Consider the following 140,543-nt stretch of genomic DNA (forward strand, 5'->3'; position numbering starts at 1 on the left):
ATCACCATTTATCCTGGCAAATATTTGAGTTTCTTTTGAAAATATGAATTTTCTTCACTAAAAATAGCATTTTCTAAACCTAATACCTGTTTTCATAACCAAAAGAAGATATTTTCTCTTGAAAATGATGCACTGTAGCATTATAGGATGCATTTCTACCAGAATACCCGTTTTCCTCTACAAATTATGGACATTTCCACCCAAAATGACAGTTTCTGTTAAAATTTTTACCATTTACACATGAATATCACCACTTCTTCCAGAAAGAAGAAGTTCTCTCTTAAGTATCACTCCGTATTCTGGCAAAAATACATTTTTCTTACCTAAGAAAATGCTTTTCATTCCTGAGTATAGTATGTTCTAAACAACATATGGTTTTTAATTCCCAAAAGAAGATATTCTCTCTACTAAATGATACTTAGGAGCATAATATGACACATTGTTTCCAGAACACCAGTTTTACTCTACAAAATAAGGTCAGTTCCACCCGAAATATCAATTTCTGTCAAAACATTAAAAATTTTCACACGAATATCACTACGCATACCAGAAATAAAAAGTTATCACTGAAGTATCACTAATTATCCTTGCAAAAATTTCATTTTCTTTCAAAAATAAAGCATTTCATTCCTAAAAATAGCATTTCTAAACAAAATACTGGTTTTCATACACAAAGAAAGACTTTATCCCTACAGAATGATGCTTTGGAGCCTAATAGAATACAGTGATTCAAGAATTCCAAAATTCCTCTACAAAATAAGGACATTCCCACCAGAAATAGCAAGTTGTGTCATAATGTAGAAAACTTTCACACTAATATCCTTGCTTATCTCAGAAATAAAAAGGAATCTCATAAGTATCACTAATTATCCTTTCAAATATTTCATTTTCTTACCAAACTAATGCTTTTCATTCCTAAAAATAGCATTTTCTAAACAAAATACTGGTTTTCATCCCCAAAGGTAGACATTATCTCTACAGAATGTTCCTTTGGAGCATAATAGAATACAGTGTTTCATGAATTCCTGTATTCCTCTGCAAAATAAGGACATTTCCACCCAAAATATCAATTTCTGTCAAGATTTAGAGAACTTTGACATTAATAGCAGTACTTATCCCAGAAAAAAAAAAAAAAAGGTACATTCTTGAGTATCACTTCTTATCCTTGCAAAAATACATTTTTCTTAACAAATACAATGCTTTTCAGCCCTAAAAATATCATTTTCTCCCCAAAATACTGGGTTTCATCCTCAAAAGAAGACAGTTCCTCTAAAAAATGAATATTTGCAGCATAATATGATACATTGTTTACAGAATACCGGAACTCCTCTTTCAAATAAGGACACTTTCCCCCTAAAGATCAATTTCTGTTCTAACTTTTGAAATTTACACACGACTTTCACTACATAGACCAGAAATAATAAGTTCTCTCTAAAGCATCACCATTTATCCTGGCAAAAATTTGAGTTTCTTTTGAAAATATGAATTTTCTTCACTAAAAATAGCATTTTCTAAACCTAATACCTGTTTTCATAACCAAAAGAAGATATTTTCTCTAGAAAATGATGCACTGTAGCATTATAGGATGCATTTCTACCAGAATACCCGTTTTCCTCTACAAATTTTGGACATTTCCACCCAAAATGACAGTTTCTGTTAAAATTTTTACCATTTACACATGAATATCACCACTTCTTCCAGAAAGAAGAAGTTCTCTCTTAAGTATCACTCCGTATTCTGGCAAAAATACATTTTTCTTACCTAAGAAAATGCTTTTCATTCCTGAGTATAGTATGTTCTAAACAACATACGGTTTTTAATTCCCAAAAGAAGATATTCTCTCTACTAAATGATACTTAGGAGCATAATATGACACATTGTTTCCAGAACACCAGTTTTACTCTACAAAATAAGGACAGTTCCACCCGAAATATCAATTTCTGTCAAAACATTAAAAATTTTCACACGAATATCACTACACATACCAGAAATAAAAAGTTATCACTGAAGTATCACTGATTATCCTTGCAAAAATTTCATTTTCTTTCAAAAATAAAGCATTTCATTCCTAAAAATAGCATTTCTAAACAAAATACTGGTTTTCATACACAAAGAAAGACTTTATCCCTACAGAATGATGCTTTGGAGCCTAATAGAATACAGTGATTCAAGAATTCCAAAATTCCTCTACAAAATAAGGACATTCCCACCAGAAATAGCAAGTTGTGTCATAATGTAGAAAACTTTCACACTAATATCCTTGCTTATCTCAGAAATAAAAAGGAATCTCATAAGTATCACTAATTATCCTTTCAAATATTTCATTTTCTTACCAAACTAATGCTTTTCATTCCTAAAAATAGCATTTTCTAAACAAAATACTGGTTTTCATCCCCAAAGGTAGACATTATCTCTACAGAATGTTCCTTTGGAGCATAATAGAATACAGTGTTTCATGAATTCCTGTATTCCTCTGCAAAATAAGGACATTTCCACCCAAAATATCAATTTCTGTCAAGATTTAGAGAACTTTGACATTAATAGCAGTACTTATCCCAGAAAAAAAAAAAAAAGGTACATTCTTGAGTATCACTTCTTATCCTTGCAAAAATACATTGTTCTTAACAAATACAATGCTTTTCAGCCCTAAAAATATCATTTTCTCCCCAAAATACTGGGTTTCATCCTCAAAAGAAGACAGTTCCTCTAAAAAATGAATATTTGCAGCATAATATGATACATTGTTTACAGAATACCGGAACTCCTCTTTCAAATAAGGACACTTTCCCCCTAAAGATCAATTTCTGTTCTAATTTTTGAAATTTACACACGACTTTCACTACATAGACCAGAAATAATAAGTTCTCTCTAAAGCATCACCATTTATCCTGGCAAATATTTGAGTTTCTTTTGAAAATATGAATTTTCTTCACTAAAAATAGCATTTTCTAAACCTAATACCTGTTTTCATAACCAAAAGAAGATATTTTCTCTAGAAAATGATGCACTGTAGCATTATAGGATGCATTTCTACCAGAATACCCGTTTTCCTCTACAAATTATGGACATTTCCACCCAAAATGACAGTTTCTGTTAAAATTTTTACCATTTACACATGAATATCACCACTTCTTCCAGAAAGAAGAAGTTCTCTCTTAAGTATCACTCCGTATTCTGGCAAAAATACATTTTTCTTACCTAAGAAAATGCTTTTCATTCCTGAGTATAGTATGTTCTAAACAACATATGGTTTTTAATTCCCAAAAGAAGATATTCTCTCTACTAAATGATACTTAGGAGCATAATATGACACATTGTTTCCAGAACACCAGTTTTACTCTACAAAATAAGGACAGTTCCACCCGAAATATCAATTTCTGTCAAAACATTAAAAATTTTCACACGAATATCACTACACATACCAGAAATAAAAAGTTATCACTGAAGTATCACTGATTATCCTTGCAAAAATTTCATTTTCTTTCAAAAATAAAGCATTTCATTCCTAAAAATAGCATTTCTAAACAAAATACTGGTTTTCATACACAAAGAAAGACTTTATCCCTACAGAATGATGCTTTGGAGCCTAATAGAATACAGTGATTCAAGAATTCCAAAATTCCTCTACAAAATAAGGACATTCCCACCAGAAATAGCAAGTTGTGTCATAATGTAGAAAACTTTCACACTAATATCCTTGCTTATCTCAGAAATAAAAAGGAATCTCATAAGTATCACTAATTATCCTTTCAAATATTTCATTTTCTTACCAAACTAATGCTTTTCATTCCTAAAAATAGCATTTTCTAAACAAAATACTGGTTTTCATCCCCAAAGGTAGACATTATCTCTACAGAATGTTCCTTTGGAGCATAATAGAATACAGTGTTTCATGAATTCCTGTATTCCTCTGCAAAATAAGGACATTTCCACCCAAAATATCAATTTCTGTCAAGATTTAGAGAACTTTGACATTAATAGCAGTACTTATCCCAGAAAAAAAAAAAAAAGGTACATTCTTGAGTATCACTTCTTATCCTTGCAAAAATACATTGTTCTTAACAAATACAATGCTTTTCAGCCCTAAAAATATCATTTTCTCCCCAAAATACTGGGTTTCATCCTCAAAAGAAGACAGTTCCTCTAAAAAATGAATATTTGCAGCATAATATGATACATTGTTTACAGAATACCGGAACTCCTCTTTCAAATAAGGACACTTTCCCCCTAAAGATCAATTTCTGTTCTAATTTTTGAAATTTACACACGACTTTCACTACATAGACCAGAAATAATAAGTTCTCTCTAAAGCATCACCATTTATCCTGGCAAATATTTGAGTTTCTTTTGAAAATATGAATTTTCTTCACTAAAAATAGCATTTTCTAAACCTAATACCTGTTTTCATAACCAAAAGAAGATATTTTCTCTAGAAAATGATGCACTGTAGCATTATAGGATGCATTTCTACCAGAATACCCGTTTTCCTCTACAAATTATGGACATTTCCACCCAAAATGACAGTTTCTGTTAAAATTTTTACCATTTACACATGAATATCACCACTTCTTCCAGAAAGAAGAAGTTCTCTCTTAAGTATCACTCCGTATTCTGGCAAAAATACATTTTTCTTACCTAAGAAAATGCTTTTCATTCCTGAGTATAGTATGTTCTAAACAACATATGGTTTTTAATTCCCAAAAGAAGATATTCTCTCTACTAAATGATACTTAGGAGCATAATATGACACATTGTTTCCAGAACACCAGTTTTACTCTACAAAATAAGGACAGTTCCACCCGAAATATCAATTTCTGTCAAAACATTAAAAATTTTCACACGAATATCACTACACATACCAGAAATAAAAAGTTATAGCTGAAGTATCACTGATTATCCTTGCAAAAATTTCATTTTCTTTCAAAAATAAAGCATTTCATTCCTAAAAATAGCATTTCTAAACAAAATACTGGTTTTCATACACAAAGAAAGACTTTATCCCTACAGAATGATGCTTTGGAGCCTAATAGAATACAGTGATTCAAGAATTCCCAAATTCCTCTACAAAATAAGGACATTCCCACCAGAAATAGCAAGTTGTGTCATAATGTAGAAAACTTTCACACTAATATCCTTGCTTATCTCAGAAATAAAAAGGAATCTCATAAGTATCACTAATTATCCTTTCAAATATTTCATTTTCTTACCAAACTAATGCTTTTCATTCCTAAAAATAGCATTTTCTAAACAAAATACTGGTTTTCATCCCCAAAGGTAGACATTATCTCTACAGAATGTTCCTTTGGAGCATAATAGAATACAGTGTTTCATGAATTCCTGTATTCCTCTGCAAAATAAGGACATTTCCACCCAAAATATCAATTTCTGTCAAGATTTAGAGAACTTTGACATTAATAGCAGTACTTATCCCAGAAAAAAAAAAAAAGGTACATTCTTGAGTATCACTTCTTATCCTTGCAAAAATACATTTTTCTTAACAAATACAATGCTTTTCAGCCCTAAAAATATCATTTTCTCCCCAAAATACTGGGTTTCATCCTCAAAAGAAGACAGTTCCTCTAAAAAATGAATATTTGCAGCATAATATGATACATTGTTTACAGAATACCGGAACTCCTCTTTCAAATAAGGACACTTTCCCCCTAAAGATCAATTTCTGTTCTAATTTTTGAAATTTACACACGACTTTCACTACATAGACCAGAAATAATAAGTTCTCTCTAAAGCATCACCATTTATCCTGGCAAATATTTGAGTTTCTTTTGAAAATATGAATTTTCTTCACTAAAAATAGCATTTTCTAAACCTAATACCTGTTTTCATAACCAAAAGAAGATATTTTCTCTAGAAAATGATGCACTGTAGCATTATAGGATGCATTTCTACCAGAATACCCGTTTTCCTCTACAAATTATGGACATTTCCACCCAAAATGACAGTTTCTGTTAAAATTTTTACCATTTACACATGAATATCACCACTTCTTCCAGAAAGAAGAAGTTCTCTCTTAAGTATCACTCCGTATTCTGGCAAAAATACATTTTTCTTACCTAAGAAAATGCTATTCATTCCTGAGTATAGTATGTTCTAAACAACATATGGTTTTTAATTCCCAAAAGAAGATATTCTCTCTACTAAATGATACTTAGGAGCATAATATGACACATTGTTTCCAGAACACCAGTTTTACTCTACAAAATAAGGACAGTTCCACCCGAAATATCAATTTCTGTCAAAACATTGAAAATTTTCACACGAATATCACTACGCATACCAGAAATAAAAAGTTATCACTGAAGTATCACTAATTATCCTTGCAAAAATTTCATTTTCTTTCAAAAATAAAGCATTTCATTCCTAAAAATAGCATTTCTAAACAAAATACTGGTTTTCATACACAAAGAAAGACTTTATCCCTACAGAATGATGCTTTGGAGCCTAATAGATTACAGTGATTCAAGAATTCCAAAATTCCTCTACAAAATAAGGACATTCCCACCAGAAATAGCAAGTTGTGTCATAATGTAGAAAACTTTCACACTAATATCCTTGCTTATCTCAGAAATAAAAAGGAATCTCATAAGTATCACTAATTATCCTTTCAAATATTTCATTTTCTTACCAAACTAATGCTTTTCATTCCTAAAAATAGCATTTTCTAAACAAAATACTGGTTTTCATCCCCAAAGGTAGACATTATCTCTACAGAATGTTCCTTTGGAGCATAATAGAATACAGTGTTTCATGAATTCCTGTATTCCTCTGCAAAATAAGGACATTTCCACCCAAAATATCAATTTCTGTCAAGATTTAGAGAACTTTGACATTAATAGCAGTACTTATCCCAGAAAAAAAAAAGGGGTACATTCTTGAGTATCACTTCTTATCCTTGCAAAAATACATTTTTCTTAACAAATACAATGCTTTTCAGCCCTAAAAATATCATTTTCTCCCCAAAATACTGGGTTTCATCCTCAAAAGAAGACAGTTCCTCTAAAAAATGAATATTTGCAGCATAATATGATACATTGTTTACAGAATACCAGAACTCCTCTTTCAAATAAGGACACTTTCCCCCTAAAGATCAATTTCTGTTCTAATTTTTGAAATTTACACACGACTTTCACTACATAGACCAGAAATAATAAGTTCTCTCTAAAGCATCACCGGTTTTCCTTGCAAATATTTGAGTTTCTTTTGAAAATATGAATTTTCTTCACTAAAAATAGCATTTTCTAAACCTAATACCTGTTTTCATAACCAAAAGAAGATATTTTCTCTAGAAAATGATGCACTGTAGCATTATAGGATGCATTTCTACCAGAATACCCGTTTTCCTCTACAAATTATGGACATTTCCACCCAAAATGACAGTTTCTGTTAAAATTTTTACCATTTACACATGAATATCACCACTTCTTCCAGAAAGAAGAAGTTCTCTCTTAAGTATCACTCCGTATTCTGGCAAAAATACATTTTTCTTACCTAAGAAAATGCTTTTCATTCCTGAGTATAGTATGTTCTAAACAACATATGGTTTTTAATTCCCAAAAGAAGATATTCTCTCTACTAAATGATACTTAGGAGCATAATATGACACATTGTTTCCAGAACACCAGTTTTACTCTACAAAATAAGGACAGTTCCACCCGAAATATCAATTTCTGTCAAAACATTAAAAATTTTCACACGAATATCACTACACATACCAGAAATAAAAAGTTATCACTGAAGTATCACTAATTATCCTTGCAAAAATTTCATTTTCTTTCAAAAATAAAGCATTTCATTCCTAAAAATAGCATTTCTAAACAAAATACTGGTTTTCATACACAAAGAAAGACTTTATCCCTACAGAATGATGCTTTGGAGCCTAATAGAATACAGTGATTCAAGAATTCCAAAATTCCTCTACAAAATAAGGACATTCCCACCAGAAATAGCAAGTTGTGTCATAATGTAGAAAACTTTCACACTAATATCCTTGCTTATCTCAGAAATAAAAACGAATCTCATAAGTATCACTAATTATCCTTTCAAATATTTCATTTTCTTACCAAACTAATGCTTTTCATTCCTAAAAATAGCATTTTCTAAACAAAATACTGGTTTTCATCCCCAAAGGTAGACATTATCTCTACAGAATGTTCCTTTGGAGCATAATAGAATACAGTGTTTCATGAATTCCTGTATTCCTCTGCAAAATAAGGACATTTCCACCCAAAATATCAATTTCTGTCAAGATTTAGAGAACTTTGACATTAATAGCAGTACTTATCCCAGAAAAAAAAAAAAAGGTACATTCTTGAGTATCACTTCTTATCCTTGCAAAAATACATTTTTCTTAACAAATACAATGCTTTTCAGCCCTAAAAATATCATTTTCTCCCCAAAATACTGGGTTTCATCCTCAAAAGAAGACAGTTCCTCTAAAAAATGAATATTTGCAGCATAATATGATACATTGTTTACAGAATACCGGAACTCCTCTTTCAAATAAGGACACTTTCCCCTTAAAGATCAATTTCTGTTCTAATTTTTGAAATTTACACACGACTTTCACTACATAGACCAGAAATAATAAGTTCTCTCTAAAGCATCACCATTTATCCTGGCAAATATTTGAGTTTCTTTTGAAAATATGAATTTTCTTCACTAAAAATAGCATTTTCTAAACCTAATACCTGTTTTCATAACCAAAAGAAGATATTTTCTCTAGAAAATGATGCACTGTAGCATTATAGGATGCATTTCTACCAGAATACCCGTTTTCCTCTACAAATTACGGACATTTCCACCCAAAATGACAGTTTCTGTTAAAATTTTTACCATTTACACATGAATATCACCACTTCTTCCAGAAAGAAGAAGTTCTCTCTTAAGTAACACTCCGTGTTCTGGCAAAAATACATTTTTCTTACCTAAGAAAATGCTTTTCATTCCTGAGTATAGTATGTTCTAAACAACATATGGTTTTTAATTCCCAAAAGAAGATATTCTCTCTACTAAATGATACTTAGGAGCATAATATGACACATTGTTTCCAGAACACCAGTTTTACTCTACAAAATAAGGACAGTTCCACCCGAAATATCAATTTCTGTCAAAACATTAAAAATTTTCACACGAATATCACTACACATACCAGAAATAAAAAGTTATCACTGAAGTATCACTAATTATCCTTGCAAAAATTTCATTTTCTTTCAAAAATAAAGCATTTCATTCCTAAAAATAGCATTTCTAAACAAAATACTGGTTTTCATACACAAAGAAAGACTTTATCCCTACAGAATGATGCTTTGGAGCCTAATAGAATACAGTGATTCAAGAATTCCAAAATTCCTCTACAAAATAAGGACATTCCCACCAGAAATAGCAAGTTGTGTCATAATGTAGAAAACTTTCACACTAATATCCTTGCTTATCTCAGAAATAAAAAGGAATCTCATAAGTATCACTAATTATCCTTTCAAATATTTCATTTTCTTACCAAACTAATGCTTTTCATTCCTAAAAATAGCATTTTCTAAACAAAATACTGGTTTTCATCCCCAAAGGTAGACATTATCTCTACAGAATGTTCCTTTGGAGCATAATAGAATACAGTGTTTCATGAATTCCTGTATTCCTCTACAAAATAAGGACATTTCCACCCAAAATATCAATTTCTGTCAAGATTTAGAGAACTTTGACATTAATAGCAGTACTTATCCCAGAAAAAAAAAAAGGGGTACATTCTTGAGTATCACTTCTTATCCTTGCAAAAATACATTTTTCTTAACAAATACAATGCTTTTCAGCCCTAAAAATATCATTTTCTCCCCAAAATACTGGGTTTCATCCTCAAAAGAAGGCAGTTCCTCTAAAAAATGAATATTTGCAGCATAATATGATACATTGTTCACAGAATACCGGAACTCCTCTTTCAAATAAGGACACTTTCCCCCTAAAGATCAATTTCTGTTCTAATTTTTGAAATTTACACACGACTTTCACTACATAGACCAGAAATAATAAGTTCTCTCTAAAGCATCACCATTTATCCTGGCGAATATTTGAGTTTCTTTTGAAAATATGAATTTTCTTCACTAAAAATAGCATTTTCTAAACCTAATACCTGTTTTCATAACCAAAAGAAGATATTTTCTCTAGAAAATGATGCACTGTAGCATTATAGGATGCATTTCTACCAGAATACCCGTTTTCCTCTACAAATTATGGACATTTCCACCCAAAATGACAGTTTCTGTTAAAATTTTTACCATTTACACATGAATATCACCACTTCTTCCAGAAAGAAGAAGTTCTCTCTTAAGTATCACTCCGTGTTCTGGCAAAAATACATTTTTCTTACCTAAGAAAATGCTTTTCATTCCTGAGTATAGTATGTTCTAAACAACATATGGTTTTTAATTCCCAAAAGAAGATATTCTCTCTACTAAATGATACTTAGGAGCATAATATGACACATTGTTTCCAGAACACCAGTTTTACTCTACAAAATAAGGACAGTTCCACCCGAAATATCAATTTCTGTCAAAACATTAAAAATTTTCACACGAATATCACTACACATACCAGAAATAAAAAGTTATCACTGAAGTATCACTAATTATCCTTGCAAAAATTTCATTTTCTTTCAAAAATAAAGCATTTCATTCCTAAAAATAGCATTTCTAAACAAAATACTGGTTTTCATACACAAAGAAAGACTTTATCCCTACAGAATGATGCTTTGGAGCCTAATAGAATACAGTGATTCAAGAATTCCAAAATTCCTCTACAAAATAAGGACATTCCCACCAGAAATAGCAAGTTGTGTCATAATGTAGAAAACTTTCACACTAATATCCTTGCTTATCTCAGAAATAAAAAGGAATCTCATAAGTATCACTAATTATCCTTTCAAATATTTCATTTTCTTACCAAACTAATGCTTTTCATTCCTAAAAATAGCATTTTCTAAACAAAATACTGGTTTTCATCCCCAAAGGTAGACATTATCTCTACAGAATGTTCCTTTGGAGCATAATAGAATACAGTGTTTCATGAATTCCTGTATTCCTCTGCAAAATAAGGACATTTCCACCCAAAATATCAATTTCTGTCAAGATTTAGAGAACTTTGACATTAATAGCAGTACTTATCCCAGAAAAAAAAAAAAGGTACATTCTTGAGTATCACTTCTTATCCTTGCAAAAATACATTTTTCTTAACAAATACAATGCTTTTCAGCCCTAAAAATATCATTTTCTCCCCAAAATACTGGGTTTCATCCTCAAAAGAAGACAGTTCCTCTAAAAAATGAATATTTGCAGCATAATATGATACATTGTTTACAGAATACCGGAACTCCTCTTTCAAATAAGGACACTTTCCCCCTAAAGATCAATTTCTGTTCTAATTTTTGAAATTTACACACGACTTTCACTACATAGACCAGAAATAATAAGTTCTCTCTAAAGCATCACCATTTATCCTGGCAAATATTTGAGTTTCTTTTGAAAATATGAATTTTCTTCACTAAAAATAGCATTTTCTAAACCTAATACCTGTTTTCATAACCAAAAGAAGATATTTTCTCTAGAAAATGATGCACTGTAGCATTATAGGATGCATTTCTACCAGAATACCCGTTTTCCTCTACAAATTATGGACATTTCCACCCAAAATGACAGTTTCTGTTAAAATTTTTACCATTTACACATGAATATCACCACTTCTTCCAGAAAGAAGAAGTTCTCTCTTAAGTATCACTCCGTATTCTGGCAAAAATACATTTTTCTTACCTAAGAAAATGCTTTTCATTCCTGAGTACAGTATGTTCTAAACAACATATGGTTTTTAATTCCCAAAAGAAGATATTCTCTCTACTAAATGATACTTAGGAGCATAATATGACACATTGTTTCCAGAACACCAGTTTTACTCTACAAAATAAGGACAGTTCCACCCGAAATATCAATTTCTGTCAAAACATTAAAAATTTTCACACGAATATCACTACACATACCAGAAATAAAAAGTTATCACTGAAGTATCACTAATTATCCTTGCAAAAATTTCATTTTCTTTCAAAAATAAAGCATTTCATTCCTAAAAATAGCATTTCTAAACAAAATACTGGTTTTCATACACAAAGAAAGACTTTATCCCTACAGAATGATGCTTTGGAGCCTAATAGAATACAGTGATTCAAGAATTCCCAAATTCCTCTACAAAATAAGGACATTCCCACCAGAAATAGCAAGTTGTGTCATAATGTAGAAAACTTTCACACTAATATCCTTGCTTATCTCAGAAATAAAAAGGAATCTCATAAGTATCACTAATTATCCTTTCAAATATTTCATTTTCTTACCAAACTAATGCTTTTCATTCCTAAAAATAGCATTTTCTAAACAAAATACTGGTTTTCATCCCCAAAGGTAGACATTATCTCTACAGAATGTTCCTTTGGAGCATAATAGAATACAGTGTTTCATGAATTCCTGTATTCCTCTACAAAATAAGGACATTTCCACCCAAAATATCAATTTCTGTCAAGATTTAGAGAACTTTGACATTAATAGCAGTACTTATCCCAGAAAAAAAAAAAAAAAAAGGTACATTCTTGAGTATCACTTCTTATCCTTGCAAAAATACATTTTTCTTAACAAATACAATGCTTTTCAGCCCTAAAAATATCATTTTCTCCCCAAAATACTGGGTTTCATCCTCAAAAGAAGACAGTTCCTCTAAAAAATGAATATTTGCAGCATAATATGATACATTGTTTACAGAATACCGGAGCTCCTCTTTCAAATAAGGACACTGTCCCCCTAAAGATCAATTTCTGTTCTAATTTTTGAAATTTACACACGACTTTCACTACAAAGACCAGAAATAATAAGTTCTCTCTAAAGCATCACCATTTATCCTGGCAAATATTTGAGTTTCTTTTGAAAATATGAATTTTCTTCACTAAAAATAGCATTTTCTAAACCTAATACCTGTTTTCATAACCAAAAGAAGATATTTTCTCTAGAAAATGATGCACTGTAGCATTATAGGATGCATTTCTACCAGAATACCCGTTTTCCTCTACAAATTATGGACATTTCCACCCAAAATGACAGTTTCTGTTAAAATTTTTACCATTTACACATGAATATCACCACTTCTTCCAGAAAGAAGAAGTTCTCTCTTAAGTATCACTCCGTATTCTGGCAAAAATACATTTTTCTTACCTAAGAAAATGCTATTCATTCCTGAGTATAGTATGTTCTAAACAACATATGGTTTTTAATTCCCAAAAGAAGATATTCTCTCTACTAAATGATACTTAGGAGCATAATATGACACATTGTTTCCAGAACACCAGTTTTACTCTACAAAATAAGGACAGTTCCACCCGAAATATCAATTTCTGTCAAAACTTTAAAAATTTTCACACGAATATCACTACACATACCAGAAATAAAAAGTTATCACTGAAGTATCACTAATTATCCTTGCAAAAATTTCATTTTCTTTCAAAAATAAAGCATTTCATTCCTAAAAATAGCATTTCTAAACAAAATACTGGTTTTCATACACAAAGAAAGATTTTATCCCTACAGAATGATGCTTTGGAGCCTAATAGAATACAGTGATTCAAGAATTCCAAAATTCCTCTACAAAATAAGGACATTCCCACCAGAAGTAGCAAGTTGTGTCATAATGTAGAAAACTTTCACACTAATATCCTTGCTTATCTCAGAAATAAAAAGGAATCTCATAAGTATCACTAATTATCCTTTCAAATATTTCATTTTCTTACCAAACTAATGCTTTTCATTCCTAAAAATAGCATTTTCTAAACAAAATACTGGTTTTCATCCCCAAAGGTAGACATTACCTCTACAGAATGTTCCTTTGGAGCATAATAGAATACAGTGTTTCATGAATTCCTGTATTCCTCTACAAAATAAGGACATTTCCACCCAAAATATCAATTTCTGTCAAGATTTAGAGAACTTTGACATTAATAGCAGTACTTATCCCAGAAAAAAAAAAAAAAAAGTACATTCTTGAGTATCACTTCTTATCCTTACAAAAATACATTTTTCTTAACAAATACAATGCTTTTCAGCCCTAAAAATATCATTTTCTCCCCAAAATACTGGGTTTCATCCTCAAAAGAAGACAGTTCCTCTAAAAAATGAATATTTGCAGCATAATATGATACATTGTTTACAGAATACCGGAACTCCTCTTTCAAATAAGGACACTTTCCCCCTAAAGATCAATTTCTGTTCTAATTTTTGAAATTTACACACGACTTTCACTACATAGACCAGAAATAATAAGTTCTCTCTAAAGCATCACCATTTATCCTGGCAAATATTTGAGTTTCTTTTGAAAATATGAATTTTCTTCACTAAAAATAGCATTTTCTAAACCTAATACCTGTTTTCATAACCAAAAGAAGATATTTTCTCTAGAAAATGATGCACTCTAGCATTATAGGATGCATTTCTACCAGAATACCCGTTTTCCTCTACAAATTATGGACATTTCCACCCAAAATGACAGTTTCTGTTAAAATTTTTACCATTTACACATGAATATCACCACTTCTTCCAGAAAGAAGAAGTTCTCTCTTAGGTATCACTCCGTATTCTGGCAAAAATACATTTTTCTTACCTAAGAAAATGCTTTTCATTCCTGAGTATAGTATGTTCTAAACAACATATGGTTTTTAATTCCCAAAAGAAGATATTCTCTCTACTAAATGATACTTAGGAGCATAATATGACACATTGTTTCCAGAACACCAGTTTTACTCTACAAAATAAGGACAGTTCCACCCGAAATATCAATTTCTGTCAAAACATTAAAAATTTTCACACGAATATCACTACACATACCAGAAATAAAAAGTTATCACTGAAGTATCACTAATTATCCTTGCAAAAATTTCATTTTCTTTCAAAAATAAAGCATTTCATTCCTAAAAATAGCATTTCTAAACAAAATACTGGTTTTCATACACAAAGAAAGACTTTATCCCTACAGAATGATGCTTTGGAGCCTAATAGAATACAGTGATTCAAGAATTCCAAAATTCCTCTACAAAATAAGGACATTCCCACCAGAAATAGCAAGTTGTGTCATAATGTAGAAAACTTTCACACTAATATCCTTGCTTATCTCAGAAATAAAAAGGAATCTCATAAGTATCACTAATTATCCTTTCAAATATTTCATTTTCTTACCAAACTAATGCTTTTCATTCCTAAAAATAGCATTTTCTAAACAAAATACTGGTTTTCATCCCCAAAGGTAGACATTATCTCTACAGAATGTTCCTTTGGAGCATAATAGAATACAGTGTTTCATGAATTCCTGTATTCCTCTACAAAATAAGGACATTTCCACCCAAAATATCAATTTCTGTCAAGATTTAGAGAACTTTGACATTAATAGCAGTACTTATCCCAGAAAAAAAAAAAAAGGTACATTCTTGAGTATCACTTCTTATCCTTGCAAAAATACATTTTTCTTAACAAATACAATGCTTTTCAGCCCTAAAAATATCATTTTCTCCCCAAAATACTGGGTTTCATCCTCAAAAGAAGACAGTTCCTCTAAAAAATGAATATTTGCAGCATAATATGATACATTGTTTACAGATTACCGGAATTCCTCTTTCAAATAAGGACACTTTCCCCCTAAAGATCAATTTCTGTTCTAATTTTTGAAATTTACACACGACTTTCACTACATAGACCAGAAATAATAAGTTCTCTCTAAAGCATCACCATTTATCCTGGCAAATATTTGAGTTTCTTTTGAAAATATGAATTTTCTTCACTAAAAATAGCATTTTCTAAACCTAATACCTGTTTTCATAACCAAAAGAAGATATTTTCTCTAGAAAATGATGCACTGTAGCATTATAGGATGCATATCTACCAGAATACCTATTTTCCTCTACAAACTATGGACATTTCCACCCAAAATGACAATTTCTGTAAGAATTTTTAAAATTTACACATGAATATCGCCACTTCTTCCAGATATAAGGAGTCCTCTCTTAAGTATCACTTCGTATTCTGGCAAAAATATTTTTTTCTTACCTAAGAAAATGCTTTTCATTCCTAAGAATAGCATATTCTTAACCACATCTGCTTTTCATCACCAAAAGTAGAAATTTTCCCTACAGAATGATGCTTTGGAGCATAATATAATACAGTGTTTCTAGAATTCCCAAATTCCTCTTCCAAATAAGGACATTCCCACCAGAAATATCAATTTATGTCAAAATTTAGAAAACTTTCACATTAATATCCTTGCTTATCTCAGAAATAAAAAGGAATCTCCTAAGTATCACTAATTATCCTTGCAAAAATTTCATTTTCTTGCCAAAATAATTCTTTTCATTCCTAAAAATAGCATTTTCTAAACAAAATACTGGTTTTCATACACAAAGGTAGACATTATCTCTACAAAATTATGCTTTGGAGCATAACATGGTAGATTGTTTCCAGAATTCCTGTATTCCTTTACAAAATTAGGACATTTCCACCCGAAATATCGATTTCTGTCAAGATATAGAGAACTTTGACACCAATTGCTGTACTTATCTCTGAAAGAAATAAAAAGTTCATTCTTGATCATCACTCTTTATCCTTGCAAAAATACATTTTTCTTACCAAATAAAATGATTTTCATTCCTAAAAATTGCATTTTCTAAACCAAATAATGGTTTTCACCCCCAAAGAAGACATTTTCTTTACTGAATGTTGGTTTGTGGATAAGAGAATACATTGTTTCAGGAATTCTTGTTTTCCTCTGCAAAATAAAAGACATTTCTACCCCAGTTATCTGTCTCCAGATGCAGGTCAACCCAATGCTGTCATGACTTGAGCAGGTTGCCCTCCCTTTGCTGCTTAACCCAGTACTGCCATGCCATGTGCAGGGTGCCCTCCATCCAGCAGCAGCTCAACCCAATGCTGCCATGCTATGTGCAGGGTGCCATCCAGATGCAGCTCAACCCAGTGCTGCCATGCCATGTGCAGGTTGCCCTCCATCCAGCTGCAGCTCAACCCAATGCTGCTCGTCCATTCATTGCTCACCTGCTTCTGCTCCTGCAGCAGCTTCACACACTGCAGCGCTGTTAATATTCCGCTGGCAAATTGGGCCCGCATTGCTGCACCACTCACACAGCTCCTTGCAGGACCTGAACCAATTGCAGAATGGGGCCGGTGGGTTCCGTGCTGAGCCACTGCCCCTTCCCCACCCTGGGTGGCTTCTATGAGGTCAGAGTGTCATTGTGACACACCAGCACAGGAGGGTCCTTGAAGGTCACAGTGGGTTTGTGTCTATGTTGGGTTTGGGTTTGAGGATTGGATTTGGGGTAGGGTTGGTTTTAGCTTTGGAGTTTGGTTTTGTGTCTATGTTGGGTTTAGGTTTGGGGTTTGGGTTTGGGGTAGCTGTGGTTTTAGGTTTGGGGTTTGGGTTTGGGGCAGGGTTGGTTTTAGGTTTGGGGTTTGGGTTTGGGATAGGATTGGTTTTAGGTTTGGGGTTTGGGTTCAGGGTAGGGTTGGTTTTAGGTTTGGGGTTTGGGTTTGGGGTAGGGTTGGTTTTGGTTTGGGTTTGGAGTAGGGTTGGTTTTAGGTTTGGGGTTTGGGTTTGGGGTAGGGTTGGTTTTAGCTTTGGGGTTTGGTTTTGTGTCTATATTGGGTTTAGGTTTGGGGTTTGGGTTTGGGGCAGGGTTGGTTTTAGGTTTGGGGTTTGCGTTTGGGATAGGGTTGGTTTTAGGTTTGGGGTTTGGGTTCAGGGTAGGGTTGGTTTTAGGTTTGGGGTTTGGGTTTGGGGTAGGGTTGGTTTTGGGTTGGGTTTGGGGTAGGGTTGGTTTTAGGTTTGGGGTTTGGGTTTGTGTCTGTGTTCAGTTTGGGGTAGCTGTGGTTTTAGCTTTGGGGTTTGCATTTGGGGCAGGGTTGGTTTTAGGTTTGGGGTTTGGGTTTGGGGTAGGGTTGGTTTTGGGTTGGGTTTGGGGTAGGGTTGGTTTTAGGTTTGGGGTTTGGGTTTGGGGTAGGGTTGGTTTTAGATTTGGATTAGGGTTTGTGTCTATGTTCGGTTTGGGATAGGATTGGTTTTAGGTTTGGGGTTTGGGTTTGTGTCTGTGTTCAGTTTGGGGTAGGGCTGCTTTTAGCTTTGGGGTTTGGGTTTGTGTCTATGTTGGGTTTGGGGTAGGGTTGCTTTTAGGTTTGGGGTTTGGGCTTGGGGTAGGGTTGGTTTTAGATTTGGATTAGGGTTGAGGGTAGGGTTGGTTTTAGGTTTGGGGTTTGGGTTTGTGTCTATGTTGGGTTTGGGGTAGGGTTGGTTTTAGGTTTGGGGTTTGGGTTTGTGTCTGTGTTCAGTTTGGGGTAGCTGTGGTTTTAGCTTTGGGGTTTGCGTTTGGGGCAGGGTTGGTTTTAGGTCTGGGGTTTGGGTTTGGGATATGGTTGGTTTTACGTTTGGGGTTTGGGTTTGGGGTAGGGTTGGTTTTGGGTTTGGGTTTTTGGTTTGGGGTAGGGTTGGTTTTAGATTTGGATTTGGGTTTGGGGCAGGGTTGGTTTTAGATTTGGATTAGGGTTCAGGGTAGGGTTGGTTTTAGGTTTGGGATTTGGGTTTGTGTCTATGTTGGGTTTGGGGTAGGCTTGCTTTTAGGTTTTAGGTTTGGGGTTTGGGGTAGGGTTGGTTTTCGATTTGGATTTGGCTTCAGGGTAGGGTTGGTTTTAGATTTGGATTAGGGTTCAGGGTAGGGTTGGGTTTAGCTTTGGGGTTTGGGTTTGTGTCTATGTTGGTTTTGGGGTTTCAGTTTGGGGTAGGGTTTGTTTTAGATTTGTGGTTTGCGTTTGTATCTATGCTGGGTTTGGGTTAGGGGTACAGTTGGTTTTAGGTTTGGGGTTTGGGTTTGTGTCTATGTTGAGTTTGGGTTTGTGTCTGTGTTGGTTTATGGTTAGGCTTTGGCACTGGATTAGGGTAGGGTTGGGTTTGGGTTAGGCTTCGGCCTTGGATTAGGGTTCGGTTTTGGTTTAGGGTTTGGGATGGCATTTGGGTCAGAGTTAGGGTTGTGAATCATGCACAACTTAAGCAGATCCAACCTGAAGGACAAAGGCGCTGGAGTAAATGTCAGCTCAGGAACAGAACTGGGAGTGGGCCGCAGAGTTTGCTTTCAAGGGAAGATTGGACAGATGTGCTGCTGTTGAAAATAAGATTGCAGATGTGCTGGTGTTGAAGATAAGATGGCAGAACAGATGCCTCAGCTGGATGTAGCATCAACAGGAACCAGTTTGGGCACCCCCCCTTAGAGAGTTGGGCATTTATAGTGAGAATGGCTATTAGCCTTCATCCCACCACCACCAGAGATGTTCATTAATGCTTGGAATCTCTGCCCATGTCATTGGGATTAATGACCATGTATAGGCTATGCCTATCAATGGGTAGTCGCTGCAGTGATCCCCACGCACCCAGTGCTGCAATAAAGGGAACAGAACTCATTGGCGTGTCACATTCCTGTCTTGATTTCCTTGGCTTCACCATGGCCACAGCTTATAGGACTGGTCATAGATCAGCTTCCAAAGCCCCTTTTTTTAAAGGAGATGCCACAAAGCTGTACTGCCTGGTGGTGTTGTTGATCAGGTAGTAGAGAGCATTCAAAAGGCTCCAAATGATGCATTATAGAAAGCTGCAGCCACATCATGAATCCCTTCCCCTGCCCCCATCCCCAAATCCATCACCAATCAACCCCTCCATCCACGGCCCCAAATCCCCCCCTTCCATTTCTAGGAACCTATGAAGCTACATTGTGTGCCTCCGGTGGCACAGTGGTTAAGGACGCCACTTTGCAACACCAGAGGCCCGGGTTCAAATCTCCCCTGTGTCGCAAGTGGTAGAAGTGCCGCTCTGCTACACAGGAGGCTCAAATCCTGGGGGTTGGACTCGATGATCTCTAAGGTCCCTTCCAACCCGCATGAGACTGTGATACTCTGATACATCCATGGCCCCAGATCCATCTCCAATGAACCTTTATTCACAGCCCCAAATTCATCCCTCCATTTAGAGGAACCAATGAACCCCTTTATCCACAGCCCCAAATCCATCTCCAATGTACCTCCACCCATGACCCCAAACCCATCACCAATGAACCTTCATCCACCACCCCAAATCCATCCCTTCCATTTATAGGAACCAACGAACCCCTTCATTAATGGCCCCAAATCCTTCCCTTCCATTTATAGGAACCAATTAACCCCTCCATCCCATCCCCAACCCCCCACTTCCCCCTTCAGCCTCAACGCACAGAACTGACACATTGTGGGCCTAAAAATGAACCCAAAATCCAAACCCTAAATAAACAGGCCCAAAATGATGCAAAATGAACCCAAAACCAGACCCCAAATTAAGCCGTGGGGCTTCCAAACTCCACCTCAGCACCTTCCCACCTTTGGCTGCTTGATGCCCCCCATGGCAGCAGCTCTCCTGCCCTGCTGCAGCCTGTAGAGCATCTCCCCCCGGTTCCTCCTCATCTTTTCCTCATAGCTTCGGCCCTTTAAGGTCACGACGTCGCCATATTCCTCCTTCAGCTTCTTCATCACAGCCTTCAGTTCCCCTTCGTACCTCGTGAGCTCTGCATTCAGCTGTTGCCGTGTCTCACCAGGCCATGATGGGAGCCCATGTTGGCCTTGAAAGCCATTGGGGTTGGAGTCTGGGATCCCACGTTGACCTATAAAGAAGCCATTGGGGTTGGAGTCACGGCCACCCAGGAGGGGGGTTGAAGGCAGAGCACAGATGAGGGTCCTGCATCCTGAAGGAGCATCTGGTACAGAGCAGACACATCTGAAGGATGAGCTCCAGCATGGCTGGCACCAACAAGGAGCAACCCAGGATGAGCAAGAACGGCCCCAGGGTGGGAACTGCCTCTGGACAGACATGCAGTGACACTGAAGGTACACGTGCCCACAGCCACCAAGGGAGCGGTGCTGCAGCCAGTCTTGGGATGGAAATGGCACTTTCCATCTGCCACCTCCATCCTGCCCAGCAGTGGGAGGGGTGCCAGGAAGCAGCAGATGCAGAGTGTGACCTGCTTTTATTTTAATCTCCAGAGCGAGTTGCCGTCTGGGATGCCGTGGCAGCCTTTGTATGAGAGAATCATGGAACAATTGGAGCAGGAAGGAACCCCAAAAGGGCACCCGGTCCCACCGCCCTGCGGGGAACAGGGACACCTACCTCCAGATGAGGTTGCTCTGAGCCTGGTCCAGCCTGGCCTTGAAAGCCTGTCTGGGCACCCACCACCTCTCTGGGCAAGACATCCCAGTGCCTCACCACCCTCCAGGCAAATCCTTCTTCCTCCCATCCAAAGCCAATCTTCCCTCTTTCTGCCTGAAACTGTTTCCCCTCCTCCTATCCCAAGTGACCCTGCTAACAGCTTTAGAAAGCCTTCATGCAGCATGAAAACATGCCTGTGAGCAAACAAGGAGAGAGCAGCAAGGATTGCTGTTGCACTGCGTCACGCCGCTCACTGCCCTCTCCTCCCTTACCAACTCCCCAAAATAAAGCCCACCCCCCCCCCCTTCAATATATACTCATTAATAACACACACACACACACCCTTTATATAGAAACCCGGAACGCAGCGTTGGGTGCGGCGCAGCCCCGGGGCAGGAAGCGCTGATGATGGGAGGGGGCCGGGCCATATACACTCATATGGGCCCGCCCCTAAGCTCTGCCCCCCTGCACGGAAGGACACAAAGTTCCCCTGTCGTGGCTGTGGGTGACCACTAGGGGGCGCCGTAGGCATAAAGATTGCCCCCCACGCCCCTTCCCCTTCAACCCAATTTGGTTCCAAAGAGACCCCCCCGCCCCCCCCATTAAACTGGGGTCTTAGAGTGCCCCCACTGACTCCAAATACCTCCCCCAACCCACCCTATAGACCCCAAACCCACCCCACTGCACCCTAATCCCACCCCACAGCCCCCAAACACCCCCCCAAGCCCACCTTAAAACCCCCAAAGTCCACCCCATAACCCCCAGATACCCCCCAAACCCACCCTATGGCCCCAAAATCCACCCCTCAGCCCCCAAATACTCCCTTAAACCTACAATATAGACCCCAAACCCACCCCACTGCACCCTAATCCCACCCCACAGCCCCCAAACACCCCCCAAACCCACCTTAAAACCCCCAAAGGCCACCCCATAACCCCCAGATACCCCCCAAACCCACCCTATGGACCCCAAATCCACCCCTCAGCCCCCAAATACCCCCTTAAACCCACCCTATGGATCTCAAATCCACCCCTTAGCTCCAAAATACCCCCTTAAACCATGCTGGAGCCTTGGGGGCGGCTGTTGGCGGCCCTCAGCCCACAAACCTCTTCCGCTCCCTCTGCCGTTCCCCCCCCTCCGCCCCACGCAACCAGGTCAGGCCTCTCCGGTCTCCACTCCCCCTTCCCCCCATTATCCCCAATGGGTCCGTGCCGTAACCCGCTCCCCCGGAGGGAACGCGTGCTCTGCAGAAATGAGTCCCCTGGGAAACGCGATCCGCTTCACTGGTGTTCCGCCCTTGCTTTGGTTCCTACGGCCTACAGAGCCGGAGGAAGGCGATCCCGGGAAGGGGGGGGGGTGGTGTCCTCAGAGGGGTGGGGACGTGTCAGCTGTGTCTCCACGGAGGGCTGTGTGTCCCCCCCCTACAGGTGGAGCTGCTGCTGCAGCTGCTCGTGTACCCCCGTGGGCGCCCCCCCCCCACCACCCAAAACGAAGGGGGGCTGCGGGGATAACCTGAGAGTATTGGCTCGGGCGCCCGGCCCGCCCCGGCCCAAAGCGTGCAGCCGCTACCTGCGGCGTTTGGCTGCCCGGAGCCTGGGGGGGTTACGGGAGGGCTTTGGCACGATGGGGAGCCCCGGAGGGGGGTTACGGCTTTGCCTCCGTTTGGAGCCCAACAACGCGACCCCCCCTCATCGCCTCCACATCCTGCCGGTGCTGCTGCAGATGGGGGGGGGGGCTCAGGGCTGATCGGTGCGGTTGGAGTCGGGGGGAGCAGAATTAAGGCTCACCCTGCGCCCCTCCCGGTTTCCCCCCCACCCCCCACTCCTCCCGGTCAATGCCCTATTCAGCTCCTAAGGCCCCGGGCGATGGGGGGTGTCTCCGACTCCTCTTTGCCCCCCCTTCCTTTACCCGTAGCGGCTCAATTGCGACCCTCCCCCCACCTTGGGATGCCTCCAGGCGACGCCGCATGTTCAACGCCATGTGGGAAACGCTGGGAGTGGGACCCGAAAGCCAGTTGGTGTGAGAAGGGGCTCGGCCCCCCGCCGTCATCACCCCCTTCATGTTGGATGAAGGGGACAGAGATGGGGGGTGGGTGGCGGCCGCCTCGTTGCCCCCCCGTGGTCTGGCCATAGGAAATAATTCATCTCGATGGTTTTCTTATGGATTCATTTGCTTCCTCGAGGTTGTCCTGACATTTGGCAATTTCCTTCAGTAGCGTTTTGAGCCTTTTCACTTCTGCATCCTTCTGCTGTAGAAATATCACATTCCAAACAGGACGAACCAGATCATTTTAGAAACAATTACAAGCCAAGTTGCATTTTGGTGTTAAAAACAGCCATAGACTCATAGAATAGCCTGGGTTGAAAAGGACCACATTGTGCAGGGTCTCCAACCAGCAGACCAGGCTGCCCAGAGCCACATCCAGCCTGGCCTGGAATGCCTCCAGGGATGGAGCATCCACAACCTCAATGGGCAACCTGTTCCAGTGTGTCACCACCCTCTGTGTGAAAAACATCAACCTAATATCCAACCTAAACGTCCCCATATAACTTTAAAACCATTCCCCCTTGTCCTATCACTATCCACCCTTGTAAACAGCCATTCCCCTGCCTGTTTATATGCTCCTTTCAAATACTAGAAGGCCACAGCGAGGTTTCCCTGGAACCTTCTCTTCTCCAAGCACAACAAGCCCAGTTCCCTCAACCTGTCCTCACAGGAAAGGTACTCCAGCCCTCTGATCATCTTACTGGCCCCCCTTAGCGTTATTTGCAATTCTCTTTTGCCTTCCTGCAAGCACACCTGCTTCAGGGCACATTTCATCCCACTGTTAGGCCTTGTAAGAAGCACTATGGCAAGTCCATATGCAGAAAACACTGGCATTCCATTCACTAACTGAGAAACTATTCTGCCCTTGCTCCTGACTCTTGTCCCTGCCTCCTCCTGCACTGGGCAGTGTTTGTGGGCAATGAAAGAAATACCCACATTCTGGAAAATACAGACAAAAAAGAAACAGGCAGAAAAGCGGCACTAATACTTTGTCACTGGTGGGAATCTCCACAGAAAGTGCTGTGCTAAAGGTGTGAGGTTAAGGGATCATCACTGTCATGATAAAAGTCACAGCATGGAAGATTTAGCGATGGCGTGCTGACTAGAAGGAAAAAACAACACTTACCTTGGAGCTTGTTCATTTTCTCTCCTATCATCGGATATCTTCTCATCATCTACGTAGCTCTGAGGTTGTCCAAAGCCTGTTGCCATGAGCTTTGCTAAACGCAACAGTGCTGTGGCTCAGAGGTATTACACCGGCACATAGCATAGGAGAACTCCATAACCCAAGTGTCAAGGGAAGAAGAAAGGGGAACTGTTACAATTAATTACGTTCACTAAATTGATAATTGTAGGCTTCTTGTCACACACTACTGCCTACAGCAAAACAGCACAGATGTTGACAACTGTGATTTCTGCATACAAGCAACCACTCGAGGCTGAGCACACTCTCCTGTCCCTTTGCCATGTCTAGAAAGACCCAGAAGAGCTCAGTGTTCTCTCGCTGTTAGTTTACATCCTCCAAGCACTTCCAAAGGCACGCTGCTCTGTAGAAAAAGCTGAGCTTATCAGAAAGTTTGTGCAGGAAGAAGGCAGCAGTATCAGTGCATGTCATCCTGGGGGATCTGAAAGCATTTGTGAAGAGAACAGGGAAAGAAGAGGGAAGAGAGCAAAACCAACAGGCACTAGCACTGCTGCCCACAGGGGGCGGGGCTTGAGGCAGGGCCTGTTCCAGAGGGGGGCCTGGCACAGTTAGGGCCAGCTCAGGGCCCAGAGCAGAGGGGGAGCAGGCACAGCTGAGGCCACTGCAGGGCCCAGGTGAGAGGGGAACCCAGCACAGTCGGGGCTGCTTTGGGGCCTGGGCCGGAAGGGGGCCGGGCACAGCCAGGGCCTATCCCCCTTTTTTGCACATATGAAATGCTCCCAGCTGTGCTGCACAGCAGAACATCTTTCAATGGAGATGAAAGCCTGTGAAATGAAAGAATCCTTTCTTATTTCTTTCACATTTGTGTTTGTTGACTGCAGTTCCAACCAGGTGGACTCGCAGTGTCTTGCAAGTGACACCTGGAAGCAGGTACAGACTGGAGACACAGCACCCTCAATGTCCAGGTGAGTAACAGCAGCCAAGGAGGCCTTTGGGCTCTGCAGGGTCCAAGTGTGGAGCATTACACACAGGAGCAGCTGAGTATAAAGACAGTGGCAGAGCTGCAGAGCTTGCCATAGTAGGGAGGCACAGTGGCTCAGCTCATTTCCCACAGTAACACAGGAAATAAGAGCCATGAGGGAAATGCAGATGCCTTCTGCCCCCATCAGAGGGGAGGAATGAGCTGCACTTCCACAGAGACATTCCTCTCACAGCCACTCACACCTCAGGTGTGGAGGGACGAGCTGGGGCTGCTGGTGGCAGCTGTGGAACACTGCCATCTGTGGTGCTCCATCCTACCTTGGAGGTGGGCATGTAGAGCTGAGGACCTTTGTCACTGCACAAATGACTGCAAGCAGAGATGTAGCAGAGGGAACATAAAGCATTTGATAACTTATACAAAGCAATGAGTAATAGAAATGACAATATTTCCAACCAAATATCCCCCATCCTAACAGTCATATCTGATCTCTACAATCCCACCCAAACAATTTCCCAGCCCCCTCCAATTCCTCCTCACTATCCCACCCCTGAATTTCCCTCCCCCAATTCCCACACAGTAATTGCCCACACTAATTACCAGCATGCAGGGCATGGGGAACACCTGTTCCTTGTGTGCAGACACCTGGAAAAAAAAGAAGTGGCAGGGAACTGGAGGTCTGTAGCAGGTTGTGGAGGCTCTGCATAGAACGTAACCCCAGACCACAACCCCATCAGCTGCTGGAGCAGCATCATCCCTGTCATTGGGGGATGTTGCCAGTGGTGGACAGGGACACAGGGAGAAGCCACACCTTGGTGTAGCTCTGATCTGCTCATGTCCAGTCCAATCCTCTATAGCACTTTCCATCTTCTGTCCTTTGTTCTTAACCGTATCCTTCCTTCTCTTCTGCTCTTTTCCTTTCTTTTAGGTGTCTTACCTGTATCTGCTTTTCCCCTCTTCTGTTCTTTTACTGCTCTGGTCAGCATCCAGTGTCTGCACCACAACTCTAGGTTTTGGGATGGAGAAAGGTACACAGGGCATAGATTTGTACAAGAAAAGCTCTCTTGCTGTGCCCAACAGATGACAAAAAGGAACCCTCAGGACCACAGAGGCAGCTTGTTTCTCCAAAGGCCACAGCGTAAGCTCGTGTAACTGGGAAGGACTCTGTTATACATCTCCTAAAAGTGCCTTTGAATTAATAATTTTCTGGTCTTGTTTCCAATTGTTGCTCAGAGGAAATGAGGTTTTTATCCTTGTATCTTTGCAGGAAGACAGAGAGGAGGGAACCTGTCTGGTGAAATGCTCAGGTGCTGTTTCCTTCCTTGCACCAACAGCCTGTTTGTGTCCACACGATGCCAGTTGTCCTCCTGACAGTTTCTACCGGTCCTTCTCCGAGTCCTTCTGCTAAGCACTGCTATTTCTGTATCCTCAGGGCCCTGTTAGGACTAAAAAGGGGAGCAGATAACAGACGGAAGAATCTGGCCTTCTGCTGGGTGAAAGCCGCCTGCATGTCCTGTTCCTGCTTTCTCTTTTCCCCAGGTGGCATTGTGCTTCCCAAGGAGCTGACTCGCGGAATCAAACTCTATAATCCAGAGATGGGTTATAAAGCAGGTATGTTTATTCCAGCGTTGCGCAGCGCCGGGTGCAAGGGGGATAGCTCCTCCAAACTTGCACACCGTAAAGAGAAAAGTGTGTTACAGATATAGGTTAAGCTAATACATAAACAATAGTCTCCTCCTCAGTTTGATTACATATTCATTACATTCCCTATGGCCCCGTTCCCCGCGACCCCATTCCCTCATTCCCCCTGACCCCATTCCCCGTGACCCTTGCCGATGTTTTGGGGTGAAATTCTTCTTCTGTTTTCTTCTTGGTGTTATCTGCTGTTATTGTTCTCCCATGTCGGCATCATCTTGCCCGGGGGGGGATCTAATCCTTCTTGTCAGAGGTCTCCGGACAGTTTCTTCTTATCTTTATTGCCCTCTTCTCTGGCTTTATTTTGACTAAGTGTCTGCAATTCCCCCTTTCCCTGCACTTTTAAATGTACAGTTACCCTTTGTCTTGGTTTCTGTGAAGTTCCCCTTTCCCTTTCTATAGCAAAGTGTTACCTTACCACCATTTTGAGGCTTTGCTCACTCTTCAATTCCCCCCTTTTCTTTAATCTAGCAGGCTTTTACCTGCTAGATTCTTAATGGGTCTCAAAATAGATTCCGCTCTCTACCTTTTGTCTCAGCTCATGTCTCTTCCAAACCTCGTATTCCCTTCCAGTACCTTGGTACAGACACAAAAGACATCTTATAACAACACAAGTAAAACACACCAAGAGTAGCAAGGTGATGCAGGCTAAGAAAAGCTGTTTTAGTCATCCTAAATTTGGCAACTAGTAAGTTTATCCCATGATCCAGAGAAAACTATTCCCCAATCGCTGTTATCCCTGCCTACTCCATGTTGCAATGCATCTTTGGATAAACAGGATATCTCCTTTTGGATTGTCCATCAAGCATCTGCAGCAGCATCCTCAATTGTTTCTAAGGTTACAGAAATTTTCATACAATGGTACCCCCCTTTTCTTGGGAGTTCTGTGAACTCAATTTGCTGTTGTTGCCCTGGAAGGCCCTCTCCCATGAGGCCCACTTGTGCCCTATTCCTGGTACTGGGACTGTACTTTGTAGTGTTGGTTTGCTCAATATATTCTCTTATCTTCCCTTATAACCAATTTCCATAAAATACTAAAGGGCATAATAATGTGTCCATTTGGGCATGCACACATCTGTCAGCTTGCTCTCTTCCTTTCTAAATTATTAATTGGACTCCTGTTCTCTTTAGAATATTTTACAGGTTTTGACTTGGCTTCAGAGATTTTAAGTTTACCGTCTGGAATTGAAGCCCTCTTCAACTGCCTGTTCTGCCACCTGATCTATCATCTTATTTTCTGTTTCCTGTACAGTGTTACATTTCTGATGTCTTTTACAACATATAATAACCATTGGTAGATTTAAATCAGGCTGTTTTCCTTGTGTGTGAGCAATCCTTGCTCTTTTCAGATGGTACTATGAGCGTGTGGCACATATTTAGCATCTGTCCATATGATTAAAGCTCTTGTCAAGGCAGTTATTTCAGTCTTCTGAGGGGAAGTCCCCACAGCTGGTGGTTGTGCTTCGGTTACCTGGTCAGTAGCAGTTACTGCATGTCCTGCCTTACAGTCTCCTTGTCTCATAAAACTGCAGCTTCTGGTAAACCAGGTGTCTTCTGCATCTTCTAAGGGTTCGTCCTTCAGGTTCGACTGACTGGCTGGAATGTGCAGCTTCAGTTGATTTAAAGCAGTCATGTAATACTGGTTCTCCGGGTGTTCCGCTAAGGAAAGATACTGGGTTGACAATATTAGTCACAATTATTTCTACATCACCCTGCTCTACCAGGATGGCCTGGTATTTCAGGAATCTTTGGGGTGAGAGCCAATGAACTAATGTCCCCCCTTTTGCCTCCAATACAGTAAACACTGTATGAGATATTAAAACTGGTATCCTTTGGCCCAGTGTAGATTTATGGGCTTCTTGAATATTGAGCACTAGTGCAGCCACTGCCCTCAGGCACCCTGGCCATCCCTTACTCACTTCAAGCTGTTTGAGGTTTACCATCAGTCCGTAGCTGTGTATCCATGGTCAGCACCCTCCTGTCATTCCTGGGAACGTATGGAGTTCCTTGGCAGTTTGCAGCTCATTGGCTTAGCAGATGGCTTCTTTCTTGGTAGTCCTTAAGGTTCAAAGTCCAGCTGTAATTTCTGAGTTATTTGTGCTTTCTGTAAACCAAGAAACTCAGCAAACTCTCAGTCTATTCTACACAGTCCTTTTGTCGCTGTGGCATCCACATGCTCTGGTAAAGTTCCACCCTAGGATGGAGGATCCCAGGTCTCAGGCTCACAAGTTGACCGGTTCTCAAAAATCATTAAGCTGTTCTCACAACCCTGGGTAACACTGTCCAGGTTAACTGAGTCTCTTCTCCCTTTATTAGGGCTTTCCTATTCAAAGGCAAATAACCTTAGGCTTCCTTTAGCCAAACCAGGCAGAAGAGACATCCCTCAAATCCAGAAGGTAAACTCCACCTAGTCATTCCTTAACTTGGTTGATAAAGTGCATGGATTTTCCATTACTGAGTGTATCCATTCAACAATTCCATTACTTGTCCTCATGTCTTCTACCAAACTATCGAAAATTTAGCAAATTGGCAAAACTGGAGTTTTGTACTTGGATTCCCATTCAATTAGTAATTCAAACTCAAAAAATTATCTATTATTTCTTTTATCCTTCTACAGTCACATATCCTCAAAGGGCATCACTTTACCCTGAGTGGGTGAGCTCTTGCTTTTAACTTAATTTTTGGCCCTGATGCCCACACCCCTAAGTGTGTCTTATTTGAGATTGCTGTGGCTCCTGGGGGTATAACATTGTTTTTCCCAGTTTGTGTTAATAGTCAGACTTACAATTCTTAATCAGCCAATATTGTTTGACCCTTAGCTCCAGTTTTATTAAATTTCTTGCCAGGGTAACCTGACAGGTACAAGAATTCCTGTATTCCTACTTGTTTTCTTAGCTTATATTTAATTAATTCCAAAAGTAAGCCTTTTCTTGTTGGGCAGTAGCACCTACTAATGTTACAAAACCATCTATGGGTAGTAAGAAGCTCCCATATCCATCAGAAAATGAACTACTTTATCCTGCTTCTTTAGCTGCAGTTTCATCGGTGTATCTGCTAGGGTAAACTTCCCAAGTTCTCATTGTTCAGCTCTGCAATCAGAGACAATTCCTTCTCACTCAGCTTGGTCAGATTTCTCTACCAGTGTCCCACTGCAGTTTGTACACTGCTTTCATTCCAGCGGAGCAGAGCCCTCCCTGGGCTCTTCAAGCCTCCATCCCCTTTCCTCGTGGGGGATCCCTGGGTCCTATGGCCCTACTCTAGCACCACAACAGTAACAGCTGTTATTATTCTCAATTTCCTGAACATCTCTGATTCTCAATCAGGTGTTTGTTTTGTTTTCTGTTGTTGTTGTTGTTTGTTTGTTTTCTTCTTATTGTACTCCTCTCTTCAGACCTGACATCCCTGTTTTTATCTTTGCCTTCCTCAACCTGCGTCCTTCCCAAACTTTTTCGCTTTCCAAACTCTAATCATTACATTTCACCTCCTCTCCAGAGCCATCCAGTGCTGCCCAGATTTCAGATTTCCCACATCTCTGCACATGAAGGCTATTCTCACTTCCAGTGCCCTGTCCTCTCCACCTTCCCCTTTGCTGTTTACAGCAGCAGTCTCTGACCCTGGCTCCCTCTCCCACTCTGAGAGTTCTGATTGCAGGGGAACGGTGCGGGGGGGTTGTTCTCATGCCAGCACAGATAAACTCACTTTCTCTTTAACCCTTTTTCCTCTGTACACTATTCCACTATTTGTACCCTCATTTACACTTCCACGTACCCTCAACGATACTTCCGTATGACATTAACAACTACACTTTCTTATACCAGCAAAACAGTTTGTCCCATTCCCTTCAAAACCCACAAATCAAACAACACAGTTCTTCAGTTTCCATAAACACTCTTACTACCTTATAACTTTCCCTTAGCAATCCATATCGTTCAGTTATACACCTCTCGCCACAGAGCCATCACTGACTGACCCACCTCCCTTACACCTCTTCGCAGGCAGAACACAGTATCACATAAATGGCTTGATACTCATACCACACAGACATCCCTCTATATGTTCATTGTCCCTGTCCTCTAGCTTATACATCAACCACCACTGATTACAATATTTAATCAGAATTTTTTTTCAGCTCAGGGTTCCTCCTGGTTCCCCAGCGATATCTTGCCAATGTGCCAGTATACACGTCAGGGGTGAGCGCGCAGGGACCTCTTTGCTCTGTGATTTTCCCATCGTAACTTAATATAAACCACCGTATTCTTTTATAAGTAAAACCACTTCTGACACAACAGCATTGTTATGACTTATGACCACATACTTTACAACAACCAGTAATTAATAATACAAAATAAACATGTATTAAAACAAAGACAAACAAGTATTGGAGACAACTTTCGCTTCGTCCGTCCCCGGCCGTTTCCCTCGCGGGAGGACGGAACCGCGGGTCAGGACTCCACACTCGCCCCGCAGCTGTGCTGCGTCTCACTCACACCACACTCACACGACAATTCAAACACAATTACAATATATCATTTGTTAAGCTTAACCAAAGATGTTAAGAACACCGGTGCTAGTTGTTGACTTAGGTCACCTATATAGACAGCGCTGTATGATACCAATTATCCCAGGATTACCCAAATCACCCTGTACCAGAGAGCAGACAAGCTCTGCCCAATTAGCAATCACCTGAATGTGAGCAATAGCTCTTTTACCATGCGTACGACTTACTGGCCCCTTTGTAAGCATTCCCTAGGGAGTCCTAACCCAGCCGGCAACCTAACCTAACCCGTGAGCTCACATCCCTGGGGGGGAGCACGCCGACTCCACTGTGCCCTGCGTAGGACGTCTCCTCACGACTTACGGGTCCCCCATTTCACATACCTGGTCCGCCGATAGATGGTTCTTGTCTGCTCCTGCAGTGATCAGATGAGGGAGGGGAGTCCTTCCGAGAAATCTCGGGGCGCGCCAAAGGCGTCCCCCTTCTCAGCTGGTCCTGCAGCCGAACAGAGAGGGTCCCATCTGGGGTGCCAAACTGACTCGCGGAATCAAACTCTATAATCCAGAGATGGGTTATAAAGCAGGTATGTTTATTCCAGCGTTGCGCAGCGCCGGGTGCAAGGGGGATAGCTCCTCCAAACTTGCACACCGTAAAGAGAAAAGTGTGTTACAGATATAGGTTAAGCTAATACATAAACAATAGTCTCCTCCTCAGTTTGATTACATATTCATTACATTCCCTATGGCCCCGTTCCCCGCGACCCCATTCCCTCATTCCCCCTGACCCCATTCCCCGTGACCCTTGCCGATGTTTTGGGGTGAAAGTCTTCTTCTGTTTTCTTCTTGGTGTTATCTGCTGTTATTGTTCTCCCATGTCGGCATCATCTTGCCCGGGGGGGGATCTAATCCTTCTTGTCAGAGGTCTCCGGACAGTTTCTTCTTATCTTTATTGCCCTCTTCTCTGGCTTTATTTTGACTAAGTGTCTGCAATTCCCCCTTTCCCTGCACTTTTAAATGTACAGTTACCCTTTGTCTTGGTTTCTGTGAAGTTCCCCTTTCCCTTTCTATAGCAAAGTGTTACCTTACCACCATTTTGAGGCTTTGCTCACTCTTCAGAGCATATGGACCTTTTAGATGGGAGTGCGCAGCAAGGAACACATGGGGTCTCAGCTTCCTTCCTGCTCTACATCTGAGTGAGGGACACTGTGACCTGCTCAGGAGGCAAGATGTCATGTCAGGGAGGTGTGTTTTCCTTGTTGTTTTTTATCATCTGTGCTTTGCTTTGCTGTGTTATTTTTTTTCCTTTGCAGTTCTATGGTTTTCTTTCCTATTTGGTGTTTTCTATGTCGTGTTTTTTTTTGTTTTTTGTTTTTTGTTTTTTTTATAAGTTTTTTTCTGTTTTTCCTTGTCTTAGTTTTTTTCTTTTGTTTGATTTATCATTTTTTCTTTGCTTTTATTATTATTATTTTTTTTAATTCTGTGTTATTTCCTAAAATCCTTCATGGTTTATTTGTTGTTGTGTTTTTCATCTATGTTTTGCTATTTTTCTTTATATACGCTGTATGAGAACTGTTGAATCACAGTCTGAGCCACTGATTATCACCTAGGGAAGGGACCTGGTCAGCCCTGGTTAGTGCAGGTGAGGGCAATGCAGCTGAGTGACTGGAAGGGATGGAGCCTGGCTGCACCTCTCTTACAGCTCATTTTTGAAGGCTGACTGCCCCTGGGTGGAATTTTTTTTGATGGTTTCTCCTCTGTGGAGTTTGTTCTGTGCACTTCCATCCTCAGTGGTGGGTGAGCCATTCTTTCCTTACCTTTGTAGTATATTCACACTGTGCTAGTCTTTCTGTTGTTACAGATAGTATGTGTTTTTTTTCTATTTGTTTTCTGTGGTTTTTTAAACTTTGATTCCCTGGTTTTTGGCTTGCTTTTTTTCTTTATATTTCTTTTTTTTTTTTCTTTTTCTTTTTTTTTTTTTTTTTTTTTTTTTGCTGTGTCCTATTCTGCTTTACGGTGACATTTGCAAGAGACTGTGAATTCTCCTGGTTCAAATTGCAGTTGGCTTAATCAAATGTGTAAGAAATATATAAGGGCTGCTGAGGCCAGGCTGGAGTTGCATTTCTTTATGAACTGGGGTGTTGCTGCGGATGCGTTTCTCTCCTGTTTTGTCTCTTTTGCGGCTGTTCAAGAATATTAGATTGTGCTATGTCAGTATTTGTTGCCATCCTGCTTTCTCTTCTCTGTCTTGCAGGTCAGCTCGTGCTAGAAGTCAGTGGTATCACTGTATGAATGGAGGTCAGTTTAGGAGCAGCTGCTGATGGAAGGAATCAAGACCAGGCTAATAAATGGAAGCATCTCCTGGTAAGGTGTCAGAGGTGGCAGTAATGATGTCTGTCATCGTTAAAACCAGAGGTCAGGCTCATCCGAGTGCTTGCTGACTGATACTTCGGAGTATCTCGTTCTCCAGCTGAACGATAAGAAAGCTAAATATGCTGAGCCATTACAGCTTGTGCTGAAGTTGTGAATGTGCTCCCAGATGTTTCCTTTAGTGGTAAATCATGTTCTGGCACTGTGGTAGTCCTATCTCTGGCATGATCTGGAGCACCGTGTCTTGTTGCGAGCCTTGTGTGCCTGTTTCCATGAACCTTGCTTTCTTTCTCTCTTCAGAGTAAGGGCAGGGTGCTTCCTTGCTTTTGGTGGATTCATCCAGGAGGCTGTTAGAAGGCCAAATGCAATGTTCATTAAATGGAGGGACAGGATGGGAATGGACTGTCGTTGCCACCAGGCAAAAGTGAGTTTCTTATGTCATGAATGATATAATTTTGATTATTCTGAGCAGTTGCAGTGTGGTAGAGGATGTCACGAAACCATTTATTTCGGAGCGCAGGGAAGAGTCATGAGAACCGAAACCGTAGTTTCTGTTTTGGCTGTCAAAATGGTGGAGTTTCTTTGGGAGGGCAATAGCTGGGCTTCCTGTTAGCAGGCCCCCTCTGAGAGATTGGGCTTTGCTTGCTGCTTTGCTGTGCCTACCTGCCTGCTCCCTGTGCTTGTTCCTTTTACATTTCAGTGCTTCTTTTCCCTTGCTTTGATGTTTTTCCCTTTCAGGGCTTCTTTTCTCTTTCAGTGCTGCCTTTGCCCTTTATGTACTCCTTTTCCCTATCAGTGTTACTTTATGCTGTTCCTTTCCCTTTCGGGGCTCCTTTTCCCTTTCAGGGCTGCATTTCATTGCTTATTTTCTTTCTCAGGGCTGCTTATCCCTTTCAGGGCTGCTTTCCTTTGCTTATTTTCTTTTTCAGGGCTCCTTTTCCCTTTCAGGGCTCCTTTTCTTTATCAGTTCTGCTTCTCCCTTTCAGGGCTGCATTTTCTTGTTCCTTTTCCATGTCACTGCCGCTTTTCCCTTTCACTGCCGCTTTTCCCTTTCATGCTGCTTTTCCCTATTAGTCTTGCTTTTCCCATTCATTGCTGCTTTTCCCTTTTATTCTTGCTTTTCCCGTTCACTGCTGCTTTTCCCTTTCACTGCTGCTTTTCTCTTTCACTGCTGATTTTCCCTTTCACTGCTGCTTTTCCCTTTCACTGCTGCTTTTCCCTTTCACTGCTGCTTTTCCCATTCCATGCTGCTTTTCCCTTTTAGTCTTGCTTTTCACTTTTAGTCTTGCATTTCCCTTTCACTGCTGCTTTTCCCTTTTAGTCTTGCTTTTCCCTTTTAGTCTCGCATTTCCTTTTCACTGCTTATTTTCCCTTTTAGTCTTGCTTTTACCTTTTAGTCTTGCTTTTCCCTTTTAGTCTTGCTTTTCCCTTTCACTGCTGCTTTTTCCTTTCAGTCTTGCTTTTCCCTTTCTGTTCTGCTTTTCCCTTTCACTGCTGCTTTTCCCATTCACTGCTGCTTTTCCCTTTCACTGCTGATTTTCCCTTTCACTGCTGCTTTTCCCTTTCACTGCTGCTCTTCCATTTCACTGCTGCTTTTCCCTTTCACTGCTGCTCTTCCCTTTCACTGCTGCTTTTCCCTTTCACTTCTCCTTTTCCCTTTCACTTCTCCTTTTTTCTTTCACTGCTGATTTTCCCTTTCACTGCTGCTTTTCTTATTAAGTACTGCTTTTCCCTTTCACTGCGGCTTTTCACTTTCACTGCTGCTTTTCTTATTAAGTACTGCTTTTCCCTTTCACTGCGGCTCTTCCCTTTAACTGTGGCTCTTCCCTTTCACTGCTGATTTTCACTTTCACTGCTGCTGTTCCTTTTCACTGCTGCTCTTCCCTTTCACTGCTGCTTTTCCCTTTCACTGCTGCTTTTCCCTTTTCACTGCTGATTTTCCCATTCACTGCTGCTCTTCCCTTTCACTGCTGCTCTTCCCTTTCACTGCTCGTCTTCCCTTTCACTGCTGCTCTTCCCTTTCACTGCTGCTCTTCCCTTTCACTGCTGCTCTTCCCTTTCACTGCTGCTTTTCCCTTTCACTGCTGCTTTCCTCTTTATTCTTGCTTTTCCCTTTCACTGCTGCTTTTCCCTTTTAGTCTTGCTTTTTCCTTTCACTGCTGCTTTTCCCTTTCACTGCTGCTTTTCTCTTCCCCTGCTGCTCTTCCCTTTCACTGCTGCTCTTCCCTTTCACTGCTGCTTTTCCCTTTCACTGCTGATTTTCCCTTTTAGTCTTGCTTTTCTTTTTCAGTCTTGCTTTTCACTTTTAGTCTTGCTTTTCTCTTTCAGTCTTGCTTTTCTTTTTCACTGCTGCTTTTCTCTTTCACTGCTGCTCTTCCCTTTCACTGCTGCTCTTCTTTTTCACTGCTGCTTTTTCCTTTCTCTGCTGCTTTTTCCTTTCTCTGCTGCTTTTCCCATTCACTGCTGCTTTTCCCTTTCACTGCTGCTTTTCCCTTTCACTGTTGCTTTTCCCTTTTAGTCCTGCTTTTCCCTTTCTCTGCTATTTTCCCTTTTAGTCTTGATTTTCCCTTTCACTCGTGCTTTTCCCGTTTAGTCTTGCTTTTCCCTTTCACTCGTGCTTTTCCTTTTTAGTCCTGCTTTTCTCTTTCACTGCTGATTTTCCCATTCACTGCTGCTCTTCCCTTTCACTGCTGCTCTTCCCTTTCACTGCTCGTCTTCCCTTTCACTGCTGCTCTTCCCTTTCACTGCTGCTTTTCCCTTTCACTGCTGATTTTCCCATTCACTGCTGCTTTTCCCTTTCACTTCTGCTTTTCCCTTTTAATCTTGCTTTTCCCATTCTCTGCTGCTTTTCCCATTCACTGCTGATTTTCCCTTTTAGTCTTGCTTTTCCCTTTTAGTCTTGCTTTTCCCTTTCAGTCTTGCTTTTCCCTTTCACTGCTGCTTTTCCCTTCCCCTGCTGCTTTTCCCTTCCCCTGCTGCTTTTCCCTTCCCCTGCTGCTTTTCCCTTTCACTGCTGCTCTTCCCTTTCACTGCTGCTCTTCCCTTTCACTGCTGCTTTTCCCTTTCACTGCTGCTTTTCCCTTCCCCTGCTGCTCTTCCCTTTCACTGCTGCTCTTCCCTTTCACTGCTGCTTTTCCCTTTCACTGCTGATTTTCCCTTTTAGTCTTGCTTTTCTTTTTCAGTCTTGCTTTTCACTTTTAGTCTTGCTTTTCTCTTTCAGTCTTGCTTTTCTTTTTCACTGCTGCTTTTCTCTTTCACTGCTGCTCTTCCCTTTCACTGCTGCTCTTCTTTTTCACTGCTGCTTTTTCCTTTCTCTGCTGCTTTTTCCTTTCTCTGCTGCTTTTCCCATTCACTGCTGCTTTTCCCTTTCACTGCTGCTTTTCCCTTTCTCTGCAGCTTTTCCCTTTCTCTGCTGCTTTTCCCTTTCACTGCTGCTTTTCCCTTTTAGTCCTGCTTTTCCCTTTCTCTGCTGCTTTTCCCTTTTATTCTTGCTTTTCCCTTTCACTCGTGCTTTTCCCGTTCACTCGTGCTTTTCCCTTTTAGTCTTTCTTTTCCCTTTTAGTCCCGCTTTTCCCTATCACTGCTGCTTTTCCCATTCACTGCTGCTCTTCCCTTTCACTGCAGCTCTTCCCTTTCACTGCAGCTCTTCCCTTTCACTGCTGCTCTTCCCTTTCACTGCTGATTTTCCCATTCACTGCTGCTTTTCCCTTTCACTGCTGTATTTCCCTTTTAAGTCTTGCTTTTCCCGTTCACTCTGCTTTTCCCTTTCACCTCTGCTTTTCCCTTTCACTGTTGCTCTTCCCTTTCACTGCTGCTTTTCCCTTTCACTGCTGATTTTCCCCTTCACTGCTGATTTTCCCTTTCACTGCTGCTTTTCCCTTTAACTGCTGCTTTTCCCTTTTAGTCTTGCTTTTCCCTTTCACTGCTGCTTTTCCCTTTCATGCTACTTTTCCCTTTCACTACTGCTTTTCCCTTTCACTGCTGCTTTTCCCTTTCACTGCTGATTTTCCTTTTTATTCTTGCTTTTCCCTTTCACTGCTGCTTTTCCCTTCCCCTGCTGCTTTTCCCTTCCCCTGCTGCTTTTCCCTTCCCCTGCTGCTTTTCCCTTTCACTGCTGCTCTTCCATTTCACTGCTGCTCTTCCCTTTCACTGCTGCACTTCCCTTTCTCTGCTGCTTTTCCCTTTCTCTGCTGCTTTTCCCTTTCACTGCTGCTTTTCCCTTTTAGTCCTGCTTTTCCCTTTCTCTGCTGCTTTTCCCTTTTATTCTTGCTTTTCCCTTTCACTCGTGCTTTTCCCTTTTAGTCTTTCTTTTCCCTTTTAGTCCTGCTTTTCCCGTTCACTGCTGCTTTTCCCATTCACTGCAGCTCTTCCATTTCACTGCAGCTCTTCCATTTCACTGCTGCTCTTCCCTTTCACTGCTGATTTTCCCATTCACTGCTGCTTTTCCCTTTCACTGCTGTTTTTCCCTTTTAGTCTTGCTTTTCCCGTTCACTCTGCTTTTCCCTTTCACTGCTGCTTTTCCCTTTCACTGTTGCTTTTCCCTTTCACTGCTGCTTTTCCCTTTCACTGCTGATTTTCCCTTTCACTGCTGATTTTCCTTTCACTGCTGCTTTTCCCTTTCACTGCTGCTTTTCCCATTTAGTCTTTCTTTTCCCTTTCACTGCTGCTTTTCCCTTTCACTGCTGCTTTTCCTTTTTATTCTTGCTTTTCCCTTTCACTGCTGCTTTTCCCTTTTAGTCTTGCTTTTTCCTTTCACTGCTGCTTTTCCCTTTCACTGCTGCTTTTCTCTTCCCCTGCTGCTCTTCCCTTTCACTGCTGCTCTTCCCTTTCACTGCTGCTTTTCCCTTTCACTGCTGATTTTCCCTTTTAGTCTTGCTTTTCTTTTTCAGTCTTGCTTTTTCCTTTTAGTCTTGCTTTTCCCTTTCAGTCTGGCTTTTCTTTTTCACTGCTGCTTTTCTCTTTCACTGCTGCTCTTCCCTTTCACTGCTGCTCTTCCCTTTCACTGCTGCACTTCCCTTTCTCTGCTGCTTTTCCCTTTCTCTGCTGCTTTTCCCATTCACTGCTGCTTTTCCCATTCACTGCAGCTTTTCCCATTCACTGCTGCTTTTCCCTTTTAGTCCTGCTTTTCCATTTTAGTCTTGATTTTCCCTTTCACTCGTGCTTTTCCTTTTTATTCATGCTCTTCCCTTTCACTGCTGCTCTTCCCTTTCACTGCTGCTCTTCCCTTTCACTGCTGATTTTCCCTTTCACTGCTGCTCTTACCTTTAAATGCTGCATTTCCCTTTCAGTGCTGCTTTTCCCTTTCACTGCTGCTCTTCCCTTTCACTTCTGCTCTTCCCTTTCACTGCTGCTTTTCCCTTTTAGTCTTTCTTTTCCCTTTTAGTCTTGCTTTTCCCTTTCACTGCTGCTTTTCCTTTTTATTCTTGCTTTTCCCTTTTACTGCTGATTTTCCTTTTCACTGCTGCTTTTCCCTTTCGCTGCTACTTTTCCCATTCACTGCTGCTTTTCCCTTTCACTGCTGCTTTTCCCTTTCACTGCTGCTTTTCCCTTTCACTGCTGCGTTTCCCTTTTCACTGCTGCGTTTCCCTTTTCACTGCTGCTTTTCCCTTTCACTGCTGTTTTTCCCTTTTGGTCTTGCTGTTCCCGTTCACTCTGCTTTTCCCTTTCACTGTTGCTTTTCCCTTTCACTGCTGATTTTCCCCTTCACTGCTGATTTTCCCTTTCACTGCTGCTTTTCCCTTTCACTGCTGCTTTTGCCTTTTAGTCTTGCTTTTCCCTTTACTGCTGCTTTTCCATTTCACTGCTGCTTTTCCCTTTGACTGCTGCCTTTACCTTTCACTTCTGCTTTTCCTTTTTATTCTTGCTTTTCCCTTTCACTGCTGCTTTTCCCTTTCACTGCTGCTTTAGCTTTTCACTGCTGCTTTTCCCTTTAATTCTTGCTTTTCCCTTTCAGTCTTGCTTTTCCCTTTCACTGCTGATTTTCCCTTTTAGTCTTGCTTTTCTTTTTCAGTCTTGCTTTTCCCTTTTAGTCTTGCTTTTCCCTTTCAGTCTTGCTTTTCTTTTTCACTGCTGCTTTTCTCTTTCACTGCTGCTCTTCCCTTTCACTGCTGCACTTCCCTTTCTCTGCTGCTTTTTCCTTTCTCTGCTGCTTTTCCCATTCACTGCTGCTTTTCCCATTCACTGCTTATTTTCCCTTTCACTATTGCTTTTTCCTTTTAGTCCTGCTTTTCCCTTTCTCTGCTATTTTCCCTTTTAGTCTTGATTTTCCCTTTCACTCGTGCTTTTCCCTTTTAGTCTTGCTTTTCCCTTTCACTCGTGCTTTTCCTTTTTAGTCCTGCTTTTCCCTTTCACTGCTGATTTTCCCATTCACTGCTGCTCTTCCCTTTTAGTCCTACTTTTCCCTTTCTCTGCTCCTTTTCCCTTTTATTCTTGCTTTTCCCTTTCACTCGTGCTTTTCCCTTTTAGTCCTGCTTTTCCTTTTCACTGCTGCTTTTCCCATTCACTTCTGCTTTTCCCCTTCACTGCTGCTTTTCCCATTCACTGCTGCTTTTCCCTTTTAGTCCTACTTTTCACTTTCTCTGCTCCTTTTCCCTTTTATTCTTGCTTTTCCCTTTCAATCGTGCTTTTCCCTTTTAGTCCTGCTTTTCCCTTTTACTGCTGCTTTTCCCATTCACTGCTGCTGTTCCATTTCACTGCAGCTCTTGCCTTTCACTGCTGCTCTTCCCTTTCACTGCTGATTTTCACATTCACTGCTGCTTTTCCCTTTCACTGCTGTTTTTCCCTTTTAGTCTTGCTTTCCCCGTTCACTCTGCTTTTCCCTTTCACTGTTGCTTTTCCCTTTCACTGCTGATTTTCCCCTTCACTGCCGATTTTCCCTTTCACTGCTGCTTTTCTCTTTCGCTGCTGCTTTTGCCTTTTAGTCTTGCTTTTCCCTTTACTGCTGCTTTTCCATTTCACTGCTGCTTTTCCCTTTCACTCCTGCTTTTACCTTTTACTTCTGCTTTTCCTTTTTATTCTTGCTTTTCCCTTTCACTGCTGCTTTTCCCTTTCACTGCTGCTTTTCCCTTCCCCTGCTGCTTTTCCCTTTCACTGCTGCTCTTCCCTTTCACTGCTGCTCTTCCCTTTCACTGCTGCACTTCCCTTTCTCTGCTGCTTTTCCCTTTCTCTGCTGCTTTTCCCTTTCTCTGCTGCTTTTCCCATTCACTGCTGCTTTTCCCATTCACTGCGGCGTTTCCCATTCACTGCTGCTTTTCCCTTTTAGTCCTGCTTTTCCATTTAAGTCTTGATTTTCCCTTTCACTCGTGCTTTTCCTTTTTATTCCTGCTCTTCCCTTTCACTGCCGCTCTTCCCTTTCACTGCTGCTCTTCCCTTTCACTGCTGCTCTTCCCTTTCACTGCTGCTCTTACCTTTAAATGCTGCATTTCCCTTTCAGTGCTGCTTTTCCCTTTCACTGCTGCTTTTTCCTTTCACTGCTGCTTTTCCCTTTTAGTCTTTCTTTTCCCTTTTAGTCTTGCTTTTCCCTTTCAGTGCTGCTTTTCCCTTTTACTGCTGATTTTCCCTTTCACTGCTACTTTTCACATTCACTGCTGCTTTTCCCTTTCACTGCTGCTTTTCCCTTTCACTGCTGCTTTTCCCTTTCACTGCTGCGTTTCCCTTTTCACTGCTGCTCTTCCCTTTCACTGCTGATTTTCACATTCACTGCTGCTTTTCCCTTTCACTGCTGTTTTTCCCTTTTAGTCTTGCTGTTCCCGTTCACTCTGCTTTTCCCTTTCACTGTTGCTTTTCCCTTTCACTGCTGCTTTTGCCTTTTAGTCTTGCTTTTCCCTTTACTGCTGCTTTTCCATTTCACTGCTGCTTTTCCCTTTCACTGCTGCTTTTCCCTTTCACTGCTGCTTTAACTTTTCACTGCTGCTTTTTCCTTTAATTCTTGCTTTTCCCTTTCTGTCTTGCTTTTCCCTTTCACTGCTGATTTTCCCTTTTAGTCTTGCTTTTCTTTTTCAGTCTTGCTTTTCCCTTTTAGTCTTGCTTTTCCCTTTCAGTCTTGCTTTTCTTTTTCACTGCTGCTTTTCTCTTTCACTGCTGCTCTTCCCTTTCACTGCTGCACTTCCCATTCTCTGCTGCTTTTTCCTTTCTCTGCTGCTTTTCCCATTCACTGCTGCTTTTCCCATTCACTGCTGCTTTTCCCTTTCACTGTTGCTTTTCCCTTTTATTTCTGCTTATCCCTTTCTCTGCTATTTTCCCTTTCAGTCTTGATTTTCCCATTAACTCGTGCTTTTCCCTTTTAGTCTTGCTTTTCCCTTTCACTCGTGCTTTTCCTTTTTAGTCCTGCTTTTCCTTTCACTGCTGATTTTCCCATTCACTGCTGCTCTTCCCTTTCACTGCTGCTCTTCCCTTTCACTGCTCGTCTTCCTTTTCACTGCTGCTCTTCCCTTGCACTGCTGCTCTTCCCTTGCACTGCTGCTCTTCCCTTTCACTGCTGCTCTTCCCTTTCACTGCTGCTCTTCCCTTTCACTGCTGCTCTTCCCTTTCACTGTTGCTTTTCACTTTCACTGCTGCTCTTCCCTTTCATTTCTGCATTTCCCTTTCACTGCTGCTTTTTCCTTTTAGTGCTGCATTTCCCTTTCACTGCTGCTTTTTCCTTTCACAGCTGCTTTACCTTTTCACTGCTGATTTTCCCTTTCACTGCTGATTTTCCCTTTCACTGCTGCTTTTCCCTTTCACTGCTACTTTTCCCATTCACTGCTGCTTTTCCCATTCACTGCGGCGTTTCCCATTCACTGCTGCTTTTCCCTTTTAGTCCTGATTTTCCATTTTAGTCTTGATTTTCCCTTTCACTCGTGCTTTTCCTTTTTATTCATGCTCTTCCCTTTCACTGCTGCTCTTCCCTTTCACTGCTGCTCTTCCCTTTCACTGCTGCTCTTACCTTTAAATGCTGCATTTCCCTTTCAGTGCTGCTTTTCCCTTTCACTGCTGCTCTTCCCTTTCACTTCTGCTCTTCCCTTTCACTGCTGCTTTTCCCTTTCACTGCTGCTTTTCCCTTTCACTGCATCTCTTCCCTTTCACTGCTGCTCTTCCCTTTCACTTCTGCTCTTCCCTTTCACTGCTGCTTTTCCCTTTCACTGCTGCGTTTCCCTTTTCACTGCTGCTCTTCCCTTTCACTGCTGATTTTCACATTCACTGCTGCTTTTCCCTTTCACTGCTGTTTTTCCCTTTTAGTCTTGCTGTTCCCGTTCACTCTGCTTTTCCCTTTCACTGTTGCTTTTCCCTTTCACTGCTGCTTTTGCCTTTTAGTCTTGCTTTTCCCTTTACTGCTGCTTTTCAATTTCACTGCTGCTTTTCCCTTTCACTGCTGCTTTTACCTTTCACTTCTGCTTTTCCTTTTTATTCTTGCTTTTCCCTTTCACTGCTGCTTTTCCCTTTCACTGCTGCTTTAACTTTTCACTGCTGCTTTTTCCTTTAATTCTTGCTTTTCCCTTTCAGTCTTGCTTTTCCCTTTCACTGCTGATTTTCCCTTTTAGTCTTGCTTTTCTTTTTCAGTCTTGCTTTTACCTTTTAGTCTTGCTTTTCCCTTTCAGTCTTGCTTTTCTTTTTCACTGCTGCTTTTCTCTTTCACTGCTGCTCTTCCCTTTCACTGCTGCACTTCCCTTTCTCTGCTGCTTTTTCCTTTCTCTGCTGCTTTTCCCATTCACTGCTGCTTTTCCCATTCACTGCTGCTTTTCCCTTTCACTGTTGCTTTTCCCTTTTAGTCCTGCTTATCCCTTTCTCTGCTATTTTCCCTTTTAGTCTTGATTTTCCCTTTCACTCGTGCTTTTCCCTTTTAGTCTTGCTTTTCCCTTTCACTCGTGCTTTTCCTTTTTAGTCCTGCTTTTCCCTTTCACTGCTGATTTTCCCATTCACTGCTGCTCTTCCCTTTCACTGCTGCTCTTCCCTTTCACTGCTCGTCTTCCCTTTCACTGCTGCTCTTCCCTTGCACTGCTGCTCTTCCCTTTCACTGTTGCTTTTCCCTTTCACTGCTTCTCTTCCCTTTCATTGCTGCATTTCCCTTTCACTGCTGCTTTTTCCTTTTAGTGCTGCTTTTCCCTTTCACTGTTGCTTTTCCCTTTCACTGCTGCTTTTGCCTTTCAGTCTTGCTTTTCCCTTTCACTGCTTCTTTTACCTTTCACTGCTGATTTTCCCTTTCACTGCTGATTTTCCCTTTCACTGCTGCTTTTCCCTTTCACTGCTACTTTTCCAATTCACTGCTGCTTTTCCCTTTCACTTCTGCTTTTCCCTTTTAGTCTTGCTTTTCCCATTCTCTTCTGCTTTTCCCATTCACTGCTGCTTTTCCCTTACACTGCTGCTTTTCCCTTTCACTGCTGCTTTTCCCTTTCACTGCTGCTTTTCCTTTAACTGCTGCTTTTCCTTTTTATTCTTGCTTTTCCCTTTCACTGCTGCTTTTCCCTTTTACTGCTGCTTTTCCCTTTCAGTCCTGCTTTTCCCTTTCTCTGATGCTTTTCCCATTCACTGCTGCTTTTCCCATTCACTGCTGCTTTTCCCATTCACTGCTGCTTTTCCCATTCACTGCTGCTTTACCCTTTTTGTCCTACTTTTCCCTTTCTCTGCTGCTTTTCCCTTTTATTCTTGCTTTTCCCTTTCAATCGTACTTTTCCCTTTTAGTCCTGCTTTTCCCTTTCACTGCTGCTTTTCCCATTCACTGCTGCTCTTCCATTTCACTGCATCTCTTGCCTTTCACTGCTGCTCTTCCCTTTCACTGCTGATTTTCACATTCACTGCTGCTTTTCCCTTTCACTGCTGTTTTTCCCTTTTAGTCTTGCTTTTCCCGTTCACTCTGCTTTTCCCTTTCACTGTTGCTTTTCCCTTTCACTGCTGATTTTCCCCTTCACTGCTGATTTTGCCTTTCACTGCTGCTTTTCCATTTCACTGCTGCTTTTCCCTTTCACTGCTGCTTTTACCTTTTACTTCTGCTTTTCCTTTTTATTCTTGCTTTTCCCTTTCACTGCTGCTTTTCCCTTTCACTGCTGCTTTTCCCTTCCCCTGCTGCTTTTCCCTTTCACTGCTGCTCTTCCCTTTCACTGCTGCTTTTCCCTTTCACTGCTGCTCTTCCCTTTCACTGCTGATTTTCCCTTTTATTCTTGCTTTTCTTTTTCAGTCTTGCTTTTCCCTTTTAGTCTTGTTTTACCCTTTCAGTCTTGCTTTTCCCTTTCACTGCTGCTCTTCCCTTTCACTGCTGCTCTTCCCTTTCACTGCTGCACTTCCCTTTCTCTGCTGCTTTTCCCTTTCTCTGCTGCTTTTCCCATTCACTGCTGCTTTTCCCATTCACTGCGGCTTTTCCCATTCACTGCTGCTTTTCCCTTTTCGTCCTGCTTTTCCATTTTAGTCTTGATTTTCCCTTTCACTCGTGCTTTTCCTTTTTATTCCTGCTCTTCCCTTTCACTGCTGCTCTTCCCTTTCACTGCTGCTCTTCCCTTTAAATGCTGCATTTCCCTTTCAGTGCTGCTTTTTCCTTTTAGTGCTGCTTTTCCCTTTCACTGCTGCTTTTTCCTTTCACTGCTGCTTTTTCCTTTTAGTCTTCCTTTTCCCTTTCACTGCTGCTTTTCCCTTTCACTGCTGCTTTTCCTTTTTTGTCTTGCTTTTCCCTATCACTGCTGATTTTCCCTTTCACTGCTGCTTTTCCCTTTCACTGCTACTTTTCCTATTCACTGCTGCTCTTCCCTTTCACTGCTGCTCTTCCCTTTCACTGCTGCTTTTCCCTTTCACTGCTGCTCTTCCCTTTCACTTCTGCTCTTCCCTTTCACTGCTGCTTTTCCCTTTCACTGCTGCTTTTCCCTTTCACTGCTGATTTTCCCTTCTGGTCTTGCTTTTCTTTTTCAGTCTTGCTTTTCTTTTTTAGTCTTGCTTTTCCCTTTCAGTCTTGATTTTCCGTTTAACTGCTGCTTTTCCCTTTCTCTGCTGCTCTTCCCTTTCACTGCTGCACTTCCCTTTCACTGCTGCACTTCCCTTTCTCTGCTGCTTTTCCCATTCTCTGCTGCTTTTCCCATTCACTGCTGCTTTTCCCATTCACTGCTGCTGTTCCCTTTTAGTCTTGCTTTTCCCTTTCACTACTGCTTTTCCATTTCTCTGCTGCTTTTCCCTTTTATTCTTGCTTTTCCATTTCAGTAGTTCTTTTCCTTTTTAGTTTTGCTTTTCCCTTTTAGTCTTTCTTTTCCCTTTTAGTCCTGCTTTTCCCTTTCACTGCTGCTTTTCCCATTCACTGCTGCTCTTTCCTTTCACTGCTGCTCTTCCCATTCACTTCTGCTCTTCCCTTTCACTGCTGCTTTTACCTTTCACTGCGGTTTTTCCCATTTAGTCTTGAGTTTCCTGTTCACTCTGATTTTCCCTTTCACTGTTGCTTTTCCCTTTCACTGCTGATTTTCCCTTTCACTGCTGCTTTTCCCTTTCACTGCTGCTTTTGCCTTTCACTGCTGCTTTTCCCTTTCACTGCTGCTTTTGCCTTTTAGTCTTGCTTTTCCCTTTGCTGCTTTTCCATTTCACTGCTGCTTTTCACTTTCACTGCTGCACTTCCCTTTCACTGCTGCTTTTCCCTTTCACTGCTGCTTTTCCTTTTTATTCTTGCTTTTCCCTTTCACTGCTGCTTTTCCCTTCCCCTGCTGCTTTTCCCTTCCCCTGCTGCTTTTCCCTTTCACTGCTGCTCTTCCCTTTCACTGCTGCTTTTCCCTTTCACTGCTGCTTTTCCCTGTCACTGCTGCGTTTCCCTTTTCACTGCTGCTTTTCCCTTTTACTGCTGATTTTCCCTTCTGGTCTTGCTTTTCTTTTTCAGTCTTGCTTTTCCCTTTTAGTCTTGCTTTTCCCTTTCAGTCTTGCTTTTCCCTTTCACTGCTGCTTTTCCCTTTCACTGCTGCTCTTCCCTTTCACTGCTGCACTTCCCTTTCTTTGCTTCTTTTCCCTTTCTCTGCTGCTTTTCCATTCACTGCTGCTTTTCCCATTCACTGCTGCTTTTCCCATTCACTGCTGCTTTTCCTTTTTAGTCCTGCTTTTTTCTTTTAGTCTTGATTTTCCCTTTCACTCGTGCTTTTCCCTTTTCATCTTGATTTTCCCTTTCACTGCTGCTTTTCCCATTCACTGCTGCTCTTCCATTTCACTGCAGCTCTTCCCTTTCACTGCTGCTCTTCCCTTTCACTGCTGCTCTTGCCTTTCACTGCTGCTCTTCCCTTTAAATGCTGCATTTCCCTTTCAGTGCTGCTTTTTCCTTTTTGTGCTGCTTTTCCCTTTCACTGCTGCTTTTTCCTTTCACTGCTGCTTTTCCCTTTTAGTCTTTCTTTTCTCTTTTAGTCTTCCTTTTCCCTTTCACTCGTGCTTTTCCCTTTTAGTCTTGCTTTTCCCTTTCACTGCTGATTTTCCCTTTCACTGCTGCTTTTCCCTTTCACTGCTACTTTTCCTTTTTATTCTTCCTTTTCCCTTTCACTGCTGCTTTTCCATTTCACTGCTGCTTTTCCTTTTTATTCTTGCTTTTCCCTTTCACTGCTGCTTTTCCCTTTCACTGCTGCTTTTCCTTTTTATTCTTGCTTTTCCTTTTCACTGCTGCTTTTCACTTTCACTGCAGCACTTCCCTTTCACTGCTGCTTTTCCCTTTCACTGCTGCTTTTCCTTTTTATTCTTGCTTTTCCCTTTCACTGCTGCTTTTCCCTTTTACTGCTGCTTTTCCCTTCCCCTGCTGCTTTTCCCTTTCACTGCTGCTCTTCCCTTTCACTGCTGCTTTTCCCTTTCACTGCTGCTTTTCCCTTTCACTGCTGCGTTTCCCTTTTCACTGCTGCTTTTCCCTTTCACTGCTGAGTTTCCCTTCTGGTCTTGCTTTTCTTTTTCAGTCTTGCTTTTCCCTTTTAGTCTTGCTTTTCCCTTTCAGTCTTGCTTTTCCCTTTCACTGCTGCTTTTCCCTTTCACTACTGCTCTTCCCTTTCACTGCTGCACTTCCCTTTCTTTGCTTCTTTTCCCTTTCTCTGCTGCTTTTCCATTCACTGCTGCTTTTCCCATTCACTGCTGTTTTTCCCATTCACTGCTGTTTTTTCTTTTTAGTCCTGCTTTTTTCTTTTAGTCTTGATTTTCCCTTTCACTCGTGCTTTTCCCTTTTCATCTTGATTTTCCCTTTCACTGCTGCTTTTCCCATTCACTGCTGCTCTTCCATTTCACTGCAGCTCTTCCCTTTCACTGCTGCTCTTCCCTTTCACTGCTGCTCTTGCCTTTCACTGCTGCTCTTCCCTTTAAATGCTGCATTTCCCTTTCAGTGCTGCTTTTTCCTTTTAGTGCTGCTTTTTCCTTTCACTACTGCTTTTCCCTTTTAGTCTTTCTTTTCTCTTTTAGTCTTCCTTTTCCCTTTCACTGCTGCTTTTCCCTTTCACTGCTACTTTTCCCATTCACTGCTGCTCTTCCCTTTCACTGCTGCTCTTCTTTTTCACTGCTGCTCTTCCCTTTTTCTGCTGCTCTTCCCTTTCACTGCTGCTTTTCCCTTTCACTTCTGCTTTTCCCTGATAGTCTTGTTTTTCCCTTTCACTGCTGTTTTCCCTTTCACTGCTGCTTTTCCGTTTCACTACTGCTTTTCCCTTTCACTGCTGATTTTCCTTTTTATTCTTGCTTTTCCCTTTCACTGCTGCTTTTCCCTTCCCCTGCTGCTTTTCCCTTCCCCTGCTGCTTTTCCCTTCCCCTGCTGCTTTTCCCTTTCACTGCTGCTTTTCCCTTTCACTGCTGCTTTTCCCTTTCACTGCGCCTCTTCCCTTTCACTGCAGCACTTCCCTTTCACTGCTGCACTTCCCTTTCTCTGCTGCTTTTCCCATTCTCTGCTGCTTTTCCCATTCACTGCTGCTTTTCCCATTCACTGCTGCTGTTCCCTTTTAGTCTTGCTTTTCCCTTTCACTACTGCTTTTCCCTTTCTCTGCTGCTTTTCCCTTTTATTCTTGCTTTTCCCTTTCACTAGTGCTTTTCCCTTTTTGTCTTGCTTTTCCCTTTTAGTCTTTATTTTCCCTTTTAGTCCTGCTTTTCCCTTTAACTGCTGCTTTTCCCATTCACTGCTGCTCTTCCCTTTCACTGCTGCTCTTCCCTTTCACTGCTGCTTTTCCCTTTCACTTCAGCTTTTCCCTGTTAGTCTTGTTTTTCCCATTCACTGCTGCTTTTCCCTTTCACTGCTGCTTTTCCCTTTCACTGCTGCTTTTCCTTTTTATTCTTGCTTTTCCCTTTCACCGCTGCTTTTCCCTTCCCCTGCTGCTTTTCCCTTCCCCTGCTGCTTTTCCCTTTCACTGCTGCTTTTCCATTTCACTGCTGCTTTTCCCTTTCACTGCTGATATTCCCTTTCACTGCTGCTTTTCCCTTTCACTGCTGATATTCCCTTTCTCTTCTGCACTTCCCTTTCTCTTCTGCACTTCCCTTTCACTGCTGCTTTTCCCTTTCTCTGCTACTTTTCCCATTCACTGCTGCTCTTCCCTTTCACTGCTGCTTTGCCCATTCACTGCTGCTGTTCCCTTTTAGTCTTGCTTTTCCCTTTCACTACTGCTTTTCCCTTTCTCTGCTGCTTTTACCTTTTCTTCTTGCTTTTCCCTATCACTAGTGCTTTTCCCTTTTATTCTTTCTTTTCCCTTTTAATCCTGCTTTTCCCTTTCACTGCTGCTTTTCCCATTCACTGCTGCTCTTCCCTTTCACTGCTGCTTTTCCCTCTTAGTCCCGCTTTTCCCTTTCTCTGCTGCTTTTCCCTTTTAGTCTTGATTTTCCCTTTCACTCGTGATTTTCCCTTTTCATCTTGCTTTTCCCTTTCACTCGTGCTTTTCCTTTTTATTCCTGCTTTTCCCTTTCACTGCTGCTCTTCCATTTCACTGCTGCTCTTCCCTTTCACTGCTGCTCTTCCCTTTCACTGCTGATTTTCCCTTTTAGTCTTGCTTTTCTTTTTCAGTCTTGCTTTTCCCTTTTAGTCTTGCTTTCCCCTTTCAGTCTTGCTTTTCCCATTCTCTGCTGCTTTTCCCATTCACTGCTGCTTTTCCCATTCACTGCTGCTGTTCCCTTTTAGTCTTGCTTTTCCCTTTCACTACTGCTTTTCCCTTTCTCTGCTGCTTTTCCCTTTTATTCTTGCTTTTCCCTTTCACTAGTGCTTTTCCTTTTTAGTCTTGCTTTTCCCTTTTAGTCTTTCTTTTCCCTTTTAGTCCTGCTTTTCCCTTTCACTGCTGCTTTTCCCATTCACTGCTGCTCTTCCCTTTCTCTGCTGCTCTTCCCTTTCACTGCTGCTTTTCCCTTTCACTTCTGCTTTTCCCTGATAGTCTTGTTTTTCCCTTTCACTGCTGTTTTCCCTTTCACTGCTGCTTTTCCCTTTCACTACTGCTTTTCCCTTTCACTGCTGCTTTTCCTTTTTATTCTTGCTTTTCCCTTTCACTGCTGCTTTTCCCTTTCCCTGCTGCTTTTCCCTTCCCCTGCTGCTTTTCCCTTCCCCTGCTGCTTTTCCCTTTCACTGCTGCTTTTCCCTTTCACTGCTGCTCTTCCCTTTCACTGCTGCTTTTCCCATTCACTGCTGCTTTTCCCATTCACTGCTGCTTTTCCCTTTCACTGCTGCTCTTCCCTTTCACTGCTGCACTTCCCTTTCACTGCTGCACTTCCCTTTCTCTGCTGCTTTTCCCATTCTCTGCTGCTTTTCCCATTCACTGCTGCTTTTCCCATTCACTGCTGCTGTTCCCTTTGAGTCTTGCTTTTCCCTTTCACTACTGCTTTTCCCTTTCTCTGTTGCTTTTCCCTTTTATTCTTGCTTTTCCCTTTCACTAGTGCTTTTCCCTTTTAGTCTTGCTTTTCCCTTTTAGTCTTTCTTTTCCCTTTTAGTCCTGCTTTTCCCTATCACTGCTGCTTTTCCCATTCACTGCTGCTCTTCCCTTTAACTGCTGCTCTTCCCTTTCACTGCTGCTTTTCCCTTTCACTTCAGCTTTTCCCTGTTAGTCTTGTTTTTCCCTTTCACTGCTGCTTTTCCCTTTCACTGCTGCTTTTCCCTTTCACTGCTGCTTTTTATTTTTATTCTTGCTTTTCCCATTCACTGCTGCTTTTCCCTTTCACTGCTCCTTTTCCCTTCCCCTGCTGCTTTACCCTTCCCCTGCTGCTTTTCCCTTTCACTGCTGCTTTTCCCTTTCACTGCTGCTCTTCCCTTTCACTGCTGCTTTTCCCATTCACTGCTGCTTTTCCCATTCACTGCTGCTTTTCCCTTTCACTGCTGCTCTTCACTTTCACTGCTGCACTTCCCTTTCACTGCTGCACTTCCCTTTCTCTGCTGCTTTTCCCATTCACTGCTGCTTTTCCCATTCACTGCTGCTGTTCCCTTTGAGTCTTGCTTTTCCCTTTCACTACTGCTTTTCCCTTTCTCTGTTGCTTTTCCCTTTTATTCTTGCTTTTCCCTTTCACTAGTGCTTTTCCCTTTTAGTCTTGCTTTTCCCTTTTAGTCTTTCTTTTCCCTTTTAGTCCTGCTTTTCCCTATCACTGCTGCTTTTCCCATTCACTGCTGCTCTTCCCTTTAACTGCTGCTCTTCCCTTTCACTGCTGCTTTTCCCTTTCACTTCAGCTTTTCCCTGTTAGTCTTGTTTTTCCCTTTCACTGCTGCTTTTCCCTTTCACTGCTGCTTTTCCCTTTCACTGCTGCTTTTTATTTTTATTCTTGCTTTTCCCATTCACTGCTGCTTTTCCTTTCCCCTGCTGCTTTTCCCTTCCCCTGCTGCTTTTCCCTTTCACTGCTGTTTTTCCCTTTCACTGCTGATATTCCCTTTCACTGCTGCTTTTCCATTTCACTGCTGCTCTTCCCTTTCTCTTCTGCACTTCCCTTTCTCTTCTGCACTTCCCTTTCACTGCTGCTTTTCCTTTTCTCTGCTACTTTTCCCATTCACTGCTGCTTTTCCCTTTCACTGCTGCTCTTCCCTTTCACAGCTGCACTTCCCTTTCACTGCTGCACTTCCCTTTCTCTGCTGCTTTTCACATTCTCTGCTGTTTTTCCCATTCACTCCTGCTTTTCCCATTCACTGCTGCTGTTCCCTTTTATTCTTGCTTTTCCCTTTCACTACTGCTTTTCCCTTTCTCTGCTGCTTTTACCTTTTCTTCTTGCTTTTCCCTTTCACTAGTGCTTTTCCCTTTTAATCTTTCTTTTCCCTTTTAGTCCTGCTTTTCCCTTTCACTGCTGCTTTTCCCATTCACTGCTGCTCTTCCCTTTCACTGCTGCTTTTCCCTCTTAGTCCCGCTTTTCCCTTTCTCTGCTGCCTTTCCCTTTTAGTCTTGATTTTCCCTTTCACTCGTGCTTTTCCCTTTTCATCTTGCTTTTCCCTTTCACTCGTGCTTTTGCTTTTTATTCCTGCTTTTCCCTTTCACTGCTGCTCTTCCATTTCACTGCTGCTCATCCCTTTCACTGCTGCTCTTCCCTTTCACTGCTGCTCTTCCCTTTCACTGCTGCTCTTCCCTTTCACTGCTGCTTTTCCTTTTTATTCTTGCTTTTCCCTTTCACTGCTGCTTTTCCTTTTCACTGCTGCTTTTCCCTTTCACTGCTGCTTTTCCCTTTCACTGCTGCTTTTCCCATTCTCTGCTGCTTTTCCCATTCACTGCTGCTTTTCCCATTCACTGCTGCTGTTCCCTTTTAGTCTTGCTTTTCCCATTCACTACTGCTTTTCCCTTTCACTGCTGCTTTTCCCTTTTACTGCTGCTTTTCCCTTCCTCTGCTGCTTTTCCCTTTCACTACTGCTCTTCCCTTTCACTGCTGCTTTTCCCTTTCACTGCTGATATTCCCTTTCACTGCTGCTCTTCCCTTTCACTGCCGCTTTTCCCTTTCACTGCTGATTTTCCCTTTTATTCCTGCTTTTCTTTTTCATTCTTGCTTTTCCCTTTTAGTCTTGCTTTACATTTTCAGGCTTGCTTTTCCCTTTCACTGCTGCTTTTCCCTTCCCCTGCTGCTTTTCCCTTTCACTGCTGCTTTTCCCTTTCACTGCTGTTTTTCCCGTTCACTGCTGATATTCTCTTTCCCTTCTGCACTTCCCTTTCTCTGCTGCTTTTCCCATTCTCTGCTGCTTTTCCCATTCACTGCTGCTGTTCCTTTTTAGTCTTGCTTTTCCCTTTCACTACTGCTTTTCCCGTTCTCTGCTGCTTTTCCCTTTTAGTCTTGCTTTTCCCTTTTAGTCTTTCTTTTCCCTTTTAGTCCTGCTTTTCCCTTTCACTGCTGCATTTCCCATTCACTTCTGCTCTTCCCTTTCACTGCTGCTCTTCCCTTTCACTGCTGCTCTTACCTTTCACTGCTGCTCTTCCCTTTCACTGCTGCTTTTCCCTTTCACTGCTGCTTTTCCCTTCCCCTGCTGCTTTTCCCTTGCCCTGCTGCTTTTCCCTTTCACTGCTGATATTCCCTTTCACTGCTGCTTTTCCCTTTCACTGCTGCTTTTCCCTTTCACTGCTGCTCTTCCCTTTCACTTCTGCACTTCCCTTTCTCTGCTGCTTTTCCCTTTCTCTGCTGCTTTTCCCATTCTCTACTGCTTTTCCCTTTCACTGCTGCTTTTTCTTTCACTGCTGCACTTTCCTTTCTCAGCTGCTATTCCCATTCTCTGCTGCTTTCCCATTCACTGCTGCTTTTCCCATTCACTGCTGCTTTTCCCTTTTAGTCTTGCTTTTCCCTTTCACTACTGCTTTTCCCTTTCTCTGCAGCTTTTCACTTTTATTCTTGCTTTTCCCTTTCACTAGTGCTTTTCCCTTTTAGTCTTGCTTTTCCCTTTTAGTCTTTCTTTTCCCTTTTAGTCCTGCTTTTCCCATTCACTGCTGCTCTTCCCTTTCACTGCTGCTCTTCCCTTTCACTGCTGCTCTTCCCTTTCACTGTTGCTTTTCCCTTTCACTGCTGCTTTTCCCTTTCACTGCTGCTTTTGCTTTTTATTCTTGCTTTTCCCTTTCACTGCTGCTTTACACTTTCACTTCTGCTTTTCCCTTCCCCTGCTGATTTTCCCTTCCCCTGCTGCTTTTCCCTTTCACTGCTGCTTTTCCCTTTCACTGCTGCTTTTGCTTTTTATTCTTGCTTTTCCCTTTCACTGCTGCTTTACACTTTCACTTCTGCTTTTTCCTTCCCCTGCTGATTTTCCCTTCCCCTGCTGCTTTTCCCTTTCACTGCTGCTTTTCCCTTTCACTGCTGCTCTTCCCTTTCACTGCTGCTTTTCCCTTTCACTGCTGATATTCCCTTTCACTGCTGCTTTTCCCTTTCACTGCTGATTTTCCCTTTTAGTCTTGCTTTTCTTTTTCAGTCTTGCTTTTCCTTTTAGTCTTGCTTTTCCCATTCACTGCTGCTTTTCCCTTTCACTGCTGCCCTTCCCTTTCACTGCTGCAGTTCCCTTTCGCTGATGCACTTCCCTTTCTCTGCTACTTTTCCCATTCTCTGCTGCTTTTCCCATTCACTGCGGCTTTTCCCATTCACTGCTGCTGTTCCCTTTTAGTCTTGCTTTTCCCTTTCACTACTGCTTTTCCCTTTCTCTGCTGCTTTTCCCTTTTATTCTTGCTTTTCCCTTTCACTAGTGCTTTTCCCTTTTAGTCTTCCTTTTCCCTTTTAGTCTTTCTTTTCCATTTTAGTCCTGCTTTTCCCTTTAAATGCTGCTTTTCCCATTCACTGCTGCTCTTCCCTTTCACTGCTGGTCTTCCCTTTCACTGCTGCTTTTCCCTTTCACTGCTGCTTTTCCCTTTCACTGCTGCTCTTCCCTTTCACTTCTGCACTTCCCTTTCTCATCTGCTTTTCCCTTTCTCTGCTACTTTTCCTTTTCTCTTCTGGTTTTCCCATTCACTGCCGCTTTTCCCATTCACTGCTGCTTTTCCCTTTTAGTCCTGCTTTTCCCTTTCTCTGCTGCTTTTGCCTTTTAGTTTTGATTTTCCCTTTCACTCGTGCTTTTTCCTTTCACTCGTGCTTTTCCTTTTTATTCCTGCATTTCCCTTTAACTGTTGCTCTTCCCTTTCACTGCTGCTCTTCCCTTTCACTGCTGCTCTTCCCATTCACTGCTGTTCTTCCCTTTCACTGCTGCTCTTGCCTTTCACTGCTGCTCTTCCCTTTAAATGCAGCATTTCCCTTTCAGTGCTGCTTTTTCCTTTTACTGCTGCTTTTCCCTTTCACTGCTGCTTTTCCCTTTCACTGCTGCTTTTTCCTTTCACTGCTGTTTTTCCCTTTTAGTCTTTCTTTTCCCTTTTAGTCTTGCTTTTCCCTTTCACTCGTGCTTTTCCCTTTTAGTCTTGCTTTTCCCTTTCACTGCTGATTTTCCCTTTCATTGCTGCTTTTCCCTTTCACTGTTACTTTTCCCATTCACTGCTGCTTTTCCCATTCACTGCTGCTTTTCCCATTCACTGCTGCTGTTCCCTTTTAGTCCTGCTTTTCCCTTTCACTACTGCTTTTCCCTTTCTCTGCTGCTTTTCAATTTTATTCTTGCTTTTCCCTTTCACTAGTGCTTTTCCCTTTTAGTCTTGCTTTTCCCTTTTAGTCTTTCTTTTCCCTTTTAGTCCTGCTTTTCCCTTTTACTGCTGCTTTTCCCATTCACTGCTGCTCTTCCCTTTCACTGCTGCTCTTCCCTTTCACTGCTACTCTTCCATTTCACTGCTACTCTTCCCTTTCACTGCTGCTTTTCCCATTCACTGCTGCTGTTCCCTTTTAGTCTTGCGTTTCCCTTTCACTACTGCTTTTCCCTTTCTCTGCAGCTTTTCACTTTTATTCTTGCTTTTCGCTTTCACTAGTGCTTTTCCCTTTTAGTCTTGCTTTTCCCTTTTAGTCTTTCTTTTCCCTTTTAGTCCTGCTTTTCCCATTCACTGCTGCTCTTCCCTTTCACTGCTGCTCTTCCCTTTCACTGCTGCTCTTCCCTTTCACTGCTGCTTTTCCCTTTCACTGCTGCTTTTCCCTTTCACTGCTGCTTTTCCTTTTTATTCTTGCTTTTCCCTTTCACTGCTGCTTTACACTTTCACTGCTGCTTTTCCCTTCCCCTGCTGATTTTCCCTTCCCCTGCTGCTTTTCCCTTTCACTGCTGCTTTTCCCTTTCACTGCTGCTCTTCCCTTTCACTGCCGCTTTTCCCTTTCACTGCTGATATTCCCTTTCACTGCTGCTTTTCCCTTTCACTGCTGATTTTCCCTTTTAGTCTTGCTTTTCTTTTTCAGTCTTGCTTTTCCTTTTAGTCTTGCTTTTCCCATTCACTGCTGCTTTTCCCTTTCACTGCTGCTCTTCTTTTTCACTGCTGCAGTTCCCTTTCACTGATGCACTTCCCTTTCTCTGCTACTTTTCCCATTCTCTGCTGCTTTTCCCATTCACTGCGGCTTTTCCCATTCACTGCTGCTGTTCCCTTTTAGTCTTGCTTTTCCCTTTCACTACTGCTTTTCCCTTTCTCTCTTGCTTTTCCCTTTTATTCTTGCTTTTCCCTTTCACTAGTGCTTTTCCCTTTTAGTCTTCCTTTTCCCTTTTAGTCTTTCTTTTCCATTTTAGTCCTGCTTTTCCCTTTAAATGCTGCTTTTCCCATTCACTGCTGCTTTTCCCTTTCACTGCTACTTTTCCCTTTCACTGCTGCTCTTCCCTTTCACTTCTGCACTTCCCTTTCTCATCTGCTTTTCCCTTTCTCTGCTACTTTTCCTTTTCTCTTCTGGTTTTCCCATTCACTGCTGCTTTTCCCATTCACTGCCGCTTTTCCCATTCACTGCTGCTTTTCCCTTTTAGTCCTGCTTTTCCCTTTCTCTGCTGCTTTTGCCTTTTAGTTTTGATTTTCCCTTTCACTCGTGCTTTTCCCTTTCACTCGTGCTTTTCCTTTTTATTCCTGCATTTCCCTTTAACTGTTGCTCTTCCCTTTCACTGCTGCTCTTCCCTTTCACTGCTGCTCTTCCCATTCACTGCTGCTCTTCCCTTTCACTGCTGCTCTTGCCTTTCACTGCTGCTCTTCCCTTTAAATGCAGCATTTCCCTTTCAGTGCTGCTTTTTCCTTTTACTGCTGCTTTTCCCTTTCACTGCTGCTTTTCTCTTTAACTGCTGCTTTTTCCTTTCACTGCTGTTTTTCCCTTTTAGTCTTTCTTTTCCCTTTTAGTCTTGCTTTTCCCTTTCACTCGTGCTTTTCCCTTTCACTCGTGCTTTTCCCTTTTAGTCTTGCTTTTCCCTTTCACTGCTGATTTTCCCTTTCATTGCTGCTTTTCCCTTTCACTGTTACTTTTCGCATTCACTACTGCTTTTCCCATTCACTGCTGCTTTTCCCATTCACTGCTGCTGTTCCCTTTTAGTCCTGCTTTTCCCTTTCACTACTGCTTTTCCCTTTCTCTGCTGCTTTTCAATTTTATTCTTGCTTTTCCCTTTCACTAGTGCTTTTCCCTTTTAGTCTTGCTTTTCCCTTTTAGTCTTTCTTTTCCCTTTTAGTCCTGCTTTTCCCTTTTACTGCTGCTTTTCCCATTCACTGCTGCTCTTCCCTTTCACTGCTGCTCTTCCCTTTCACTGCTGCTCTTCCATTTCACTGCTACTCTTCCCTTTCACTGCTGCTCTTCCCTTTTACTGCTGCTCTTCTTTTTCGCTGCTGCTCTTCTTTTTCACTGCTGCTCTTCCCTTTCACTGCTGCTCTTCCCTTTCACTGCTACTCTTCCCTTTCATTGCTGCCTTTCCCTTTCACTGCTGCTTTTTCCTTTTAGTGCTGCTTTTCCCTTTCACTGCTGCTCTTACCTTTCACTGCTTCTTTCCCCTTTCACTGCTGCTTTTCAATTTCACTGCTGATTTTCCCTTTTACTCTTGCTTTTCTTTTTCAGTCTTGCTTTTCTATTTTAGTCTTGCTTTTCCCTTTCAGTCTTGCTTTTCCCTTTCACTGCTGCTTTTCCCTTTCAATGCTGGACTTCTTTTTCACTGCTGCACTTCCCTTTCTCTGCTGCTTTTCCCATTCACTGCTGCTTTTCCCATTTACTGCTGCTGTTCCCTTTTAGTCTTGCTTTTACCATTCACTACTGCTTTTCTCTTTCTCTGCTGCTTTTCCCTTTTATTCTTGCTTTTCACTTTCACTCGTGCTTTTCCCTTTTATTCTTGCTTTTCCCTTTTAGTCTTTCTTTTCCCTATTAGTCCTGCTTTTCCCTTTCACTGCTGCTTTTTTTCATTCACTGCTGCTCTTCCCTTTCACTGCTGCTCTTCCCTTTCACTGCTACTCTTCCTTTTCACTGCTGCTCTTCCGTTTCACTGCTGCTCTTCCCTTTCACTGCTGCTTTTCCCTTTCACTGCTGCTTTTCCCTTTCACTGCTGCTTTTCCCTTTCACTGCTGCTTTTCCCTGTTAGTCTTGTTTTTCCCTTTCACTGCTGCTTTTCCCTTTTATTCTTGCATTTCCCTTTTAGTCTTTCTTTTCCCTTTTAGTCCTGCTTTTCCCTTTTAGTCCTGCTTTTCCCTTTCACTGCTGCTTTTCCCGTTCACTGCTGCTTTTCCCTTTCACTGCTGCTTTTCCCTTTCACTGCTGATATTCCCTTTCTCTGCTGCTTTTCCCTTTCACTGCTGATTTTCCCTTTTAGTCTTGCTTTTCTTTTTCAGTCTTGCTTTTCTTTTTTAGTCTTGCTTTTCCCTTCCCCTGCTGCTTTTCCCTTTCACTGCTGCTCTTCCCTTTCACTGCTGCACTTCCCTTTCTCTGCTGCTTTTCCCTTTCTCTGCTGCTTTTCCCATTCTCTGCTGCTTTTCCCATTCACTGCTGCTTTTCCCATTCACTGCTGCTCTTCCCTTTCACTGCTGCTCTTCCCTTTCTCTGCTGCTCTTCCATTTCACTGCTACTCTTCCCTTTCACTGCTGCTTTTCCCTTTCACTGCTGCTTTTCCCTTTCACTGCTGCTTTTCCCTTTCACTGCTGCTTTTCCTTTTTATTCTTCCTTTTCCCTTTCACTGCTGCTTTTCCCTTCCCCTGCTGCTTTTCCCTTCTCCTGCTGCTTTTCCCTTTCACTGCTGCTATTAGCTTTCACTGCTGCTCTTCCCTTTAACTTCTGCTCTTCCCTTTCACTGCGGCTTTTCCCATTCACTGCTGCTTTTCCCTTTTCACTGCTGCTTTTCCCTTTCAAGTCTGGACTTCCATTTCACTGCTGCACTTCCCTTTCTCTGCTGCTTTTCCCATTCACTGCTGCTTTTCCCATTCACTGCTGCTGTTCCCTTTTAGTCTTGCTTTTACCATTCACTACTGCTTTTCTCTTTCTCTCCTGCTTTTCCCTTTTATTCTTGCTTTTCACTTTCACTCGTGCTTTTCCCTTTTATTCTTGCTTTTCCCTTTTAGTCCTTCTTTTCCCTTTTAGTCCTGCTTTTCCCTTTCACTGCTGCTCTTCCCTTTCACTGCTGCTCTTCCCTTTCACTGCTACTCTTCCCTTTCACTGCTGCTCTTGTGTTTTACTGCTGCTCTTCCCTTTCACTGCTGCTCTTCCCTTTCACTGCTGCTTTTCCCTTTCACTGCTGCTATTCCCTTTCACTGCTGCTTTTCCCTTTCACTGCGACTTTTCCCGTTCACTGCTGCTTTTCCCTTTCACTGCTGCTTTTCCCTTCCCCTGCTGCTTTTCCCTTCCCCTGCTGTATTCCCTTTCACTGCTGCTTTTCCTTTTTATTCTTGCTTTTCCCTTTCTCTGCTGCTTTACCCTTTCACTGCTGCTTTTCCCTTTCACTGCTGATATTCCCTTTTTCTGCTGCTTTTCCCTTTCACTGCTGATTTTCCCTTTTAGTCTTGCTTTTCTTTTTCAGTATTGCTTTTCTTTTTTAGTCTTGCTTTTCCCTTTCACTGCTGTTTTTCCCTTTCACTGCTGCTCTTCCCTTTCACTGCTGCACTTCCCTTTCTCTGCTGCTTTTCCCTTTCTCTGCTGCTTTTCCCATTCTCTGCTGCTTTTCCCATTCACTGCTGCTTTTCCCATTCACTGCTGCTTTTCCCTTTCACTGCTGCTCTTATATTTCACTGCTGCTCTTCCCTTTCACTGCTGCTCTTCCCTTTCAATGCTGCTCTTCCCTTTCACTGCTGCTCTTCCCTTTCATTGCTGCATTTCCCTTTCACTGCTGCTTTTCCCTTTTCACTGCTGCTTTTCCCTTTCACTGCTGATTTTCCCTTTTAGTCTTGCTTTTCTTTTTCAGTCTTGCTTTTCTTTTTAGTCTTGCTTTTCCATTTCAGTCTTGTTTTTCCCTTTCACTGCTGTTTTCCCTTTCACTGCTGCTTTTCCCTTTCACTGCTGCTTTTCCTTTTTATTCTTCCTTTTCCCTTTCACTGCTGCTTTTCCCTTCCCCTGCTGCTTTTCTCTTCTCCTGCTGCTTTTCCCTTTCACTGCTGCTTTTAGCTTTCACTGCTGCTCTTCCCTTTAACTTCTGCTCTTCCCTTTCACTGCTGCTTTTCCCTTTTCAGTGCTGCTTTTCCCTTTCACTGATGATTTTCCCTTTTAGTCTTGCTTTTCTTTTTCAGTCTTGCTTTTCTATTTTAGTCTTGGTTTTCCCTTTCAGTCTTGCTTTTCCCTTTCACTGCTGCACTTCCCTTTCTCTGCTGCTTTTCCCATTCACTGCTGCTTTTCCCATTCACTGCTGCTGTTCCCCTTTAGTCTTGCTTTTACCATTCACTACTGCTTTTCTCTTTCTCTGCTGCTTTTCCCTTTTATTCTTGCTTTTCACTTTAACTCGTGCTTTTCCCTTTTATTCTTGCTTTTCCCTTTTAGTCTTTCTTTTCCCTATTAGTCCTGCTTTTCCCTTTCACTGCTGCTTTTCCCATTCACTGCTGCTCTTCCCTTTCACTGCTTCTCTTCCCTTTCACTGCTGCTCTTCCCTTTCACTGCTGCTCTTCCCTTTCACTGCTGCTATTCCCTTTCACTGCTGCTTTTCCCTTTCACTGCTGCTTTTCCCTTTCACTGCTGCTTTTCCCTGTTAGTCTTGTTTTTCCCTTTCACTGCTGCTTTTCCCTTTCACTGCTGCTTTTCCTTTTTATTCTTGCTTTTCCCTTTCACTGCTGCTCTTCCCTTTCACTGCTGCTTTCCCCCTTCACTGCTGCTTTTCAATTTCACTGCTGATTTTCCCTTTTAGTCTTGCTTTTCTTTTTCAGTCTTGCTTTTCCCTTTCACTGCTGCTTTTCCTTTTCACTGCTGCTCTTCCCTTTCACTGCTGCTTTTCCCTTTTAGTCTTGATTTTCCCTTTCACTCGTGCTTTTCCCTTTTAGTCTTGCTTTTCCCTTTCACTCGTGCTTTTCCTTTTTAGTCCTGCTTTTCCCTTTCACTGCTGCTCTTCCCTTTCACTGCTGCTCTTCCCTTTCACTGCTGCTCTTCCCTTTCACTGCTGATTTTCCCTTTTAGTCTTGCTTTTTTTTTCAGTCTTGCTTTTCCCTTTTAGTCTTTCTTTTCTCTTTTAGTTCTGCTTTTCCCTTTCACTGCTACTTTTCCATTTCTCTGCTGCTTTTCCCTTTCTCTGCTGCTTTTCCCTTTCTCTGCTGGTTTTCCCATTCACTGCTGCTTTTCCCTTTCACTCGTGCTTTTCATTCTTAGTCCTGCTTTTCCCTTTCACTGCTGCTTTTCCCATTCACTGCTGCTCTTCCCTTTCACTGCTGCTCTTCCCTTTCACTGCTGCTCTTCCCTTCACTGCTACTCTTCCCTTTCATTTCTGCATTTCCCTTTCACTGCTGCTTTTCCCTTTCAGTGCTGCTTTTCCTTTTCACTGCTGCTTTTCCCTTTCACTGCTGCTCTTCCCTTTCACTTCTGCACTTCCCTTTCTCTGCTGCTTTTCCCTTTCTCTGCTGCTTTTCCCTTTCTCTGCTACGTTTCCCTTTCACTCCTGCTTTTCCCATTCACTGCTGCTTTTCTCTATTCACTGCTGCTCTTCCCTTTCACTTCTGCACTTCCCTTTCACTCCTGCTTTTCCCATTCACTGCTTCTTTTCCCATTCACTGCTGCTGTTCCCTTTTAGTCTTGCTTTTCCCTTTCACTAGTGCTTTTCTGTTTTAGTCCTGCTTTTCCCTTTCTCTGTTTATTTTCCCATACACTTCTGTTTTCCCTTTCACTGCTGCTCTTCCCTTTCACTGCTGCTCTTTCCTTTCACTGCTGCTCTTCCCTTTCACTGCTGATTTTCCCTTTTAGTCTTGCTTTTCTTTTTCAGTATTGCTTTTCCCTTTTAGTCTTTCTTTTCCCTTTTAGTCCTGCTTTTCCCTTTCACTGCTAATTTTCCCTTTCACTACTACTTTTCCCATTCACTGCTGCTTTCCCCTTTTTCTGCTGCTTTTCCCTTTCTCTGCCGCTTTTCCCTTTCTCTGCTGCTTTTCCCTTTCTCTGCTGGTTTTCCCTTTCGCTGCTGCTCTTCCATTTCACTGCTGCTTTTCCCTTTCACTGCTGCTTTTCCCTTTCACTGCTGCTCTTCCCTTTCACTGCTGCTCTTCTTTTTCACTGCTGCTCTTCCCTTTCACTGCTGCTCTTCCCTTTCACTGCTGATATTCCTTTCACTGCTGCTTTTCCCTTTCACTGCTGCTTTTCCCTTTCACTGCTGCTCTTCCCTTTCACTTCTGCACTTCACTTTCTCTGCTGCTTTTCCCTTTCTTTGCTACTTTTCCCATTCACTGCTGCTTTTCCCATTCACTGCTGCTTCTACCTTTCACTGCTGCTCTTGCCTTTCACTACTGCTTTTCCCGTTCTCTGCTGCTTTTCCCTTTTATTCTTGCTTTTCCCTTTCACTAGTTCTTTTCCCTTTTAGTCCTGCTTTTCCCTTTCACTGCTCCTTTTCCCATTCACTGCTGCTCTTCCCTTTCACTGCTGCTCTTCCCTTTCACTGCTGCTCTTCCCTTTCACTGCTGCTCTTCCCTTTCATTGCTGCTCTTCCCTTTCATTGCTTCTTTTCCCTTCCCCTGCTGCTTTTCCCTTCCCCTGCTGTATTCCCTTTCACTGCTGCTTTTCCTTTTTATTCTTGCTTTTCCCTTTCACTGCTGCTTTACACTTTCACTGCTGCTTTTCCCTTTCACTGCTGATATTCCCTTTCTCTGCTGCTTTTCCCTTTCACTGCTGATTTTCCCTTTTAGTCTTGCTTTTCTTTTTCAGTCTTGTTTTTCCATTTCAGTCTTGCTTTTCCCTTTCAGTCTTGCTTTTCTCTTTCTGTCTTGCTTTTCCCTTTTAGTCTTGCTTTTCCCTTTTATTCTTGCTTTTCCCATTTAGTCTTGCTGTTCCTTTTCACTGCTGCACTTCCCTTTCACTGCTGCTCTTCTCTTTCACTGCTGCTTTTCCATTTCATTGCAGATTTTCCCTTTCACTGCTGCTTTTCACTTTCACTGCTGCTTTTCACTTTCACTGCTGGTTTTCCCTTTCACTGCTGCTTTTCCGTTTTATTCTTGCTGTTCCCTTTCACTGCTGCTCTTCCCTTTCACTGCTGCTCTTCTCTTTCACTGCTGCTTTTCCATTTCATTGCAGATTTTCCCTTTCACTGCTGCTTTTCACTTTCACTGCTGCTTTTCCCTTTCACTGCTGATTTTCCCATTCACTGTTGCTTTTCCCTTTCACTGCTGATTTTCCCTTTTAGTCTTGCTTTTCCCTATCACTGCTGCTTTTCCCTTTTAGTCCTGCTCTTCCCTTTCAGTCTTGCTTTTCCCTTTCACTGCTGCTCTTCCCTTTCATTGCTGCTCTTCCCTTTCACTGCTGCTCTTCTCTTTCACTGCTGCTTTTCAATTTCATTGCAGCTTTTCCCTTTCACTGCTGCTTTTCCATTTTAGTCTTGCTTTTCACTTTTAGACCAGCTTTTCCATTTCACTGCTGCATTTCCCTTTCACTGCTGCTTTTCCCTTTCACTTCTGTATTTCCCTTTCACTGCTGCTTTTCCCTTTCACTTCTGGTTTTCCCTTTTAGTCTTGGTTTTCCCTTTCACTGCTACTCTTCCCTTTCATTGCTGCATTTCCCTTTCACTGCTGCTTTTTATTTTTAGTGCTGCATTTCCCTTTCACTGCTGCTTTTTCCTTTCACAGCTGCTTTACCCTTTCACTGCTGCTTTTCCCTTTTACTCTTGCTTTTCCTTTTCACTGCCGCTCTTCCCTTTCACTTCTGCACTTCCCTTTCTCTGCTGCGTTTCCCTTTCTCTGCTGCTTTTCCCTTTCTCTGCTGCTTTTCCCTTTTATTCTTGCTTTTCTCTTTCACTAGTGCTTTTCCCTTTTAGTCCTGCTTTTCCCTTTCACAGCAGCTCTTCCCTTTCACTGCTGCTCTTCCCTTTCATTGCTGCTCTTCCCTTTAACTGATGATTTTCCCTTTCACTTCAGCTTTTCACTTTCACTTCTGCTTTTCCCTTTCACTGCTGCTTTACTCTTTCACTGCTGCTTTTCCCTTTCACTTCTGCTTTTCACTTTTAATCTTGCTTTTCACTTTCACTGCTGCTTTTCCCTTTTAGTCTTGCTTTTCCCTTTTAGTCTTGCTTTTCCCTTTAACTGCTGCTCTTCCCTTTCACTGCTGCTTTTCCCTTTCACTGCTGCTTTTCCCTTTCACTGCTGATTTTCCCTTTTAGTCTTGCTTTTCTTTTTCAGTCTTGTTTTTCCCTTTCAGTCTTACTTTTCCCTTTCAGTCTTGCTTTTCCCTTTTAGTCTTGCTTTTCCCTTTTATTCTTGCTTTTCCCTTTTAGTCTTGCTTTTCCCTTTCACTGCTGATTTTCCCATTCACTGCTGCTTTTCCCTTTCAGTGCTGCTTTTCCCTTTTGGTCTTGCTTTTCCCTTTTAGTCTTTCTTTTCCCTTTTAGTCCTGCTTTCCCTTTCACTGCTGCTTTTCCCATTCACTGCTGCTCTTCCCTTTCACTGCAGCTCTTCCCTTTCACTGCTGCTCTTCCCTTTCACTGCTGCTCTTCCCTTTCACTGCTGCTCTTCTCTGTCACTGCTGCTTTTCCATTTCATTGCAGCTTTTCCCTTTCACTGCTGCTTTTCCCTTTTAGTGCTGCTTTTCCCTTTCACTGCTGCTTTTCCCTTTCACAGCTGCTTTACCCTTTCACTGCTGCTTTTACCTTTTAGTCTTGCTTTTCCCTTTTAGTCTTGCTTTTCCCTTTCACTGCTGCTTTTCCCTTTCACAGCTGCTTTACCCTTTCACTGCTGCTTTTACCTTTTAGTCTTGCTTTTTCCTTTTAGTCTTGCTTTTCCCTTTCACTGCTGCTTTTCTCTTTCACTGCTGCTTTTCCTTTTTATTCTTGCTTTTCCCTTTCACTGCTGCTTTACCCTTTCACTGCTGCTTTTCCATTTTAGTCTTGCTTTTCCCTTTCACTGCTGCTTTTCCTATTTAGTCCTGCTTTTCCCTTTCTCTGCTGCTTTTCCCTTTTAGTCTTGCTTTTCCCTTTCTCTGGTGCTTTTCCCTTTTAGTCTTGCTTTTCCCTTTTAGTCTTTCTTTTCCCATTTAGTCCTGCTTTTCCCTTTCACTGCTGCTTTTCCCATTCACTGCTGCTCTTCCCTTTCAGTCTTGCTCTTCGCTTTCACTGCTGTTCTTCCCTTTCACTGCTGCTCTTCCCTTTCACTGCTGCTCTTCTCTGTCACTTCTGCTTTTCCATTTCATTGCAGCTTTTCCCTTTCACTGCTGCTTTTCCCTTTTAGTGCTGCTTTTCCCTTTCACTGCTGATTTTCCCTTTCACTGCTGCTTTTCCCTTTCACTGCTGCTTTTCCCTTTCACTGCTGGTTTTCCCTTTCACTGTGCGTTTCCCTTTTAGTCTTGCTTTTCCCTTTCACTGCTGCTTTTCACTTTTAGTCTTGCTTTTCACTTTCACTGCTGCTTTTCCCTTTTAGTCTTGCTTTTCCTTTTCACTGCTGCTTTTCCCTTTCACTTCTGTTTCTGCCTTTTAGTCTTCCTTTTCTTTTTCCCTGCTTTTTTTCCCTTTCGCTGCTGCTCTTCCATTTCACTGCTGCTTTTCCCTTTCACTGCTGCTTTTCCCTTTCACTGCTGCTTTTCCCTTTCACTGCTGCTCTTCCCTTTCACTGCTGCTCTTCTCTTTCACTGCTGCTTTTCCATTTCATTGCAGCTTTTCCTTTTCACTGCTGCTTTTCCCTTTCACTGCTGCTTTTCCCTTTCACTGCTGATTTTCCCTTTTCACTGCTGGTTTTCCCTTTCACTGCTGATTTTCTATTTTAGTCTTGCTTTTCTTTTTCAGTCTTTTTTTTCCCTTTCAGTCTTGCTTTTCCCTCTCAGTCTTGCTTTAGCCTTTCAGTCTTGCTTTTCACTTTTAGTCTTGCTTTTCCTTTTTATTCTTGCTTTTCCCTTTTATTCTTGCTTTTCCCTTTTAGTCTTGCTTTTCCCTTTCTCTGCTGATTTTCCCATTCACTGCTGCTTTTCCTATTCACTGCTGATTTTCCCTTTTAGTCTTGCTTTTCACTTTCACTGCTGCTTTTCCCTTTTAGTCCTGCTTTTCCCTTTCTCTGCTGCTTTTCCCTTTTAGTCTTGCTTTTCCCTTTTAGTCTTTCTTTTCCCTTTTAGTCCTGCTTTTCCCGTTCACTGCTGCTTTTCCCATTCACTGCTGCTCTTCCCTTTCAGTCTTGCTTTTCCCTTTCACTGCTGCTCTTCCCTTTCACTGCTGCTCTTCCCTTTCACTGTTGCTCTTCCCTTTCACTGCTGCTCTTCTCTGTCACTGCTGCTTTTCCATTTCATTGCAGATTTTCCCTTTCACTGCTGCTTTTCCCTTTAAGTCCTGCTTTTCCCTTTTACTGCTGCTTTTCCCTTTCAATGCTGCTTTTCCCTTTTAGTCTTGCTTTTCCCTTTTAGTCTTGCTTTTCCCTTTCACTGCTGCTTTTCCCTTTCACTGCTGCTCTTCCATTTCAATGCTGCTTTTCTCTTTCACTGCTGCTTTTCCTTTTTATTCTTGCTTTTCCCTTTCACTGCTGCTTTACCCTTTCACTGCTGCTTTTCCCTTTCACTGCTGCTTTTCTTTTTATTCTTGCTTTTCCCTTTCACTGCTGCTTTACCCTTTCACTGCTGCTTTTCCCTTTCACTGCTGCTTTTCTTTTTATTCTTGCTTTTCCCTTTTACTGCTGCTTTTCCCTTTCAGTCTTGCTTTTCCCTTTCAGTCTTGCTTTTCCCTTTTAGTCCTGCTTTTCCCTTTCTCTGCTGCTTTTCCCTTTTAGTCCTGCTTTTCCCTTTCACTGCTGTTTTTCCCATTCACTGCTGCTCTTCCCTTTCACTGCTGCTCTTCCCTTTCACTGCTGCTCTTCCCTTTCACTGCTGCTCTTCCCTTTCACTGCTGCTCTTCCCTTTCACTGCTGCTCTAACCTTTCACTGCTGCTCTTCCCTTTCATTTCTGCATTTCCCTTTCACTGCTGATATTCCCTTTCACTGCTGCTTTTCCCTTTTACTGCTGCTTTTCCCTTCCCCTGCTGCTTTTCCCTTCCCCTGCTGTATTCCCTTTCTCTGCTGCTTTTCCCTTTTAGTCTTGCTTTTCCCTTTCACTCTTGCTTTTCCCTTTTAGTCTTGCTTTTCCCTTTTAGTCTTTCTTTTTCCATTTAGTCCTGCTTTTCCCTTTCACTGCTGCTTTTCCCATTCACTGCTGCTCTTCCCTTTCAGTCTTGCTGTTCCCTTTCACTGCTGCTCTTCCCTTTCACAGCTGCTCTTCCCTTTCACTGCTGATCTTCCCTTTCACTGCTGCTCTTCCCTTTCACTGCTGCTCTTCCCTTTCACTGCTGCTCTTCCCTTTCACTGCTGCTCTTCTCTTTCACTGCTGCTCTTCCCTTTCATTTCTGCATTTCCCTTTCACTGCTGATATTCCATTTCACTGCTGCTTTTCCCTTTCTCTGCTGCTTTTACCTTTCTCTGCTACTGTTCCCATTCACTGCTGCTTTTCCCATTCACTGCTGCTGTTCCCTTTTAGTCTTGCTTTTCCCTTTCACTACTGCTTTTCCCTTTCTCTGCTGCTTTTCCCTTTTATTCTTGCTTTTCCCTTTCACTATTGCTTTTCCCTTTTAGTCCTGCTTTTCCCTTTCACTGCTCCTTTTCCCTTTCACTGCTGCTCTTCCCTTTCACTGCTTCTCTTCCCTTTAACTGCTGCTCTTCCCTTTCACTGCTGCTCTTCCCTTTCACTGCTGCTCTTCCCTTTAACTGCTGCTCTTCCCTTTTACTGCTGCTCTTCCCTTTCACTGCTGCTCTACCCTTTCACTGCTGCTCTTCCCTTTCACTGCTACTCTTCCCTTTCATTTCTGCATTTCCCTTTCACTGCTGATATTCCCTTTCACTGCTGCTTTTCCCTTTCACTGCTCCTTTTCCCTTCCCCTGCTGCTTTTCCCTTCCCCTGCTGTATTCCCTTTCACTGCTGCTTTTCCTTTTTATTCTTGCTTTTCCCTTTCACTGCTGCTTTACCCTTTCTCTGCTGCTTTTCCCTTTCACTGCTGATTTTCCCTTTTAGTCTTGCTTTTTTTTATCAGTCTTGTTTTTCACTTTCAGTCTTGCTTTTCCCTTTCAGTCTTGCTTTTCCCTTTCTGTCTTGCTTTTCCCTTTTAGTCTTTCTTTTCCCTTTTAGTCCTGCTTTTCGCTTTCACTGCTGCTTTTCACATTCACTGCTGCTCTTCCCCTTCACTGCTTCTCTTCCCTTTCACTGCTGCTCTTCCCTTTCACTGCTGCTCTTCCCTTTCAATGCTGCTCTTCTCTGTCACTGCTGCTTTTCCATTTCATTGCAGCTTTTCCCTTTCACTGCTGCTTTTCCCTTTTAGTCTTGCTTTTCCCTTTTAGTCTTGCTTTTCCCTTTCACTGCTGCTTTACCCTTTCACTGCTACTTTTCTCTTTCACTGCTGCTTTTCCTTTTTATTCTTGCTTTTCCCTTTCACTGCTGCTTTACCCTTTCACTGCTGCTTTTCCATTTTAGTCTTGCTTTTCCCTTTCACTGCTGCTTTTCCCTTTTACTGCTGCTTTTCCCTTTCACTGCTGCTTTTCCCTTTCACTGTTGCTTTTCCCTTTCACTGCTGCTTTTCCCTTTCACTGCTGATTTTCCATTTTAGTCTCGCTTTACTTTTTCAGTCTTGTTTTTTTTCCTTTCAGTCTTGCTTTTGCCTTTCAGTCTTGCTTTTCCCTTTCAGTCTTGCTTTTCCTTTTTAGTCTTGCTTTTCCTATTTATTCTTGCTTTTCCCTTTTATTCTTGCTTTTCCAATTCACTGCTGCTTTTCCCATTCACTGCTGCTTTACCCTTTCACTGCTGATTTTCTCTTTCACTGCTGCTTTTCCTTTTTATTCTTCCTTTTCCCTTTCACTGCTGCTTTTCCCTTTCACTGCTGCTCTTCCCTTTCACTGCTGCTCTTCTCTTTCACTGCTGCTTTTCCATTTCATTGCAGCTTTCCCCTTTCACTGCTGTTTTTCCCTTTCACAGCTGCTTTACCTTTTCACTGCTGCTTTTCCCTTTTAGTCTTGCTTTTCCCTTTTAGTCTTGCTTTTCCCTTTCACTGCTGCTTTACCCTTTCACTGCTTCTTTTCCCTTTCACTGCTGCTTTTCCTTTTTATTCTTGCTTTTCCCTTACACTGCTGCTTTTCCCTTTTAGTCTTGCTTTTCTTTTTCAGTCTTGTTTTTCCCTTTCAGTCTTGTTTTTCCCTTTCATTCTTGCATTTCCCTTTCAGTCTTGCTTTTCCCTTTTAGTCTTGCTTTTCCGTTTCACTGCTGATTTTCCCATTCTCTGCTGCTTTTCCCATTCTCTGCTGCTTTTCCCTTTTAGTCTTGCTTTTCCCTTTCTCTGGTGCTTTTCCCTTTTAGTCTTGCTTTTCCCTTTTAGTCTTTCTTTTCCCTTTTAGTCCTGCTTTTCCCTTTCACTGCTTCTTTTCCCATTCACTGCTGCTCTTCTTTTTCAGTCTTGCTTTTCCCTTTCACTGCTGCTCTTCCCTTTCACTGCTGCTCTTCCCCTTCACTGCTGCTCTTCTCTGTCACTGCTGCTTTTCCATTTCATTGCAGCTTTTCCCTTTCACTGCTGCTTTTCCCTTTTAGTGCTGCTTTTCCCTTTCACTGCTGCTTTTCCCTTTCACTGCTGCTTTTCACTTTTAGTCTTGCTTTTCACTTTCACTGCTGCTTTTCCCTTTTAGTCTTGCTTTTCCCTTTTAGTCTTTCTTTTCCCTTTTAGTCCTGCTTTTCCCGTTCACTGCTGCTTTTCCCATTCACTGCTGCTCTTCCCTTTCAGTCTTGCTTTTCCCTTTCACTGCTGCTCTTCCCTTTCACTGCTGCTCTTCCCTTTCACTGTTGCTCTTCCCTTTCACTGCTGCTCTTCTCTGTCACTGCTGCTTTTCCATTTCATTGCAGATTTTCCCTTTCACTGCTGCTTTTCCCTTTAAGTCCTGCTTTTCCCTTTTACTGCTGCTTTTCCCTTTCAATGCTGCTTTTCCCTTTTAGTCTTGCTTTTCCCTTTTAGTCTTGCTTTTCCCTTTCACTGCTGCTTTTCCCTTTCACTGCTGCTCTTCCATTTCAATGCTGCTTTTCTCTTTCACTGCTGCTTTTCCTTTTTATTCTTGCTTTTCCCTTTCACTGCTGCTTTACCCTTTCACTGCTGCTTTTCCCTTTCACTGCTGCTTTTCTTTTTATTCTTGCTTTTCCCTTTCACTGCTGCTTTACCCTTTCACTGCTGCTTTTCCCTTTCACTGCTGCTTTTCTTTTTATTCTTGCTTTTCCCTTTTACTGCTGCTTTTCCCTTTCAGTCTTGCTTTTCCCTTTCAGTCTTGCTTTTCCCTTTTAGTCCTGCTTTTCCCTTTCTCTGCTGCTTTTCCCTTTTAGTCCTGCTTTTCCCTTTCACTGCTGTTTTTCCCATTCACTGCTGCTCTTCCCTTTCACTGCTGCTCTTCCCTTTCACTGCTGCTCTTCCCTTTCACTGCTGCTCTTCCCTTTCACTGCTGCTCTTCCCTTTCACTGCTGCTCTAACCTTTCACTGCTGCTCTTCCCTTTCATTTCTGCATTTCCCTTTCACTGCTGATATTCCCTTTCACTGCTGCTTTTCCCTTTTACTGCTGCTTTTCCCTTCCCCTGCTGCTTTTCCCTTCCCCTGCTGTATTCCCTTTCTCTGCTGCTTTTCCCTTTTAGTCTTGCTTTTCCCTTTCACTCTTGCTTTTCCCTTTTAGTCTTGCTTTTCCCTTTTAGTCTTTCTTTTTCCATTTAGTCCTGCTTTTCCCTTTCACTGCTGCTTTTCCCATTCACTGCTGCTCTTCCCTTTCAGTCTTGCTGTTCCCTTTCACTGCTGCTCTTCCCTTTCACAGCTGCTCTTCCCTTTCACTGCTGATCTTCCCTTTCACTGCTGCTCTTCCCTTTCACTGCTGCTCTTCCCTTTCACTGCTGCTCTTCCCTTTCACTGCTGCTCTTCTCTTTCACTGCTGCTCTTCCCTTTCATTTCTGCATTTCCCTTTCACTGCTGATATTCCATTTCACTGCTGCTTTTCCCTTTCTCTGCTGCTTTTACCTTTCTCTGCTACTGTTCCCATTCACTGCTGCTTTTCCCATTCACTGCTGCTGTTCCCTTTTAGTCTTGCTTTTCCCTTTCACTACTGCTTTTCCCTTTCTCTGCTGCTTTTCCCTTTTATTCTTGCTTTTCCCTTTCACTATTGCTTTTCCCTTTTAGTCCTGCTTTTCCCTTTCACTGCTCCTTTTCCCTTTCACTGCTGCTCTTCCCTTTCACTGCTTCTCTTCCCTTTAACTGCTGCTCTTCCCTTTCACTGCTGCTCTTCCCTTTCACTGCTGCTCTTCCCTTTAACTGCTGCTCTTCCCTTTTACTGCTGCTCTTCCCTTTCACTGCTGCTCTACCCTTTCACTGCTGCTCTTCCCTTTCACTGCTACTCTTCCCTTTCATTTCTGCATTTCCCTTTCACTGCTGATATTCCCTTTCACTGCTGCTTTTCCCTTTCACTGCTCCTTTTCCCTTCCCCTGCTGCTTTTCCCTTCCCCTGCTGTATTCCCTTTCACTGCTGCTTTTCCTTTTTATTCTTGCTTTTCCCTTTCACTGCTGCTTTACCCTTTCTCTGCTGCTTTTCCCTTTCACTGCTGATTTTCCCTTTTAGTCTTGCTTTTTTTTATCAGTCTTGTTTTTCACTTTCAGTCTTGCTTTTCCCTTTCAGTCTTGCTTTTCCCTTTCTGTCTTGCTTTTCCCTTTTAGTCTTTCTTTTCCCTTTTAGTCCTGCTTTTCGCTTTCACTGCTGCTTTTCACATTCACTGCTGCTCTTCCCCTTCACTGCTTCTCTTCCCTTTCACTGCTGCTCTTCCCTTTCACTGCTGCTCTTCCCTTTCAATGCTGCTCTTCTCTGTCACTGCTGCTTTTCCATTTCATTGCAGCTTTTCCCTTTCACTGCTGCTTTTCCCTTTTAGTCTTGCTTTTCCCTTTTAGTCTTGCTTTTCCCTTTCACTGCTGCTTTACCCTTTCACTGCTACTTTTCTCTTTCACTGCTGCTTTTCCTTTTTATTCTTGCTTTTCCCTTTCACTGCTGCTTTACCCTTTCACTGCTGCTTTTCCATTTTAGTCTTGCTTTTCCCTTTCACTGCTGCTTTTCCCTTTTACTGCTGCTTTTCCCTTTCACTGCTGCTTTTCCCTTTCACTGTTGCTTTTCCCTTTCACTGCTGCTTTTCCCTTTCACTGCTGATTTTCCATTTTAGTCTCGCTTTACTTTTTCAGTCTTGTTTTTTTTCCTTTCAGTCTTGCTTTTGCCTTTCAGTCTTGCTTTTCCCTTTCAGTCTTGCTTTTCCTTTTTAGTCTTGCTTTTCCTATTTATTCTTGCTTTTCCCTTTTATTCTTGCTTTTCCAATTCACTGCTGCTTTTCCCATTCACTGCTGCTTTACCCTTTCACTGCTGATTTTCTCTTTCACTGCTGCTTTTCCTTTTTATTCTTCCTTTTCCCTTTCACTGCTGCTTTTCCCTTTCACTGCTGCTCTTCCCTTTCACTGCTGCTCTTCTCTTTCACTGCTGCTTTTCCATTTCATTGCAGCTTTCCCCTTTCACTGCTGTTTTTCCCTTTCACAGCTGCTTTACCTTTTCACTGCTGCTTTTCCCTTTTAGTCTTGCTTTTCCCTTTTAGTCTTGCTTTTCCCTTTCACTGCTGCTTTACCCTTTCACTGCTTCTTTTCCCTTTCACTGCTGCTTTTCCTTTTTATTCTTGCTTTTCCCTTACACTGCTGCTTTTCCCTTTTAGTCTTGCTTTTCTTTTTCAGTCTTGTTTTTCCCTTTCAGTCTTGTTTTTCCCTTTCATTCTTGCATTTCCCTTTCAGTCTTGCTTTTCCCTTTTAGTCTTGCTTTTCCGTTTCACTGCTGATTTTCCCATTCTCTGCTGCTTTTCCCATTCTCTGCTGCTTTTCCCTTTTAGTCTTGCTTTTCCCTTTCTCTGGTGCTTTTCCCTTTTAGTCTTGCTTTTCCCTTTTAGTCTTTCTTTTCCCTTTTAGTCCTGCTTTTCCCTTTCACTGCTTCTTTTCCCATTCACTGCTGCTCTTCTTTTTCAGTCTTGCTTTTCCCTTTCACTGCTGCTCTTCCCTTTCACTGCTGCTCTTCCCCTTCACTGCTGCTCTTCTCTGTCACTGCTGCTTTTCCATTTCATTGCAGCTTTTCCCTTTCACTGCTGCTTTTCCCTTTTAGTGCTGCTTTTCCCTTTCACTGCTGCTTTTCCCTTTCACTGCTGCTTTTCACTTTTAGTCTTGCTTTTCACTTTCACTGCTGCTTTTCCCTTTTAGTCTTGCTTTTCCTTTTCACTGCTGCTTTTCCCTTTCACTGCTGCTCTTCCCTTTCACTGCTGCTTTTCACTTTCACTGCTGCTTTTCCCTTTTACTGCTGCTTTTCCCTTTCACTGCTGCTTTTCCCTTTCACTGCTGCTTTTCCCTTTCACTGCTGCTTTTCCCTTTCACTGCTGATTTTCCATTTTAGTCTCGCTTTACTTTTTCAGTCTTGTTTTTTTTCCTTTCAGTCTTGCTTTTGCCTTTCAGTCTTGCTTTTCCCTTTCAGTCTTGCTTTTCATTTTTAGTCTTTCTTTTCCTATTTATTCTTGCTTTTCCCTTTTAGTCTTGCTTTTCCAATTCACTGCTGCTTTTCCCATTCACTGCTGCTCTTCCCCTTCCCTGCTGCTCTTCCCTTTCACTGCTGCTCTTCCCTTTCACTGCTGCTCTTCCCTTTCCCTGCTGCTCTTCCCTTTCACTGCTGAGTTTCCCATTCCCTGCTGCTTTTCCCTTTCACTGCTGTTTTTCCCTTTTAGTTTTGCTATTCCCTTTCACTGCTGCTTTTCCCTTTCATTTCTGCTTTTCCCTTTTAGTGCTTCTTTTCCCTTTCACTGTGGCTTTTCCCTTTCATTGCTGCTTTTCCCTTTTTACTGCTGCTTTTCCCTTTCACTGCTGATTTTCCCTTTTAGTCTTCCTTTTCTTTTTCAGTCTTGCTTTTCCCTTTTATTCTTGCTTTTCCCTTTTAGTCTTGCTTTTCCTTTTCACTGCTGCTTTTCCCTTTCACTGCTGCTCTTCCCTTTCACTGCTGCTTTTCCCTTTCACTACTGCCTTTCCCATTCACTGCTGCTCTTCTCTTTCACTGCTGCTCTTCCCTTTCACTGCTTCTCTTCCCTTTCACTGCTGCTCTTCCCTTTCACTGCTGCTTTTCCCTTTTAGTGCTGCTTTTCCCTTTGACAGCTGCTTTACCCTTTCACTGCTGCTTTTCCCTTTCACTGCTGCTTTTCCCTTTCACTGCTGCTTTTCCCTTTTACTGCTGCTTTTCCCTTTCACTGCTTCTTTTCCTCTTCATTGCCGATTTTCCCTTTCACTGCAGCTTTTCCCTTTCACTGCTGCTTTCCAGTTTCACTGCTGCTTTTCCCTTTTAGTCTTGCTTTACCCTTTCACTCTTGCTTTTCCCTTTTAGTCTTCCTTTTCCCTTTTAGTCTTCCTTTTCCCTTTTAGTCTTGCTTTTCCCTTTTAGTCTTGGTTTTCCCTTTCATTCCTGCTTTTCCCATTCACTGCTGCTTTTCCCTTTTAGTCTTGCTTTTCCCTTTTAGTCTTGCTTTTCCCTTTCACTGCTGTTTTCCCATTCATTGCTCCTCTTCCCCTTCACTGCTGCTCTTCCCTTTCACTGCTGCTCTTCCCTTTCACTGCTGCTCATCCCTTTCATTGCTGCTCTTCCCTTTCATTGCTGCTTTTCCCATTCACTGCTCCTCGTCCCCTTCACTGCTGCTCATCCCTTTCATTGCTGCTCTTCCCTTTCATTGCTGCTTTTCCCTTTCACTGCTGATTTTCCCTTTCACTGCTGCTTTTCCCTTTCACTGCTGTTTTTCCCTTTTAGTCTTGCTTTTCCCTTTCACTGCTGCTTTCCCCTTTCACTCTTGCTTTTCCCTTTTATTCTTGCTTTTCCCTTTTAGTCTTGCTTTTCCTTTTAATCATGCTTTTCCCTTTTAGTCTTGCTTTTCCCTTTTAGTCTTGCTTTTCCCTTTCACTTCTGCTTCTCCCTTTTACTTCTGCTTTTCCCTTTCACTGCTGCTTTTCCCTGTTAGTCTTGTTTTTCCCATTCACTGCTGATTTTCCCTTTTCACTGCTGATTTTCCATTTCACTGCTGCTTTTCCCTTTCACTGCTGCTTTTCCCTTTCACTGCTGCTTTTCCCTTTTAGTTTTGCTTCTCCCTTTCACTGCTGCTTTCCCCTTTCACTGCTGCTTTTCAATTTCACTGCTTTTCCCTTTTAGTCTTGCTTTTCTTTTTCAGTCTTGCTTTTCTCTTTTTGTCTTGCTTTTCCCTTTCATTCTTGCTTTTCCCTTTCACTGCTGCTTTTCCTTTTCACTTCTGCTTTTCCCTTTCACTGCTGCTTTTCCCTTTCACTGCTGCTTTTCCCTTTTAGTTTTGCTTCTCCATTTCACTGCTGCTTTCCCCTTTCACTGCTGCTTTTCAATTTCACTGCTGATTTTCCCTTTTAGTCTTGCTTTTCCCTTTTATTCTTGCTTTTCCCTTTTAGTCTTGCTTTTCCCTTTTAGTCTTGCTTTTCCCTTTTAGTCTTGATTTTCCCTTTCACTGCTGCTTTTCCCTTTCACTTCTGCTTTTCCCTTTCACTGCTGCTTTTCCCTTTCACTTCTGCTCTTCCCTTTCAGTCTTGCCTTTCCCTTTTAGTCTTGCTTTTCCCTTTTTATCTTGCTTTTTCCTTTCACTGCTGCTTTTCCCTTTTAGTCTTGATTTTCCCTTTTAGTCTTGCTTTTCCCTTTTAGTCTTGCTTTTCCCTTTTAGTCTGGATTTTCCCTTTTAGTCTTGCTTTCCCCTTTCACTGCTGCTTTTCCCTTTCACTGCTGCTTTTCCCTTTCACTGCTGCTCTTGCCTTTCACTTCAGCTCTTCCCTTTCACTACTGCCTTTCCCTTTCACTGCAGCTCTTCCCTTTAACTGCAGCTCTTCCCTTTCACTGCTGCTCTTCCCTTTCACTGCTGCTTTTCCCATTCACTGCTGCTCTTCCCCTTCATTGCTTCTCTTCCCTTTCACTGCTGCTCTTCCCTTTCACTGCTGCTCTTCCCTTTCACTGCTGCTTTTCCCTTTCACTGCTGTTTTTCCCTTTCACTGCTGCTCTTCCCTTTCATTGCTGCTCTTCTCTTTCATTGCTGCTTTTCCCTTTCACTGCTGATATTCCCTTTCACTGCTGCTTTTCCCTTTCACTGCTGTTTTTCCCTTTTAGTCTTGCTTTTCCCTTTCACTGCTGCTTTTCCATTTCACTTCTGCTTTTCCCTTTCACTGCTGCTTTTCCCTGTTAGTCTTGTTTTTCCCTTTCACTGCTGATTTTCCCTTTCACTGCTGCTTTTCCCTTTTAGTTTTACTTCTCCCATTCACTGCTGCTTTTCCCTTTCACTGCTGCTTTTTCCTTTCACTGCTGCTTTTCCCTTTTAGTCTTCCTTTTCCATTTTAGTCTTGCTATTCACTTTTAGTCTTGCTTTTCCCTTTTATTTTATGTTTTTCCCTTTCACTGCTGCTTTTCCTTTTCACTGCTGCTTTTCCCTTTCCCTGCTACTTTTCCCTTTCACTGCTGCTCTTCCCTTTCACTTCAGCTCTTCCCTTTCACTGGTTCTTTTCCTTTTTATTCCTGCTTTTCCCTTTCACTGCTGCTTTTCCCTTTCACTGCTGCTTTTCCTTTTTATTCTTGTTTTTCCCTTTCACTGCTGCTTTTCCCTTTCACTGCTACTTTTCACTTTCACTGCTGCTTTTCCCTTTACCTGCTGATTTTCCCTTTTAGTCTAGCTTTTCTTTTTCTGTCTTGTTTATCCCTTTCAGTCTTGCTTTTCACTTTCAGTCTTGCTTTTCCCTTTTAGTCTTGCTTTTGCCTTTTAGTCTTGCTTTTCCCTTTTAGTCTTGCTTTTCCCTTTCACTGCTGCTTTTCCGTTTCACTGCAGCTCTTCTTATTCACTGCTGCTTTTCCCTTTCTCTGCTGCTTTTCCGATTCACTGCTGCTTTTCCCTTTCACTGGTGCTTTTCCCTTTCTCTGCTGCTTTTCCCTTTTAGTCTGGATTTTCCCTTTTAGTCTTGATTTTCCCTTTTAGTCTTGCTTTTCCCTTTCACTGCTGTTTTCCCATTCACTGCTCTTCTTCCCCTTCACTGCTGCTCTTCCCTTTCACTGCTGCTCTTCCCTTTCACTGCTGCTCTTCCCTTTCACTTCTGCTTTTCCTCTTCACTGCTGATTTTCCCTTTCACTGCTGCAATTACCTTTCACTGCTGTTTTTCCCTTTTAGTCTTGCTTTTCCCTTGTAGTCTTGCTTTTCCCTTTTAGTCTTGCTTTTCCCTTTTAGTCTTGCTTTTCCCTTTTAGTCTTGGTTTTCCCTTTCACTGCTGCTTTTCCCTTTCACTGCTGCTTTTCCCATTCACTGCTGCTTTTCCCTTTTAGTCTTGCTTTTCCCTTTTAGTCTGGATTTTCCAGTTTATTCTTGCTTTTCCCTTTTAGTCTTGATTTTCCCTTTTAGTCTTGCTTTTCCCTTTCACTTCAGCTCTTCACTTTCATTGCTGCTTTTCCCTTTCACTGCTGATTTTCCCGTTCAGTGCTGCTTTTCCCTTTAACTGCTGATTTTCTCATTCAGTGCTGTTTTTCCCTTTCAGTCTTGCTTTTCCCTTTCACTGCTGCTTTTCCCTTTCACTGCTGCTTTTCCCTTTCACTGCAGCTTTTCCCTTTCACTGCTGCTTTTCCCTTTCACTGCTGCTTTTCCCATTCACTGCTGCTTTTCCCATTCAATGCTGTTTTCACTTTCACTGCTGCTTTTCCCTTTTAGTCTTTCTTTTCCCTTTCACTGGTGCTTTTCCCTTTTAATCTTGCTTTTCCCTTTTAGTCTTTCTTTTCCATTTTAGTCCTGCTTTTCCCTTTCACTGCTGCTTTTCCCATTCACTGCTGCTCTTCCCTTTCAGTCTTCCTCTTCCCTTTCACTGCTGCTCTTCCCTTTCACTGCTGCTTTTCCATTTCATTGCTGCATTTTTCTTTCACTGCTGCTTTTCCCTTTTAGTGCTGCTTTTCCCTTTCACTGCTGCTTCTCCCTTTCACAGCTGCTTTACCCTTTCACTGCTGCTTTTTTCTTTTTAGTCTTGCTTTTCCCTTTCACTGCTGCTTTTCCCTTTCACTTCTGATTTTCCTCTTCACTGCTGATTTTCCCTTTCACTGCTGCATTTCCCTTTCACTATTGCTCTTGCCTTTCACTGCTGCTTTCCTGTTTCACTGCTGCTTTTCCCTTTCACTGCTGCTTTTCACTTTTAGTCTTGCTTTTCCCTTTCTCTGCTGCTTTTCCCTTTTAGTCTTGCTTTTCCCTTTTAGTCTGGATTTTCCCTTTTAGTCTTGCTTTTCCCGTTTAGTCTTGCTTTTCCCTTTTAGTCTTGATTTTCCCTTTTAGTCTTGCTTTTCCCTTTCACTGCTGCTTTTCCCCTTCACTGCAGCTCTTCCCTTACACTGCTGCTTTTCCCTTCCCCTGCTGCTTTTCCCTTCCCCAGTTGCTTTTCCCTTCCCCCGCTGCTTTTCTCTTTCACTGCTGCTTTTCCCATTAACTGCTGCTTTTCCCATTCACTGCTCTTTTCCCTTTCACTGCTGATTTCCTTTTTAGTCTTGCTTTTCCCTTTCACTTGTGCTTTTCCCTTTTAGTCTTGCTTTTTCCTTTTAATCTTGCTTTTCCCTTTTAGTCTTGCTTTTCCCTTTTAGTCTTGCTTTTGCCTTTCACTGCTGCTTTTCCCATTCATTGCTGCTCTTCCCTTTCATTGCTTCTTTTCCCTTTCACTGCTGATTTTCCCTTTCACTGCTGCTTTTCCCTTTCACTGCTGCTTTTCCCTTTCACTGCATCTTTTCCCTTTCACTGCTGCTTTTCCCTTTCACTGCTGCTTTTCCTTATAATTCTTGCTTTTCCCTTTCACTGCTGCTTTTCCTTTTCACTACTGCTTTTCCCTTTCACTGCTGCTTTTACTTTTTAGTCTTGCTTTTCCCTTTCACTCGTGCTTTTCCCTTTTAGTCTTGCTTTTTCCTTTTAGTCTTGCTTTTCCCTTTTAGTCTTTCTTTTCCCTTTCACTGCTGTTTTCCCATTCACTGCTCCTCTTCCCCTTCACTGCTCCTCTTCCCCTTCACTGCTGCTTTTCCCTTTCACTACTGCTTTTCCATTTTAGTCTTCCTTTTCCCTTTCACTGCTGACTTCCCCTTTCACTGCTGCTTTTCCCTTTCACTGCTGCTTTTCCATTTTAGTCTTGCTTTTCCCTTTCACTGCTGCTTTTCCCTTTTAGTCCTGCTTTTACCTTTCACTGCTGCTTTTCCCTTTTAGTCTTGCTTTTCCCTTTTAGTCTTGCTTTTCCCTTTTATTCTTGCTTTTCCACTTTATTCTTGCTTTTCCCTTTTAGTTTTGCTTTTCCCTTTCACTGCTACGTTTCCCTTTCACTGCTTCTTTTCCCTTTTAGTCTTGCTTTTACATTTCACTGCTGCTTTTCCCTTTTAGTCTTCCTTTTCCTTTTTAGTCTTGCTTTTCCCTTTTAGTCTTGCTTTTCCCTTTTAGTCTTGCTTTTCCCATTCACTGCTACGTTTCCCTTTCTCTGCTGCTTTTCCCATTCACTGCTGCTTTTCCCTTTTAGTCTTGCTTTTCCCTTTCTCTGCTGCTTTTCCCTGTCACTGCTGCTTTCCCTTTTAGTCTTGCTTTTCCCTTTCACTGCTACATTTCCCTTTCACTGCTGCTTTTCCCTTTTAGTCTTGCTTTTCCATTTCACTGCTGCTTTTCCCTTTTAGTCTTGCTTTTCCCTTTTAGTCTTGCTTTTCTCTTTTAGTCTTGCTTTTCCCTTTTAGTCTTGCTTATCCCTTTTAGTCTTGCTTTTCCCTTTGAGTTCTGCTTTTCACTTTCAGTCTTGATTTTCCCTTTTAGTCTAGCTTTTCCCTTTCCCTGCTGCTTTTCCCTTTTAGTCTTGCTTTTCCCTTTTAGTCTTGCTTGTCCCTTTTAGTCTTGCTTTTCCCTTTTAGTCTTGCTTTTCCCTTTTATATTTGCTTTTCCCTTTTATTCTTGCTTTTCCCTGTTAGTCTTGCTTTTCTCTTTCACTGCTGCTTTTCCCATTCACTGCTGCTTTTCCATTTTATTCTTGCTTTTTCCTTTCACTGCTGCTTTTCCCTTTCACTGCTGATTTCCCTTTTAGTCTTCCTTTTCCCTTTCACTGCTGCTTTTCCCTTTTAGACTTCCTTTCCCCTTTCACTGCTGCTTTTCCCTTTCACTACTGCTTTTCCCTTTTAATCTTGCTTGTCCTTTTTTGTCTTGCTTTTCCCTTTTAGTCTTGCTTTTCCCTTTTATTCTTGCTTTTCCCTTTCACTGCTGCTTTTCCCTTTCACTACTGCTTTTCCCTTTTAGTCCTGCTTTTCTCTTATAGTCTTGCTTTTCCCTTTTAGTCTTGCTTTTCCCTTTCACTGCTGCTTTTCCCTCTTAGTCTTGCTTTTACCTTTTAGTCTTGCTTTTCCCTTTTATTCTTGCTTTTCCCTTTTAGTCTTGCTTTTCCCTTTTAGTCTTGCTTTTCCCTTTCACTGCTGCTTTTCCCTTTTACTGCTGCTTTTCCATTTTAGTCTTCCTTTTCTGTTTTATTCTTCCCTTTCCCTTGTAGTCTTGCTTTTCCCTTTTAGTCTTGTTTTTCCCTTTTAGTCTTGATTTTCCCTTTTAGTCTTGCTTTTCCCTTTTAGTCTTGCTTTTCCCTTTTATTCTTGATTGTCCCTTTCACTGCTGCTTTTCCCTTTTGTGTCTTGCTTTTCCCTTTCACTGCTGCTTTTCCCTTTTAGTCTTGCTTTTCCCTTTCAGTGCTGCTTTTCCCTTTTAGTCTTGCTTTTCCCTTTTAGTCTTGCTTTTCCCTTTTATATTTGCTTTTCCCTTTTATATTTGCTTTTCCCTTTTAGTCTTGCTTTTCCCTCTTAGTCTTGGTTTTCCCTTTCACTGCTGCTTTTCCCTTTCACTGCTGCTTTTCCCTTTTAGTCTTGCTTTTCCCTTTTAGTCTTGCTTATCCCTTTCACTGCTGCTTTTCCATTTTATTCTTGCTTTTCCCTTTCACTGCTGCTTTTCCCTTTCACTGCTGCTTTTCCCTTTTAGTCTTCCTTTTCCCTTTCACTGCTACTTTTCCCTTTCACTGCTGCTTTTCCCTTTCACTGCTGCTTTTCCCTTTCACTGCTGCTTTTCCCTTTCACTGCTGCTTTTCCCTTTCACTGCTGCTTTTCCCTTTTAATCTTGCTGATTTCCTTTTTTGTCTTTCTTTTCCCTTTTAGTCTTGCTTTTCCCTTTTATTCTTGCTTTTCCCTTTCACTGCTGCTTTTCCCTTTCGCTGCTGCTTTTCCATTTTAGTCTTGCTTTTCCCTTTCACTGCTGCTTTTCCCTTTTAGTCTTGCTTTTACCTTTCACTGCTGCTTTTCCCTTTTAGTCTTCCTTTTCCCTTTTAGTCTTGCTTTTCCCTTTCACTGCTGCATTTCCCTTTCTCTGCTGCTTTTCCCATTCACTGCTGCTTTTCCTTTTAGTCTTGCTTTTCCCTTTCCCTGCTGCTTTTCCCTTTTAGTCTTGCTTTTCCCTTTTAGTCTTGCTTTTCCCTTTTATTCTTGCTTTTCCCTTTTAGTCTTGCTTTTCCCTTTTAGTCTTGATTTTCCCTTTCACTGCTGCTTTTCCCTTTCACTGCTGCTTTTCCCTTTTAGTCTTCCTTTTCCCTGTCACTTCTGATTTTCCCTTTCACTGCTGCTTTTCCCTTTTATTCTTCCTTTTCCCTTTCACTGCTGATTTTCCCTTTCACTGATGCTTTTCTTTTTTAGTCTTGTTTTTCTCTTTCACTGCTGCTTTTCCTTTTCACTGCTCCTTTTCCCTTTCACTGCTGCTTCTCCCTTTCACTGCTGCTTTTCCCTTTCAGTCTTGCTTTTCCCTTTTAGTCTTGCTTTTCCCTTAAACTGCTGCTTTTCCGTTTTAGTCTTGCTTGTCCTTTTTTGTCTTGCTTTTCCCTTTTAGTCTTGCTTTTCACTTTTAGTTTTGCTTTTCCCTTTTAGTCTTGCTTTTCCCTTTCCCTGCTGCTTTTCCATTTTAGTCTTGCTTTTCCCTTTCCCTGCTTCTTTTCCCTTTTAGTCTTGCTTTTCCCTTTTAGTCTTGCTTTTCCCTTTCACTGCTGCATTTCCCTTTCTCTGCTGCTTTTCCCATTCACTGCTGCTTTTCCCTTTTAGTCTTGCTTTTCCCTTTCCCTGCTCTTTTTCCCTTTTAGTCTTGCTTTTCCCTTTTAGTCTTGCTTTTCCCTTTTATTCTTGCTTTTCCCTTTTAGTCTTGCTTTTCCCTTATAGTCTTGATTTTCCCTTTCACTGCTGCTTTTCCCTTTCACTGCTGCTTTTCCCTTTTAGTCTTCCTTTTCCCTGTCACTGCTGATTTTCCCTTTCACTGCTGCTTTTCCCTTTTAGTCTTCCTTTTCCCTTTCACTGCTGATTTTCCCTTTCACTGATGCTTTTCTTTTTTAGTCTTGTTTTTCTCTTTCACTGCTGCTTTTCCTTTTCACTGCTGCTTTTCCCTTTCACTGCTGCTTCTCCCTTTCACTGCTGCTTTTCCCTTTCAGTCTTGCTTTTCCCTTTTAGTCTTGCTTTTCCCTTAAACTGCTGCTTTTCCGTTTTAGTCTTGCTTGTCCTTTTTTGTCTTGCTTTTCCCTTTTAGTCTTGCTTTTCACTTTTAGTTTTGCTTTTCCCTTTTAGTCTTGCTTTTCCCTTTCCCTGCTGCTTTTCCATTTTAGTCTTGCTTTTCCCTTTCCCTGCTTCTTTTCCCTTTTAGTCTTGCTTTTCCATTTTAGTCTTGCTTTTCCCTTTTCCCTGCTTCTTTTCCCTTTTAGTCTTGCTTTTCCCTTTTAGTCTTGCTTTTCCCTTTTAGTCTTGATTTTCCCTTTCACTGCTGCATTTCCCTTTCTCTGCTGCTTTTCCCATTCACTGCTGCTTTTCCATTTTAGTCTTGCTTTTCCCTTTCCCTGCTGTTTTTCCCTTTTAGTCTTGCTTTTCCCTTTTAGTCTTGCTTTTCCCTTATAGTCTTGATTTTCCCTTTCACTGCTGCTTTTCCCTTTCACTGCTGCTTTTCCCTTTTAGTCTTCCTTTTCCCTGTCACTGCTGATTTTCCCTTTCACTGATGCTTTTCCCTTTTAGTCTTCCTTTTCCCTTTCACTGCTGATTTTCCCTTTCACTGATGCTTTTCTTTTTTAGTCTTGTTTTTCTCTTTCACTGCTGCTTTTCCTTTTCACTGCTGCTTTTCCCTTTCACTGCTGCTTCTCCCTTTCACTGCTGCTTTTCCCTTTCACTACTGCTTTTCCCTTTTAGTCCTGCTTTTCTCTTATAGTGTTGCTTTTCCCTTTTAGTCTTGCTTTTCCCTTTCACTGCTGCTTTTCCCTCTTAGTCTTGCTTTTACCTTTTAGTCTTGCTTTTCCCTTTTAGTCTTGCTTTTCCCTTTTAGTCTTGCTTTTCCCTTTTAGTCTTGCTTTTCCCTTTCACTGCTGCTTTTCCCTTTTACTGCTGCTTTTCCATTTTAGTCTTCCTTTTCTGTTTTATTCTTCCCTTTCCCTTTTAGTCTTGCTTTTCCCTTTTAGTCTTGTTTTTCCCTTTTAGTCTTGATTTTCCCTTTTAGTCTTGCTTTTCCCTTTTAGTCTTGCTTTTCCCTTTTATTCTTGCTTTTCCCTTTTAGTCTTGCTTTTCCCTTATAGTCTTGATTTTCCCTTTCACTGCTGCTTTTCCCTTTCACTGCTGGTTTTCCCTTTTAGTCTTCCTTTTCCCTGTCACTGCTGATTTTCCCTTTCACTGCTGCTTTTCCCTTTTAGTCTTCCTTTTCCCTTTCACTGCTGATTTTCCCTTTCACTGATGCTTTTCTTTTTTAGTCTTGTTTTTCTCTTTCACTGCTGCTTTTACCTTTTAGTCTTGCTTTTCCCTTTTATTCTTGCTTTTCCCTTTTAGTCTTGCTTTTCCCTTTTAGTCTTGCTTTTCCCTTTCACTGCTGCTTTTCCCTTTTACTGCTGCTTTTCCATTTTAGTCTTCCTTTTCTGTTTTATTCTTCCCTTTCCCTTTTAGTCTTGCTTTTCCCTTTTATTCTTGTTTTTCCCTTTTAGTCTTGATTTTCCCTTTTAGTCTTGCTTTTCCCTTTTAGTCTTGCTTTTCCCTTTTATTCTTGATTGTCCCTTTCACTGCTGCTTTTCCCTTTTGTGTCTTGCTTTTCCCTTTCACTGCTGCTTTTCCCTTTTAGTCTTGCTTTTCCCTTTCAGTGCTGCTTTTCCCTTTTAGTCTTGCTTTTCCCTTTTAGTCTTGCTTTTCCCTTTTATATTTGCTTTTCCCTTTTATATTTGCTTTTCCCTTTTAGTCTTGCTTTTCCCTCTTAGTCTTGGTTTTCCCTTTCACTGCTGCTTTTCCCTTTCACTGCTGCTTTTCCCTTTTAGTCTTGCTTTTCCCTTTTAGTCTTGCTTTTCCCTTTCACTGCTGCTTTTCCATTTTATTCTTGCTTTTCCCTTTCACTGCTGCTTTTCCCTTTCACTGCTGCTTTTCCCTTTTAGTCTTCCTTTTCCCTTTCACTGCTACTTTTCCCTTTCACTGCTGCTTTTCCCTTTCACTGCTGCTTTTCCCTTTCACTGCTGCTTTTCCCTTTTAATCTTGCTGATTTCCTTTTTTGTCTTTCTTTTCCCTTTTAGTCTTGCTTTTCCCTTTTATTCTTGCTTTTCCCTTTCACTGCTGCTTTTCCCTTTCGCTGCTGCTTTTCCATTTTAGTCTTGCTTTTCCCTTTCACTGCTGCTTTTCCCTTTTAGTCTTGCTTTTACCTTTCACTGCTGCTTTTCCCTTTTAGTCTTCCTTTTCCCTTTAGTCTTGCTTTTCCCTTTCACTGCTGCATTTCCCTTTCTCTGCTGCTTTTCCCATTCACTGCTGCTTTTCCTTTTAGTCTTGCTTTTCCCTTTCCCTGCTGCTTTTCCCTTTTAGTCTTGCTTTTCCCTTTTAGTCTTGCTTTTCCCTTTTATTCTTGCTTTTCCCTTTTAGTCTTGCTTTTCCCTTTTAGTCTTGATTTTCCCTTTCACTGCTGCTTTTCCCTTTCACTGCTGCTTTTCCCTTTTAGTCTTCCTTTTCCCTGTCACTTCTGATTTTCCCTTTCACTGCTGCTTTTCCCTTTTATTCTTCCTTTTCCCTTTCACTGCTGATTTTCCCTTTCACTGATGCTTTTCTTTTTTAGTCTTGTTTTTCTCTTTCACTGCTGCTTTTCCTTTTCACTGCTCCTTTTCCCTTTCACTGCTGCTTCTCCCTTTCACTGCTGCTTTTCCCTTTCAGTCTTGCTTTTCCCTTTTAGTCTTGCTTTTCCCTTAAACTGCTGCTTTTCCGTTTTAGTCTTGCTTGTCCTTTTTTGTCTTGCTTTTCCCTTTTAGTCTTGCTTTTCACTTTTAGTTTTGCTTTTCCCTTTTAGTCTTGCTTTTCCCTTTCCCTGCTGCTTTTCCATTTTAGTCTTGCTTTTCCCTTTCCCTGCTTCTTTTCCCTTTTAGTCTTGCTTTTCCCTTTTAGTCTTGCTTTTCCCTTTTAGTCTTGCTTTTCCCTTTCACTGCTGCATTTCCCTTTCTCTGCTGCTTTTCCCATTCACTGCTGCTTTTCCCTTTTAGTCTTGCTTTTCCCTTTCCCTGCTCTTTTTCCCTTTTAGTCTTGCTTTTCCCTTTTAGTCTTGCTTTTCCCTTTTATTCTTGCTTTTCCCTTTTAGTCTTGCTTTTCCCTTATAGTCTTGATTTTCCCTTTCACTGCTGCTTTTCCCTTTCACTGCTGCTTTTCCCTTTTAGTCTTCCTTTTCCCTGTCACTGCTGATTTTCCCTTTCACTGCTGCTTTTCCCTTTTAGTCTTGCTTTTCCCTTAAACTGCTGCTTTTCCGTTTTAGTCTTGCTTGTCCTTTTTTGTCTTGCTTTTCCCTTTTAGTCTTGCTTTTCACTTTTAGTTTTGCTTTTCCCTTTTAGTCTTGCTTTTCCCTTTCCCTGCTTCTTTTCCCTTTTAGTCTTGCTTTTCCCTTTTAGTCTTGCTTTTCCCTTTTAGTCTTGCTTTTCCCTTTCACTGCTGCTTTTCCCTTTTAGTCTTGTTTTTCCCTTTTAGTTTTGATTTTCCCTTTTAGTCTTGCTTTTCCCTTTTAGTCTTGCTTTTCCCTTTTAGTCTTGATTGTCCCTTTCACTGCTGCTTTTCCCTTTTGTGTCTTGCTTTTCCCTTTCACTGCTGCTTTTCCCTTTTAGTCTTGCTTTTCCCTTTCACTGCTGCTTTTCCCTTTCACTGCTGCTTTTCCCTTTTAGTCTTGCTTTTCCCTTTTAGTCTTGCTTTTCCCTTTCACTGCTTGTTTTCACTTTTAGTCTTGCTTTTCCCTTTCACTGCTGCTTTTCCCTTTTATTCTTGCTTTTCCCTTTTAGTCCTGCTTTTCCCATTTAGTCTTGCTTTTCCCTTTCACTGCTGCTTTTCCCTTTTAGTCTTGCTTTTCCCTTTCACTGCTGCTTTTCCCTATCATGGTCTTGTAATTTTGTAATTTTGCTATCAGTATTCCACATCATAACATAATGTCATGTATGGATACTTCTCTTGAATGTGCAGTCCACAGAAGAAGACTACATATCCCAGAGAGCAACAGGAGTAACAATAAGTTACGGGACCAGGACTGTATATAATCTCGTTTTCAGGCTGGAGTGCCCTCCTTCTTCTTTCGAACTTTTCGGAGAGTGGGATGCGTTCCAGCCGTGTCGCCTAGAGTTCATAGTAGGACTCTCAGTTTTCGGGGACTCTCTCTCTCTGTTTCGTTCGATTTGTTAGCCTCAGTTATATTATATTGTGTTATCTTGTATTTCGATATCATATTTAGTAAAATAAGTTTTTCCTCCTTAGATTGTTGCTGTTTTATCCCACTCGCCTTTTCCCCCTACTTACCAGGCCCCGGGGGGGGCCCACGGGGTGGCTTCCCGTGTCACGGGCATAGGTAGATCTAAGTAACCCGTGACACCTATTAGTCTTGCATTTCCCTTTCACTTCTGCTTTTCCCTTTTACTCTTTTCCCTTTCACTGCTGCTTTTCCCTTTTAGTCTTGCTTTTCCCTTTCACTGCTGCTTTTCCCTTTTACTCTTTTCACTTTCACTGCTGCTTTTCCCTTTTAGTCTTGCTTTTCCCTTTCACTGCTGCTTTTCCCTTTTAGTCTTTTCCCTTTCACTGCTGCTTTTCCTTTTTAGTCTTGCTTTTCCCTTTTAGTCTTGCTTTTCCCTTTTAGTCTTGCTATTCCCTTTCACTGCTGCTTTTCCCTTTTAGTCTTACTTTTCCCTTTTAGTCTTGCTTTTCCCTTTTAGTTTTGCTTTTCCCTATTAGTCTTGCTTTTCCCTTTCCCTGCTGCTTTTCCCTTTTAGTCTTGCTTTTCCCTTTTATTCTTGCTTTTCCCTTTCACTGCTGCTTTTCACTTTCCCTGCTGCTTTTCCCTTTTAGTCTTGCTTTTCCCTTTCACTGCTGGTTTTCCCTTTTAGTCTTGCTTTTCCCTTTTAGTCTTGCTTTTAACTTTTAGTCTTGCTAAAAACCCTTCTTAAGGCATCATCACCATCAAAGAAGAGGCCACCCCGCCGGCAGCAATAGAAGAGCCCATGGGGCAGCTGAGGAGGCGGGGGCCAGGCAGCACCTGGGACACACACTGGCCCCAACGGACCCTTGTCATCACCGTCCAATTCAACCTCAAATAGAAAACAGAAAGACTGCAAACAATAAATTAACATTGAAAACAATTGAAAAACAAAGTGTTGGTATTGAGTGTTGGTATTGGCATCGGCACAGCTGTTGACGCTTCCCCATCCTTGACGCTCTCTCCCCTTTTTCCTACTGCCGTGCAACTGCTGCCACTGTTGCATTCCAGACACGAACCCCACGGGCTTCAGAGAGGGCAATGGCAAACCTCTGCTCCTTTGGACCAACATCCACAGGCCGTGCTACAGCTGGGGTCAGCCAGCTGGAGCAGAACCACCAGTCCTGCTGGACACCAGGCTGAACCTGCAAGGAACCCACCCGGGCTGCCTTGCCGAACGCTGTCCTGGGCTGCGTGAGGCCAGGTGCCACCCGTGGGTGAAGGGCGGTTATCCCGCCCTCTGCTCAGCCCTGAGGAGGTCACAGCTGGAGCGCTGGGACCGCATCTGGGCTACCCAGCACAGGGGATAACAACACGCTTCTTCCCATTACGAGTGGACCATTCGGTTCTACCACTCCAGATCCGCAGCCCATCCCTGTACAACCGCTCTTAAGTAGGGACCTATACACTTCCTTCTTTGCAGGCATTTGAAATGTCTCTACAGAAGACAAAACCAGACAAAAATCTTTCCGTGCCTATTCACACCACGTTCCTAAGACAACACAGCTGGTTCTTAAACACGGTAGTACGTACCCTTGGTTTACTGCACAGCTGGTGAACAGAAAGTTCTCCAGCCTCACTACGGAATAAAGAACTCCACCATCATTCCCATGCTCCCTATGAAGCATACTGAGCTCCAACACTCACTCAGTCCCTCACTCAATCTTCCCCCTGCTAATGTTCTTCCATCTAATTCCACCTCACATCACAACACAAGCTGTCACAGCCTGGTGTACAGTCTCATCAAAGGGAACGCTGCTTGTTTGCCATCAGAATTCATTAAAAAATGAAACAATTCAACAACCAACAACCACTACTTCTCATATTACCTACAGGCAACAATGCCTGAAGAACTGGAGTGTCAGATGGCATGCAAAACATTACAAGTTGGCTCGTAGGAATGAAAGAATTTCATGAGAGAACGGGGTGTTGGTATTGATAACGGCACAGCTGTTGACGCTTCCCCATCCTTGACGCTCTCTCCCCTTTTGAATGCGGGCAATTTGAGTTGCTGTTTTTCTGTGTTTTCTTCTGTTGCTCTTTTAGCTTTTAACAGAGCTACGAGTTTTTTTCCCTGTTAAGGAGCTATCTCAGGTTTGCGATTCTGCACCTGCGAGCTTGACCTTGAAAGTCCAGGTGGACTGCCAATACTCCGGTATATTTTATAAACACTGCTGAGCTTTGTTTTCTTTTACTTTTTTTCCTCTCTATTGAAGAAAAAAAAAGGAAAAAAAAATGTTTTCTCTACTAAAATTTTTTTACCAGGGACTGTGTGCCATTGGTTCCTTTTTTGAGATGCTCCGAACATATTGGGTCATGTTTAAGCTAGCCACTTTTTCTTATGGAGCTATACAATTGTATAATGGATTGAAAGCATGGTTAGCAATGCTCACTTCGTATCTGCGTACAGCTCCAGAGGGAGCAACTAATGCAACTAATTATACAGAAATGGTGATTTTTAAGCGTGCTCCTCTTTCTTTCTATGAATCCTTTATGCAGTTTTTGAATGATCAGTGGGCCACACTATTAATCTCCCTGATCTTACTGTTGATTATTATAATAATCTCACTCAGTATCTGGATTTATAACATCCGGAGGAAGTCTTCCCTAGAACCAGAGAATACTGAGTGGCAGGGAGTGTGGAGAGGCTTTGAAGAGATTCTCAAAGGACAGACATCTTCAGTGTTATGGAGCTTCACTCCTGAACACTTGAAGAATCCTGAGAGTTTGATTGCATATTTGAGGCAGGAATGTTGTGGCTCAGGCAGATCTCAGGAGGCACAAATGATTTTGGGCCTAGCTAATGCTTATCGGGCCTTAGTCAATACCATTCCTGAGAGGGAAGTTTTTGAAGCTGAGAGAGAGAGTCTCAGGGCCGAGAAGGAGAGTCTTAGAGCTGAGGCAGAAAAACTTTGGACTGAGAAGGTAGAGAGCGAAAAAGCTTTTAAAGCTGCGAGAAAAGATCTGTACCAACGAGACTCAATCTGGTACGAGAAAGAGAATCTTAGAGCTGACGCAGAAAAACTTTGGGATGAGAAAAGCTCCCTGCAATCCCAACTCAACACTCTCCAGTCCGAGCACAGCGCCCTCCGGTCCGAGCACGACACTCTCCAGTCCGAGCACAGCGCCCTCCGGTCCGAGTACAACACTCTCCAGACTGAGCGCGATGCCCTCCTGACCGAGCACAATGCCCTCCTGACCGAGCACAATGCCCTCCAGACCGAGCACAATACTCTCCAGTCCAAGTATGACACCCTCCAGTCTGAGTGCGGCACCCTCCAGGCCAAGCACGATGCCTTCCAACCCAACTGCGATGCCCTCCGGTCCGAGCACAACACTCTTCAGTCTGTGCATAATGCCCTCCGGTCCGAGCATAACGCTCTTCAGACTGAGCACAATGCCCTCTGGACCGAGCACAATACTCTCCAGATTGAGCACAACGCTCTCCGGTCCGGGTACAATACTCTCCAGTCCAAGTATGACGCCCTCCAGTCTGAGTGCGGCACCCTCCAGCCTAAGCACGATGCCCTTCAACCCAATTGTGACACCCTCCAGACCGAGCACAACACTCTTCAGTCCGAGCATAATGCCCTCCAGTCCGAGCACAACGCTCTTCAGACTGAGCACAATGCCCTCCGGACCGAGCTCAACACTCTCCAGACTGAGCACACTGCCCTCCAGGCCGAGCATAACGTCCTCCGGTTCGGGTACAACACTCTCCAGTCCAACTACAACAGCCTCCAGACTGAGCTTGGTGCCGTCCAGTTTGAGCGGAACGCTTTCCGAGACCAGCTATGTGCCCTCCAGGGTGAGTTGAATGTATTTAACCAACTACCAGGGGCACATGTAGTCCAATTGGGCCAGCCACTGGGGGCGCATGTAGTCCAATCTGACCAGCCACCGGGGGCACATGTAGTCCAATTGGACCAACCATCGGGGACACCAGATACAATGTTGGTTGCCCCTGTAAGAGGGTGAAAGACAAAACAAGTTTCAACTCAGTTAGAGAAAATGCAGAAGGAGTTAGAAGAGCGGAGGGAGTTAGGAGAGCAGGACTCAGGAGACTCAGGTGACTCGGGAGAGCAGGGGGAGTCAGAAGACCAGAAGAAGTTGGAGGAGCAGAGGATGTTAGAGGGGTATAAGAAGAAGTTTGAGGAGCAGAAGAAGTTTGAGGAGCAGAAGAAGTTAGAGGAGCAGAGAAAGTTAGGAGAGAGGAAAAAGAAGGTGGGTTACCTGGAGGAAATAACACAAGCGTCAGGGTCAGAGTCAGAAGAGGAGCCAAAAGCTAGTTTTTCTTTACGAGAATTTCTCAAGTCCAAACTTATAGATGGGGCAGCCTCATCAACACAGTTGCCACCATCAACACCTGGGACTCTTGATAGAGCAAAAGGTGAGCAAAGTATTACGACCATTATTGATCGATCTTTTAAACTGAGTGAAATTCGAGATCTAAGAAAGGCTTACACACGTCAGCCAAAAGAAAATATGGTCACTTGGTTACTTCGCTGCTGGGACAATGGTGCCAACAGTGCGTGGCTCGATGGCAGTGAAGCTCGCCAACTGGGTAGCATTTCCAGGGACTCACGTGTGGACAGAGGTATTGGCACATGCCAAAATCGGTCCTACACCCTCTGGAAGCGGATGTTGATAGCGGTAAGAGATAGATTCCCCTTTAAACGGGACTTGGAGCCTGAGAGAAAGAAATGGACTGATATTGAGAAAGGTATCCAATTTTTGAGAGAAAATGCTCTGGTGGAAATGCTATACAGCCGCGAGTTCAATCGTAATGATCCAGACCAATTACATGATCCTGAAGCAGTCCGCGTTCCACGACAAATGTGGCGTGACTTTACAAAAGCAGCTCCAGAAAAGCATGCCAGTGCACTTGCATTAGTATATGGCAAAGGGGACAGGAAACCCTTTGTGAATGAACTAATTGGCAGACTTCAGGAACTTGAATTATTTATAAGCGCCACAGAAGTTAATCTGTATACTTCAGCCATTGTCAAAATTGTGGAAAGGTTAAACGAAGTGGAGGGAACACAAAATGATATTATTGACAAATTGGCTAATGTGCCTGATGTAGATGAATCCACGGTGGTACAAGATGATGGAAACCAGGATTTCCACAATCGCCTATTGAGGAAGCTAAACAACATGAGTTCCTCTCGACTTGTATCATCGAAAATCTCAACCATTAAAAAGAGACGTCCTCGTATTCAAGCAAATGACAATGATAAGACACCTCGTATTCAAGCAAAAGACGATAGGACTACACGTCTTGCCTTGTTGCGTTTCCTCTGTAGTCATGGGGAGGACATGAAGAAGTGGTGTAATTCATCCACCTCTGCACTTCAGGCACAAGTGAAAGAATTACAAGGTGAAACAACTACCAAGGTGAACTCTTCCAAGAAGGGGAGAGTTCCAGTTGCTGCAAGTCAACGAGGTAAACAATAGAGGGGCCCTGCCCCCAGCCAGGGGGGGGAAAGGGACAATAGAGTATACTGGACTGTGTGGATTAAGTGGCCTGGCACATCTCAACCACAGAAATATAAAGCCTTGGTGGACACTGGTGCACAATGCACCCTAATGCCCTCAAGTCACCAAGGGACACAACCAATATATATACATGGAGTGACTGGGGGTTCCCAAGAATTGACTATATTGGAGGCCGAAATAAGCCTCACTGGTAAAAACTGGCAGAGACACCCTATTGTGACTGGTCCAGAGGCTCCATGTATACTGGGAATCGATTACCTTAGGATGGGATATTTTAAGGATCCCAAGGGGTATCGATGGGCCTTTGGGATAGCTGCTGTTAACACAAACGGTGTTAAGCAGCTGTCAGCTTTACCTGGTCTGTCAGATCCTTCTGCTGTGGGGTAGCTCCAGGTAAAAGACCAAGAGGTACCAATTGCCACCAAAGTGGTTCACAGACGGCAGTACCGCACCAATAGGGACTCATTGCTCCCCATTCACAAGCTAATTCGCCAATTAGAAAATCAGGGAGTGATTAGCAAAACGCACTCGCCTTTTAACAGCCCCATATGGCCAGTGCGTAAAACCAGTGGGGAATGGAGGCTGACGGTAGATTACCGTGGCCTGAATGAAGTTACACCTCCATTAAGTGCTGTTGTACCAGACATGCTAGAACTCCAGTATGAATTGGAGTCAAAAGAAGCTAGGTGATATGCCACCACTGATATTGCTAATGTCTTCTTTTCCATCCCATTGGCTGCAAAATGTAGGCCACAGTTTGCTTTTACCTGGAGAGGTATTCAGTATACCTGGAACCGTTTACCCCAGGGGTGGAAGCACAGCCCAACAATTTGCCATGGATTAATCCGTGCGTGCACGCAGCTCCTGAGGACACTGAGCTGTATTTCTGGTTAAAATGCACAAAACAGCAACAGCCAACAAAGGTGGCTGCTGCCAGCTCACCTGACCAGCACCTCATGCTCTGTTGTTCTCTTTTAGCACAAACCATGCAGTACTAACACCACCAAAGCAGCAGTGCTGCTGTAAGCCCATGCTGCTCCTGGACCCCCCCTCTGCCTCACACCACAGGTCAGAAAGCAAAACTCAGAGGGGGAGCAGTGGAAATACAAACAGCAAATGCTCCCCATAAAGCTGCAATCCACCCAGCGGGCTGTTACCTCTCTGTTATTTTCATTACTTGGTATCAGCTGGGTTACAGATGGCTGCTCAGAGTTACCAGCTTCAAAAACTAGGTCAATGGTATCAGAGAGAGGAAGGAAACATAACGATCCTGGGCTTTACGAACCCAAACCATCCAAATAACAGCAGCCTAACAGAGAAGATGATTTCACTGAGAGTCCTCATTAACCCCAGGCCTGGCAGCTGCACTGCTGAGCGATCAGAGCAGTGAGAGGGGCAGAGGACCGTGCAGCTGCAGCTGCGCACTCAGTACCTTTTACCATTGCCCAGTAATTCCTATAGGAGTTAATCCTGCTGCGTAACCTTCCAGCAAACATAATCAGTAGCTCTCCAGCATTTCCTAAGACATAGTTAATTTTTTTGTTAGCAGGTTGGTTATGCACAAAAAGCAATACAAAGGGCACTACCACTGCTCTAATTCATACAGAAGTGCCCCGGATCAAAGACCAATGCTCCTGCACTCCTCCAGACCCCAGTTTCATACAACACATTCTGCAGCCAGGCTTCCCCTGCCCTCGTTCCCATGGGGATGGTTTCCCTATTCCAGCAGTACAGGCAGTTACAGCACACAGGGCTTCCAGCCGCAGCGTGGAGCAGAAGCAAACAGCTGTGTGCCAGGGAAGAGTGAGCACCAATACCAGTTACCTGAAATGTCGGTATTGAGGCCAAAGATTTGTGTTGTGAAAGCACAGCCACATTTACAGCCACAGAAACCTCCGCTGTGGGCTTTGACTGGGTCAGGTTATGGGATTTCTTCCCAGTAAATATGTAATTGTGGGTCTTTAGGTCAGAACAATCAAATCATATTTGAAGGACTCATTACAACAACGTTTAGCTGAACAAGTTTCCCAATTGAAAGCAAGTTGTAAGCATGTTTAAATGCTACACATCCAGTGCCCAATCTCTTTGAACCTATGGAGAAGAATTCTTGGGGAGCACCAAACATTGTATCACCCCAAGCAGGGACAGTTTAGTGTCTTAACCAAAGGGCTGCAGCAGCCTAGATAGGCATACAATGGGCTCAATGATACCGTTTAATATTTTATTAAATTAAGTGAACTTCCTTGGGTACAGCTGTCACACACCACCAGAGACCCCTGAGCCACAGCCTGGAAGCAGCTCCAGTCACTGAAGTGCAAACCATACCAATGGAAATAGCAGACACCTCGCTGCTGTCAGGGGCTGGATTGAAGAAGATAGTAATTAACATCCCCTAAAGTAAAACACATTCAGTTTTTCGCTACATTTATGACCTCTTCCTAATGTCTAAACCTCATTTTAATAAGATTATGCTGAACACGGTATACATCTATTGAATAATCTGTATATGTTTTACCCTTTTGTTGTACCCTTTTTAACACAGCTCATCCCGTGCAAATACCTCAATATCTTATTTGTGCAGAGAAGCAATGGATAAGGAGCTCATGGGACATTCTGTCCAACAAAAGCATTGCTGCTCACAACTACTGTGCTTTCTTTTTTCACAGGTAATTACTGAGCCGGAATGTAAACGAAGCTTGTCACTACATTTAAAGAAACACTTGGAGATTGCACAGTGGCAGCACTGAGAAGCAGTGCAGGATGCTGCTCCATCGCTCCCAGGCAATCGTGGCCCATTTGTTTCTCTCACAGGCACCACAGAATGTGAGAGAAGTAAACAGAGAAGGACACCAGGGTCCCTCTGGGACAGGATCCCCATAGAACAGCCCCCCAGCTGCTGCCTGTTCTGCCATCAGGACACGCTCCTCCCCTGCATTAGAGAAATGAAGAAATGAGGGGCTCAGGGGTGTCAGTATGGTCACAGACAGTGGCAGGCATGCTGCTTTCTCTTGCAACACTCAAAAACAATGGTGTCTTTGTTGTGGGGAGGCTAAATAAATAATGCAGCTAGCAGATGACATAAAGAAAAGGAGCATTACCTGATTAAGTTCCAAATGTTGGCTGGGGCAGCTCCGCCACCCTCACAGGTAAACAAACAGCCGTGTGAGCTGGCAGCTTGCTGTTCTTTAGGGCAAAAAGTGCCCAGGGTGCATAGAGAGACACGACATGAAGATTCTTGGGTATTAAGTACCGTTTAGCACTGGATGACGTCTGATAACATGTATTTATTGTTATTATGCTTTAATTTACTGCACTGGAATGGATGAGTACATGAACCCAGTAGGAGTGGAACCAATGGCCCTTGGACATGGCTTCTGAAGAAAACCCAGCCATCATGCAAGGCAGCTCGAGCACATTTCCAGAAGTAAAAGTTCTATTATTCTACCAACCAAACTCTAAAGAGTATCAGAGGTCTCCAAACAGACATCACATTACATCATTACAGACATAACATTGAGCTTTACATACTGACCATCCACAGCTCCCAAGGCCATCCCTGGAATTCCCCTTGGAAGCAAAGAGATCAGCACTTGGAACTAAGAAAGTGACCACATCTATTATTGACAAGACCGTAGTTGTTAATAGTTGTAGTGACTTATAGTTGCTTGTTTACTCTGATTATTTACATTCATTCACTTTATGTTTATCCTGTTTTTCATTCGCCTCATGAAGAGCCTCAAAGCTCAAGCGCTGCCGTAACACTGCACACCCCTGACAATGAGTACAGGCACTGTGAACATCTGCACATCAAAAAGTCACAAATATCTCATTCTCAAACATAAAGCCTATGCTCATACATACGCACAGAACGAAAAATGTAAATCCTGCATCATTTGTGGCAACACACAGGACTGCATTTGGGCATAATTTTCTCGTTACCCACCCTCCACTCCAGCTTGGTGTGCACTGTACAGCCAGAGGAACCTGAACTTACCAGAGCGGGACACCCCCAGGAGCGCTGTGACCAACTTCACCCCCAGCTCAGCCCATTCACTGACACCTCAGCACCCTCCAGTATTCAGTGCCTGAATCCTCACCCACAGAATCATCACCCTTCTGACAGCAAAGACTATCAGGAAACGTTCCTGTCAGGTCATGAAATATTTAAACACATTTGATCACTTTTGAAAATGTACAAAATTAAGTTCCAGAGGAGCATTAAGTTCAGGTGGATCTCCAGGTCTGCCATACACCTGCAGTAATGGCGAGCTGATGTCACAAGAGCAGATGATGAAGAGGAAGGTGATAGAAACTGGAGTGTGTTTGAGACTTGGCACCAACCATATTTCTAGCACAGTCTTTCCTTTGCAGATAACTTTCAAAGAAATTAAAGCTTCATTTTAATAACTAAGGTTAAGAAAACATCACAAACAAAAAGGAACTAACTGTGATTAGCTCTTTTTTCCCCCCTTCTCATTGCTTTCAGCTGTCTGTATGGAAATTATACACGTCTATAATTATGTTTAAAGAACATTCACAGAACTCCTACTCCATTTGTGTTCACCCCACCCCTCCCAGCCCCATTCCCACCTGCTCAGCTCTGCCAGGTCCTGGGGCACAGTGTCAGAACCCCCAGTTCCAGTGTGGCCAATGCCCACCAGGAGCCCACAGTGACAGTCGGGCTCTGCACCTGAAGGCACGGGTTGGAGGCAGCCGGGTCATTTATCTCTTGGGATGAGCCCAGAGTCAGCCCAGCCATGGCTGGGAGCTCCTGGAGATTCCAGTAGGATAAGGACAATCTTCAGACATTTAAGGTATGAAAATCAAAGCGAGTGCATTTTCTGTTGATTATTAATTGGCCAGACTTGGGAGGATCTTCAGAGGGAAGAACAAAAGGTGCATCCCTAATGCAAATCCATGCAAAACAAAAATTAGTTCCTTTCTCCAAATCATGGGAAACGCAGCTGCTCAGTGACAGCTCAGAACTACTGAAAATAGGGAAGACAGCATTTGATCCCCTAAGATCATCGTTAGGGACACAGGGTTTGTTCTGCTAACTTTGCCCAAAAACCCAGACCGAGTAAACAACCAGAGTGCAAATTATCAGCTGAAACAAACTCCAGCAAAGTCAGGACAAGGCAGCGAGCGAGTTCAACTCCAAAGCTGACTTCACTGTTCAAAGTTGAACAGGAGAGTTCAACTCCAAAGCACAGAGGTGGCTCAGAAGCACGGCAGCACTCCCACATCCCCGGCCCTACGCGTGCTCAGACTCGCAGCTCAGCACCAAACACAGCAGTCAAGAGGCAGCATCAGAGCACACGAAACCTCCCAGGCAGATTCATAAGTAAATCATTTGCATCTGCTCTCCCAAATCACTGGAAAGTCTGCTGGGATTTTCTCCCCCTCCCCTGCAAACACCTTTCCTTCCCAGCCACACCTCTGCCCGATTCATTCACTTTGGATTCCTGTTTTCCAGCTGCATGCTCAAATCGTTTCATGGGTTTTAACGTTTTCTCCTGGACTTTCACACCGAAGCACACACACACACACTGCTAAGAGACACTTCTTAAACACAACACATCCGAACATCTCACAACACAACTAAGTGCTCAGATCTCAGCAGCACAGTGTATTCGCTCCCTGCCCCGTCCCGGCGCTCAGACCTTTGCTGCTCAGAGGAGACCCTGCAGTGACCGCAGGAATTAGCGATGCGGCTCAGACTGCGACCACACAGATTTTAAAGCCCAGAGAATGGCATGTCGATGCACGGCAGAGCCGCCTTAGCCACGTAACGCCGCTTATTCAATCTACAGCAGGGCTCTTTTCACCGCGGAGATAACATCACATGAGACACAATCATCGTCAGGACCATTTTGAGCAGACAACAGGACGCCGTACCTTTAGCGCTGTACAGATGAGAGCAGCATCCACGGGAGGGATTTCCGAGAGTCCGTTTCCAGCCGGGACCGCTTCAGGCAGGAATCAGCGCAGTAACACCCGCACGGCAGCTCCCGAGAGCACAACTTCGGAACTTCCCCAAGCACTGCAGGGTTTCACCGTCCCTCAAATCGCTGCATAAGCGATCCCTCCCCCTCCGCCCTTCCCAAATCCGTCTACCTCCGTCAGTCCCAAATCGCTTCCAGATGGGTACACGCGCTCTCAGCTATTGGACCCGAGCGGCGCAACTCACGGAGCGGAGCCGACCCCGCTCGGCCCAATCCCCGCAGCGCTGCGCTCTGCCGGCCCAGCCCCGGGGAGGCACGGAGGTGGGGTCACGGGGAGACACGTGCGGCTGGAGCGGAGCTGCTGGGGATAAAGGAGGAGGAGAACCCCCCACGGACACGGGGAAAGGGCGAAGCGGCAGCCCCGAAGTCGCAGGAACGGGCAGCGCCGGGCGGAGCAACGGCGTGGGCTCCGGTCTGTGGAGTTCGGAGCGGCCACGAGGGGCTGCTTCACAGCCCAGTGCTTTTATGGTTGAGGGTCACACAAGGACACGCACGGCAGCACAACAAAACGAACGATTCCTTGTTTTCCTACCAGCCGGTGGCTGCCAGAATGGCTGGAATTGCTATTTTATTTAAAAACTATTTTAAAACATCCGAAAAACGTCACACGTGGGTACTGTTATTTACCTACCCCATCAGCTGCCCTGCGCCAGGTGACAGCGGCAGCATCAGTGCCGTGCTGCTGCTTGTAGGTACCTTCCAACGTGAGGACATGGCAGATCTCAGCTCTGTAGCAGCACAAAAACAGGAGGAAGAAAGCCAAGCATCAGCACCCACCTCCTGGCTTGTCAGGAGGGGGTTCATTTGGGTTTTTGTCCTTCCCCTTTATATAGAAAAAGTAAAATAGAAAAGGGTGAAGGTCTTCTGCCAACCTGTCTCTGCATATATTACGAGCGCTTTGGTTGTTCTTAATGACCAACCAGCACACTCTAACCACATGTGCTTTTCCCCAGACCATGCAGCTGATGACAGCACTGCATGGTATCGCCCTACAAAGAATCCACGCTAACAGCAGCACTGCAGAGCCACCACCTCACCTCCTGCCTTCCTCCTTAACAAAGGGCACAGCCTGAGCTGCCCCATGGCCCTGGTTGGATTGAGCAGCCAAGGAATGAGCTCTCATCGTTCTTTTTTAATGAACACCTGATTACAACAAGGAGAGACCCACCAGCTTCTACGCAGTATAGGCTGAACGGGTGAGGATGTGAGTGCCATGTTTGAACACTACGTATCAACATTTATCACCTCACATAACATGGCTGATGGGAAGCAATGAGTGGATGAGTTGTAAACCAAGATTTCAGTACAGAAGAGCTCTAAGTGAGCACTCCACAAGCACATACCTTCACTGCAGCAGGACTGAAGGGACTGGATGAAGCCAAGCAGCCCCAGCAGCCCACGAGCAGAGGAGGGCCAGGCTCCATTCCAGTGGCCAAAGCAGGGCCGTGCTGTGCCAGGCAGTTGTTTTCACCAAGGGTGAAGTACAGCTTTTCTCACATTGCTGCCTATTCAGTCACTGAACTCTACTAAATGAACCAACTGACTGACTACCCTGCCAAGAACAGTTATTAATTCCAGTGGTACAAACTGCCCAGTCTCTCAATGCTGTGCTACATGCTCAGCTTCCTGCTGGTAATGCATCCAAAGGAGCAACAGTGCACCTATGCAGTGTGCCTTGCTCCTGGCATGGAGAACACAGCTCATCACAGCACTGCGTGCAGCAAGCTTCATACTCAGAGCAGGACACAGCTCCACAGCAGGCACTGAGCTCACAGTTACAGTGTAGAAGTAGTTAGCTACAGACCTACAGCATTATCAAGGGACCTTACAGAGAGCACCTGTTGCTTCTTGTATTTCACAGTACTCTGAATCAGCCCAACAAGCCCAAGTAAAGCACTTGGTTGGGGCAGAACAGCTGCACCTGCAATTGATGCTTCCGCTCTCTCATGGAAACAAACAAATGTCATTATCTTGCTACAGGGCAAAGCACCAAGTCTTCTCTGCTTTATAAATTCAAAGATTGCCATTAGTTTGTGATAGTACAAATGAGGTACTTGGTGTTTCCCAAGGAAGAAGAAAGAAAAGATATTGGAGAGCAGCTTTAATAGTCATGAAACAGCAGAAACCATCATCATGTTTGTCTGACGTTAACACAGGGAGGGAATGGTTTACATGCACAGGAGAGCAGCAGATCAGCTCTTCAGGTGTCACTGAAGGATGCATTTTTAAAACAAACAGAAGTACTGACCTCATCCAAAGCGCTGTTACACAGATGACCTTAGACCTGATGGCATCCCCTTATCTCATCACAGTCAGAACAGCTCTAAGAGATCTAAGCAAAAAGGTTATGTTGTTTCACATTAGAGACTGGTTGTTGGAGATGGAGGGAGAAAAGCAAACGACCACACCTGTCATTGACATATGATCAGCTAATCTCATTTATTGCTTGGCTGCGTGTACATTTATAATACAGATAATTAGCTCATACATAGTGCAAAAGCGGAGCTCATCATTGGTTCCCAATTACATACCATCCCCAAGTATCTTTGCAACTTGGAGTTATCATCCTGATAGTTACTCCCTTGCTGAGTTCACAAAACCATGGCTAGTTTCTCACCATCACAGGGCATCCTGTTGCTCTTGCTGTCCTTGCAGGTGGTACAGCTGCTTGTTTAGCTGCACTGTGTTTATGACCCTTCTCAGCTAACTAGCTGTCAATAACACTCCAAAATTGGTATCTGAATTAAACCTTCCATTCCAAATGAAAGAATTCTGTAAGTTAATTAAGCATTCTCTGAACAAGCACACCTTATTTAGAAGCCTTAAGATGCAAAAGCCAGATTACAGGTGACACTTCACTAGATTACCGATAGCACAGCTCTAATTAAAACCATCTGGCATGAAAACACATTTTCCTTACTAAGTAAAACAAAACTCCACCCCTTTCCTTACATCATGCAACGAGTTTCTAAACACACCAAGCACTCACTACTACTCCAGATGGAATCTTTAGGAGCAACAATATTTAGCATCTTATATATATTTAGCAATGATAACTGGTGCTGTTGCTGAACTTCCTTTAACAGCTAACACCCTGATACCGGAGTGCCGGCAGATCGCGCTCACTCAGCCGGACCGGCGGCATCACTTGGGCTCCCGGCTCCCCCTGGGGGCTGATCCACGAACATGGTGCGCTGCAGTTCACCAGGTGGAGAAGTTTAACCCTGAGAAGCAGCGTTTGTTGGTGAGACGCTTCCACGTGCAGAGACTCAGCCCGGCCGCACACACACGCACGTGGATTCCACAGCCAGCTGCGGATCTTCCCCTTTGGTTTCTAATCACAAAGAAACCTCCCTTTAGAGTCACAGCTGAAGCATATATAAGGGCTCGCACTCGTGTGCGTTCGTTTTTTCTTGAATATTTTGGGGGAGGCGTTGTTAGGCTGCAGCTCTGAAGAGCATGGAGGGTACCTGGAGGGTCTGCGTTTGTTTCTATTGCTGCATTCACTGGTTTTCTTTCAGCATCCAGTGCTCCCCCCGCTCCAGGGGTCGCGCAGCTCCAGACAAGGGCTCCGGGCTTATGAGAGCTCCTGAGCTCCGCGAGCTCTACCCGCTGCTGTGGCTGCCCAAGGGAGCGAGCCGAGGCTGTGCGCTCCTGCCCCCCCTGCTCAAAGTGCTGTCCGACCAGGGATGGCAGAGCTGGGAACGTGGGACCCCCAGGCTCCAGCTGGACTCCCGAGCCCTGCGGTACATGAAGAGGCTGTATAAGATGTACGCCACCAAGGAGGGAATCCCAAAGGCCCACAAGAGCCACCTCTATAACACTGTTCGACTTTTCACCCCGTGTTCTGAGTGCCAGCACTGCCACAGGGACCTGATTACAGGTAGGTGATCAGGTAGGTGATTTACAGCACAGGCTGCTGGAGGCGTTTTGGTTTTTAACAGGCAGCCTCATGCCAATGTCTCCTAAATACAGCAGCAGTTAAAGCAGTGGTCTGAATCCAAATCAACTTGGAGCAAATTTGGAGGCTGCTGTTGAAATTCATAACTTTAGATAAAAAAAAATCATTAACATAAAGTTGTAAGTTTATTAAGATCCACAGAGACCACATCTGACTCTTAACCCTTTGCTTCTCTGTGTTTGAAGATCACTTAATGCACTTGTGTCTACCAAAGAACAATCTCTAACTCAGGAAAGCAGCAGTGCTGAGCAGTAAGAGAAGCAGCGTGCTGAGCATTCAGCTCTACACCTGGAGAGAAGGCCAGCACGGGGCTTCATCAGCCTCAGAATGAGACAGAAATTGCAGTAAATACAAATAACATCATGGGAAATGACAACAAACAGCGTGTACTACAGTAGGGACAAATGAGACAGAAATATGCATTCAGAATAGCTTGGAAGCTGTCATTCTGTTTCATGAGAGAGAAGCAAACTGACAGAAATGACTTTCTGCTTTGCTGTTAGTCAGCATCACTGGCAGCTGTTGGTCAGGAATGTGTGAGTAGGAACAATAACTGCAGCTAATGCTAAAAATCTAAAGTTTTAAAGGGAACATGGCAGCACACCCGTTAGAACTTACATCATTTCATGGTTTCCTGCACAGTCCAAAGGCTCTGGTTCCTTTTTCCCCATTGGAACTGCCAACTTTGTGTGCTGTTCCTTAACTGCACTCAGTGCCTCTTAGAAACCTTGGGCCTTCTTGGTTTTGTTGATAAGTTTTGGTTCTGACTGAAGTAGACATTCCATATAATAAAAATATGGGCATCTAAATTGGTTTCTTCTGCTGCTTACCAATTTCTGGTGATCCACTATGTCAGAGCATTTATGTACCGGTGGCAAATCAAGATGCATTAACTGTGCAAGATCTTTGTTTCTCTTTTCAGGAGACCTTCACTCAGTGGATCTGCTCTTCAACCTGGACCATGTTACTGCTCTCGAGCACTTACTCAAGTCTGTCTTGCTCTACTCATTTGACACCTCAGTTCCCACTTCTTCCTTTACGAGCATGTGCCATTTGGCTGTTAAGGAGCATGATTCTTCTAGCCAAGAATGTCCCAGCATTTCACACTCTGTAGCTTTTAGCCTGCACTTTGAAGTTAGAAAGCGCAAGTGGATTGAGGTTGATGTGACTTCTTTTCTGCAGCCTCTCATTGCTACTAACAGGAGGAATATTCATATGGCTGTGAACTTCACTTGTCTGATGGGTAACCCACAACATAACACTAACCAGGATAATCTCATTAATATGGCTCTGGTCCCCCCTTCTCTTCTTCTTTACCTAAACGATACCAGCGAGCAAGCTTATCACAGGTGGAACTCACTTAGACACAGAAGGAAAAGCCCAGCGCGGCCCAGGCAGAGGAACAGCCTGTTTGCTGATGTGACAGGTGACAAAGGAAGAGAGAACACGCAGGTTAAAAGGGCATCCAGGCATCGAAGGGAAGAGAATCTGAAGGAAGCTCCAGCAACTCCGCCTCAAAACCTGAGTGAATATTTCAAACAATTTCTGTTTCCTCAAAACGAGTGCGAGCTTCACAGCTTCCGTTTAAGCTTCAGCCGGTTAAAATGGGACAAATGGATCATAGCACCGCATAGATACAGCCCTCAGTACTGCAAGGGTGACTGTCCAAGGGTGGTTGGGCACCGTTATGGCTCACCTGTACATACAATGGTGCAGAACCTCATATATGAGAAACTGGACTCCTCTGTTCCCAGGCCCTCCTGTGTTCCTGCTGAATACAGCCCTCTGAGCGTCCTGACCATAGAGCCTGATGGCTCCATAGTCTACAAAGAATACGAGGACATGATAGCTACTAAATGCACTTGTCGGTAGGGGGTGCACCTTAACCTGCTTCACACTTGCTTTGGGTGTTTTGTAATCTCAGAATATTTGTGGTGTTTGTGTAATTCTGACGGCTCTTTCAAACTGAATAGGAGCATGGAGTTAATTAGTGGGTGTTTATATAATAGCACTGTTTTTGTAGCCACTCGGGCTTTCTAGAATGTGGAAATAAATGTAAATATCTTTTTATTGGAATAATGTTGCATTTGAACAGAAGTGGTTTCAACTACCAGGTGCCTATTTTAAGCTGTTTTGGTACAGATTTAATAATAAATAAAATGAGTGCCTATCACACATATCACTTGAATTCAGTGTCTGCTAGTCTTACTTTATATAAAGAAATCCTTTGTAATGGCACTTCTGTTAAGCTTCTGGATAAGAGGAAAGGCTCATGTTAAAATTATTCTCAGTATTTCATTCTTTTTCCTTTCCAAATTTCCAGCCCCCCCCCCAGTGTTTTTCTTGTAGTAGGAATGTTGCAGAAAATGCTTGTTTCAGGATGAGAACAACTCAAGCTAAGAGAGCTTTGGCTGCAGCTCACACAAAGGGGGCTGCTTTTGGTAGGGATTTTTTAATAGAATATGGTGCTGTTTTGAGTGTGGGGGTTTTTTTAGTTGCGAAGAATAGCTTTTAAAACAATTTGTGAGCATGTTGTTGCGTAAACTCCCGTTCTCTACCAGCCCTTAACATTAGATCATGACTCACACGGCTCCGTGGGGCTTAGGCTGGGAGCACAGCCTGGTGGGGACAGCACGGAGCCCGAAGGCTGTACATGGCTCACAGGGCACTGGCAGGGCAGCAGACGTGCTTTAGTCCCTCGGCATGAGCCTGGAGCTGCGGTGCTGCCTGACACAGCCCAGCTCTGCCCATTGCGTTGGCCTGAAGCTGCTGAACTAAAAATAGTGCTGACTTTGGCGCTGTGTGAGGTTCATCTCACCAAGGGCTCCAGGCGAAATGGTTCCACGTCAAACAAAGTCCTGCCTCAGCTTGGTGCTGTGTCTGATTGGCTTTAAAAAGGGTTGCTTGCTGAATGTACGCCACTCCCACTGATCCATTCCAAACAATGGGAGCTGAGCTCTGCCAAACGTGTGTGTATTTGAAGCCGCCTCCTTTCACATTGTGGCTGCGGCTCTTTCAGCAGTGACAGATCGTGGAAGCGCCCTGTGGTGCCTTTTCTCACCGTTTTTAGGGCGTTTTGGCGTTTTTAGGGGATTAAAGATGCTGCGCACCCTGCAGCTGGTTCAGCAGAAGCGAACACGGAGATGTGAAGTTATTCGCTCTTTATCACGAGTGTGGAAAAGTCAATGGAGGACAAAGCATTCAGGCTGTGGAAGCTGTAATGGGGGCAGCTACAGAAACGTATCACCTCATATCAGAAACGTGATGGATCCGAGGGCGCATCCTCTGCGCAGTGATAACGCACCCATTGCAACCAATGGCAACCAAGGGCCGCCTCGCCGCCAGGAAGCAGAAGCAGCATGTGAGGTTCCGTTCTGAGTCGCGCTGCAGCGGGGCGGTGTGACAAGGTGACACGGTCCGGCCATGGGCATCCACTTCGGGAACCTGGCCCAGGTGCGGCACATCATCACGTACAGCCTGTCGCCCTTCGAGCAGCGCGCCATCCCCAACGTCTTCTCGGACGGGCTGCCCAACGTGTGGCGGCGCTTCAGCTCGCAGGTCTTCAAGGTGGCGCCCCGTGAGTAGGAGCGGGGCTGAGCAGGGGCCCGATGGAGCTCGGGGGGACACAGTGAGCAATGGGGTCTTATGGTGGCAATGGGGCTTTGTAGTGGCAGTGGGGTCTTATAGTGGCAATGAGGCTTTATTGTGGCAGTGGGGTCTTATAGTGACAATGGAGCCTTATGGTGGCAATGGGGCCTTACGGTGGCAGTGGGGCTTTATGGTGGCAATGGGGCTTTATAGCGAGGTGTCATGGCTGTGTTGCCGTAGAAGCACAGCGGGCAGCCTGTGCTGCTCTGTGCCGTGTCCTGTGTCAGTGTTTCCTTTCCGTTTCCAGCCTTCCTGGGCGCCTACCTGCTGTACTCGTGGGGCATGCAAGAGTTTGAGAGGCTGAAGAGGAAGAATCCTGCTGACTATGAGAACGACCAGTGACTGCACCGCTCAGTGTCACCGCTCTGCGTTACTTGTTCCATTGCTCATTCACAGAACCAGAGGGACAGGGAGATAATACATAATAATGCCTAATAAACTTTAACTTTGGCCTGTATCTTTATATGAAGTCTGTGTCTTACATTGTTTAAGGTGAATTATACCCCGTTATCTGTCAGGTGAATGCCATACAGAGATAACAGTACTAAAATCCTCTAAGCTCAAATTGCTTTATTTCACATTTCTCTCTGACTCTATTTTCTAGATACATTTCTCAGTGTATTCAGTTGAAGGCAGCCCTGGCTACAGTACAGGTGATGAGAAATAGCAGAGCATTGGTGAGCAATTTGATCCTTTTATCCTCCTCTCACTGGTCACTTTTTGCTTGAATTAGAACATATTCCAGTCTGTGTACCTGTGAAGAACAGTCTGATATGATACTGACAAAAATTGCCCAGCCTGACTGATGGTTCTGAATTGAATATGAGCTTTGATCCTTTATACAGTTACCAGGTTATCATATTTATTAATAATAATCAGATGATAAACTGCAATTCTGATGTTTGGTTAGCGTTAACTGGCTGAATTAAAAGCAGTTCCTAGGGAACTACAAGGAAGTAAAAGGATTATTTTAACACCCAAAGATGATTTAAGGAACTCTATTACTACCATTAAATTTTCAAATGCATGACTACAAAATTCACCCCGGGGCTCTTACATGTATGACACGTTTCCCTCTGCAAAGTCCAGAACATTTGGCCCATTCCTTTATCTTTTATTTTTCTTAGTGTTGAGCTGTCTGCCTCAAATTCAAGCAAAGTAACACCTTTATCTCCCTGTCACGCTATTCCTGTAGCTGGTACTGAAAATTTATCTAATCTGGAGAGTGTGACGTTCTTCTGTGATAGATCCTTTGTGGGTTAAGGGCTGAGCTGTCTGGAAGTCAAAGATGCTCAGTCTCTCACTTCAGCAAGCTGTGAATATACACTTCCAATAGCTGCAGGCTTTCTTGTTCTGTACTCCCAAGTGCAGTCTGAGGTTGGCAGAAACAAGCAAAGCAAGCTACTCAGTGCTGTAAGTTCTGCTAAAAATAACCTATTTCAGTTCTATTTCTACTTAAGCAAGGGAAGAATAAACTGGGTTCTCCAATTCTGAGCAGCCAAACATGTCGGCAGCCATACTTCATTCAGAACTCTTGTTTGGGTCTTATTTACTTACCCTCAAACAGCAACAGGAGTTGATTCGTCGCCTGAATAACAGGACATCTAAGGTTTCGTACTGTGGGAGTTTGAGTCAATATTTCCTTTTTGGTACCTCTCAGCAGTTCTGTTGAGCATGAGCAGCTCAGAACAGAGCCCAGCCTCTCGTGAGGTCTCTGCTCCCATTCACAGACAGCTGAACTATGTCCAGACCAGCTGCTAGACTGCTGTAAACAGGTGGCAAGTTCAGCTGCCACTGCTGAGTTTACCTACAACCCAGCAGCCCCGTGAGCTTCAAGCGACAGCACCGCTGCCAGGCCCTGGCTTTTAACCTTCATGCTGCAGGGTCAGCAGCTGGGCTGGAGCTGCTCCCTGTCTGTTCCTGCTGCTGGCAGCGCCTGCTGCAATCCCGCTGAGCTGTTCTCATCTCTGCAGTTGCCTGCGGGCCCAGCCGTGCAGCAGGGAGCAAGAAGCAAACCTGGCACATTGACATGCTGCTGCAGTGATGGCTCCCACCTGCCAGGTGGTACGTGGGAGCTCAGCTGAGCAGCATTTCAGAGTCTGAACAATGCAGCTGAAAATCAATCTGTCCCCTCATTTATTTCTGATGTTCCTTCACTAAATGCTAAAAGTGGCAACACAGCAATGTTTTACATTCTTTTCAGTTGTTTAAACAATTGCAGTGGCTATCTACTGGCCTGCAACAGACATCTGGACTGCACTGCATTTGCACACATGGAAACAATCAGTCCCTTTTTTTTCTTGCGCAGATGAAACAGATGCAGCCCAGAAGGGATCTGCAACTACAAAGACACTATAAAGAACTTATAATACACAACAATTTTGATGTATCATCACACGACTAGTTTTAGCTAGCAAAAAATGCTGAGAAACAATGACATGCTGGAGGCACTGCTCTTAGAGTTGAGATGCCATTCAAACCTGTGCTCCACAGGTGAAGGCAGTAATTAAAACTCAGTTGTATGTAAAGAAAGGATTCAGTAGAAGAAACAGTTGAGAAATTCACAGCAAAATGTAAAAAAAACAACCAACCAACACTGAAGTTCAGCTATTTGATCTGCAGTGATTATGTGAGACCCAAGAATGCAAAATAAAGACCAGTTTTGATTCCTCCTCACAGGGAAGCAAGACAAATAAGGGGAAGTGGGAAAATGTAAGAGGAACGCCAGGAAAGGAGCAAATCTTCCTGCAGTGGGTTGGAGGCAATATGCTGCAAAGGGCTTTCATTTAATCCCAGTGAAATTTGGGCTTCGCAGTAATCATTTGTAGGCTGGAACCTGACAACCAAGCAGGCATTATCTTAATCTATGTAACTTGCCTTCCACGCTGGCACTTATGCCTCCATATTGGGCAATCACAGAAAACTGTAGCCTACTGCATTCACATTTGGATTTATAATGTAGCTGAAGCACAATTATTTTGTACAGTACCTGAAATATTTGTTTTTAAACAGACTGCTTCCAAATCTACGTGCAGAGCTTGACACAGCTATACTGGTGTTCTGCTACTCTGCAACTGAAAAAAGTCATTTCCTTGACAGATGCAGTAAACCTGGACATACGTGGTAGCTGGGTGCATGAAGCATCACAGCCAAAAAGGAGTAAATAGTGACAAGGTGCATTTACAGAGTAGTAATCTTAGACACACACCTACTCCTACTTGTCTCAGTGGGAGACAAGTGGGGGAAGCATGTTTCAACTTTGATATTTTGGAAGAAATGGGAAGCAGTATGTAGTGCTTTTTAAACATTATTTTCTCTGGGCCGTTGGCAATCTTCTATCACCACAGAAGAGTTTAAGATTTCCCTTAATTACAGTCTGCCTGTCCACATCAGTGGGAGTTTTGTAGGCACCTTTCAGAAGATGAATCGTGAGGTAGACTATGAGATACAGAGGCAGAGTACAGCAGAGAGCATTCATCTCCATAAACCAGTCTTGCTAGATAGAGCAACTCACCTCCATAAAATCCTTGCAGCCATCCCTTCTACTTTTTTGCTTAGCTATCTAGAGATTAACTGCACATGAGGATCCTTGAAAGGACAGATCTGTGATTTACCTACCAAGTAATAACATTATTTTGACATTCCAAACCCCACATGGAAAATATTATATCTGATTCTCAAGTACTGCTTTGTGGGAATAAAGGTTAAATTATTTGCTTGTGATTCTTTCACACACCAAGAATGAGAAGCAGAGTCGAAAGTTTGATTCTCTGCTCAAAATACTCTCAGGAGAGCAGTATTTACCTCCCAGCTGGCAAACTCAGAGCTGTGCATGCTGTGAATGTCACAGAAGTCAAATAAGGTTATGGCTTTTTGATCTTCACCACGAGACTGTTGGCCACCCACACTTTTACTTGCAGGCACACAAGGGAGTTCTGGTAACATGCTAGATAGGTGTTAAAGAAAGAACAGTTGGCAAATCTGGTAAGCTGACCAGACAAAGTACAAGTGGAAGGAGAGTAAATCATTAGCTAGATAGATAGGCCTTGAACCAGATCGCTTCAGTAGATGCTAACTTTGTAATTCCCTCTTGCTCCTAAATGAACTTTGTTCCTGTAATGACTGACAGCTGATGCAACGATAAGAGAATGAAGTCTATAAAAATCTGGCTGTAGCTTGGGAAGTTCTATTCGGGGCTCTTCCAACCTCCTCCACCCACAGCTGCTCCTACAGTTGAAGTGGCAGCTCATCCTGTGAAGATGCACTGTTGGAAAAGCATGGCATTCCTTTTATTCTTCTCACTGCTGCTCAGTCAGGTAAGCACAGATTACTGTTTGAAGTGCTAGTTCAGACGTCAGACAGCAAAGACGTGCATGAACGAGAGGAACTGGCAGGAGTCAGCAGTGTGGGTAGAGCTCTTTTGGGGGACTCAGCATCCCAAAGAAGCAGAGTGTCTGCCTAGTGAAGATGGGTCACTTGCTCAGTTACTTTTCAGAGTAATTGTGCCTTCCCTCCCAAAGTAACTAAAATGCTGATTTTTAATAACTATTTCTTTAGGACTTGGATACAAACAATTATGCTTTAAGAGAGCAATGTCTGAAAACAAGGAAGATTTAAAGTCCTTCACTTAGTAATGCTTAAGATGATTGACCCGAGCATCAAAATGACCCTCTGCCCACTGCTGCTGCATGTTGCTGACAGTTGGCTGCTCTGTTCCAGGCACACTCTGCTTCCCTGCACCAACCACAGCCCCTCCAGAGACAGAAGCGGATGACACCTTTCTGGAGAGGAGTCTCACTGAGACCCGTTGGAGCCTCATGTAGGGTTAACAGTGAATGCATTACAATGCTATGCAGGTACTAACCCTAATCAACATCATGGCTTGGAGACGTTTGATACTGTGTTATGTGGAGGAAGTTCCTACTTCTTCTCAATCAATTAAGATATGAGATTAACTCTGTGCATAAAAGAAAAAGATGCCAGGAATAAGGATGGAGCAATAGATTGAGACCTCTTCTGTTGGCAGTACAAACAGAACAGAGTCCAAGTGCCCTTGATGACAGGCCTGAGCCATTGCAGTGCAACCCCAAAAAAGTCATCTTAGAAAGAGAAAAAAGAACACAGAGTTAGAGACTGAATTTAGGTACTGAGGCCTTAAAAATTAATCCTTAAGGCCAAAATAATTCACTTTAAAGCATATATTAATTAAAAGGGACTAGTTCAGCTCTCATTTTGAAGAGAGCTAAAATACTAAAGCAAAAATTCCTCAGTTGCCATGCACACGAAGTATGAGTAAATTGTCCAAATCCATATAAAAAGTGATGTTGAAGTTACTTGGTGACTGAAAGCTGATTTTGTGGCACCTACTGTACTGCCAGAAAGCAAATGGATTACTTATTACTTAGATTTACCTATGCCCGTGACAGGGGAAGCCACCCCGTGGGCCCCCTCCCGGGGCCCGGAAAGGAGGGGGAAAAAGGGAGTGGGATAAAACAGCGACAATCTAAGGAGGAAAAACTTATTTTACTAAATATGATACCGAAATACAAGATAACACAATATAATATAATTGAGGCTAACAAATTGAACGAAACAGAGAGAGAGAGTCTCCGAAAACCGAGAGGCCTACTGTGAACTCTAGGCGACACGGCTGGAACGCTTCCCACTCTCCGAGAAGTTCGAGAGAAGAAGGAGGGCACTCCAGCCTGGGAACGAGATTATACAGCGTCCTGGTCCCGTGACTTATCATTAACCCTGTTGTTCTCTGGGATATGTAGTCTTCTTCTGTGGACTGCACATTCAATAGAAGTATCCATACTTTACATGATGTTATGATGTGGAATACTGATACTGATAGCAAAATTACAAAACCATGACATTCCACCCCTTATTCTACATTATTACATCATGGTAAATATATATATACATATATATACACGTATGTAAAATTATGATAGCTAAACAGTAGAATTACATGTAACATAACTAAATGTACAACTATAATAACTAAAATACACTACACATGCAAACATATATACATATAAATACATAAAATTATTGACTGCACTCCCCCAGCATCAAATTCCCTTGTGGCACACATTGAACATCCCCATCCTTCTGCATTACCCACCAAGTGCACCCAGGTCCCTGGGCAAAGACAGTTCCACGGATAGGTTTGCCCTTTCCAGAAGCTGGAAGGACCCAAACAGCTTTTCCCAACATGTTCTTTACATGTACAACAGGGACCTTATCTCCTTCTACAGTGTGTAGGGGGCTAGATTGACTAGGACCATCACGATTGACAGATCCTCTAGTATTCACCAACCAAGTGGCTTCTGCCAGATTCTTCTCCCAGTGCTTAAATGTTCCACCACCCATTGCTTTCAACATAGTTTTCAACAACCCATTATATCGTTCAATTTTACCAGAAGCTGGTGCATGGTAGGGAATATGATAAATCCACTCAATGCCATGATCTTTGGCCCAAGTATTTATAAGGGAATTTTTAAAATGTGTCCCATTATCAGATTCAATTCTTTCTGGGGTGCCATGTCGCCACAGGACTTGTTTCTCAAGACCTAATATGGTGTTTCGAGCAGTAGCATGGGGTACTGCGTATGTTTCAAGCCACCCAGTGGTTGCCTCTACCATGGTGAGTACATAACACTTACCACTGCGAGATCGTGGCAAGGTGATATAATCAACCTGCCACGCCTCCCCATATTTATACTTTTGCCACCGCCCTTCCTCCCAGAGAGGTTTCATCCTTTTGGCTTGTTTAATTATGGCACATGTTTCACAATCATGAATAATCTGCGCAATAGCGTCCATGGTTAAGTCCACCCCTCGGTCTCTGGCCCACTTATATGTCGCGTCTCTTCCTTGATGACCTGAGGTCTCATGAGCCCATCGAGCTAGAAATAATTCACCCTTATTCTGCCAGTCCAAGTCAATTTGAGCCACCTCAATTTTGGCAGCTTTATCTACCTGATGGTTGTTTTGTTGTTCTTCAGTAGCCCGACTTTTGGGCACATGTGCATCCACATGACGCACCTTTACAACCATATTCTTTGTTCGGGCAGCAATGTCCTTCCATAATTCAGCGGCCCAAACAGATTTACCCTTCCGTTGCCAGTTGTTTTGTTCCCACCTCTGTAACCACCCCCATAAGGCATTTGCCACCATCCATGAGTCAGTATAAAGATACAGCATTGGCCACCTCTCCCGTTCAGCAACATCTAAGGCCAGCTGGACAGCTTTTACCTCTGCAAACTGACTTGATTCTCCCTTACCTTCGGTGGCCTCTGCAACCTGTCGTGTGGGGCTCCACACAGCAGCTTTCCATTTGCGATGCTTCCCTACAATGCGACATGATCCGTCTGTGAATAAGGCATATTTCTTTTCATTTTCTGGTAATTCGTTGTATGGTGGGGCCTCTTTAGCACGTGATACCTCTTCTGCTGGTGATGTTCCAAACCTTTTATCTTCAGGCCAGTCCATGATTACCTCTAGGATTCCTGGACGATTGAGGTTTCCCATTCGCGCTCGCTGTGTAATCAGCGTAATCCACTTGCTCCAGGTGACATCGGCAGCATGATGAGTGGAGGGAACCTGTCCTTTGAACATCCAGTTCAGCACTGGCAGTCGAGGTGCCAAAAGGAGCTGTGTTTCAGTCCCGACTACTTCGGAAGCAGCCCGAACCCCCTCATACGCGGCTAAGATCTCCTTCTCAGTTGGAGTGTAGCACTCTTCAGACCCCTTATATGATCGACTCCAGAATCCCAGGGGTCGGCCTCGGGTCTCTCCTGAGGCTCTTTGCCACAAACTCCAAGTGGGGCCTTTCTCTCCAGCAGCAGTATAGAGGATGTTCTTTACATCCTGTCCAGTCCGTACTGGCCCCAGAGCTACAGCTCGGGCTATCTCTTGTTTAATCTGTTCAAAAGCCTGCTGCTGCTCAGGGCCCCATGCAAAATCGTTCTTCTTCCGCGTCACCTGATAAAGGGGGCTTACAATGAGGCTGTAGTTTGGAATGTGCATCCTCCAAAAGCCTACTGCACCCAGGAAAGATTGTGTCTCTTTCTTGCTAGTTGGTGGAGACATGGCAGTGATTTTGTCGATCACATCTGTTGGGATGTGACGACGTCCATCCTGCCACTTTATACCTAAGAACTGAATTTCCTGGGCAGGTCCTTTTACTTTGCTTCGCTTAATAGCAAAGCCGGCTTGTAGAAGAATTTGGATGATCTGCTCTCCTTTTGTGAAAACCTCTTCTGCTGTATCACCCCACACAACAATGTCATCAATGTACTGCAGGTGTTCAGGAGCACCACCTTGTTCCAGTACAGTTTGGACCAACCCATGGCAAATGGTTGGGCTGTGTTTCCACCCCTGGGGCAAACGGTTCCAAGTATACTGAATGCCCCTCCAGGTGAAGGCAAACTGTGGCTTACATTCTGCAGCCAAAGGAATAGAGAAGAAGGCATTGGCAATGTCAATGGTGGCATACCATTTGGCTGCTTTTGACTCCAGCTCGTACTGGAGTTCCAACATGTCCGGCACAGCAGCGCTCAATGGGGGTGTGACCTCATTCAGGCCACGGTAGTCTACTGTCAGCCTCCATTCTCCACTGGCTTTACGCACTGGCCATATGGGACTGTTAAAAGGTGAGTGAGTTTTACTGATCACTCCCTGATTCTCCAACTGGCGAATCAAATCATGAATGGGGAGCAAGGAATCCCTGTTGGTGCGATACTGCCGTCTGTGCACTGTCTTTGTAGCAATCGGTACCTGCTGCTCTTTTACTCGTAGCAGCCCCACAACAGACGGGTCCTCTGACAGGCCAGGCAAAACAGACAGCTGCTTAATGTTGTCCATATCTACAGCAGCTATCCCAAAGGCCCATCGATACCCCTTAGGATCCTTGAAATGCCCCCTTCTGAGGTAATCAATACCCAGTATACATGGAGCCCCTGGGCCAGTCACAATAGGATGTTTTTGCCAGTCTTTGCCAGTGAGGCTTATTTCAGCCTCCAGCACAGTCAATTCTTGAGAGCCCCCAGTCACTCCAGAAATATGGATTGATTCTGTCCCTTCATGACTGGAGGGCATTAGGGTGCACTGTGCACCGGTATCCACCAGCGCCTTATATTCCTGTGGTTCTGATGTGCCAGGCCATCGAATCCACACAGTCCAATAAACTCTATTATCCCTTTCCCTCCCCTGACTGAGGGCAGGGCCCCTCTATTGGTTACCTGTGATGACTGGAGCAACTCCACTGGTGGTTGGTATGTCTAGTAGTTCTTTCACCCGTGCTCGTAGTGCAGAAGTGGGCTGATCATGCCACTTCCTCATGTCTTCTCCACGGTCACGTAGGTAGCGCCACATGGAAACACGCGGTGCAATCGTACTGTTGTTCTTTGCTCGAGCTGGGAAGCGTGTGCGTTTAACAGCTGAGACTTTTGATGATGCAGGTGAGGAGTAGGACTGGAATACTTTGATCAGATCCTTCATTAGACCTGGTGGCCCGTACGAGGATTGACCTTCATCAGTTGTTTCTGATACTATTACGGGATCATCATTACGATTAGTTGATGGAAACAATTTCTTGCACATTTCATCTACTCGGTTTTCTAGCCGTGAGATGGCAGAAACTGGGGCATGCAGTTGAGGGAGCTGCTGATCGGTGGTTTGAAGCATTATAATCAGCTCAACAACTCGGGGCCATCTGTCCACGAACCCTTTAGAACCTGTTACCAATGACTGTGCCATTCTCTCTGGTGCTGTACTTGTGATTTTCTGCCACATGTCAGGATCGGCCCTCACTCTCTCAGGGTCAAGTTCGCTTGGATCAGGGCTGTACAACATTTTCGCCATGGCCAATTCCCTCAGGCGCTGAATACCTTTTTGGACGGTATTCCAACTATCAAATTTAGGCTTCAAAGCATCCTTATAGGGGTACCTTTCTCTCACGGCTTCTAACAGCCGCAACCAGAGAGTGGCAGCTCCATCCGAACATCTGCTAATCCCTCTGTCGATACCTGCATCTTGGGCAATGCTTCCTAGTTGGCGAGCTTCATTACCATCTAGAGACAAGCTGTTGGCCCCGTTGTCCCAGCAGCGAAGCAACCAAGCAAGGATACCTTCATCTTGACGCCGTGTGAACTCCTTTCTTGAGCCTTGGATTTCAGTCAGCTTCAGAGGTCGACAATAGGTGATTTCCTCCTCATCATCAGTCTCTTCTTCATGCCTCTTGGTTTTTGCCTTTGCTTTTTTCGGTACTGCTCCATGCCCGGCACCTGGGTCTTCTGCAGCCCCCCCCTGTGCTTCTCCTTCTTTTCGTTCTAGACGCGTGGACACCCGTTTCCACTTCTTGCCTTCCACAGGGGCAACTCATATTGCTACTGATGCCTCCTGTGACTGATCAGAATTAACTTGGGCTTGAATCTCAGATCGGAAACTCTCTCTCTCCAGAATAGTATGATACAAAGCACGGTATGCATAAGCCAAACCCCACATAAGGTTTACCTCCTTAGATCTCTGACCCAAATACTCACTTAATTTCTTAGGGTCCCTTAGGTGTTCAAGAGTGAAATCCCATGACACTGCGGGTCCCCATGCTTCTAACACTTTTCCTAAACCTTTCCATATTCCCTGCCAGTCATCATTCTCTGGTTCTGGAGGAGACTTCCGCATAGAACGAATGCATAGGAACATATATGCATTCATTAATAGTGATAACATGGATGCAAGTATGAACCCTATCTCAGTTATTGAAAGGCGTGTGGAAATCTGAGAGTACAACCTAAATAAAAAGGGTTTTTTTAGCCTGTACAATGAATTAAACATGGTGGTGTTTGTAAAATTGCCTGTTCCATCTGGGATGCAAGTACTTGTAAGATTCGCAATTCCATCTGGGATGCAAGTGTTTGTAAGATTCACAATTCCATCTGGGATGTAGGTGCCAAAATTCTGACCATACCACATCTCATAAAAGTACCAGGCAGGTGTCTCCATCAGTATCCACCTTATTAGGCTATATACCTGCACAATTCCACAACACCAAATTATGGTGTTAATAGTTGACCAATACTTTAAGAAGATCATAATTGCTTTCAATCCCTTAAACAGAGCAACTGGGATGAAGAGTGGATTCATAGCTGGCAGGCTCTGTAAAAGTCAGAGCTAGCTAGCTTTGCTCTAAGGGAGAAAGAAATCCCTTTGTTTTCTACACAAAAGTTAGATAGCAGTGCTGAGAATGTACAGCAGCCCTTAATGTTGACAATTTGTCTGGTATTTCAAGGTCACGTTCTCAGTGAGCAGCTACGAAAAGATAACACTCCCCTAACGAAGCTCTTTAAGAGTAAAGAGAGAGTTGTTCTAAAAGCTAAAAAGCTCTATGCCCGCATTCTCCACCAAAAATCTGTCACGGGTTACTTAGATTTACCTATGCCCGTGACAGGGGAAGCCACCCCGTGGGCCCCCCTCCCGGGGCCCGGAAAGTAGGGGGAAAAAGGGAGTGGGATAAAACAGCGACAATCTAAGGAGGAAAAACTTATTTTACTAAATATGATACCGAAATACAAGATAACACAATATAATATAATTGAGGCTAACAAATTGAACGAAACAGAGAGAGAGAGTCTCCGAAAACCGAGAGGCCTACTGTGAACTCTAGGCGACACGGCTGGAACGCTTCCCACTCTCCGAGAAGTTCGAGAGAAGAAGGAGGGCACTCCAGCCTGGGAACGAGATTATACAGCGTCCTGGTCCCGTGACTTATCATTAACCCTGTTGTTCTCTGGGATATGTAGTCTTCTTCTGTGGACTGCACATTCAATAGAAGTATCCATACTTTACATGATGTTATGATGTGGAATACTGATACTGATAGCAAAATTACAAAACCATGACAAAGAAGAGCAGAACATATACATCATCTAGATGCAAATGCTACAGGAAATGGTAGTCAGGCTCCTCTTTTGCATGCATTTGAAATGCTTCTTGTGGTTCTACCAACTAGTATGGATGAACTGTAACAGCAGCTACAGGAAGATAAATAGACAGAAAGGTGTCTCTTATGGGTAACTTGTACGCCACTATCTGACTACTGGGTCAGACCTGGGTAAGCTGTTCTTTGCAGTTACCATGAGAAGCAAAGAATGTAAAATGAATAAAGTCAAACTGAATTAAGTCAGTGAGATAACAGCAGCACCGCTGCAATGGCTGAGTAAGATGAGCACCGCTAGGGCTGGATAGACTTGTGTAAGCCCTACATGGCCGCCAGTCTGAGCTGTCAGTGCCTGATGATGTTTTGTCCTCCAGGAAGAACCGCTGCTTCCTTAGAACTGCCTCCGAGTGACCTGCCTCTAAGAACACCCACTGCTGTTACTGCTGCCACGGCTCAGCTCTACTTGTGACGTATTTATTGACCACTCAGAAGCTACGACAGCAAATCAGCAACAAGTACATTCGACTTTCCTGCCACAGGAACTGGTAAAAGGACTTCAAAAAGATGGAGAGCATTCGCTCACCGGGGTTGTACCTCTGCAGCACGCACTGAGGATGGCCAAGCTCAATAAAAGGACTCTGCATCTCATGTTTGTTTTGTTTGTAATTGTTCATATATATATATTTATTTTAAGGTGCGTATTAAAAGTTTATATTCCGCAAACTACCTGGGTTTTTCCTTGCATCCTGTGACCACAGTGTCTGCTGACGGCACATCAGGCACTTCAAGCAGAAGTGCTTATTTCACAGTGGACTTCAGACATTTATCGTTCAACCTGGCAAGTGTGTAAAGTTGATCACGCTTCTGTCTCATTTCAGTCTCAATAGCTGAACTCTTAGCCGGACTTCAAATAAAAGCCTGTTAGAAGAGAGAGCAAACAAACTGATAATAATAGTGCTAGCAGATTCAATATACTAAATATATCTGGTGATAACTGGAAGAAGTATTTACTTTTAAATTATTTCTAATCAAAATTGCCTACGTCCCAAGCTGACCTCCCCGTCTGAATAATCCCATTATTTCAACATACCTCACATACTGGACGGTATCTTCCCTTGTTATGCAGAGTGCTGGGGTCAAAAAAGAAACCTCTGCTTAAAAATACAGCAGCAGGGAGCACGCAGCCCTTTCAACAGACAGGACCACTTTGAAGTTTAATACAGAAAATCTATTTGATATTTATTAAACTTAGTTTCTCCAGTTACAGTTTTGCATTGTACAAAGCATTTTAATGACACAGTAGTTAAAAAGATCTTTACAAATTGAAATGTGATACCCTTTTCTCCAAATATTTTAATTGCCATAAATTTGTTTAAAAATACACATTAAACGCATGTTTCAGACACTAAACTTTCTATAATCTCAATACCACAAAATACATAGAATATACTATACAGATGTGGAAAAAATCTAGTTAGTATATAATACTTTGCTCACCATTAACAGCTTTATTACGTGAAATGCACATACTGACTTAGAAATCCTAATTTGAGCCCCAAAGTACCCTTTGAAATTTCAAATGTATTGCAACAAATAAAATCACAGTTGGTGTGTTTCTTTAGGTTTTGGTTGAAGACGGACGCCTAAATATTCCCATAGAAACAAAACGTAACACATGGACTCGTCATGTACAAAGTGTGAAACAGAGACATCCCATTAGTTACTAGCAGTACCTTTCTGTATGATTCACAAGGGCTTCATTTATAAGAGACAGGTGAAAAGTTACCTTCCCTCACCCACAAACCCTCCCCCCAAAAAACCCTTCTTCATCAAATAATAATTTCAATTAAGATAAAGGATTTTTAATAAATATATAAGCACTTTATCCTCCATATACAAAATTTCTTAAAACAATTTAAAAGGGGGACCAGATACAAATGTCAGGAACTGTGCTTGCAAAAGTCACGCCTGGTCCTTAGAGTTGAGTTTTCAGATGTGTAACATCAATGCAGCCGAAAAGAAGCTCTGCAGAAGTACTGTGCACCCAACAGCACCGATTCCCCGGGCTGCATATAAAAACCAAGTCGGGGAACACTGCATTCCAATTTGCCTGTATCAGCTCCAATAGCAAACGCAGAGAGGTATGACAGGAGTAGGTACGTTTCCATTAAGTTTCCAGATGAAATTAAAACTTTTACATAAAGATGGCCTATATAAACCCTAACGCTGTAACACAGCGTTTCAAATTGTTCAGTATAGTGTATTCGATTGAAACTCAGCTGAGATCGGCAGAGAGCAAAGAACTAATGCTGTCGATAGCTGATCTAGCAACGACCAGAGCTCGTATTGAGAGAAAAATGTACTTATTACATCGCTAAGCCCTCCTTCCCTGCCTCCCCCCACCCCCAATACCGCTGCTTTCAAATGGCATCATGGCATCAGAAACCAATTCCTTGAAAAGTAATGGAGTTTGACATACATCACGATTCCCTGATTGATTGATTGCTTTTAGGTAACTTTCACACTGTGGAGATTTGCCTCCTGGAACAGCTCTGTATTTGTCTGAGTTGGCCACCAAAAGCTTTGGCTAGTCTTCACACTTCAAGATATCCAGCATTAACATACAGGTTTCCATAACACTGTTTCATTAGATGGAATAATTTAAACCCTGACCAAAATTTTTGTCAGAAATCTAGAAATTTGGAAGTTGCTTACTCCCCAATGGGTAATTCAAACTTGACTTGCTCAGGCCCTTAACATAAACGCTGCGGTGACAGTAAATATCTGTTAGGTAACTGAAATATTAAATACAGCAAAGGTAGTCTCTTTTTCCAATAGCTTCCCATTCTGGAAAACTACATCATTATCTGCCTACGGCTTTATTTTACTTGCCCCGGGCAAGCACATCATTCCCATAAAGTACTGACTCTGTATGTTGGGGCCATTCATAAATACATTTCAGGGCTTTTTTTTTTCTTCTTCTTTTCCTTTGTTATCACAGCAATCAAGCCTCAGCAATCTAAAGGAATATACATTGCACTCCTGTATAATATGCAAGATTTATCACCAGTAAGATGGTGACTCAGCACTCAATAAATAATATATCAATATAGTCAGTTGCACCATAATCTAAAAACAAGTATAACATATACTTTGGACAGACTGATTTCATATATATATACATATATATTAAAAGACACATACAATACAAATTGCATACTGCCATCAAAAGCCAAGAAGAGCCATTCACACGCTCTACTTTATGGCTAATAGTTTCAAATCAAAATAAAAGTATCGGGCTGTTTTACTCTGGTGTCCTGAAGATTTGTTTATAAGTATAAATGGTTGCACCTTACCATCTAGGAACCTGCAAGTTTCACAGCAAATCCAAATAATAGTGATATCTGAGCAAGCCTAGTCTGATTAAGCCATTTTTAAGATTCACCAACTGGGACCACGTTCGGTAAGGGAATTAAGATCTCAGTGTTGATATGTGCTTAAGATCCAATCGTCTAGGGAATTGTTGAGGAAGCTGGGAGTGAGGGATCCCCTCCTCAGCCACCAGCGCAGCCTGCCTTAGTGCTGACGCTGTCTGCATTTCCACTGCTGTTGTGTAGAGGTTAACAAAAGGACAGAGTTGGACTGTTAGTCTGCATCGTGGCACCGGGATGGAAGCATATTCAGTATTTGCATTTTTTTAATTGCTATGAAATCTGACAAAGTACACAACTTCTGTCTTAGAAACAATGGTAAAGCCCAAATCAGATATGCTTTTGGAAGCGTGAAATTTAAGTGTCTCTGATTGAAATAGCCACAGATGAGTAAGGCATTTTTCAAATAACAAGACCACTGTGTATCTCCCATACAGACAGAAAACCTGGGCAGCACTCCAGGGAATGTTTCCCTGTGACGGATTCTGTCAGCCATTTCAGGTCCACATTTTAACACAATGTAAGAAGTCTTTCAGTTACCCAAAGACCCATTGACCTGGGGACAAGCAAAACATTTTTGTAAGAGACAACTGCGTGTAACACCAAAAGGTATTTGTGGGACTCTAAGGAAATAAAAAGAGAAAATCCCAGAGATGAGACCATTCCTGCTTACAGTCATGGTCACGGTGCACAAAGGAGCAAGCTGGAAGCAGCCGCACCGGCCGGTGCAGCACTACACAAAAAAAAACAACTATGAATGCAACTCCTACAAAGGTATTTTTTATATAGCGTCAAAAGAGTGCTAGGCACTTTAGAGTATTAAAGGAAAAATTAGTTGACAGTGTCCTATTAACCAGGATGCAGAGTCTGAGGGTACAGAGTTTTGTCTCTAACAACAAACACGAAAAGAATGCGATCTTGCACAGTGATTTAATAAAAAGGATGCTCCAACCAACAGACCTGATCAGTGATTCAGCTCTAACGGGAAAAGTCACAGGTCCGCTAACCAAACACATGTTGGTTCGTATGTAGCAAAGCTCTTCTGGAAGTACAAAACACGCTGGAACACAAAGGAAGCTCTACGAATATGCAGCTACCTTTTAGTAGGTTACTCATTTCAAAACTTCTAAACTCTTAAAGCCCATAGGACATACTGCAGTACTAAGTAGCGTAGAATTCTATTCCGTCTTTTGAGGTTGCCATGATTTTGGCACTTAACCACGACGACACAAAACTTTAGTGCAATATTTTTTCCTGAACGTGCACGTTCATCTCTGGTACAGAACTAAGGGTTAAATGGGAGATAAAACAAAGCAGCATTCCACAATCGCACTCTAAAGTATTCAGAGCTTGACTCTTTAGAAGACCACTGCAATGAGAAGTCAGTTTGCATGACAGACACTGGTACTTTTGAAAAAGAAATGGAATTTTACCCAAGTACTGCAGAAGACCACTGCATACAGTACACCTGGTCCTGCTGTAAAACATCTGGTAAACAGTTCATAAAATCTTCATCTAAAAGTAAGGCATAAGGCACACCAGACATGTTAGGGGCACTAAGCAATACTGAAAGCAGTAGCATTTTAAACCTTTGACTCAGACAAGCACCTCATGTGGAAAGGTACTTTGGTTTTGAGAGCAGTCGACTGCAACTCCACAAACTGTTTCTGTTACACCAACTCGCTTCCCTCTCAAATGAATATTCTGCTCCATCAAATGCATCAAACACGAATGGGACCTTCATTAACATGGGGTAAATACAAGTTTTAAATCCATTCTGCATCAAAACGATTAGACAACTTCCCTGTAATAGCAGGTGTGCTCCCCCACCCCACAATGGCTGTTGCACTGTCATGCTGTAGTGTCCATTAACCACCAGACATTTTTTCAGGCAGAAAAAAAAATGGACCTCCGTCTCTACTTAAGATTCCTGATTTTCCAGTCAATGAGAAAGTTGCAAATGGCAGTTCTGGTAGGAATTTAACTACTGTTGGTTTTTTTCACCACAAAACTGCTGATTTTGCAAGTGTCAAAAAATGACAAACAAAATGCGTTTTAAATGAAGAGAGATTAAAAAAAAAGCACAAGATTGTCCATTTCAGAAACCTTTCCTATATGCCTTTCCTATCAGACCGAAGTTCATTCCTACACCATTACTCTGATATTACATTGAATGCAAATTTTTTCATGATTTGCTATAGTGTTAACCAATGGTTTGAAACTGCCTTGAAAGCAACCCAAGTCAGAACCAGCTAAATATTTTTCCATATAAATTTCTTTAAAATTCATTTAAATGAAGTATTTTAATACGTAGAAGAATATCTGGAATTTTTTCTATTTAGTACAAATTCTGCAATAATAAAACTCTAGCTGTCATTTATTAGTTGATCATAGGCATTAGGCATGAAAAGTATGGTGTTTCTACACGTTAGAACCTATCAATCCTAATTCCTTTTACAGGTTCTACCACCACAAGACATTACAGAGTAACAAAGCTCACAGAGTACTTAAATAAAGTGTCTATGTTTAATTTTTCCTAAGTACTTGGAAGGGTAAAATTTAGGGAAGAAACAGCTAAAAACTACCCAAAAACTGGGCTTTTCAAAATTAAAATTAAAAAAATTAAAATAAATAGGATTTAAACTGACTATTTACGTATTGTGACGTATGACTTTGACTTTTTCCAATGACTGATCCATCCATGATAGATTAGCCAAGCTACACCTTTATATGTAGCAAATTTAAAAATATTTAAATAACTTAAAAAGGGAATACTGAAGGAGTTCATTAACAAGATCGTTTTGGGTTAAAACATAAAACACAAATCAAGATGGGAGACATGTGAAAGCATTCTTTGTTTTTAGTGTCAACTAAGCAATGTGTTATGGCAGTCTTCCTTATTGACATGACACAGTGTTGTGGAGATAAATCAGAGGCAGCGAGAAAAATGTGTTCAATTTTCCATTCCTTCAGTTCGAAGTATCACTTGGCATCCAGGCGCAACCAGTGTAGTCCCTGACGGGTGTAACGCACTAGGTCTGTCATGATGCTCGAGTTAAAAACCAGAGGGCCCATAGCTTTATCCAGTTCGGCAAAGAACTCTAAAACAACAGAAACACAAATTAGGCACAGTCGTTCTCATTGGCTGCCGTAAGTGAAATATTGCTCTCCCTAAAAGAACACCACCTCAGCACAAACATTGCAGATCAAGGCAAAAGAAATGAAAGACGGCTGAAGATGGCAGAAGAAAGAGAAAGAGATCCTTTCTAAGCCCATTTCTTTACTGTTTTGCAGAAGGTAAGCATAATTACACTGTGGCCTAACTGTTACAAAGCATTCTTGGCCTTCTCCCTCGAATGTGTATATTCACTCCAGGATTTCAGAAAAGGAAATGCACCAAGTTCTACTTCCTAAAGAGAAAAACTTGCAGGAAATGCAAGACTTATTTATTTATTTTAAGCATAGCTGGTAGGAAATGTTAGATCTCCAACACCACCTGACAACCAGGACAGCCAGCCCAGAGCATCGCTGTCACCAAAGGAATTACTTTCCATCTTTCTTTTACAAAGGACCCAATTATTTATCATTATGCACTGTTAACTCCAAAATTGAAAACCTGTTAGAATTTAACACAATGTATACATCTTAGGTTACAACTTGCCTTTGCCTACCCTTACCTTTCTGTTCTTTAGACAGCTGTTCAGCTTGGTCCCAAATTTCAGTGGCATAGAGGAAGTTGGATGTAACTTGGACGTAGCTGGCTGCCATCTGATGGATCCTCTGGGGGATCGTCACCGAAGACCCACTCCCTGAAGGGTTGGCTGCCCCAGAGGAGTGATTTCCTGAATTCCCTGGAGACAGCTTTGGAGAGACTGGAGACGGCATACCAACAGGCTTGCTGCTTATCCAAAGGAAAACATTACATTGTAAAACACGCACACAGATATGTCAGGTGTGTCATGCAAATGTCTTCCTACAGCTCAGAACATGGGATGCTAAGGCACTCCTACTTCACACACTGAGAACTCAGGACTGGCCCTAAAACAAGTGAGCTTTTGAAAACCTCTCATGTTCCTCCAGCTCCTGTATTTTAGCCTCACAGCCAAATCAACATGCAGCATCTTTCAATCAAATCTGTTGTTTAAATAAATTGAACCTCACATAGTAATAATGAAAAAATTAAAGCAAGGCAATTATACTGCTGTTGTATTTTCAAATAACATGATGCATATCTGAAATGCCCTCCTAAAATTCTGGTTTTTGTTTTGTTTTGATAGAGTAATCTATAAAAAGTCTGTTGTCAGGTTTCAAGAACAGAAGTAAACTGCTGTACCATGGAAGAGCTTACTGTGAAAGCACTTGTAGCCATCTGGGCTACAAGTGCATCACTGCAGCACTAATAAAGCTATTGTTTTGAGAGCAAAAGCATTACATAAAACAACAAACCACTGAGACAAGTGACCTGTGTGTTAAGGACACGCTGAGAAGTTTTTTGTTCATTCCTCCCAACAAGGAGTTGCCTGAGAATATCTCTGTACAGCACATTTCTCAACCTCTTATCAGAACACTTACCTGAACAAAGGGATCAAAATCTAGACCTTAGAACAATTAGAAATTAGAACAAAAACAACAGAAGCTCAAGAAAGTAAAAGCTGCTCTTTGAGCACCTCAAACTCACAGTTTATGTGGAGAATGAGCTATAAACATAGAAATACAGGTAAACTTTTACTACCTACCTTCCCATACCAGGTGACGGTGCTTGAGAATTATTATAGGAATTCTGTTGGGAAAAAGTAAACGTATGTTTATACCTCAGCTAATTGTATTTTATCTGGTTGTTTAATTGCTCATTTCTGAACATGAGTTCTCATGGCTTTTCTTTTAAGCATATAATAATATCAAAATATCCTAAATAATATCAAAGTACTTTCAAAATTGGGAAAAGCATCCATTTCACTGATGACTAAGACACGAATCGGCAAAGTTTTAACTTTGTTATATCAACAACAAAATTAAAATTCTCTTTGAAGCCAACTAAATTTACTAAAAGCTGCACCAAAATATTAATAGGAAGCTATCATTAGGACCAATGGGTTGATGACATCATAGTCATGCTGTATCCTCCCAGCTTTAAACTGCTCAGCTTGAATGTACTTTCAAGGTCCATTCCTAAATTAGGGCATACTGGAAGTTCACGTGCAGCAATCTGAATACCAGGCAGAGGAATTTTAAGTAATGTAGAGCTTCAATTTGATTAGTTTTTTAATATTTGAAGAAAATATATATCCAATTACCTTCAGATGTTCAGTCAGAGTTTTAGAATATTTCAATGCACTTTCCTTTTTCAGTTTGAAAAGCCTTAGGTATAGTAGAGATTGGCACCGAAGACTAACCAAAGACAGAACAACAAAACATTTCCAGTTAAAGTCAAGCTTATCACAACATACCAAAAGTCAAAAATGGAGTACCCATGTTTTTAAAAGCTTTTCTCTCCCAACACTAAACAGCCAACTGTCAAACTGTAACTAGACAAAGTCCCACACCACCTTTACTTCTCAAGAAAGTAAAGAACAGTTTTGTGCCTTAAGCTGAAACTAGGTTGCAGTGACTTTACTGATACAGCCTTCACTTTTTTCTCATGTCAGGACACACTGAATCTGGTGCATGCTGCTATAGTCCCCCCTCCCTTTTCCACCTGACACAGTCAGCTTTGTTCAACTGCTTGCTGCAGCCATTTAATTAGTCCAGAAGGCAAATGACAATTCTTAACAGCCATTTCAAGTTTTGCCATATCACTGTGTGAACACACAGCAAAGACCCCAAACCCTCCTTCTGCTACTCCTCCCAAATCCAATAGATAATTTCCTTTCCAAGAAAGTTTCAAAACAGAACTGGAAATTCATTCAAATGAGTAAAGCAGCGTGCTCTGATTATGTTATTTTACTAAAATTAAAGCCAAGACCAGACAACAGTTTGCTTGTTAATGTAATCTCAAAGTTTCCCGAAGCATTTAGGTCACAGCCCAATATCAGCTGACCATGCAACCAACTCAACAGTAGTCTGTTATTTTGGAACACTATAATTTACAAAGAGAGCAAATGAAGAGCTCAGTTCATCAACAGTAACTTTATCAAAACACTAAGGATAATGAAATTCACAAAGGCACCTCTATCATTTTTAGCCATATTAACAACTCCATTGCATGCGACAAGTTACCAATGACATCGCGTTCTAAAATAAAAGCAGTAACTGACAGAACATTATGGAAGTCAAAGTTGAAGTCAGTCAGTCATTTTCTTAATAGCTGAAAGACTTTGCTGTTGTTAACAAGCCCTTACAGTAATCGATCTATAGCATCAATGGTACTGAACAGTCAAACAGAAAACTCCTATTTGGTTCAAAACACCTGAAAACTCAGTGTAAGACAGCATTTCACAGACTGAAATCTGTGTGTGTAATTAATCAGTGTGTAATATAAAGTTCAGGATACACGTACCAAAGCACTGCTAGCCTTTTGTCTGCAGCCGTAGCATCTGGTGCCAAGTAATTCTTCAGTTTCATAGTGTACCTATAAACAAATCACCAACAAGAAAACTATCAAGTAAATGAAACATTATACAATCATTTATCAGCCACCAAGTTCTTATGAAATTCAACTTTCAACTCCTTCACTGTTTCAGGTCTTTCCCTCAGACCCTAAACAGAACGTGGCTAGGCAATAATTGGAATAGTTCTGCTCTGCACATGTCACAAATTGTTAAGACATCACAAACTTTGGAATAAAGGATCTCAGCCCTCAAGAACACACTTGAAGCTTCAGTAACTGGAACAAAGTGGCTAGTGATCCGTTCTTAGTGCAGAGCAAGGGACTCCAAAAGTTAGTGGCAGAACATGAGTAAAATGCAGAAGCTTTGATTTCCAGCCCTCTTCCCCAACCATCTGAGTTCTGTGTGTGCTTTACAGCGCTTACTTGATTAATTCCACAGTTTCTGAATACATAGTGAACGGGGACTTGGATTCCTGAGCATTTTTCTCCAATGCATTCCCACACTCAATGAATGACACCACTGCATCTAGGTAGTACACAGCCTTCTCAAACCTGTCAGACTGAGAAGATTGGATAAAAAAAAATAAGGAAAATATTGAGAGGAAATACCAGAAAGTTCTAGTACAGACAGGCAGCAACACAGCACAAGCAGTAAACAAACCCCAGCATAATGTGCAAATACTGGATAAACATTGTAGATTTGCTTACCAATGCATCTGCATTATGTTTTAACTTCTTTGCTTCCTGTAAATAATGATCAGCTGAGTAAGTCCTACAATAGAAGACACATTTAAGGAGTCAGACCACCTACTCTGTACTTCCTTTTATGACAAAAGTTTGTTAATGTTACAGCTTTCACTTCATCCCCCTCTAACTCAAGTTACAATAACAGGAGGTACTGCATCACAATCCCATTTGGGTTCAAAAAATGAAGGCTCCTCTTTGCTACCAAAGACAACAACTGCTCACCATGGGCAAAGCAGACTCTGTTAAAAGAGAACAGGCAGCAGTGATATCCTGAAAGTGTGTGATGGATACATCAACACTTAAAAACAGGACAACCCTGGACTGTTTAGATCTACTGTTTGGTCCATCCACGCTCTGCAGGAACACACAGGGCAGACTAGAGTTTCTCCTCAAGGAGTGCACCATCTGCCAAATATTTGGTGCACAAAGCAGGCAGAGAAGCACGTTGCTGCAGAACAGCATGCAGATCTCCAGAGCATGAACTAGTATTCAGCATCTTTTGTGAAGCAAACAGGACAACCCTTCTCCACAGAAGAGCTCACTGTGCTGCAAGATTAGCACCCCCAAAAAGGGAAAGGCACCCTCTGCTTTTCTTACCTGTCATCAAAAACAAGTTTTGCTCTTCTGGACTTTGAGCTCTCTGTAGATGGAGCAGAAACAGGAGGGCAGTTCGATGAATTGTTCAGAATCTTCTCCTGAAAGGAAAATGGTCACCGAATCATGTCAAGACTTTTTTTTATTTTTATATTCTCAAAGACAAAGAGGAATTTACTGTACACATTTTTCCCATGATTTCACACTCTGTAAGCAGTAAGTTCAGTTTAGTAGCTGCTTTAGCTGCCATTCACCATACAATAACACAGTTTCCCTGAGGCTTTCATCTCATGCTGGCACAGGGGATGACACAGAGGCTATAATTAAGCTGAGCCCTACTACACTAGGAGATCTCCCTTATTGCTAAATCATGATTTTCCACTCTGAACAAAGAGGCTATATATACTTCTATGACTTCTCATGTCTTTCAAAAATAAACTACTGAATGTCTCTGGGTAGAAAAGATTAGTATTTCAGAAACACCAACTTCAAGGAGAAATAACAGCTGTCTTCACAACATGCTGCCCTTGCTCCCCCTAATTTTACATGGCTCAATGTGACACTTCAGGCTAAAGAAGGGACATCAAAACATCTTGTGAATTCTAAGTGAATCTCTTCTCACTAGATCAACAGCATAAGGCAATTTCCCAGCTTCAGTGTGCTTTCAGTTCTTTGGAGTCATCGTGACCAAAGGCCAATTACACAGAGTATTTAATAACCTGCCTTTATCAGATCCTTGCTAATTAGAAGGATCTCAAAGTTGCGAGGCACTGCACTTGCACAGCAATGCCCTAACTACCAGTGTAACATAAAACACCACCAAAACATGCAGGGAAATGCAGCATTTCCAAAGTATGAAAAGAAAAACATCAAACAAGTTAACAGCTGGTTTAGGGACAGTTCTATGCTGATGAATAAGGAAAGGCCAGAGCAGCAGTCTATGATGCAAATCTGCTATCTACAGGCTTCCTGTAAGTGCAGACACCGATGCACACAACCTTCCCAGGTTTCTAAAATTTCACAGTAATGGCATGTAAATTAATCCAGCAGGTCTCCCAGTTTAAATATTGCATGGACTTCACCCCAATGACTAAGCTACTTTCTGCCACTGCCGATGGCAATTTGCTGCTTCACTCCTCCCCAAATCAATTACCCTTCCTGAACACTTCAGAGCAATCAAGGAGAAATGGTACATTTGGAATCCCAAAGATAAAGGTGAAATCCCTCCAACTTGAACATATTACACTCAAATCTGGTTATACAACAGAAATTACTCTATGAAGATACCCAGATGTGCTCACAAGTTTACTCCTGTCCAGTAATACACATTTATATACTAATGAAAAAGCACATTACATATCATGACCTTACACTATCATCATCTTATAATGTTTTTGAAACCCTTCAACTACATATGTTCTTAATCTAAGTTGCTTAAAAAACACTTTCTGCATCACCTTTTCCACAGTGTTTTCTCTACTCTAACCACAGAGAGCTCTGTACCATCCTGATCTGGAATCAGATGAACCTTTCTAGAATCCTAGGGTGAAAAATGAGAGCCACAGCTTTGTATCTCAGCACTGTGCACGGACCCAGCTCCTGTTCTCCTTAAAACAAGGACAAGATCTGTACTTGCTCCAGCGACATAAGAGTAACCTCATTATTCATTCAGTGTGAGCAGATCTGTAGTGATATTTCACATTAACAAATTAAACAGCAAATACGCAGCATCTGTCATCAAAAGATGACTAAATGCACTTTAGTAATTAACATAAATATTTGGTAGGAATAAACATTAGCATTCGACAGTCTCTCCTAAGTTATTTTCCAATTTAGAGTCTAAGCACCATGGTACGAAACAAGGCAAATCTGAAACTAATTACATTTCAACAAATGCAAATTATTTAGATGACACTGCACGTCAAAATGCAAAGCCAAGAAATAAGTTCAAGGCATTCACAGAACAAGCCCTTTACCTTTGTTTCTTTAGCACTGCCAGAACCTTTTCCCTCTATCTTCCTCTGTTTAGAAGATGAGCAGCTTTTACTGCCACTGCTGCTGTCCTTACTAACGTTGCTGCTGGACTTCAAGGATGATGACGGACTGGCTGTCCTCTTCCGGGACCCGTGCTCTTGTTTGGAATCCTTCTGAAGGACTGGGGCAGCAGGAGATGGCAGTAAATCCTTCTCTTTAACAGCACTTGGTTTTAAAGACCTAGACAAAATGAATACATTCAGTTTTGTTTTTTACTTTTCAAAATAGAAATAAAACAAAAATCCAGCATCACTTCTTTTTTTCTCTCCACACCCTTCCCCCATTTAAGCCTTTTCCCTCTCCCTTCCCCCCCCCAAAAAAAAAATAATAAAACAAGATTTTTAATGTTAAACATAGCAAGACAGATTCAGAGGAAGCAAATTATCACCACAGTAACTAAACGTTACGAAGCCTGATTAAACTAGTTTTCACCACTTTATCTGTTCTGACCTGAAAACGCAGAAGGCAAGTTCTAACCATAAAACCACATCCCTCAACAGTTCTTAAAAACACCCTAAACACTTGTAATGTTAGAAATGAATGCCAGCGTTAGCGCCAGTCTGTCTATTGCAGACAAGTCAGCCTAACAGCTCAGAAAAAAGATGGCCCAGATAACTGTTCTCTAGAATCCATTGGCCTTTTGGTACAGTCTTACCTTGGCTGCTGAGGATTCCAGTTGCTAATTCTGGCATCCCTTTTCACAGAGAACAGTACACAAAATAACTATTTACATGAAGTTTTTGAAAAACCATCTTGTTGCATTTAACCAAGTGCCCTTCAGAAAATCACACCAGCAACAAAACAAAATATCAGGACTAAAGGAAAAAAACCATGACAGACGAGCATCCATTTTTTCTACATTTCTTAACAGAAACAAAGAAGGCATTTAACTCAGAAAGACTTCTAGCATCTGTAGCCAGAAGCTGCAGCTTCTCACACATCAGTAATTCAACAAATATTCGCTGTAGAGAATTTTTTTTCCATGATATAATTATATCAGCTGTCTGTTGTTTGATCTGAAAAAGGTGAACCCTTCATAGTAGGGTTTACCTAGTCAATATTTTCAGTTATGGATATGAATTTCCACCAACAACTAATGGAAACTTCAAACTGAAGAATCAGAAACCATGAAATATTACCCACTGATTAGTAAGGAGACATTTTGTTGTGGAGGAAGGAGAAGAAGGTAAGGGAGAGATGGATACAGGCATGAGTCTTCTCCTTGATCACTCTGAGCCTTCAGTGCTGAAAAGACAGGCAAGATACTCACTCCCTACTGCTAGAAGTCTTGTGTCCTGATGGAGCTTTTTCTTCCAGTTTTGTTTTCTTGCTTTCACTGGCTCTGTTTTCATCCTCATTCTGAATACAGCAAACAAGAAACACATCCAGATAAATGTCTACATTTACAGCTTCACGAAGACAGTAATTTTTCACATTTAACGGATTTAATTCAGTGGGCGTCTTGCAGCGTACAGAATAATACCTGTACAGGCTACAGAAACATCCCCTGAAGCAACTACCTTGTATCATATATTTGAAAAGTGGCAGTCTCAAGTTGTTCATTTTATAACACGCATATCACTATGAAATAACAAAAATCTGCCAAAGGCTTTGGTACGAAATCAGATTTTATGCTGGGGAGTCAAACACAGGTGTCTTATGAATGCCAGGAACTGTAAAACCCATGGAGTCTGTAAGAGATGTCGAAGACCAGATTTTTATATAAACCTAATCCTAAAGTTGAAGAGTTTAAGAGGATACACAATCTGTGCTACCTCCAGGAATGCAAGCTACAGTGCTAACACATCTAAAGGTACAACCCTCTGCCTTTCATGAATGAAAACTCCAATATTCCCTATTACAACGGCACAGGAAGGATCAATTTATTCTACATAGAATAGGTAGGCAAAGTAATCTCCTAAATTACTGAGCCACTGCAGTGAGGTATGACATTGGTTACTGGGCCATATGCTTAACCCCTTTAGCAAGATACTAAAAGGCTAAGATAACAGGCAAGATTTTATTTACGATACTGTTACCTGTTTATGTTTCCTTTTGCCTTTTGTGGAACTCTTATCAGAAGGCTGCTTCTGAGATTCTCTTGCATGCTTCTCTGGCACATTTTTCTTTTCCACTTTGGGCACATCAGCATCCTTGTAAGGCTTCTCTGGTATTCTTGATAAGAGGCTCAGGTATCCATTTTGTGAAGGTACCCACTTCACAATAAGTGGGTACCTTTCATCAGGATCGCTGAGTGGTGAAAGAAGCTCTTTCTCTTCCATAGGAGAGAACATTCTTTGCCGAAAAAAGCTGTCATCCTCCTCCATGGAAGATTTAACAGGAGTCCTATTGCTCTCGGAGTATTTGGGTGTTTGTGATGAAGGAGAAAGGCTTTCATTTTCATCTGAATCAGAGGATGAGGTATCTGTTTCTATGAATTCCCTGGATTTCTGGGCAGATTTGCTTGAAGCCTTGTATTTCTTTTTCTCTGTTGTAGGCCGAGGGGAAGATTTGGGCTCTTTCTTTATATTAGGTTTTCTGGAACCTTTAGTGGCTGCCTTATGCCTGTTTGAAGGTATGTTTGTTGCCATGTCTACTGGGGTTTCACTTTCTATTTTAAGACCTCCTCTAGGCTCTTCAACAGATGTCTTTTCTGCTTTCTTGGGCTGCTTTTTACCCACGGTCCTCCTCTGTGTTGAGCTGTCACTCTGGGCAGGTGATTTCTGCGTGCCACGACTGCTCTCTGAGCCCTTTTGGGTGGGTTTGGAATCTCGCCCTGGTGTTGAAGAAATCGAGTCCTTGGATCCGCTTTGATCAGCGTACCCACTTCCTGTTCCCTGATCCCGTCCCTCTTTTTTGTAGCCTTGTGAGGATGGGATGTTGCTGTCCACAGAAGAAGCTGGTGACACTTTATGTGAATTAACTTTGTTCAACCAGTTATCCAGTTGCCACTTGTTTATTGGCGGTGGCTCCGGCTAAAAACAAATTTCAATAAAGCACTGTTAGATACAGTGTTTCACGTGGCTTCCATCTTTTCTGCAGCCCTACTGTGCTGCAAGCCAAAGCAAGCGGTGCACTCGAGCATCTGAGGTCAGTAACTAATGAAAAATGCATATAACTACAGATAGCAGGTCTGCTTTTTCCTTCAATCAGAAGAACTGCAGTCCACAGGAAGCACTTGCTGCCATGGCATTCCAGACTAAAAGCTACTGGTCTTTAAGCTACTGTTCCCATGTCTTCTGCACTCCAACAGATAACTATGGTAAAAATCACCTCAAATAGCAAATGTGTGCTTATAGAAAATATAGTTATCATGTCAAATTACAGGTACTTTAGCAAAAGAATATGTGGAAATATGTGGAAATAATTCTACACTTGACAAGTTTTTGTTAAAAAAAAAAAAAGAGACCGAGAACATGTTCATTTTTTTCTGCTTTTAAAACTCAGGATTAATGCCTGATGACAGCCCAAATGCGTGACAAATCCTACCTCAGGGGATGCACTCTGTGATGGTTCATTAGCTTCACTATCACTGGAACTGCTTTCACTTTCAGAGTCAGATCCTGAACTGCTTTCAGACCCACTGTGGCTGCTTGAGTCATCCCTAGAATTATCTGCTCCTTCACTGTTATGTTGTGAAGGTTCAGAACTACTGAAAACAAAAAGGAAGAAAAATAAACAAACATTACTCAGTGCAAAGGCATCCTGGAAGTTCTTCCATTAGGAAGAATAAAATGTAATATTTTAACTAACATTTGCTAAAGAGTTCAACTGAGCACAATTCACCTTGTTCCCCTCCCCCCTTCACAATGTTGTCAGTATAATATTTGCAGAATATGTGTTGGCCACTGATTAAACTCTAATCACCTTCTGGTCTAATCAAAGACAAACAACTAACACTGATTTTAGAAACGAGATCAAGCCAGAAGCGCTGACTGGACCAAACATCACTACCATTGGATTGCAGCATAGAAAGTAAAGGAATGCCTACCTTCCAGGTGTGCTCCTTGGAACTCTTTTATCACAGTCCTGCAATTAAGAAGAAGAGCATGAGGCTTCTAGAAGCATATGCAATTACATTGCAAAGTATTGATATCAAGTCTTAAAGATTCTAAATACTTAGCCTGAAGAGTGCTCTAATTCAGAAATACAGAGGTTTAAATTTGCCTGCCTTTGGCTTGTACAAAAGGAAAAATAAATCACAGTTCTTTTATCCAAGCTTTTACCACAAACGTGTCATCTCAGAACCCTCCATATTCTGACAGTAGTTCTGAGATTTCCTATTTTCTCCAGTCCCCCATGCCATGTTTTAGAACCAGATGATACAAATTTTTACTGTGCTATTCCAGAAATGTTCCATGCCCCAGTAATTAAACAACTAAATGCACCATCTTCAAGTTTTCCATGTGAAAATATAATAAACAGCGGAACTGAGAACAGCAAAAAAAGCAGCATGGACTTCTGCTGGGTAGCACAGACTCAAGAGGTATGTTTAATTCAGCAGGCTGAACACCATCTCTGGCTGGAGATGCACAGAGTTAATATTGCCAAGGAGCAAAAGATACGATAAAAATAAAGGAGCTGCTAGACTTATAGTTACAGAAACAACCTGGGAGTAAAAGACACACACAGCAGCTCTTATCTTGAACAGTTGCTGCATGGACATCTGTGTGCCATGCACTCTTTAGCCAGCACAGAACATGAGGGGCTCTCCCTTAGGTGGCAGCCCATTGTGTGTGTTAGGAAACTGACTCTGTTTCCATTCCACATTTAGAGAAAGCCCATTTGAAATCATCAAAGCATGAGTCCCTAGGTAAAAAAAAAAAGTACTGTTCTCACAAAACCAGATCATTTTCCTCACATTTGCATTTTAGAGTACCTGAAGTTTGTTTGAAAACTTGCTAATTGTTTTTCGTACCTCAATTGCAAATTCTCCTTCAGCTGTTCAGTTTGCTGTTGGACTACTGAACATTGCTGATGTAACAAACCATCAATACACTTGGTTTATTCTACTGAATCTTTGGTATCTTGTGAACATACCTGCTCTCCATCGCTGTCTTCGCTACTGCTAAGTTTTAAGTCATCTTTCAACATACTAAGTAAGTAAAAGGGAGAAAGTGAGACAAGTTTTTCCATGTAATTTAATTACATTCAAAGCACTCTTCTATATTCCAACAAGTTACTGTTTATGCTACAGAGCTGGGTGTGTGGGTGAAATCCACAAGTTACCATTTAAAACATTTAATGTCTAAGAATGGCAAGTTAAGTCATTCTTTAAAGAAAACTACGGGCTGTAGTGCTTTGATTCCTTTGTTTGTTCTTTAAAGTTTAGAAAGGAATTCTGACACGTTTTACTAATGCAGGTGGAGCTAAAACATCTGCGTTCAACCTCTTACACACCACGGACAAGAATACTGTTTCCCATTGAATTAAGAAATGTGATTGCTTCATGTCTAGTGGCAAAATCCCAACTGTTCGACATCATAAATTTTCTACTATTCTTCAAAGGTATAATTGCTCCTATTTAGGGTAGTCATACATACACATACTATTTCATGACACTGAAAGTACAGGAACACAAAGAAAACATAGTGGGGTATTTGTGCTTATTTAAAAACACCTTCGTTACAAAAATAAAACGTCTTACTCTGTCTGGTTCGATTCACATCTGGAGAAAGAAGATAAGAAAGGATTAGAATACTTCCCAATTTCACAGTACAGCTGTTCTACTTATAATCTGAAAAGAAACAGCAACCTCGAGAATCTACTTAGACATCTATTTTCAGCTGCTACCCTTATCAAAAGATGCATTTATCTCACTTTTTAACGCTTTCTTAACAGAGCACAATCGCTTTATCGGAAATTCTATTGACACAGCAAACATCTCCTCACCCCTCTTCCCATGCACCTCACTTTAACTAATGTGAAGTGCTAACTCCAGTTCTTGCACCTTCCTACACCCTCCCATTCTGGAACCAGCACAGCCCTTTCATAGAGGACTACACTGCTATAACAAAAGAAAAGCCAAATGATGAACTCCTACTGCTACCACTTATTGAAGTGGCTGTGTATAAACATCTGAAACCTCATGTTTTAAGGAACTGACATAGTCTATAATAAATAAATAAATGAACAAGCCACTCTTCAATTATTTCCCATTTCTTTCTCACAGATGATTTGTTTTTTAATCTTATTAATACTAAAAATGTAAACAGAAAAACTAAACTTCATTTCGTAACTGCATCACAAATACTAACTTAGAATACCTTCAGAATCTGCAGTTGCTTTCAGTAAACATTCCATCAGGTGGAATGGGCATTTTTTGTTTGGAAATTGTATTTAAACAGAATGTAATCAATTTTCAGGTATGAATAGGGCAGAAGACAGTTAGATTCTTCCTGCTGCTTTTTTATTTTTTCTTTCTGATGTCTGATTAATGAAGCATAATGTTAGGTCTGTGTACGCAACTAATAAAAATGCCTGTCAGTCACTTAAGAGAATGAGTAACTACTCGTACAAACTTAACTAGATCTCAAACTTAATTTACTGTCTCCTCTAATAACAGAACAGTTCCTCATCCTATTTGTGCAACTGCAACAAGCTGTTGCAGCTGACAGCTTAGCAATGCACGTTTAGTAAATCCTGTCCCATCCTGCCCATTCTCACACACTGATACACTTCCAGCTCACCAGCCAATTCCTAGGGCCAAACTCCTGCTCAGTATCCTACAGCTGAGAAGAAAGCAGGGGGATGGAAGGAAGGCACAGCGCACCTGTTACACCGGTGTGCCATTATTTGCCCTACTGTTCCTGAAAATAGGTTGAAATCAACTTTTTTTTCCCTCTCCTGTCAGTTAAGTGTAAAGCATGGCAAAGAGTGTGCAAGAACTGACACATTCTGGTAAAGAAACAGCTACTTCCAGAATCTTTTAAAAGTTGACTGTTACGTGAGAAATGTTTTCTCAACTGCTACTTACGATTTGGATTGATGGCCATTGGATGTTTTTGATGAAGGATTATATCGTTCTAGAAGGAAAAAGAAATAACGCTGTACTCTTTTGAACACAGACAGCAAAACAGTCACTGCAAAGTGGACAGAACTAAACAGGCTTAGCCAAACAAACTCAAGAATGGCGGAGTGAACAGGAGAAAGAGGGACCAGCTGACGTCAGGTGCAGCCTCTCACACATTGACCAAGTGAGAGAGGAGCAGAGACAGACTGCCAAGAGAAGCAATGACCTTAATCAAGAAAATCTAGAAGGCTTTTTTAAATCGTTGCTGTCTAAACCAACACACACTTAATATGTTTCTGAAGGTGTGAAAAACTTCTGCTTCTATCAAGGTAGGATACAAGTGACAATCCTGAAGTAAAAGAGGATAGGTCTAGCTTAGATATTAGGAAGAAATTCTTTAGTCAGAGTGTGGGGAAGCCCTGGCACTGCTGCCAGAGAGCTGTGGGTGCTCCATCCCTGAAGCCAGGCTGGGTGGGACCTGGGCAGCTTGGTCTGGGGGGAAGCTTGGAACTGGATGGCATCTAAGGGACCTTAGAGCCCAAACCCTCCCATGAAAATTATTCTATTACCCTCTACATGCTGAGGAGATCAATTAAATCAAGTTTTTAATCTGTTTCAGCATTCCTACGCAGCTTTTTAGTGAATGAAAAGTCTTTAAATCCAAAAAGCAAACTCATAAACCAAACCCTACAGTTAGAACACTGTGATATAATCTGCTTTTTGGTTTGTCTTCTTTTTCCTTCCCTGTTCTTTAGTTCTAGTAAATTACTAAACATAGCACAACAGAAACAATATCTGAGGTTGTTGGAAGTGTCACAGAAAACTGAAAATGGAGCTGAGAAATGGTTCTGTGTTTTTATCTATTTGGCCTCCCTGATGACATACCTAAAGATCAGCTGTTTCCAGAATGTAACCTATTGGCTAGCCTTATGGAATTAAGTTTTAATTTGTTTCCTTAATTCCCCACTGTATTAGGAGTTTAGATTAAGCTGCTTGTGAATACCTAAGAATAAACCATTCTGCTTTTACTATTTAATCTGTTTAATCACTTTGACAGGGACTGGTAAGACTGTTGGAAGGCAACAGCACAAATCTAATTCATTTTTGCCAGATATGTTACCTGGTTAAATGCTTCATTTCAGTAATATTCAAAATGAAGACACAGTCAAATAGGAATAAAAGGTGCATTTGTCTAGACTTTGGAAATACATTCTGGGATAATACACTCAAGAATATTAACAATTCTTGAGCAGTTCTCTTCAATTTTCATATCCATAATGCGAAAGTGGACAAGAAAAAGGAAGAAAATGCATTGTGCTTTTTCTATTAAAATATGAACTTCGTTGCTTTCCAGCATACCCAGGGGTTTTCTCTGTGGGTGTTTTCACACTCAGCTATTTTCAATCATATCAACCAAGGAAGCCTATTTTTCGAGAATTAAAAAAATAACAACAATTTAAAGAAACAATTTTATTTTTTTCCCCTTTTCTAGAAGTTATGAGTGAGTTACACAACAGTTATTAACTTTCCAGTTCTCAGCAAGAAGCCACAAATAAAATCAAGTGTTTATTTCATAAGTCTTGAGAAAATACGGACAATTTTTACGTGCAACCCATTCCATTACCAGCCTGGAGAGGTCTCATGATCTAATGGCCTGACTTCTTAAGGGGTACTAAGAATACTCAGTTGTAACAAAAACACTGCACATAGGAAAGGAAGTTTAATGTACTTACTCTGTTCTCCAGTGCCAAAACTGGACTGTTGAGACTCCTAAGGGAACAAAAGATCACAGGAGTTTTTTCAAAGGGAATTTTAACATCTCAAAAATCATGCCATAATCAAGCTATTGTTCTGACTTTAAAGGATGGCACATATCCTTTAAAAAACAACAACAAAACAAAACCAACACCTACTCCCAAAGAAAACCAACATGCTAAAAACAAAACCCAG

General features: G+C 42.5%; 4 protein-coding genes and 2 long non-coding RNA genes across 10 annotated transcripts in view; 4 read left to right on the plus strand and 2 right to left on the minus strand.

Annotated features, from left to right (window-relative positions):
• Positions 1-20,046: 20,046 nt before the first annotated feature.
• LOC107306929 (uncharacterized) lies at positions 20,047-21,855 on the minus strand. Its single transcript, XR_001552309.3, has 2 exons — positions 21,646-21,855; positions 20,047-20,761 (listed from the first exon to the last, which is right to left on the minus strand). It is a non-coding gene; the product is annotated as an uncharacterized LOC107306929 (long non-coding RNA).
• Positions 21,856-25,790: 3,935 nt separating this feature from the next.
• LOC146755725 (uncharacterized) lies at positions 25,791-88,063 on the plus strand. Of its 4 annotated transcripts, XR_014937929.1 has the most exons (4): positions 32,480-33,300; positions 33,913-34,022; positions 34,329-34,452; positions 86,889-88,063. It is a non-coding gene; the product is annotated as an uncharacterized LOC146755725 (long non-coding RNA). The 4 variants fall into 4 exon arrangements; XR_014937928.1 differs by lacking the exons at positions 32,480-33,300; positions 86,889-88,063 and adding an exon at positions 25,791-27,083 and having other exon boundaries at positions 34,329-37,614; XR_014937927.1 differs by lacking the exons at positions 32,480-33,300; positions 86,889-88,063 and adding an exon at positions 26,367-32,245 and having other exon boundaries at positions 34,329-37,614.
• Positions 88,064-101,592: 13,529 nt separating this feature from the next.
• LOC146755726 (growth/differentiation factor 9-like) lies at positions 101,593-104,919 on the plus strand. The gene is made up of 2 exons (XM_085525192.1): positions 101,593-102,555; positions 103,556-104,919. Exons 1-2 carry the CDS (start codon positions 102,132-102,134, stop codon positions 104,503-104,505), a joined length of 1,374 nt encoding a protein of 457 aa, XP_085381318.1. The 5' UTR covers positions 101,593-102,131; the 3' UTR covers positions 104,506-104,919.
• A 1,092-nt stretch (positions 104,920-106,011) lies between these two features.
• LOC146755727 (cytochrome b-c1 complex subunit 8-like) lies at positions 106,012-106,738 on the plus strand. The gene is made up of 2 exons (XM_085525260.1): positions 106,012-106,210; positions 106,529-106,738. The coding sequence occupies exons 1-2, from the start codon at positions 106,057-106,059 to the stop codon at positions 106,621-106,623; spliced, it is 249 nt and encodes an 82-aa protein (XP_085381386.1). The 5' UTR covers positions 106,012-106,056; the 3' UTR covers positions 106,624-106,738.
• A 3,728-nt stretch (positions 106,739-110,466) lies between these two features.
• LOC146755728 (liver-expressed antimicrobial peptide 2-like) lies at positions 110,467-118,876 on the plus strand. The gene is made up of 3 exons (XM_085525259.1): positions 110,467-110,597; positions 111,001-111,137; positions 118,603-118,876. The coding sequence occupies exons 1-3, from the start codon at positions 110,541-110,543 to the stop codon at positions 118,637-118,639; spliced, it is 231 nt and encodes a 76-aa protein (XP_085381385.1). The 5' UTR covers positions 110,467-110,540; the 3' UTR covers positions 118,640-118,876.
• A 558-nt stretch (positions 118,877-119,434) lies between these two features.
• LOC146755729 (AF4/FMR2 family member 4-like) overlaps positions 119,435-140,543 on the minus strand; it is a 26,232-nt gene continuing 5,123 nt past the window's right edge. For both annotated transcript variants that reach the window (XM_085525261.1, XM_085525262.1), the window contains exons 2-18: positions 140,327-140,363; positions 138,558-138,606; positions 137,229-137,249; positions 136,622-136,676; positions 135,573-135,610; positions 135,071-135,233; positions 133,621-134,556; positions 132,852-132,940; positions 131,524-131,761; positions 129,551-129,648; positions 128,915-128,978; positions 128,630-128,766; positions 128,156-128,227; positions 126,954-127,047; positions 126,396-126,439; positions 125,337-125,557; positions 119,435-124,760 (exon numbers count right to left, since the gene is read on the minus strand). In XM_085525261.1, coding sequence (XP_085381387.1) covers positions 124,642-124,760; positions 125,337-125,557; positions 126,396-126,439; positions 126,954-127,047; positions 128,156-128,227; positions 128,630-128,766; positions 128,915-128,978; positions 129,551-129,648; positions 131,524-131,761; positions 132,852-132,940; positions 133,621-134,556; positions 135,071-135,233; positions 135,573-135,610; positions 136,622-136,675 — 2,367 coding nt within the window. In that variant the 5' untranslated portion in view covers position 136,676; positions 137,229-137,249; positions 138,558-138,606; positions 140,327-140,363 and the 3' untranslated portion in view covers positions 119,435-124,641. The remainder of the gene's footprint in view (positions 124,761-125,336; positions 125,558-126,395; positions 126,440-126,953; positions 127,048-128,155; positions 128,228-128,629; positions 128,767-128,914; positions 128,979-129,550; positions 129,649-131,523; positions 131,762-132,851; positions 132,941-133,620; positions 134,557-135,070; positions 135,234-135,572; positions 135,611-136,621; positions 136,677-137,228; positions 137,250-138,557; positions 138,607-140,326; positions 140,364-140,543) is intronic.

This window comes from Coturnix japonica, chromosome 30 (genome assembly GCF_054131305.1).
Source record: "Coturnix japonica strain WE chromosome 30, WE-NBRP24, whole genome shotgun sequence".
NCBI lineage: Eukaryota > Metazoa > Chordata > Aves > Galliformes > Phasianidae > Coturnix > Coturnix japonica.

What these genes read in the sequence shown, in the direction of transcription:
- LOC146755726 (XM_085525192.1), top strand. Translation starts at nt 102,132, where the DNA reads ATGGAGGGTACCTGGAGGGTCTGCGTTTGTTTCTATTGCTGCATTCAC. An exon ending in CCACAGGGACCTGATTACAG is followed by an intron (nt 102,556 to 103,555) that starts GTAGGTGATCAG and finishes TTCTCTTTTCAG; the next exon opens with GAGACCTTCACTCAGTGGAT.
- LOC146755727 (XM_085525260.1), top strand. Translation starts at nt 106,057, where the DNA reads ATGGGCATCCACTTCGGGAACCTGGCCCAGGTGCGGCACATCATCACG. An exon ending in GGTCTTCAAGGTGGCGCCCC is followed by an intron (nt 106,211 to 106,528) that starts GTGAGTAGGAGC and finishes TTCCGTTTCCAG; the next exon opens with CCTTCCTGGGCGCCTACCTG.
- LOC146755728 (XM_085525259.1), top strand. Translation starts at nt 110,541, where the DNA reads ATGCACTGTTGGAAAAGCATGGCATTCCTTTTATTCTTCTCACTGCTG. An exon ending in TCTCACTGCTGCTCAGTCAG is followed by an intron (nt 110,598 to 111,000) that starts GTAAGCACAGAT and finishes GCTCTGTTCCAG; the next exon opens with GCACACTCTGCTTCCCTGCA. An exon ending in TGCATTACAATGCTATGCAG is followed by an intron (nt 111,138 to 118,602) that starts GTACTAACCCTA and finishes TTTGTCCTCCAG; the next exon opens with GAAGAACCGCTGCTTCCTTA.